Source organism: Notamacropus eugenii, chromosome 2 (genome assembly GCF_028372415.1).
Source record: "Notamacropus eugenii isolate mMacEug1 chromosome 2, mMacEug1.pri_v2, whole genome shotgun sequence".
In the NCBI taxonomy this organism is placed as follows: Eukaryota; Metazoa; Chordata; class Mammalia; order Diprotodontia; family Macropodidae; genus Notamacropus; species Notamacropus eugenii.
This window is the reverse complement of record NC_092873.1, coordinates 467,036,296-467,173,369: the sequence shown is the minus strand read 5'-3', so window position 1 is coordinate 467,173,369 and position 137,074 is coordinate 467,036,296. Positions and strand designations below refer to the sequence as shown.

Here is a 137,074-nt window from a genome sequence, read left to right as displayed (position 1 = left end):
CGTGATTCTTCTATAACAGTAATTAGACATCACATTGATTGGCATTCTTGAGTCTTTCAAAGTTGTTTGTCTTTAAAATGTTGTTTTTATTATATAAATTGTTCTGGTCATGTTTATTTCACTTGGCATCAAGTTCGTACAAGGCTTCCCAGGTTTCTCTGAAACTGTTCCTTTTATCACTTTTTGCAGATCAATAGTCAGCCAATAAATATTTTTTAAGCTCCTATTACATTTCAGGCACTGTGCTTACTTAGTGCTGAGGATACAAAAGAGGTCAAAGGGTCCCTGTCCACAGGGAACTTATAATCTAATAGGAAAATTCAAATTAGGTTCAGATACCATAATTTGGTCAACCATGCTTCAGTTGCCGGGTACTCCTTTGGTTTCCAGTTCCACTACAGAAAGAGCTGCCATAGATTTATCTTTTGAGGAGTATAGACCTACCAGTGGTATCACATAGTTAAGTCACTTTTAGATGCCAATTCCAAATTGCTTTCCAAAATGACTGGACCAATTCACAATTCTACCAACAGTGCATTAATATACCTTTCTTTCCCCATATCTCTTCCAGTATTTGTCATTTTTGCCTATCCTGATTATTGTGAGGTGGAACCTTAGAGGTGCTTTAATTTGCATTTCTCTAATTATTAGTGATTTGGAGCACTGGATATTGGTATCAATATGGCTATTGATAGTTTGGATCTCTTCCTCTGACAGTTGCCTGCTATCCTTTTATCATTTGGAGAATGCTTCATATTCTTATGTCTAAGTTTGAATCAGTTTACTATCTTGAAAATGAGATCTTTATCAGAGAAACTTGCTGCAAAGATTTTTTTCCAGTTACTCATTTCCCTTCTAATTTAGCTTCTGAGGTTCTGTTTTTGTGAAATTTTCTTAATTTTATGTAATCAAAATGATCCATTTTATCTTCTGTGAGCCTCTCTAACTTTTTAAAAAAATAATATTTTTCCCCAATTATATTTCAAGACAATTTTTAGCATTCATGGGGTGGGGAGGAAGAGGGCAAGCATAAGCACAATTTTTATTATTGGAAAACACAAATGATTAACTATAAAAGGAAATATTTGATATAATTGTGTACGTATACTATAAGTATGTATACTACGTATATGTATATATGATCATGTATATACATACATCTAAGATACATGTAAAATGAGAATTTTGGAAACATAATAAACTATCATTTCCACCTATTATTTCACAGTGGAGGTTTGAAAAGGTGGGAGGGAGGGAAGAACTTCCTAAACTATGCTTATAGCAGGGGGTATGATATATAAATTGCAGTAGATCAAAACTACTTCCAATTGTCTCCCCAAGTATTACAAAGCTCTTCCCTTCCTATTTGAAATGTTTATTTCTGAACAGAGCTCTGTGGAGATGCCAAGTCTTTAGACACATGTTCTGTAGGAATATCAACCAACGAGCCTCTGGGTATGTGTTCTCCCTGTGAAGTAATGACAAAATACAGCGCCTTTTGGAGGCAGAAAACGTTCATGTTAATACATCTGCCATTATGAAAGAATGTAGATGAGGCAATGTTACGCTTTGGGAAGCTAGCCTGCTGTTAATCTGGAGCTAGGAAAAGCCTTAGTTTTCTTGAAAACATAAAACAAAGTGCACTGAGAAAGTTCTTTCTTGAGAGGAGGCTTAAGAGACATTAATCAAGGGATCAAGAGACCAATTGATGGATGTCAATTTCATCATTTTATCTGAGGATGATTGGTGTTGTAGCAGGTGGCCATTCATAGTAGGCAGATCCCATTTATTCATTGGAGCTGACCTGCCCAGTAAACAGCTTCAAAACAAACTGCTAGTATCCTAACGTGGCAATACTTTCTCCATAAAATTGTATTGTTTGAGAGTTTTTTCATATGCAAATAACCAGAGTGAGTTTATTTTCCAATAGGGAAATAGTATAGTAACCATTCCAGCAGCAGTCTTACAAATATCAGCCGGCAAAATAACTCAGAATGACACCAGCCACTTAAACCCATTAGTAGAAGTAATTATGTGATTAGGGCAAAGGGGAGTCGGACCACAGTAGTGAACGCTGCAAACCAGTTGCTCCAACTAAAGTGGAATGTGTTTATCTTTCCTTGACTGTGGAATTAAATTCCCTTTGGAGGAAAACCGGGTCTCTTTGTGAACTTGGTGGGTTTTTAACCTACTATTCCCCCCTGCTTTAAATTATCTTATTAAACTTTTCTAACCATTATCGATGTATCACCTCTCCCACCACCCCCCCACAACAATGTGAGGGGTGTCCTAAGAGTCCCTCTAAAATTCAAGTCAACAAGATGATTGCAGAGATGCATAAACTTATTGTTAGAAATATCTCAAGCTAGGACCTTCTGGGATACAACAAACTCCCCAGTCCTGTGACTCAAAGCAAGATGTTTCATTTTGAGTAAGACTTCTTGGATTCTCATTTTCCAACAAAAAAACTCTTAAAGGAAATAACTCTTCTGGTTATTCCCTGAAAGAACAGTGTGAAATTTTAACTGACTTCCCCATTTTGCTCTGAACTACATGGGAAGATTCTACTGTCTGGTAAAGATAAGATTACAAAATGACCCATTTTCTCCCTAATCTTTGCATCACCTTTCCCAAAATTTGGTTACAATTGTTTTCAAATATCATATTTCATTTTATGGTACAACCCAAAGACAACTCTAGAACTACTAAAACTAACTTTAAAAACATCATTGTATTACCTAAGCAAAACTGTAGATAAGGCTAAATTGAGTGAGGATCCGAGATCAAGGGTGGAAAAAATGAGACTCAAGTTTGTTTGCTTTTAGATGAACAAGATCCTTGGGTATCTGATCTATTTCAGGTCAGTAAAAAAGGCAAAGAAAGCTACTGATTTGCTTTGTCTTCAATTTCTCTACAGAGCTAGAAATCAAAAAAAATTGGACCAATTCTTACTGCTCTATACAAATCAGACCTGAGATGAAATCATGTCCTCTTCTCAAAGAACCCAACTAACAGGGGAGTAGCAGGACCTTCACTTGCAGGGCTGTTGGATGTGTTGTGTCACCCTATGAGAAGGATACTCTTTCATAGTGTGTGTGTGTGTGTGTGTGTGTGTGTGTGTGTGTGTGTGTTTGGGGATGTGGGGCGGTGACGTGGTCAAACCTACAAAATCACTTTAGTCGATGACTGGAGGATTGACTGGCATGGGGAAAGATTTGAGTCAGGCAGATGCAGCATACTTACTGCAGAAGGTATGAGGTGTCAAGGCCCAGCAGCAGTGAGTGCCCAGTTGATGCTGTGTAACAAATTTGCAGTGGATTCAATTGGAGCAATTCTGTGATTTTCTCCAACTTTCTATAGCACATGTATAGGAGTAAAGGTGGAGGTTGATGGAGTGATCCAAGGCTGAGGCTTGGCAGGGCATAATCCATGAAATATATATATAGGTGATAGTATAGTATAGAGTTGAATGGGTTCACCAAGAGTCAATATCAGGAAAAGCAGGGGAGATATTCTAGGACAGAACTGAAGGGTCAAGGGATTGGAAGTCATGTTGCTGACAAAGAATAGGGTTTTATAAGGGAAGTCAGAAGAATGGAAAGCCAATAGATAATGGTCAGATAAAGGGATTTCAGGATTCTTGAACACAGAGGTGGTACATATGTGGGTGATGGCAAAATCAAGGGTATGAGCATCTTTGTGTCAGGGTGAGGTCAGGTGGAGGAGTAAGTCATGTGAGGTAGATAGTTTGAGGAACTAAGTGGTTAGGGTATTTGAAGCTCTTGAGAGGCAACATGTATTCAGTAGGAATTACAGAGGAGAGGAAAACAATATGAGCCACATAGAGAAGGAAGGGAGGTTTGAAGGCAGGAGTTGAGGAAGGCAACTTCCTAAGACTTATCTACTAAATTATAGTAACTGTCTGCATAAGTAATATATAAAATTAGATATCGTTGATGTAAGTGCAATAATTAGAGCAGTGATGTATGTATCAGAAAGAGTGCTTGTCTTCAAGTCAAGAAAAATGTTGTACTTACAGCTGATGGATTAGCGATAGATTTGCCAATCGATTAACGTAGATTATCTCACTTGAGCCTCTGGGCAGCTCTGAGAAGGAGGCACTTCTAGAATTATTGCCCCCACATCTGACTAACTCCACATCCAACCCTCCATCTCGCACCTTGCGTGCTGCTTACCATAGAGCACTGGTATGAGGCTCAAAAGACATCCATAAAAGATGTTGCAAACCTGAAATTACTCTAGCAATATCAATTATTATTATTGGCATGAAATAGGGAAAGAAGGGCCAGGAATTGGGGAAATGAGAGGAATTGATCTAATCTTTTGCTCTTCAGAGTCCCCAGGAACTAAAAAGTATATATAAAAACTATAGGTGAAAACGAATTTTACAATGGCAGCTTATTGAAACAGGAAATACAAAAGTTCAGTAATGCTACCTGTCCACAGCAAAGCTCAAAACAGGACAATGAGAAGGGCCTCTGACCAGTCAAAAATAGGAAGGAAAGGGAATCATCTGGATGTCTGTAGGCAATAGCTACTAGAATTTTGATTGAGTGGTAGTTACGAATAGCATGATCCTTAAAGGAGGAGAGATTATTGAGTGATGGAGGTAGGGGAAGAACCTAGCAGTGTTAATGGGTAAGCAAGGAGTATTCCAATTCCCTGCCTTGACCAGCGAATGAAGGCACAGCCTCTGCTAGAAAGGGTGGCCATGGAGGATGCATCATGGGAAATGGAGAGCCTGCCCAAGGTCACACAGATAATAAGTATCAGAATGAGGATTTGAACTCAGGTCCTCTGGTTCCAAATCAAAGGCTTTTTTCCACTGTGCCAATCTTCTTTCCCAAATCCTGAGTCCTTAAGAAAAAATAAAGCATGTTCAATGTACGCTGTTTGAGAATGCAAGGAAAGACAAAATATATTTTTTTAAATAAAAATATTTATATCAAGGAACAACCAAACAACCAATTCTGAGTGCTATGAAATTATAATGACCAACCTTGACCCCAAAGAAAAGATATGAGAAGACACTTTCATCAACTTCTACAAGTATGGAACACTGCATATGATGCCAGATTTTTCAATGAGTTTATTAAACTTGGATTTTTTTCTTTAATTTTTTAAGTCATGACTCTCAAGGAGGGAGCAGAAGAGGATAAGAAAAAAATATTGGGAAACATGGATGATATAAAAACCAAAGCTACCGATAAAAATTAATTTGTCTTAAAAAATTTGTGCCTACCAAGAACTGTGCAAACTGGAGGAAAGACATTACAAATAGAAAAGCCAGACAATCCTTGCTTTAAAAATACTCACACTTCACTTTGGGGCATTGGGATGTTGGTAAATGTTTCACATCTGCCTCTCGATAAAATAATAATAGCAACCCGGCAAAAAAAAAAAAAAGTGTATGAAGACTCTGAAGTGCAGTTTTATTTTGGGACTTCCTGACTGGAATTGTTTGGCCTGACCAAGACTCTGGGAAGCTGCTAAGAAGCTCCCCCACCCCCAACTTTGAAAACCAAGATGGAGGTGCTTCCCTCTGTGTTTACTGTGGTCAGACAGTTGGACCTGTCTGTGTACTGATAATGGTCAGGCAGAGGAAGCCATGTCTGTTCATCCTTAATTTCTCTATTTTCTTTGAAGTTCAGGGTGCTGACTCCCCTGAACTAGGTGAATGATATATGTACTTGCTTAAATAAATGATATATGTGCTTGATTAAAGTGATTGTTAACCCCTCAAAAATATTTCTGCCTAAAATAGTAAAACAAAGAAGTTATGAATAAAAGGAGAAGATCTAGAAAATTTCACTATATGGAGTAATGGATTCCCTAAAGTATCTGGATACCTGAAATTTTATTAATAAGCTTGTAAGATAGTGTGGTGAAATGACACTGTGAAACTTACTCAAGGCTTAGCATCATGCCTTGCACATAGAAAATGACCATTAAATGTTTTGAATTATATATGTATGTGTGCATGTATGTGACTTCAAGTACACAATAAAGTCCTACTCCAACACCTCATTGTGGTAGGGAGGTGACCCTGGGTTCTAGAAAACTATGCCAACAGAATTGTCCTAATGCAGCTTGAGAGAGGTTCCAGATTCCAAAGTAGAGCATAAAGAGAGGTAACACTCTCTCATGTGTGTCAATTACATTGCCAATGGAAAGAACTCAAGGGGCAATGCTGGTTGCGGGGCAGGCAGCTCCAATCACAGCCCTGGTTTCAGAAAGGAGAAAGTTTCAAATTGTTGATTCTCCTTGAGTCATTACATTCTACATTCTCTAAGCCATGGCTTGGGAGATTGAGGTAGCTACCAAGACTGTTAGTCTTAACCCTAGACTATGACTGACGCTTCTAAAGGAGAAAACCAGTGTGCCTGGGAGACAGCACCCCAAGACAACATGGCATAAGGCAGGAGTTAATGAGAATGGGAAACAAGCAAGTTTTATTGAAAGAAAACGAGGCAAGGAGGTCAGGGAGGGTGGAGACAAGGTCAGGTCCTCTGGGACTTCTAGTGGAATAGGGCAGAAAAAGTAGTAAAGCTCTGTAGGTTTATATAGGGTTCATATCTGGGTCAAGCAGGACCTGGCATTGGAGTTGGGTGGGCTGACAAGAAGACGGGAGCTTGGAGCTGGTGCATGTGTGTTTGTCCTTTGTTGCCAAAGAAGACCATGCCCTCAGAGAAATGATGACATGACTTGTATTTGACTTTGTTTTGAGTGAGGGAGGGCTGTACAGCTCACCAGTCTCATTTCTCCAGAGCCATCTGAATCCAGTGACCAGATATTCATCTGGATGACTAGAAATGACCCAGGATGAGGCAATTGGGGTTAAATGACTTGCCCAAGGTCACACAGCTAGTGAGCGTCAAGTGTCTGAGTTGAGATTTGAACTCAGATCCTCCTGACTCCTGCACTGGTAGTCTATCCACTGCACCACCTAGCTGCCCACACCTGGTGTATAGGTCAAGGCTGGAAGAATGGTATTGATTCATCACAGAGGAAACACCTGGGAAATTGGTAGGTAGTTGATATTTCAATCAAGAGGAAAGGGGTTTTCAGCTACTACTGCAGACTTTAATTTGATGAGGTGATTTAAGTCAGGGGATTTGAGTCTTTGAGGGAGATGATCTCTTAGCATGGAACACGGAGACTGCTGAGGTCCTTCCAAGCACGTTGCTCTGGTAGGTTCTACCAAGCTGCTGGGGGAAAGGGAATATTCTTAGAAGTCTTTACAATAATCCTATAAAACTCAGATGAGTTCAAGATTAAATTGGTCCCAGGTCCTGATGTTTCTCAAAAACTGGTGAAAACTGGTGACTGGGAGGTAGCACCTCGGTCCCTGAGTTTTCCAGCCATAGTTTCGAAAGACCCATTCTTCCCTTTTGGAGGTATGGTAGCCCAACAATCCTTTGACCCAACTTCAGGGTTTATTAAAACCACTGTGTGGGAAACATTCAAAGGCAGGTAAGGATTTGTGTGATCAGACATGGGTACAAGACAGAAAGCATCCTGTGTGATAAGTGCAGAAAACCAGCTGTGCCTTGTTGGTCAGATCAGGTGGTGGTGGGGGTGCTGAGGGGAGAGAAAAGTGGGATAGGACTGACCCAAAGTGGTCTGTGTTGGCACTGTCTTCTATTCAAGAGAGCAAAACGAATATCCATTGCTGTGGGAGGCACCAGTCTTCAGTAAGATGAAGGAGGCTGAGCACAGAGGCTGGGCTCCTTCCTTCGGAGGAAGAGCTGTGCATAATGAAGTCCTGCTCAAACCTTCTGGCTCCTGTCTGCTGGTGCCTGGGAAAGCAGTCTAGCCGTGTAAATACATGTGTACAGATACTATCCATATACGGTTAGACATGGTGTTGGGAGTGTAGGGGAGCGGGGAGAGGGTGGTGCTGCCTCTGTTAGCAGACCAAACCTCCTGGTGCTTATCATGTTGGTAAGCCTCTTAACTCCCACTCCGACTCCAGGGTTGGAGATTTCCCTGGAGGCTCCAGGCTGTTGGTAGGCAACATATTCTGTTCATAATGATAGCTGATGGTGAGGCGGGAATTTACAGATTTTACTTTATTGGATCCTTACTGTAATGGCGAGCCTAATGAGGGAGGGTAGCCAGAGAGCTGAACTGGAAGTGAGGAAGACATGGGTTCAAGTCCTTCCTCTGACACTCTGAGGCTCTGGGCAAGTCACTTAATTCCTCCATGCCCTAAGCAAATCTCTAAGACTGTAACAACAATAATAGCATTTGTCTAATGTTTCAAAGTTTGAAAAGTACTTTACAAATATTATGTCATTTTATCCTTACAGCCACCTTGGGAGAAAGGTATTACTACTATTTCCATTTTCCAGACAAGTGACTTGCCCAGGATCCCGTAACAAGTAAACGTCTGAGGCTGGATTTGAATTCAAGTCTTATCCCCTGCTCTTTCTATCTCTGGTAGTCATTATAGACAAAGTTTTGGTAGCTATTCTGCTCTGCCCTCCCTTAGATTTCAGATTTTTATGAGATAAATTTGCGGCAAGGATTTTTCCTTAGTTTTTTGATTCTCTTATAACTGCTTTGATTTTGTTTGTGAGGAACTTTCCAATTTTGTGTAATTTAAGCTGTCCATTTTTTCTACTGCCATCATCTCTATCCCATAAGAACTCTCCCATCCATAGCTGTCAAAGATATCTCCTTCTCTAGCCTGATAATTTGCTTATCCTATAATTGTTTGTATGTAGGTCATGTGTCCATTTGGGGTTTAGTCCTCTTTTTCTGAGATTGGATTACTTAAAATCTTTATTTCTGATTTTTTGAATCTGAGTGTTTTACATATGTTTCATTTTTTTTATCAGTCCAGTTGACATTTAATTGGGCAAAATAATTTCTAATAATTTTCATTATTTTCTCTTCATTTGTTGTGAATTTTCCATTTTTAATTTTGGGAAATTGTTTTTATTTCTTTTTGGAAATCAAATTAACACGTAAATCTTCTACTTTAATGATTTTTTTTAAATTAGCTTTTGGTTTTATTTATCAATTGAATTTTTTGTGATTATATTTCTCTTCTTTGATTTCCAGAATTCTATTTTTGTGTTTGGTTGTTATTTTTTGGTTTGCCACTTTTCTAGGGTTTAGTTGCATGCCCATTTCGTTGATCTGCTCATTCTACTTGTTTATGAGTGTTTAGAGACATAAATATTCACCTAAAGACTAATTTGACTACATTCCCAAAGTTTCGGTGTGTTATTTCATTGTTGTCATTTCCTTTGATAAAATGATCTGTTGTTTTCATGATTCATTCTTTTACTCACATATTCCTTAAGATAAATTACTTATTTTAGGTTTCTTTAAAGTGAAAAATTTTTAAGTGTCATTTTTGAATATAATTTTGCTGTATTGTACTCAGTAAAGGATGTATTTCGTGTTTCTGCATTTCTCTCATTTATAAACCTAGGAGGAGTTCATTAACTGGGAAATAGTTGAACTAATTATGATACATGAATGTAATAGAATATTACTATGCTGTGAGATTCAACAAATATGAATATAAACATGGAAATATTTATGTGAACTGATTCAGAGTGAAATAAGCCTAGCAAAGAAAACAATATACACAGTAAGCACAACCATGTGAAATATGGAAAGAGCATCAAACACAAAACAACCGAAAATTAATTTTGCAAAACTACAAAGAACAAGTATGGCCCTCAAAAGAAGTATGAGAAGACACCTCCTACTCCAGTGCAGAGATGGGAGGTCCGTGGGTGTGGAACACTGCATATATTTGGGGTATGGATTGGAATAGATGTCTGGCCAGGTCCCTCCCAATTATCAAATCTGGTGATTCTGTGAACTAACCCTGGAATATCAGAGTCTAGAGGAGGTAATATTCACTGCCCAAGTTTCCTTATGCCATGTCTTTATATGAAATGGAATTTAATCTCTTCTTTTAAAAGATAATAATTCATTTAAAATTTTAATTTTATTTGTAATTAACATCTATTTCCTCATTCTGTTCCTCTCCTATGAAGGAACGGAAAAAAGGGAAGAAGGATTAATAATAATACCTAGCAATTTTAAAGTGCATTAAGGTTTGTGAAGCGCTTCATATATACATACACATAGACAGATATATAAACTCATTTGATCCTCACAACAACCTTGTGGAGTATCCATTTCACAGACAAGGAAACCAAGGCAGATAAAGGTTAAGTGTTAGCTAAGGAGTGCCAGAAGCAGGATTTGAAGTCAGATCTTTCTAACTCTAGGTCCAGTGTTCTATCGAGAGAGAGAGAGAGAGAGAGAGAGAGAGAGAGAGAGAGAGAGAGAGAGAGAGAAAGAGAGAAAAAGAGAGAGTGAGAGTGAAAGAGAGAAAGAGAGAGTGAGAGTGAAAGAAAGTGAGAGTGAAAGAGAGAGTGAGAGTGAGAGAAAGAGAGAGTGAGAGTGAAAGAGAGAAAGAGAGAGAGGAGGAGAGAGTGAAAGAGAGAAAGAGTGAGAGGGAAGGAGAGAAAGAGAGAAGGAGAGAGTGAAAGAGAGAAAAAGAAAGAGTGAGAGAGTGAAAGAGAGAGAGAAAGAGTGAGAGTGAAGGAGAGAAAGAGAGTGAAAGAGAGAAAGAGAAAGAGAGAATGAAAGAGAGAAAGAGTGAGAGTGAAGGAGAGAGAGAGTGAAAGAGAGAAAGAGTGAGAGTGAAGGAGAGAAAGAGAGTGAAAGAAAGAGAAAGAGAGAGGAAAAAGAAAGAGAGAGTGAAAAGAGAGAGAAAGAGTGAGAGAGAAAAAGAGAGAGTGAACGAGAGAAAGAGAAAGAGTGAGAGTGAAGGAGAGAAAAAGAGAATGAAAAAGAAAGAGAGAATGAAAGAGAGAAAGAGAGAGTGAAAGAGAGAGAGGGAAAGAGAGAAAGAGAAAGAGAGAGTAAAAGAGAGAAAGAGTGAAAGAGAAAGAGAGAGTGAAAGAGAGAAAAAGTGAGAGAGAGAAAGAGAAAGAGAGAGTGAGAGTGAAGGAGAGAAAGAGAGAATGAAAGAGATAGTGAGAGTGAAAGAGAGAGTGAGAGTGAAAGAGAAAGAGAAAGAGAGTGAAAGAAAGAGTGAAAGAGAGAGTGAGAGAAAGAATGAGAGAGAGAGTGAGAGTGAAAGAGAGTGAGAGAGTGAAAGAGAGAAAGAGAAAAAGTGAGAAAGTGAAAGAGAAAGTGAGAAAGAGAAAGAGAGAATGAGAGAGAAAGAGAGAGTGAGAGTGAAAGACAGAGAGAAAGAGAGAGTGAGAGTGAAAGAGAGAGAGTGAAAGAGAGAGTGAGAGTGAAAGACAAAGAAAGAAAGAGAGAGTGAGAGTGAAAAACAGAGAGAGAAAGAGAGTGAAAGAAAGAGTGAGAGTGAGAGAAGGAATGAGAGAGAGAGTGAGAGTGAAAAACAGAGAGAAAGAGAGAGAGTGAAAGAGAGAAAGAGTGAGAGAGAGAGTGAGAGAGAGAAAGAGTAAGAGTGAAAGAGGGAAAGAGAGAGAAAGAGAGAGTGAAAGAGAGAAAATGAGAGTGAAAGACAGAGAGAAAGAGAGAGTGAGAGTGATGAGAGTGAAAGACAGAGAGAGTGAGAGAAAGAGAGACTGAGAGAGAAAGAGAGAGTGAGAGTGAAAGACAGAGAGAGAAAGAGAGAGTGAAAGAGAAAAAGAGTGAAAGAGAGAAAGAGAAAGAGTGAAAGAGAGAGAATGAGAGAGTGAAAGAGAGAAAGAGAGAGTGAAAGAAAGAGAAAGAGTGAGAATGAAGGAGTGAAAGAGAGAAAGAGAGAGTGAGAGAGAGAAAGAGAGTGAAAGAGAGAGAGAAAAAGAGAAAGAGTGAGAGTGAAGGAGAGAAAGAAAGAGAGTGAGAGAAAGAGAGAGTGAAAGAGAAAGACAGTGAGAGAGAGTGGGAGTGAAGAAGAGAAAGAGAGAATGAAAGAGAGAAAGAGAGAGTGAAAGAGAGAAAGAAAGGATGAAAGAAAGAGAGAGTGAGAGAAGAAAGACAAAGAAAAGAAAAGAAAGAAACCTTACAACAAATACATATAGTTAAGCAAAGAAAATTCATTCATTGACCATATGCAAAAATGTATGTGACATTCTACAGTGTGATCCTACCCATCAGGTGGGTAGCATCCTTCATGTTTGCCTTTCTGGAATTATGGTTGGCCAATGCATTGATCATAGTTCTAAAGTCATTTCAAAGTTGTGTTTTCTTTATAAAGTTGTTGTTATTGAATAAATTGGACTCCTGATTCTTCTCACTTTAATCTGCATCAGTTCATAGAGGTCTTCCCAGTTTTCTCTGAAACTATCCATTTCATCATTTCTCATGCAGAGTAGTATTCCATTCCATCCACATAGCATTATTTGTTTGGCCATATCCCAGTAGGTAGGCACCCTTTCTTATCTCTAACAAAATAACAAAAAGAGTTGTTATAAATGTATTTTGTACATATCTGTTCTCCTTTTGCTTCAGTCTCTTTGGTGAATAATCCAGGAAGTTTTATAGCAGGGTCAAAGAGTAAGCACAGTTCAGGGACATATTGCTTTCCAGAATACCCGAACCAAGCTCTGTCACCTTGCCTGTTTCCCCCTCAGGCCCTGACTCATTTGTCCTTTTCTTTTCTTTTTTTGTCATTTCTGCCTGTCGGCTGAGCATGAAATAGAACATTAGTCCTCTCTTCTTCCTATTTTTCATAATCATTATATATGTCACATTGCATTTGAGTACAGATACACTGGTAGCTGGGTGGTACAGTGGACAGTCAGAAAGACTCATCTTCCTGAGTTCAAATTTGGCCTCAGACATTCCTGTGTCACTTGACCCTCTTTTCCAGTTTCTTCATCTGTACAATGAGCAGGAGAAGGAAATGACAAACCATTCCAATATTTTTACCAAGAAAGAAAACCTCCCATGGGGTCATGAAGAGCCAGACACAACTAAAAAAGCAGCTGAATCACAACCACGGATACAGCAGCTGGATGCTCACTGGATGCTCCTTCCATTCCTGGGGCTTACTAATTATCATCATGATCTCAGGTCTGAATCTCACCATCCCAGCTGCAACAGGGTTCCGGTGCTTTTTCTGTATCTTTTATTCCCACAGTTGGTTCCAGCTCTCCAGGTCTTGAGAACTAGCTAGACATTGCTGCTACTCGTGCCAATTCCTCATGGAGTTGTTGTAAGGGTCGAATAAGATAATGCATATGAATATTCAAATGAAGCTGTGATCTCATCAGTTTCGATGTTCCCTCCTGGCCAGCCTCCTCTCACCCTCATAGGACTACGTGCTTACAGTTCAGAAAGAGAGTAAGACACATAGACAGCGATACTATACAATTTGATATGAAAACTCTATAGTAGAGTTGAAAAATAAAGTGTTTTGTGAGATATAAAGAAGGTCGCTATGCACCAGGGATATAATCAGTCTTTAAAGCAGGGGTTCTTGCCTTGGAATCTGTGAATAGATTTCAGGGGAACTATGAACTTAGATGGGGAAGAAATTTACCTTTATTTTTGCTATAACTGATTTCCTTTGTAGTTCTGTGTTTTTTATGTATTTAAAAGGGAGGATTGGGAAGGGGTCCATAGGCTTCACCAGGAAGCCAATGCGGTCCATGATACAAAAAGAGTTAAGTACCCTTCTCTAAAGGATAGGTAGAAATTCAGTAGATGATGAAGGTGAAGGGGAAAACTCCAGGCATAGGAAGGTGCCTGAAGTCAGGAAGACCTAAATTCCAATCAAGCTTCAAGCACTGTCTAGGTGTGTGGCCCTGGGTAAGTCATTTAACTTCTGCTTTCCTCAGTTTCCTTATTTGTAAAATAGGGATAATAATAGCATCTGCCTCCTAGGGTTGTTGTGAAGATGAAGTGAGATAATAATTGTAAAATACTTAGCATGTTGTCTAGCACATAGTAGGCACTATATAGATGTTAGTTATTACTACTACTGCTACTACCTGTGAGATCATTGTGGGGATTATAATTGCCCTGTCTGTAACGAAAAACCACCGAGGCAGAGTTCTGAGCTAACAGCACTTTATTAAAGGGTCCATGGTCCTCTTCGATAAAGTGGACTCCAGACCTTTCTTATGGTCTTCTTCCAGAGCCTTATTTTCTACTAGATTTGATACTTGAGCATTTTAGAAGGGCTATACAAAGTGAAAAATCCCATTGGCTGATAGATCTTGCTTTGAGGGCCAAAAAATAATGCATCCACTAGTAATGGTATGTCAGCAGGGGGTTCTTGGGTCGGGAGAATCATGGGGCATCCCCACTGACTAAGTGGTGATAAAACAGTCACCTGCTCTTGTTGGACAAGACAGGGTGGTCTGAAGATTCAAAAATAAGTTGAGGGACTTTCCAAAGAACCAAGGCATCCCACCCATGTTAGGTTTGGACACAGAATTTGAGTAAAACAGGATGGACATAACTTTGTCAGCATTCTTGTGGTTACAAAAGTGAGCTTCGTAACTGGTAAGCAAGTAGTGAATGTTACACTAAGTCTGAGGCCCATTAGAAAGGCCTACTATGAGAACCAAGTTTACCTAATTATCCCTACATGATTTATATAAAATATCAAAATGATTAATACTGATTGGAACAGAGTAGGGGTTCAAAGGGATCATTTCTCACACCATGGGAAAGTTACTGACCTCAATTTTTTCATCTGTAAAATGAGATTAATCATATTTGCCTCCTCTCTTACAAAGAAGTAAACCTTAAAATCCTACATAATTGTGGCTTATTATCAATCCACTGTTCTGACCTAATGAAATTTAGGGAAGGGGTAATCTCAATTGTCTCATTCAGAAGAATTGCTATCCTTTCTGTCTAATGCCCACCCAACTGGAAGAGGTTGGGGCAGAGGGAGGGAACTGTCTTAATGAAAGAGGAAACTCTAAGCCTTGATATGAGAGAATGAAAGCATACCATTCTAATTGGAGCCAGTGTTCACAGGATAATTAAATCCAAGGATTTGGGCAAGAGTCAGAAAAGAGGTTGATCCAAAGCTGGAGAAGTCATTACGGAACTGGGGGAGTAGCAGAAATCAAGAAGCTTATAGTTTGTCTCATGAATACCCACGAGAAGTTCTGTATATGCTATCACATGCTGGCCATGTGCTCTCTGTGTTTGCTACATCAGTGGTTTTATGTAATTTACACATTTGATGAGCATGCCTTGTCTTCACTGCCATCACTAAAAATATTGAATAGAGGAGAAACAAGGAGGGAGCCTCATGGAACTCTACTAGAGACCACCTTCTAAACTGTTATCAATCCACCAACTAACACTCTTGCAATATAGTTGGTGTATATTTGCCTAACAATAGTGTGATATAGTGCATTTCCCTACGTTGTTTATGAAGCTAGCAAGAAGTTTTAACAAAATCATTGGCAAAAATTCAGATATGCTATGTCTACTGGAGTGTTCAGCTGTGTCTGACTGTATGTGAAGTCCATGGAGTTTTCTTGGCAAAGATACTGGAGTAGTTTGCCATTTTCATTTCCAGTGTGCCCCCATTTTACAGATATGAAACTAAGGCAAATAGTGGTTGTGACTTGTGTAGGGTTACACAGGTAGGTAAGTGTCTGAGGCCAGATTTGAATTCAGATCTTCCTGACTGCAAGCCCAATGCTCTATTCACTGTACCACCTAGCTGTCCTGAGATTACCTTCCATCTACTCTGAGCCTAATAAAGTCAGTCCCACCAGAGCTTCTTGAGCACAGAGACTATCTCCAATGCTTAGCACAAGGCCCGACAAATAGTAAGGTTTAATAAAGACTCATTGACTGATTGTTGAACTGGCCACCATGAAATCCTCTAGATCTTCTACATATGAATGACTGAGTACAGATCTCAACTGATCGACTAAATGGTAAGTTCCCTGAGGGCAAGGATTGAGTCTTCCAGATCCTTTCAGCACATGTTTTACACAGGTACTTTAATGGACCTGTGAGCTCATCTGTGTGAGAGCTCCTTTCAAAAGTTCAGATTGGATGTTTTCCTCATCTTAGAACATTCTCGGTCTTGTCCTTCAATGAATCTTCCATAGAGAAAATATCCAAGACAATGGAGGCCTTCCTCTTGACTTTAAACATCCCTTCAGGACTGGTGCAACATGAAGCTGTCTATTCCTTGATCATGATACCTAACCAGCCCACCTCTTCTTCCAATCATATAGATCTTTCCAGCTTCATAATTTACTCCCCTTCTCATAGTCAACAATCCATTTGAAATCATCTTCTCTCCTCACAGATGGCACTCCAACTCCATTCCTTTGCATGGCACCTCCTTCAAGCCTGGAATGCACTCACCTCCACTTCATGGAATCCCTTGTTCCTTATACCTTCCCTTTCCCTCCTCCCAAGTCTTCTCGAGGATTCCATATGGAGACAAAGAAGTTGGGTTCAAATCCTGCTCTAATACTTACTGCCTATTTAACCTTGGTCAAGTCCCCTAACTTCCTTAGACTTCAGTTTCCTCAAGGGTAAAATCTGATACCCTATACTAAACAGATAGCCTCTGATGGCTCTTCTAACTCTACATCTAGAATTTCTCCCCAGCTGCCTTATATTTATTTTACATTACTCTGTTTATACTGACTGGGAAATAATATGCTTCATTCTGTATTCAGATATCATCAATTCTTTCTCTGTAGACAGACAGTGTTTTTCATCCTAAGTCCTTTGGGGTTGCCTGAATTATTTTATTGCTGAGAATAGTTAATCATTCACAGTTGTTACTGTATACAATGGTCTGATCACTTCACTTTGCATCAGTTCATGTAAATCTTTCCAGGTTTTTCTGAAGTAATTCATGACCTCATATACCACAACTTATTTAGCCATTCACTATTGGTGGGCATCCCCTCAGATTGCAGTTCTTTACCACTACAAAAAGAGCTGCTGTAAATATTTTTATGCAAATAGTTTCTTTTTCCCCACCCCGTTTTTTCAATGTCTTTGGGAAACAGACCTAGTAGTGGTATTGCTGGGTTAAAGAGTATGCATAGACCTTTGAATGTAGTTCCTCATTGCTCTCCAGAATGGTGGGATTAGTTCACAGTTCCACCAACAGTGCTACACTGTTCCAGTTTTCCCAATCCACCCCCCCCCCCAACATTTATCATTTTCCTTTTCTGTCATATGTGACTGTAGATAGCTTTAATTTCTTCTTCTGAAAATTGTCTGTATATATACTTTGACCATTTATCCATTGGGGAATGACTGAAACAAGTATTTACTAAACACCTACTATGTGCCAGGCACTAGGCTCAGGGTCTTACAAATATTATTTCACTTGATCTTCACAACAAGACGGTGAGGGGGGCTACCATTATCCTCATTTTACAGTTGAGGAAACTATAGTGAATAGAGGTTAAGTTGTAGGACAGTTGCCCAGGGTCACACAGCTAGTGTCGGTCCAAATATAAACTTGGTTTTTCTGAATCTAGGCCCAGCATTCTTTCTACTTCACTACCTAGATGCCTCTATAGATGTTAGTAGGAAAAAAAATTTCCTTCTATTTCTTTTGTGTGTGTGTGTGTGTGTGTATATACATTCATATACATATATATATACCTATATAGATATACATACCCACATTTATCTAAATATATATATATGTAAATACACACACACATATATATAATGCATTTATTTTATATCCACTTACCTATGGGCATATTTTTTCCTCTGCTAGAATGTAATTTCCTTGAGGGTAGGGGCCATTTTATTTTTGTCTGTGATTTATTTAGCTACTTTTCAGTTTGATTTATCAAGGCCTCGAAACCTTTCCTGACCTTTCATCAGAACAGACTGCCTCTCCCTTCACTGTATTTACCATCTTTAACCCCTCTTTCATTTGGGGAAGGAGTCTAAAATATATTTGTGGACCATCTGGATTCCTCCATATTTGGATCATGCTTAACTATATAAGGTTGTATATTGTTTGGGGATTAACCGATGAAACATAGGAAGTTCTCCCTTGTGACTAATTTTTGTGGTCAGATCCTACTATGTGTTTTTAAAGGATGCAAGTTTTCACAGCTACAGGATATCTCAGGAAATCAAGCTTTTCAGGGATGGTGGTTAAGTAATTTGCCCAACTCATACAACTAATGAATATCTGAGATGAGATTTCAATCCAGATTTCTAAAATCCACTGCTCCATGCCTTTCAGCTCATGGAGCCATGACTTGAATATACAGTCTGATTCCTAAGCCCATATTCTCTCCACTATACCAAGCTGCTTCAAAGTCGTCAAAGATATATTTTTAAAAATCTTAAGTGTCATCACTTGTGACCCTCCTCCAAGATTCTTATGAGTCCCTTGGGCCCATCACCCCTACCTTGCAGCCAGCAGAAGGGCATTACATTAGTGAGTCATTGTGTAGAGGACACATTTCCATGACACATGGGACAGAAGCTATCCATCAAACAGATGCTCTAGCTGCCCTTGGACTGGAACTTCCTGGGAGCTGATATCTGAGCATGGCTCATGCCTGTTCCTGCTGACGCTTTGTTATGCGTAGGATCCCGGTGTGGTCACTAGTGAGCGGCTGTCTCACAGTGTCATATCTCATTACATACTTATCCATGAGTCCCATTCCTGATGCTGTATTTTCTTTAATGTTCTTTATTTGGTTGTCTCTCTCCTCCTTGGGTGTCGATGCTGTCTCTTTTTGATGGTTCCACTCCAAAACAGTGGTTCCCAGCCTTGCTGTTGTGAGTCTCCTGAAAATGTCTATAGTTATTATAGCAACTCGCATTTCAATATCACTTTGAGGTTTACAAAGTGCTTTTCTATAATATCAGACGAGGTGAATGGGTTGGTTAGTTTTACTGAATGCTTTTTGTCCCCTCTTTCTTTTTTTGTTTTCTATTACAAAGGGAAGGAATATATACAGAAAGGAAGTTAATGTTAAAAACAAAAGTTGTAAATAATTTTTAAAAATCAAAAGTGCCTTTCTCAAACGACCCTCTAGGTAAGTAATGTAAGCACTATTATCGATATTTTGTAGATGAGGAAACTGAGGTACAGAGCATTGACTAGCCCCTGTTCACATAGCTTGTGTCTGAAATGGAATTTCAGCTTTGATCTTGACCCCCAAATTGTGCACTTTCCCTGACACTATGCTGCCTACACCAAACCCTACCCCAATTAATTAATCAGTTCACAGATTCCCATCCACAGAGGCAGTTTAAGACTTAGGGAGTAAAACATTAACAACAGCCATTCAATTTATGCAAGGCAGCAATTTCAGACTTAACTTCTAATTCTCCTGAGCCAGGTTCCAAAATATACAGTATACTGTTATAGTAAATAGATTAATATTTCCTACGGAAGTTTTTTTTTCCCATTTCAATTTACTTTTTTTTCCTGACAAAAATATTTAGAAAAACTTCAATTAGTTTTGCTTTAAAATTGCAATGTTTAATATTATCCTCTTAGCAGTAGTACTTAACACAATGTTAAGTCTGGAAAACAGCTTTAGTCTAAAGATGAATTCAGCTCATAAGAATGTGGTAGGAAGAGTAGGATTCATATAGAGAAAGGCACAATAGTTTTCTCAAGGATCAACTAATTGTTACATCATTATTGTAGTTTTTAAAAATCGGTGCCCTTCACTGCTAATTTTGTAGAATTTTGTAACTGGAAAAGACCTTTTGTAGATCATCTTGAATAAACCCTCTCATTTTATAGCTTGAGGAAACTGAGGTCCTGAGAGAGCAGATGACTTTTTCAAGATCACACCTACCAGTTAGAGTTAGGTGTGGAACTCAAGTCTCCTAACTGCCAGTTCTGTGTACTAACTTTTCCAGTTCAACTTAATAAACATTTATTAAGCACCTACTGAGTACCGGGCACTGTGCTAAGTACTAGGGATACAAAAAGAGGCAAAAAGACAAAAATACTTTAAATATTAGGTAGTCTCACATCTCTGAGATGAATCAGTAAGCAACTACTAAAGACTAGAATAGGTCCTGACACAAAGATACAGTGATACAACATTAAAATGTTTCAACCAACACTTAGAAAGTCTACGATGTGCAAAACACTGTACTAAGTGCTCCTCAGTATTTGAAATTCTTTCCTTCTGGCTGCTTACAGTACTTTTTCTTTGACCAGGAAACTCTAGATTTTGGCTATGATGTTCCCGAGAGTTTTCAATGCAGTGGCCAGAGGGGGAGGTTTCTTTCAGGAGATAACTGTAGAATCTTTCTATTTCCTCTTTGCCCTCTGGTTCTAAGAGGTCTGGGAATTTTTTTTTTTAAAGATTTCTTGAAATATGATGTCTAGGTTTTTGTTTTTCATTTTTTGGGTTTTTGGTTTGTTTGTTTTTTGGGTTTTTTTGGCCACGGCATTTCAGATAGTCCAATACTTCTTAATTTTTTTTTCCTCTTTAATCTGTTTTTCAGGTCAGTTGTTTTTTGCTGAGATAACATATTTTTTTTTCTATTTTTCAGTCATTTAACTTTGTTTTAATATTTCTTGTTGTCTCATGGAGTCATCGGTTTCTATTTAACCCATTCTAATTTTCAGGGAGTTTGTTGCTTTGACAAGATTTTATACCTTGTGCCAAGCTGTTAATTTTCTTTCCAATTCTTTCTTCCATAAATTTCTTTTCTTCTCCATTTTTTTCTCTTACACACTCTCACTTCATTGAGAAAAACATGTTTTCACTCTCGCTCCATCTCTTCCAGAAATTCTAGTTGAATTTTTGCAAAGCTGTGGTTTGTTTTTGTTTTCTTGAAGACTTGTTGTAGATATTTGGAATCATTGTCTTCTAGATTTGTGTCTTGCTCTGCCACCATCATAGCTTTGGATGGTCGGATTCTTTTCATTATTGTTGCTTGTTCATCATCCCATCCTGCTTCCTGACTTTGATGATATTATAGCTATGGTGTTAGAGCTGGGCTCTGCTGAACTTCCAGAAAGAAGGTCTGGGTCGGTCTTATTGCCACCTTCTTGGGGTATCCATTGTTTTGTTTTTTCAGGATCTTAGAAGCAAGCTAAGGATCTGCAAGCTTTCAGAGATTCCCAAAGTAGTTTGATCAAGGGAAAAGTTGTATCATTGCCCCATCTTGCCTGAGCTCTGCAAGTTCCTGATCTAGGTTTGGGTCTGAGCAAGAGGAGACTGTGGATGCCACTCCTATCAGCTAGCTAGGAAGCTCTGTTGGTTTAGACTGGTAGAATGGTAAGCCCATCTTTGGTCTGGAATTCCTGCTGTGGTTATTTATTTGCAGGCTGGGCTAGATGCTAGAAGTGAGACCCTCCTCTAGGTCTGGGATCTGAATCTCCCCATTGCTGCTGGCTTTTGAACTTTTCCTCCTTCTATACCAACCAGGGCCTCCCTACCCAGGAATACCATCTTCTCAGTTCCCTTCTCTGTCCACCCTAGATTTGTGACCAGGAGCTGGACTGTGGTCAGCAAAGCTGCCAGTTCACATTTCTCTCCATTGCAGTGTTCTGTGTGGGTCTGGGTGCCCACTATGCTTGGGACTCCTTTTTGCCCTGGTGCAAAGCCTTTGCCTGGGCACTAGAGTGTTTAAGCCCAGCATGCTCTTGACCAGCATATCCTATCCCAGAAGCATCTATAGACCTCTCTGTCTGTCCTTCTCTGCCAAGCCAGGCTAGACAAATGACTCATTGTGGGGGGTTTTTTCCTGGATTTTCCCATCAGGATTCAGTTTAAAGTATTTTCTGCTTCTCTTTGGAAGAGTTATGTGAAGGGAAACTCAACTGTATCCCTGCTTACCACTCCTCCATCCTGGCTTCTCCTTGGGGGGCATCTTCTCAGTTCTCTTCTTTGCAGTCAACTAGCATTTACTAAGGGTCCACTATGTGTTAGGCCCCATGCTCAGGGCTAGAGATGTAAAGAAAGGCAAAAAAACAGGCCCTACTCTCAAAGACCTCACAGTAAAAGGAGGAAACATGTAAACATATATACACAGACAAGCTATTAAAGGAATAAGTGGAAAATAATCAACAGAGGGAAGGCATTGGCATCAAGTGGGAGACCAGGACAGATGTTTTAAAGAAGGTGGGACTTTAGCTGATACCTGAAGGAAGCCAAAGAAGATAAGAGGGCAGCTAATTTGCACAGTGAATGGAATGCCAGGCCTGGAGTCAGAAAGACCTGAATTAAAATCTGGCTTTAGACACTTACTAGATGTATGACCCTGGGCAAGTCACTTACCCCTGTTTGCCTCAGTTTCCTTATCTGTCAAATGAACTGGAGAAAGAAATGGCAAAACACTCCAGTATCTTTGCCAAGAAAACCCTATGGATAGAATTGGTGTGGTATGGTCTGTGGGGTCATGAAGAACCAGAAACAACTGAATAACTAAATAATACCTAAAGGAACCTCCCCAAGAGAGGAGATCACTGCATAGCCTCACGTGTGGAGGCTGCCCTTTGACCCCAGATGGTCCATGATGCTGGACCTGTGGGCCCCAGAGTCTGTCCCTGATCAGCTCACTCAGCTCTGGGGCTCTTTTTGCCTCTCCTGTCCTGCCCCAAAAGGACTGCTTAAAAATAGTTAGGGCACAGACACTCACAAGTTGCATGACTGTGGACAAGTCATTCAACATCTCAGAATCTCAATAAAATGAAGATGCCAGTCTAGACAGCCTCTAAGGTCCCTTCCGGCTCGAGGTTCATGAGCTAGAAATCTCTGATCCCCAGGCAGGAAGGTGAACATCCTGTCTTGATAACCAATCAAGCCTCCTGCCTTCCCAGCAAGAAGCTGACCTGAAACTTGCAGTCAGTGTCTTTCTGCTTTCTTGACACACAGGGTAGTATTTCTTCCTTTAAAGGTAAAAGTAAAAAAAAAAAAAAAAAAGAAACAAACATAAACAGGCCAACCCAGGAAAACCAAACTGTATCTCTGCAGTACATCATTTTTCACTACCTGATACTTAAGTGAGAGCAGAACTATTTGTGACCTACGTCATAGCTCCAATAGTAACTCTAATTTCTATAACATTTTATATATATTATCATATTTGATCCTAACAACCACTCTGCTATTATGATCTCCATTTTCCAGATGGGAAAAATGGAATCCAAAGATGTGAAATAATTTGTGCAGGGTCATGCAGCCAGTGAGCATCTCAGACAGAATTTGAACTCAGGTCTTCTTTCATCATTTTCAGTTACATCTAATCTTCATGACCCCATTTGGGGTTTTCTTGGCAAAGATATTGGAATGGTTTGCCATTTCCTTCTCCAGCTCATCTGACAGATGGAGAAACTGAGGCAAACTTAAGTGACTTGCCCAGGGTCACACAGCTAAGAAGTATCTGAAGCTATATTTTACCTCAGGAAGATGAGTATTCCTGACTCACCATCCCGGGGCTCTATTCACTGAGTCACCTTGCTGCCCCAGACTCAGGTCTTACTTGTTCCCATTCCAGCACTCTAACCACTCAGATATTTCATTTCCCCTAGAGCTTGAAAGGACCTTGGATGTCATCTAGTCCAACCACTTTATTTTACAAATGAGGAAACTGAGACTTAGGGATCCCAAAGTAACCTAGACAGCAGCCCTGGGATTAGAGTCCAGTTTCAATGACTCTAAACCCATCTCTCCTTCCAGTATCTAACCACAATCACCAAAGATGAGTCCTCCCATTGACTGTGTGGGTGTGGGTGGGTATCTGAGGGGGAAGGGCTTCTCTGCCTTAGAAGCAGATGGCTGAAAGCAGGTCTGGGGCTAGCTTGACACTCCCCATGCATCACACACACACACACACACACACACACACACACACACACACACACACACACACACACACACACACACACACACATATCCACCCTCTGACTGTGGTTATACTGATCCTTGATCACATCCTCAAGAGAGAACTGCCCCTTATAATATACAGGTCCCCTTTCATGACCTCAAGCTCTTTACTACATCTCCCTGTCTTTCTCAAAGCCAGAGTGTGGTCCAATTCACACTCATTTCTGGGTGTGGTTCAGTGAATAAGATAAGACTCTGGAGACTTGCTCAAGAGGGACAGCCATTTGCTAATTCATCTAGAGTGAGAATTAGTATGGTGCTGGGGAAAGTAAGCTGATCTCAGCATCCTGTTTTCAAATCCTGTCTCTGACTTAGACTATGCCTGAGAATCCTTGAGGGTTATTTAAATCTTCTGAGGCTCAAAAAATAATGATAGTTATTTACTTCATAGCTGGGCTGTAGTGAGGAAAGTGGTGAGACCTACCTCATCTATAAAATGAGTGTAGTGGAGCTTGCACAAGGTCTTGTTGTTCAGTCTGTTTCAATCATATCTGACTCTTCATGATCCCATTTGGGGTGTTCTGGGTGAAAATACTGGATTAAGTTGCCACTTCCTTCTCCAACTCGTTTTACAGATGAGGAAACTGAGGCAAACAGGGTTAAATGATTTGCCCAGGATTATTCAGCTAGTAAGTCTAAGGCCAGATTTGAACTTGGGAAGATGAGTCTTCCTGACTCCAGACCTGGCACACTATCCACTGTACCACACAGCATTTTAAGATCTAGAAAGGGTTCCACAACACTTTGCTGTGTTATTTTACAGATGAGGAAACTGAGGCAGACAGGTTACATGACTCACCCAGGGTCACTCAGTTAGCAAGTGTTTTAGATCTTCCTGACTCCAGGTCCATTGTGCCACCCAGCTGCTGTGGTAACCATTTGGTATTCAAATTCTAGGAAACCTCTCAGTGCCAGCAAACCCCTAACTTCATGGGCTCAGGAATTGTTCATCACTCTCCTATCCTTAGACTTTTGAGTCCTGGGCTTAGCCCTCTTTATTGGTCTTCTTCAAGAATGAAGGACAACCACCAGCCACTAGGTCTTCTGGAACAAGTCCCACTGATGAAAGATCTAGGAGACCCTCACTCAAATCCACCTGAAGGATTCCCCCTGGGAGCTGTGTAAAACAAGTTAGATTGTGTATCCCCCAGATGGTTACCTTCCATAATGCCAACTCCAACCATGGTGGTGAGTCTGCCTTCTGCTTCTCTCCCTGTTTTCTTCTGAGCGCAGCCTATCAGAGCTAACCTAGAAAGCCCAGTGAACCCTAAAATGTCCTTTTCGGGTCAGCAGAAATGATGCCTGCTCCTCCCGACAGAGCCATGAGGTGGTGATTCAGGTGTCCCTGGAGTGAGCCAATGTTTGGGGCAGCTCCCTGGTCACCAGGTGACTCACAGCAAACAAAGCTAAGCGGATATCCCTTTAGCTCATCTGTCATCTGAATTAGTCACCAATGTGGCAGTGAACTTGGTACCCCCTCAAAGCACCTTTCTCCTAGCCAAAACAATTCTTTCCATGGCCAAAATCAACAGGGAGGCATATTTTGGTTCAATGTAAAGAACAGCTTTTTTCATGTATTTAATTTTTATTTTGAACTTAGCAAATATCAAATAATATGGACAACTCTATGTGTACACTGGAATAGGAAAAAAGGAATTGTACTTAAAATCATAAATCTGTGATGTTTGGTTTTCTTTTTAATTACATAATAAAGTCAACATGTAACTTTCAAAGTTGATCTGTTGTTTCTCATTCTTTCCAGTCTTTTTTCTATTTTCTTCTGCACACTTAAAAAAAGTGATTCAATGCCTACAGATCAACATATTAACAATTAGAGTTGGCCAGAAATGGAACAGACTAGCGTGGAGGTGGGAGGTGATAAGAGATGGAAGTCGTGTGTTCCTCATCACTTTCATAGATCTTGGGAACTTAGATGTAGAGGATGATCCCAGGGGAGTCAGATGTGATCTAGGTTTTCAAATAGAGGCTGGGTATCTACTTGTTGGAGAATTTATGTATCAGGCAAGGGACTAGACTGGGGCCCTCTCAAGACCAGGGCCCTATTAAGTTCTTACTGTGTTCTGGGCACTGTGCTAAGTACTGGGATGTAAGTATCTTTCCAAGTTGTCAATTCAAATCTAAACACGAACAACTCATGAAAATCTTGCACTTACTAGTAATTTTTGTCTTCTCCTCCTACCCCTCAGAAAGAAAATAACCTGGTAAATTTAAAACTTATGAAGTCTGTGAGTTTGTTCTGAAGGGATAGTCTAGATATTAAATAAGTACGGTGTCATTTCCAACTTAATGATGACCACATCTTTCTTACTCAGAGCCGTAACCAGGGTAGCATGGACAGGCCTTTTACCCAGGACACCAGACACTGAAGGAAAGAATGTTCTTCCTGGTTTTCCTTGCCTCTTCTCCCAGCATTGGCCTTTCTAGCAATAGTCTCAAGGTATTCTGGATTGTCAATCTTCATCCACCAAGCCCTACCCCCACTATGTGGAAGGCTCTTCCTGAAGTTTCTCTCCAAGGTCTCCCTTATTCTGAACTTGCCCTAGCTATTAGAATTTTTCAGTTACATCCCTGGTCCTACTGCATATGTTTTCCAATCAGAGGACTAAGAACATGAAGCAAACTGTGCTTTTGTTTGGTTTGGCTTGGTTTTGTTTCGGGCAAGGCATTTGGGGTTAAGTGACTTGCCCAGGGCTACACAACTAGTAAGTATCAAGTGTCTGTGAGGCCATATTTGAACTCAGGGTCAGTGCTCTATCCACTGTGCCACCTAACTGCCCCAACTAAGCTTATTTTCAGCCTAAAAAGCTCTTGAAATTATTCCTTCATCTTTCCCAATTGATAAATGGTCAAATCATATGAACAGGCAGTTTTCAGAAGAAGAAATCAAAGCTTTCTATAAGTCATGAAAAAAATGCTCTAAATCACTGTTGATTAGAGAAACAAAAATTAAAACAACTCTGAGGTACCACCTCACACCTGTCAGATTGCTTAATATGATGGGAAAATGACAAATGTTGGTGAGGATGTGGGAAAATTGGGACACTAATACATCTTTGAGTTGAGAACTTATCCAGCCATTCTGAAGAGCATATTAGAACTATATCCAAAGGGCTATAAAACTGCATACCCTTTGACCCATCAATAGACCACTAGGTCTGTATACTAAAGAAATTTTAAAAAAAAGAAAAAGTATTTATTTGCACAAAAATATTTATAGCAGCTCTTTTTGTGGTGGCAAAGAATTAGAAATTGAGGAGATACCCATTATTTGGGAAATAGATGAACAAATTGTGGTATATGATTGTGATGGTGTACTATTGTGCTATAAGAAATGACAAGCGGGCAGATTTCAGAAAAATCTGGAAAGACTTACATGACTGATGCAAAGTGAAGTGAGCAGAACCAGGAGAACATTGTACACAGTAACAGCAACATTGTATAATGAAGAACTGTGAATGCCTTTGCTATTCTTGGCAATACAGTGATATTAGACAATCCCAAAGGACTCGTGATAAAAAAAATGCTATCCACCTCCAGAAAAAGCTGATGTAGTCTGAATGCAGATCAAAACATACCTTTTTTCAAACTTTCTTTATTTTTCTTGGTTTGTCATTGTTATTGTTTTGGTCTGTTTTCTAAGGAAATGTGCTTTGCATGACTGCACATGTATAACCTGTATCAAATTGCTTGTCATCTTAATGAGGGGAGAAAGGAGGGAGGGAGAGACTTTAGAACTCAAATTTTTAAAAAATGCTAAAAAATTTTTACATGTAATTGGAAAAAATATTAACATAAAGAAATTGTACCTTTTTGGGGAAGAATACCTGCTTGGATTCTTTCCAATATTTGATATCTTAAATATTATTTACTTCCTTGTTCCTTCCCAGTACTCTAGAATAATTATCCTCAAAGTGAGGGCCTTGCACTCCCATTAAGCCACAACATGGTCCCCAGGGCTAACCAATCAGAGGAGCAGAATTTGAAGGTATCCCACCTCTTTTGCATATTCAGCTTCAAGGTTTAACCCTCTTAATCAATTATCACCTAACACTATCCTACTTCCTACTGCTAGCCTCCTGTGACTGTGCAAGTTCCAGATCTTTCCCTTGTGGTTCAGGCATTGGCCTTTCAGGCAGGTCACTTAACTGTGATGTAGGCACCTGAACCTATACCTAGGAAGGCAAAATTCCTCCTGCCGTAAGTGTATCCACACCTAGCCCCCTTCTAAACCCTTTCCTCAGTTCAAAAGGTGTTTTGTCTCATTCAAGTCCCATAACAACTCTGTGAGGTCAGCTCCACAGGTATGATTGCCATTTTATGGATGAAGAAACTGAAGATCAGGGAGGTCATTAATCATCTTAGGGTCATACAATTAGAAAGAGTTGAAAGCAGGAATCCTTCTGACTTCAAATCCAGCACTCCCTCCACCATATCACCAGGACAGGTGATGGGATTTTGTCCAAGGTCACATGGGGTCAGTAAGTCACGGGAAACTGAGATTCAAAATCAGCTCCTTTGACTCCTAACCCAACATTTTTTTTTGTCAACAATGCCCTCACTTTCTGTCTCTTAAAAAAAAAAAATAAAGTTTCCCTGAATATAAAGTATAGGGCCTGAATGAGACCAAGGCAATGGGGGGGCTAGCGGATGAAGGAGGCTGTGTATGCACTGAGAAGTCTCCACTCGCATGCTGTGGGAGATCTAACCTATCTTGGGCCATTCTTGGGACTCCCAACGGCCAGCGTTTGCTACCCAGGCAGCTGAGGCAAAGCTTTCCAAACCTGAGTCCCGTCTGCTACCCTGTCAATTAACTGCGTCTCGGGTGATTTTTCCTGCACAGCCATCTGTTACCAGCTCAGGGAAGTGCTGTATCCTGAAGAGCACTTCCCAGGTGGTCACCCCCTCCCCCCCTCCCCCCCTCCCCCCGCCTTGCTCCCACAAGATCCAGGGCTGCAGCTGCTCTATCTTCTCCTCTGCAATTCTGTTGTTTAGCACTGCAGTTTAAGGGGACATGTGGTCAGCTCTCGTGCCCACCCTGACCTTTCCCTTGTGTACACACGCACACACACACACACACACACACACACACACACACACACACACACACCATGACTTCAGATTCACATACATTCTTCCATACTCCCAGGTAATAGGGCATTTGTCCATGCTCCTGTCGTGCAGCCCAGCTTACAATGGAAAAAATCCTTGACTTTTAAAGCAAGAGTGCTGGATTTGGAGTCAGAAAGAATCCTGCTGAAGGCTCTTACTAGCTGTGTAACCCTGAGAAAATCCTTAGCCTCTTTGATCCTGTTATTTAAAAAAAAGTTATAAAAGTTAAATAATGAGGGTTATACTTGCTATGACTACCTCAAATTCTTTTTCTACAACTCAATGATCTTGAGCTGTCCGAGGTCTGTGACCTTTCTGTGCTTCAGTTTCCTCAAATGTAAAAGAAAAGGGCTCCACGATCAGAGAATGTTGAAATTAGGAGCTATCTCATTGACCATGTACTTAGCTATGAAAGGCTGACCTCTGAAGAAAACAGAGAGAAAAGCAGAAGAGGTCACCTTCAAGGCTGAGACTGGTAATACTGAGGGGTGACCATATGGGGACACAGAATCTAACTTCTTTAATACAGCAATGCGTCACTGGACTCTAGGCTTTCCATCATCCCTGTACACCCACAACACATAATCCTTGTGAAAATGGAAACGAGAAAAACCGTCCCAGGATCTACTTTAATTGTTGAAGAAGCCTCTGTTTCTGGGGAAACCAGATTAACCATCTGACAGGAGGCAGAACCCAAGCAAATGAGAATTGTGGATGAAGGAGTCACTGCCCCTTTGCCTGATGAGTCCAAAAGGAAAACTGAGCTTTCTCTATGATTAGTTAGTAGAATTTATAGAGTTAATGGAAAGGAGGAGGAGAGAAAATAATGCTTGTTAATTGAAAAAAATTTAAATTGAAATGTAAGCTCCTTTTGAGTGAAGATTGTTTTATTCTTTGTACTTATGTCCTTAGTGCTTGGCATATAGTAGGAGTTTAATAAATGTTCATTGATTAATTGCTGGATTGATTGATGGAAGGGCTATATTAGAGGAGTGGAGAATCAGTTGTAAATAATTGTAATATTAATATAAGATTTAGGCTGAAGAGGCAGGATTTTATTTATTGACCTCCCAGGATTGTTGTGAGGGACACATTTGATAAACTTTAAAATACAAAATAATCATATATTATCTTATTGATATAAAAAACTCTCTGATGAGAAAATTCCCTCTAATCACTGCAAGTCACCACTTTCTCTGCAATTTATAATCTTAGAGAATTGCCTAGAGTAAAAGTGTAAAACACATACTCTTCCAAATGGCCTGTGACACTCTAGGGTGAAACTGGAACCAGATGAAAATATAATTGGGAAACATTTAACAAAATAACTAAAAATGCAATAGCACATAAATAATGTTAATTTGTGGTTTTTTAAGTCACTTTTCAACCTATCAGGATCCTTATGTATTGTTTAATGCTTCCCATTCTATTTGAGTTTGATGCCACTGGGTTGAAAGCTCTAGGATTTTAAGTGACTTGCCCAGAGTCACACAGTGTCAAATCCAGAACTTGAATGCAGAGCTTCTTGGCTCCAAGGCCGGATGTCTAACCACAACCCCACAATGATCACATTCAGGAAAGTAGCTTACGTTTATATGTCACTTTAAGGTATGCAAAGTACTTCACGTACATGATTTCATTTGATCCTTACAGTAACCTTGAGAGGCAAGTGCTATAATTTTACAAACAAGGAAAGTGAATCTCAGAGAAGTTAAGTGACTTGTTCATTGTTAAGTAGCTAGTAAGACTCTGAGTTGTTTTGGAGTCAAGAAGATTCCTCTTCATGAATTCAAATCTGACCTCAGACACTTACTGTCTGAGGTCAGATTTGAATTCATGAAAAAAAATGAGCTAGAGAGGGAAATGGTGAAACACTCTAGAATTCATGAAGAAGAGTAGGGCATGACTGAAACAACCAAACAACATTTTTGAAAAAACAGATTTTAATTGATATCTTTTGTTTCACATTGCCTAGATTTCTCTCATATACCTGCTCCTCTCCCCCTCTGTAAAGTGTGGATAATAACATCTATCTTCCAGGGTTGTTGTGAGAATCAAATGTGTGTAAAGAGCTTTGCAGGCCTTAAAATGCCATTAAATATTAGGCCTTATTATCACTGTCTTAGAGCCCAACAACATTTCATCACATTTATTTGGCACAATTTGTTTAGCTATTCCCTAAACAATAGGCAGCTGCTTTGTCTATAGTTCTTTCCTAACAATGTGAGTCATCGTTAATTATTTAATTTAGTTATTATTAATTAAAGTCATTATTAATTGGAGGAAAGAAAGGAAACTGACCTGAGCAGCACAAAGGATTAACCCTGAGTATCCTTATTGGGGTTTAGTAATGGCCCTGGATCCTCCTAGCAGGACAAAGGCAGAGGAGGGGAAAAACAAAAAGAGAGTGAGTGAGGGGACAAAGGGAATGGATAAGGAAGAGGAGAGAGAAAAATAAAAGCAGGAAAAAAGAAAATGAAGGAATTCAATTCAAATGCTATGTACCTATATATCCAGAGTACTGTCCTAGGTACTAGAAATTAACGAGAAATTTTAAAAAAAAACAAATAGAAAATAGTCCTGGATATCAAAGAGTGCTAAATCTCAAGCAAAGACAGCATAAAATGCATAAGATAACAGAATAGCAGAACTGCATTATTAAAAGGAACCTCAGAGCTTATCTAACTCAACTAACCCTTAACTAAACAACGATGCCTTCTGTAGCAAACTCAACAAGTCTTTGCTCAGCTTTTGCTTGAAGACCTTCAAAGAGAGGAAGTCACTACCCTCTGAGGGAATCCATTGTACTTTTGGATAGCAACATGAAATGTGACATCAGTACAATATGATATTTATTAAACACTATGTAGCACCCTGCTAAGGCAGAGGGTTGGGGGAGGGGGAACACAATGTTTAGATAAGACTTAGTTGCTGCCCTCAAAGACTTTGATGTCTAGTAACATACATTGTGCCACATTGGCATGTGCAGAAGTCAATTTATTTTGCAGATAGATAATGTCATATTTGAATGTTCTCTCTCTATGGAATGTGGTGCTTAAACTAGGTTCATGGATGTTTATTTTATCATCAGTCTTCATTATTAGCACTATTGATCAACCTGGACAAGTCATTTAACTCCATTTACCTCAGTTTCTTCATTTGGAAAATGAGTTGGAGAAGGAAATGGCAAACCACTCCAGCATGTTTGCCAAGAAAACCCCAAATGGGGTCATGGAGAGTCAGACATGACTGAAATAACCCAACCACAAGAGTTTGCTAGGCATTGTTCTATGGCTTAGGATACTAATACAAAGAATTAAACAACCTCTACCCCTAATAAAGATATATAAATATATATAAACAGCATAAATATGAAGTTAATAAATACAAGGTATTTGAGGAGGGAAGGCACTGGGAGTTGAGGGAATTGTTCAATCATTTTTCAGTTGTGTTCTATTCTTTGTGATCCTATTTAGGGTTTTCTTGGCAAAGATACTGCAGTGGTTTACCATTTCCTTCTCCAGCTCATTTTACATATGAGAAAACTGTGGCAAATGGGGTTAAGTGACTTCTCCAGGGTCACATGGCTAGGAAGGATCTGAGGCTGGATTTGAACTCAAGAAGAGGAATCTTCTCGACTACTGGCCAAGCACTTTATCCACTGCACTACGTAGCTACCCTGTTGGAGCATTACAATATAATAAATACAATACAATAAATATTTATTAAGCACCTACTATGTGTCAGGCATTTTTCTAAGTGCTGGAGATACAAACAAAAACAAAAAGAAAGGGGAATCAGGAGAATAGGGGAATCAGGAGAAGGTTCACAAATAAGCTGGTGCTTGAGCTGCATCTCCAGGTATGTGGGGTGGCCAGTGTAAAGCCATGGGATATAGGAGATGTAGTGTCATATGTCAAAAACAGAGACAAGGCCAGTTAGGCTGGATCACAGAGTGAGAAAAAGAGAGGGAAGAGACAATGACATTAGAAAGATATGTTGGGATCAGGTTGTATAGGTCTTCCAATCTAAACAGAAGCATTCACATTTGATCCTAGAGGCAATAGGGAGCCACTGGAGTTTATTGATTAGGGGAGTGACATGATCAGTTCTTTGTTTAAGAAAAAATTACTTCAACAGCAGTATGTAGGATAAATTGGAATGGTGAGAGACTTGAGGCATGAAGGCCAATTAGGAGGTCATTGCAATAAAGGTAGTTATAGTGCCAAGCCTGGAGTCAGGAAGATTCTTTTCAGAAACTTCCTAGTTGTGTGACCCTGGGCAAGTCACTTACTCCATTTGCCTCAGTTTCCCCATCTGTAAAATGAACTGGAGAAGGAACTGGTAAACCACTTCAGTATCTTTGCCAAGAAAATAAAAATGAATAGTAAACAAAAGTAAAAATTCATGAAGAATTGGGCATGACTGAAAAATGACTGAACAGCAACTGCTGTAATCTAGGTAAGGGACGATGAGGGCCAGAACTAAAGTGGTAGCTGCATGAGGGTTGGATGCAAGAAAAATTATGGGAATAGTAATGACAAGATTCATCAACTGATTGGATATGCGAGATGAGGGAAAGTGAGGAGTCGGGAATGATGCAGAGGTTGCAAACCTGAAAGACTGGAAGAATGGTGTCACCTTCTAAAAAAATTAAGGAAATTTGGAAGGGGGAGGATTTAAGGGGGAGGAAGATAATGAGTTCAGTTCTGGACATGTTAAGACTAACATGTTTCCAGGATGTCTAGTCTGAAATATTCAATCAGCAATTCATGATGCAGGACCAAAGCTCAGGAAAGATCCTGGGGCTGGATGTATAGACCTGGAAGTTGTCTGAATAGAGCTGATAGTTAAACATATAAAAGCTGATGAGGTTGCTAGGAAAGAGAGTAGAGAGGGTGAAGAGAAAAGGGCCTAGGACAGAACCTTTATGAACTGGCATAGAGTAAAGCATACAAAACCAAAAGAACAGTATACGTGATGAATACAATAACATAATTGAAAAGGACAATAAAATAAAGTTTAACACCAAGTAATTCTCATTACCAGTCTTAGCCCTTGGGCAAACATAAGAAATAGAATGTTACATGTCAGAAGTAAGTCAACATGTTAGGTAGTTTTGCTTAAGTGTTTTTTCTTTGTCACAAAGAAGAGCTTGTTAGGGGAAAGGTGATTATATTTGAAAAATACCATGATGTAAAAATAGATATCAATATAAACCTTATTTTAAAAAAGAAAAAAACATAGAAACCAACAGTAGAAAAGAAGACTAGACTCCATCTAGAGTTCAGGGAAGCAAACCCAGACAGCTCATCGTAGTTATGGGTCTGAGGTACCTTGGACAGTAATAGAGTCTTTTCCTAAAATGCCAGAAAGGCTAAGGCAAGGAAAATCTTCTGAGTAGGAGGAGAGTAAAATCATAAATCAAGAGGTGGTGGTTTTCCTTCTTAGGACTATATGTTTTACTGAAGGGGAATGCCTTTTCCAAGTAACCTGTGGGGCAACATTCTTGCTTTGGGATGCCTTTATCCTGATGTCCCAGATTAATTTCAGTTCTCTGGCTCGAAATCCCTCTAGGACATTTAACTTTTATTCTTGTGAAGTCAGAAGGAATCCTCATAATGCTTAGTGTGTGCAATGAGACTTTTTTGACCTAGTTTAGAGGCAGAGAAATCACAAGGGCTGATTATAACTGTAACAAGAGTGTCATTATTATTATTCTTATAACTCGACTCTGCCTTTCATGCTGGATGCTAAGATTGCTTTACTTACTTGTACTTCCCCTCAGGAGAGGGTTGGGTGGAAAGGGCCTGGTCTTTGGATTAATGATGGACTGAGGCAGCACACAGAAACTTGCCCTAGATCACACAGCAGGGAAACGTCCTCATGGGTTGGCTGATCAGGTGATGCTGTCTGGGAAAAAACCATCAGTTGTGATGTTGGCAGACAAGAACAGCTGTGCAAGCACAGTAGCAGGGTGGGAGCAGTGAGGGCTATTTGTGTAAGAGATGTCAAATGCCAATGGAATGAAGGCAAACTATAGATAGAGGACAATTCAGAAGGTCATCAAGTTGAACATCACACTAGGGAAGACAGCAACCAGAGCAAACTAGAGTATAAGCTGTAATTCATGGGAGTTGATATAGCTAGAAGACGTAGGGTGACAGGGAAAAAAGTGAGTCAAGAAGTCAGGAGTTAGGCAAACTGTGATGAATCCAGGATCAAGGCTTTCACTGAAGGACACACCTGACACACTCTGTTCTCTTGAGAGTGGTGGTGGTTCTCAAACTTATTGGTCCCAGAACCCCTTTATACACCTAAAAATGACTAAGGACCTTCCCCCAAGACCTTTTATTTATTTATCTGGGTTACATCTATTGATGTTTGCCCTGTTAGAAATAAAAACATCTTAGTTTTACAAGAAATAGTTTTGATCCCATGGACCCCTTCTCCCACCCCTGCACTGTGCTGTGAAAATCACTGCTCCAGAGAAGTGAACTTTTAGGATTGATCTATATATTCCAAACATATCTCCTCCTTTTTCCTGTAAGGTGGAAGGGCTTCCCTCCCTGTAGACGACCTCCTTGGTCACAGGGCTAGAGTTTGCTGGAGTATTGCTAGTGGAAAGTTTATACTGGTCTTATTGCCTGGAGGTTTCCAGCGGGTTCCCAAGAACATCTATTAAGCCCCTAGTCCTCCCAATCAATGAGACACTAGAGACAGCTCCTTCAAAATGGAGAGTTCAGGATTTCCTTCACCATGAATTTCTGTCAACTTCCAAGGATGATCATGTTTGACAATCAAGTCAACAAGCATTTATTATTTACCTACTATGTGTCAGGCACAATGCTAAGTTCTGAGGTACAAAGAAAGACAAAAACAGGTCCTGCTTTCAAGGAGCTCACCTTCTAATGGGGAAGACAGCATGTAAAAAACTATGCAGAAATATGTATATATATGTATATGTATATATACATATATATACACACATATATATGTATGTATATATATACACACACACACACATATATTTACATATATGTGTGTATATATCTATATATAAAACTGAAGGTGATGTCAGAGGGAAGGTAGCAAGATTAAACAGTACTGGCCAAGGCTTCCTCCAGAATGTGGGCTTTTAGCTGAGATTTGCAGGAAGCTAGGGAAGACAGGAGCAGGAAATAAGAAGGGGTCAGGGAATTTCAGCCTTAGTGGACAGTCAGTGACAATGCACAATGGGAAGATGTAGTGTCTGGAGTAAGGAAAAGCAAGGTGGCTAATGTATGGATCAGAGTACGTGGTGGGGAGTTAGGTGTAAGAAGACTGGAAAGGTGGGAAAAATCCAAATAAAGGGTTTTATTTTATCCTAGAGATGATAAGGAGCCACTGATGTTAATTGAATTGAGGGGGTGACGGATTTGTACAGGGATAGCTAAGTGGTACAGTAGAAAGAATGCTGGGTCTGAAAGCAGGAAGACCCAAATTTAACTCCCGCCTCAGACACTAACTGTGCTACCTTGGGCAAGTCAATTAGCCTCTGCTTGCCTCCATTTCTTCAGCTGTAAAAGAGGGATGATAATTATAATAATACCTCCTAAGGTTGTTATCAGAATCAAATGAGGCAATGAATGTAAATCATGTGGCACAGTGTCTGGCACATAGTAGGCACTTAACATACACTTGTTTCCTGGGCAAGCCTTCCATCATGTGTAGCCCTGAGGCAACCTGTCTGCTTCAGTTTCCTTTCCCATAAAATGGAGAGAATAGCACCTACTTCCCAGGGTTGTTTGGGGAATCAAATGAGATAATATTTGTGAAGTGCTTTGCAAATCTTAAAGGTCTATATAAATGCTAGGGCAGCTAGGTGGTGCAGTGGATACAGCACCAGTGCAGGAGTCAGGAAGACCTGAGTTCAAATCCCACCTCAGACACTTGATACTCACTAGCTGTGTGACCTTGGGCAAGTCACTTAACCCCAATTGCCTCATCCTGGGTCATCTCCAGTCATCCTGATGAATATCTGGTCACTGGACTCAGATGGCTCTGGAGGAGAAGTGAGACTGGTGACCTGCACAGCCCTCCCTCACTCAAAACAAAGTCAAGTGTAAGTCATGTCGTCATTTCTCTGATGGCATGGTCTCCTTCAGCAATTAAGGACAAACACACAAAACATATAAATGCTGGCTATTATTATTAATTACTAATGAGCTGGGTATGCTAAACATCATTAGCACCCATGAAATATAAGGTGAATATCTAATGAGGCATGAAATAATTTCAGCTGACAGTCCATGTGATAGCCCAGGCCACCAAGCAGGATGCCAAGGAATTGCTTCGGGCTGCAACGCCCCTGCAGGATTTCCAACAGGACTCAGGCATAAACCTCATATGTCCAGGTGTAGTGGTCAACACTGGGTTGTATAAATGTCCATAAAAATAGCAGATAGCCACGTACAGCATTTTAAACAATTTCACATTCCCTGAAGCTGGTCCGTTATAGCACAAGGTATAGTCTTTTGGTCTAGTATTCCTAGAATAGCAGTCAACAAGGAGACATCAACAAAATAAATAAAAATACAATAGAACATAGATAATGTTGATGTGTGGTTTTCAAAGATAAAGCCCCATTCACATAATAAGGACCAAATTTTCACACAGAGTAGTGAACTACACTTAGGTCTAAGTGTCTCCCTGCTGCTGCTGAGAAGTTGAAGTTCATAGCGTTCAGATGGAGCTCAGTAACAAGAAAGTTTTCTACCCTTAGGAAGGATTGCAGAGATAGGCTCTTGGTTTTGACAACTGTAGGATAGTGCTATGTCTTGTGGATATGGGTATGTTATGGAGGAGATTCAGAAGCCTTGAAGAGTGATACTAGGTCTAGCATTGGTTTAGTTTATGAGCTAGTGGAAAAGGCTGTCACCAGAAACCCTGATGCTGCCAGACTTTGAACACTACCTTTGGAGCCAGAAGCTCTTTCTCCAAGTCGCTAATTTCATTTGGCTGAGGATGTTATCCAAGAGGAATATGCCCATGGGTGGGTCCAGGCAGATTGAAGATTGGGTTGCAAAAGGATGGTTTTTATTGCATTGGAAACAACGAGTTCCATATAAATGGTGGGAGCCAGAGTACATCAGGATGGGAAACCGGTGAAGGCTGTGTTTGTGATACCACAATCAAGGAGGCAGGCCAAATTGTGAGATAGAAGGTAGGCAGCTGATGCCAACAGTCCTAATGAGGGCACCAGCCTTTCTCTCCTTCTGAAACTCCCTATAGCCAGTATTACAATGGCAAAGCCGTGTATAATTCAGTCCAGTGACACTGGTCACCTTTCTGTTCTTCAGACAAGATGCTCCATCTCCTGACTCCAGACATTTTCACTGACTCCCCTTCGCACTTGAAATTCTCCCTCCTTCCATTTCCACCTCGTGGCTTCCTTCAAGACCCAGCTAGACTCTTATCTTCGCAGGAATCCTTTCCTATCCCCCCTTAATTCTGGTACCTTCTCTCTACTGATCACCTTCATGCTATCCTGCTTGTACATAGTTGCTTGCATGCTGTCTCCCCAATTTCCATCCCAAACATTCATAAGGATAACGTGTGCCTGACCTGCGGTAGAGCCTTCTAAACTCAGGTTGAGCTGATCAGTCACAGTCAAACGCAATGTACATTGACCATGGTTAGTCATGTTGTGATGTCATTTTGGTCCTCTTCGAGTATAAAGCACAACAAAAAATGTATTGGTTTGTGTGTCATTTCCCTGAACACATTGTCAGCTCCTTGAGAGCAGGGACTGTCTTTTGCTTTTTTTTTTTTGTATCCTGAGGGATTAGCACAATGTCTGACACATAGTAGGTGTTTAATAAACGTTTTATGACTGACAGCTGGCTTCTGGCCTCTAGGTCACTGTTTCCTAAATGGGACCCTACACAATAGAGTTGACTGTACATTGCTGTGGAAACTTCTGCAGTGAAACTCATGAAAACTTGGCTACTGGGGTGACACTCTATGCATCTGTATTTTTGTTCCTTTGTATTGGGTGCAGTCCCTGGGGAGATTTTTCCTTAATGGACTATACTATTGACTGCTAAACAAAGGGATAGACCTAGGACAACACTGAGCCACAAAGTCAGTAACAACTCTAACCTCAACAATCCTTTCCAGACCCTTCTCTATTCTTTTGGAAGTGCCTTTGACAGAAGCACAGAATCCTAATCATACCAGGCACTTTACTAACATCTCTTTTTATTCTCACAACAACCCTGGGAAGTAGGTGCTATTTATAATTCCTATTTTACAGTTGAGGAAACTGAGGCAGCCAGGGGTTAAGTGACTTCCCCAAAGTAACACACTGGAAACAGTGAACTTAGGCATCACTTAACTCCACTGGGGTTTACTCATCTTTATATGATTTATATGTTGATTTAAGTGGTCTCAAAGGTCCTTTCCAACTCTGTCTGTAACCAGATTTGAACTAGCATCTTTCTGACTCCAGGCTCATCATTCTATCCATAGCACCACATGGGTGCCCCAATATAATATATAATGATATTACAGATTCAGTGGAGGATTGTAGAGGTATCAATCACATGGCCAGTGGGCCTCTACACTACCAAAAGCCCCCAAACTGGATTAAAATATAACTCATAAATATTTAACAAAATAGATAAAAATACAATACAACATAGATAATGTTGATGTGTGGTTTTCTAAGTCAATATTCAACCCACAGGGATCCTTATGTACAGTTTAGAAGCCCTCACTGGAACTCTCTGACCTTTAACTCTCCTTTCTCAGCTCATCACATAAGACTTTTCTTCTCAGAATACTGTTTTTATCATGTCATTCCCCTGCTAAAAAGTCTTCATTAGCTTTCTGCTGCCTGCCATATCAAACCCAGTCTCCCTTGCCTGGCTTTCCCAGCACCTCCAGAACTTGCCAGCTGGATTTATATAGAGGCACCATTAGAGCTGGTAGGTACCTTTGAGACCCCCTAATTCAACCCTTTCGTCTATAAAGATGAGCAAACCCCAATGGAGCTAAGAGATACCTAAAGCCACACAGAGCTTGAGTAGCAATGCCAGAATTCAAATCCAGGTCCTCTGACTTCAAATCTAGAGTTTTTCCCACTATATCAAACTGCCCCCTCCCTGGATGAATTGAATGGACTTGCATCCAAGGTTACCACAGAGAGGGATCTCCCTGGGTGCAGCAGCTGCTGAAAATACCAGGATGTGGTCACTAGTTCCTGGCATCCTGAGTGAGGCTAAATTCTCTTACTAAGATATTAATAGTGGTAATCACATTAAAATTAGTATGGGAGACAACCACCAGAGGGAGACAGGGTACAAGCCAGGTCATTACAAACATACCAGTTGAATTGCAAGGACAAGACTATAGACATTTGAAGAGTTGAAAGGGCAGGAGCCAGGTAAACTGAGATCATTTTAGAAGCAGAAGTTTAACTGAATAGAGATTGCCACACTTAGCTTGCTCTCTGGTAGTGAGTTCTTTTATATGTATGGGGGTTTGGGCTAGACGTATATATTTTCTGTTTCTTAAAAGGCCAATGATCTGAAAGGGCAGGAATAACACACAACTCCCTTACGTGTTGTTGTTTTGTTTTTTTTTAGTGTTAAATAATATTTATTTCCCCAAATTATATGTAAAAACAATTTTTAATATTTGTTGTTTTTTTACACTTTTGAGTTCTAAATTCTATCCCTCCCTTTCCTATCCCCTCCCTGAGATGGTAACTAATCTGTTATAGGTTATACATGTGCAATCATGTACAACATTTCCATATTAGTCATTTTGTACAGTAAAACTGGAAGGAAAGAAGAAAGGGAGGAAGGGAAAGAGGGAGGAATGGAGGGAGGAAAGAAGAGAAAAAAGTATGCTTCAGTCTGTATTCAGACATCAGTTCTTTCTTTGGAGGCAGATAGCATGTTTCACCATGGGTCCTTTCGGATTGTCTTGGATCGTTGTATTAAGTCGTTCACAGCTCTTCATCATACAGTATTGCTGTTACTGTGCACAGTGTTTGGGTTCTGCTCACTTCACTCTGAATCAGTTCATGTAAGTCCAGGTTTTTCTGAAATCATCCTGCTTGTCATTTCTAATAGCACAATAATATTCCATCATATTCATGTACCACAATTTATTCAGTCATTCTCTAATTGATGGGCATCCCCTCAATGTCCAATTCTTAACCACCACAAAGAGAACTGCTATAAATATTTTTGTACTAATAGGCACAACCCCTTGTTGATGGAGAAGGGAGGCAGTGTGGTACAGTGGAAGGAGAAGTGGGGCTGAAGGCTCTGCCCCTAGCTACCTGTGTTACCTTGGGCAATTACTTAACCTTCCTCATCTTTAAAATGACAGTTTGTGTTATATAACATAGCCTCTTATCCTAACATGCTGGGGTGAGAAGAATGAACTGAGCAGAAGAAGAGAAGGGAGGAAAGGACCATGTAGCTGGATAGGTAAGTTTCAGTGGAATTAAGAATGCTGAGAAAAGAGGAGACAATTCCATCCATCACTACATCATCCATTCGCAATTATCATCATCAATTAGTTAAGCAACCCATGTGTCTGAAAGACTGTGCAGTGTAATGGATAGAAAGCCAGATTTAAAACCAAGAAAAATCACCGCTGGTGTTGTAACATCCAGCAAGGCATTTAACTTCTCAGACAGCTTTCTAAGCCTATACCTTGCAGAAAAGGTGCCAAAACATACTGGTAATAGTAGCTTACTCTCTTGCAAATTCTTCATCCAGAGCAATCGTAGATCCCTTCCTTCTTGGGTCCCTCTGCTTGTACGTGGCAGGAACTTTTATGCACCTGGAAATACAAATACAAAAATGAGATTGGAATAGACCACAAAAGTTCTTATATTCATCCTCCCTGTCTCTGGAAGTTCCACACCTAATTAAACCCTAGATAATCCTCAGGATAGTGCTAGGCCAATTTTGATGCAAGTTTGATGCTTAGCTTTAAGGAAGACTCAACCCCAAAGGACAAACACTAACTTCCCTAATTCTCCCACTACCTGCTAGCTTTGATGTTACTCCTCTCTATACAAGGATAGGCCTTTGTAAGCAGTTGCAGTCTTGATAACTCCTTGCACATAATGGAAGGCAGAATTATTTCTCTATGAGCAGAATTTTACAGATATAAGTTGGCCTAACTGACCTCTGATCAGCTGAGATGTTCTGGAAGCCAGTCTGTGTCAGAGCAGCAGAGGTGAGACTCTAACCCAAGTTTCTTGACTTTTATGATTCATTTAGAGAGGTATACTGTCCAAAACAAAAGAGGTCACTGTCCCGGTATGTTGTTGTACAGTTGTTTCAGTTGTATCTGAACCCATTTGGGGTTTCCTTGATAAAGATACTGGAGTGGTTTGTCATTTCCTTCTCTAGTTCATTTTACATGTGAGGAAACTGAGGTAAACAAGATTACGTGACTTGCCCAGGGTCCCACAGCTAGTAAGTGTCTGAGGCCAGATTTGAACTCAAGAAGATGAGTCTTCCTGATTCCAAGGCCCCATACTCTATTCATTGATATAGTGCCACCTAGCTGTCCTGTTGATCACTCAGTCAACAAGCCTTTATTAAAGCACTTATGCTGTCAGGCACTGTTAAACCATCTCTGCTGCTTGTCTCAGGACTACATTTGGAGTTCAGTGTCCTTGATATCACATTTTAGGAAGGGTATGGACAAACTTGGGTGTCTGCAGAGAAGAGTAGGCAGGATGATTAGAGAAGGAAATGGCAAATAATATCTTTGCCAAGAAACCTCTAAATGTGGTCATGAAGAGTCAGAATGACTGAAACAACTGAACAACTAGGAGGGTGAGGGGACCAGAAAGCATGCTGTGTTAGCATGGGTTGAAGGGAGTGGGATTGCTTAGCTTAGAGAAAAAGGAATTGAAGACAGAACTAGGAGGCTTCAGTTCAATGTGTGGAAAGACTTTCAGGGGATTCCCCTCACTCATGGTCTCCAAATACTGGCTTGATGACAATGTATTGAAGATATCATGCCAAGATTCTCAGTCAGGCACTGGTTGGGCTAAATGACCTGAGCCCTTCTAACTCTGAGATTCTGTGACTCCGAATTTCCTGACGTGGTGTTCTTTCCTCCATTCTTTCCTCCATACCTCCTTTGTAGGTATAAGCCACAACAATATGGGAACACATTCCCTAGAAGTTTATGAGGCAAGTTTGCAAAACTTAAAGCAAGATATAAATGTTAACTATTATCATTTGGTATCTGGTAGGTGGTGAGAGCTCAAGAACACTGCTTTCCTTTTCATTGTGTTCCTTCAGGAACACAACCATAAACCCACTAGAATGTACTAGAGGGTCCATTCTTTGTCTCTTGCTCCATTGTTTTTCTAGCTCCTCTTACTTCTCCATTAGAAAAATATTTATTAAACACATGCTGCGTGTCAAGCAATGTTCTGAACACTGAGAATACAAACAGAAAAGTACAATGGTACCTGCTCTCAAAGAATTCACATTCTAATTAGTGGAGACAACATATATAAGACCCACATCCACATCCAAGTCCAGTCATTTGTTCATTCCTATTTTCCTTCCCTAAGTCACACATTCATTCTCTTCCAATTCTTCTCTGAGAATGAAAGATAAACAATATCTCCCCACCAGTTTCGAACACATTCAGCACCCTGGACAGAAACTAACAGGACATTTTGATATTCAAAAGGCATCAATGTAATGTACAGACCAAGAAATTATGCTCTGGATTAAAATTCTGCAAGACTGAGGAAATCAGGATCAAAATCATGTTCTCCAAGATTGTCTAACTTTTTGTAAATTGGCATTCTGTTCACCTGGAGGCAGGTCATTTCAAATCCAATATACCACTGGGGTAGAAGCTCAGATATCAGTAGTCTAGAAAGGATTTCCCTGGTTCAGAGATGCCTCAGGCCATTGCCTGGGCCTAAATGAAAGATCCTTTTACATATTGCATCAGTTTGGGATACCCAAAGAAGTCCTAGAAACATTCCAACTTCTAAGGATTGAATAGAGCTTTACCAACATCCCAAGAGAATTCCAAAAATTGTGATACAATCTGACATTCCCATAATTACTCCAGACAGCATCTCCCCTGCCCTGCTTTGCAAGTGGGTATTCAACAGTTACTGAGAGAACATGAGTATTAAAGTTTGACAACCGGAGTTGAAGTATCAGTTTTGTTGGTTCTATATGCAGACATCACCTACCTCTAAATCTTCCTTTCCATTCTCCTGCCTCTACAAACACCCACCATGCTCCTTTCTCAAAGACTCATAGAATGCTACAATGAAAAGAACACTAAATTTGGTTTCATGAGACCTGGGTTCAAATCCCAGCTCTACCACTTAGCTATGTGACCTTGGACAGGACATGCAACTTCTACTGGGTTTCTTCACTAGTAAAAATGAGTTGTTGTTCAGTCATTTTTTGGTTGTGTCTTACTCTTCATGATCCCATTTGGGTAAAAATACTAGAGTGGTTTGCCATTTCCTTCTCCAGCTCATTTTACAGATGAGGAAACTGAGACAAACAGGGTTAAGTGACTTACCCAAGGTCACACAGCTGTCTGAGACCAGATTCGAACTCAGGAAGATGAGTTTTCCTGACTCCAGGCTTCACATTCTATCTACTGCACCACCTAGCTGCTCCATTCTCTTCCTGTTTTCCTCACCAGTTCTAACACATTCAGCACCCTGGACAAAAGCTAGCAGGGAATTTTGATATTCAAAAGACATCCTTGTAGAGTGTAGACTGGGAAACAATGTTCTGAACCAAAATTCTATGGGATTAGATTAAATAGCCTCTAAGATCCCTTTCAGTTCTAAATTCATGATCCTATGATCATTTAGACTTCAATAACCATCTAGTTCAAACCATATTCAGAAAAGAATTCCCATTGCAATATATCTGCTAAATGAATGTACATCCTCAACTTAGAGACTCCAGCAGAGTACAGACAGTTCTCACTTTACATGAAATATGCAAATTCCACTCCCAGTAGGACCAACAGCAGGAAGCCAAGTGGCACCTGAAGGGCCACAGAGTCATGGAGGGGGTGGGGCCGCTCAGAGCCCCTCCAAGGGGTGGAAAGGTCTGCAGAACAATCCACTTATATTAAACAAGAACTGTACATACAGCCAACACTCATTTTATTCTCATTCCCTGTCTTTCCACACTCACCTGTTTTTCTTCCCCTTCTCCTGGTCTTCCCTTCCCAGATCTATTTTTTAAGAGGTCATTCTTTGCTTAAATTCTTATTAAGCCTTAACTGCTGAATAAACTTTGCCTCAGTCAAACTCAGACCTGTTAAGGAACTTAGATTGAAAAGGCCAAAGGTCTCCCACTGCATCCTGGGCCATTTCCAGTTGTCCTGTTCTATATCTGGTCACTGGATCCAGATGGTTCCAGAGGTAAAAGTGAGGCTGATGACTTTGCACAGCCCTCCCTCACTTAAAGCCAATTCATTTGCACATCATGGCATCACCTCCCTGATGTTATGGTCCTCTTCTATAATGAAGGATAAGCAGCAGCAGGAAGAGCAAGCCCTCTGCCCTTCCCTTTACATACAAGAAAAATCTTATAATGCCTCAAGCTTATTGAGCACTTTAAGGCTTATAAAGTTCTCTCCTCACAATAATCTGAGGTGAGTAATACAGATGTTAAGCTCATTTTACATAGCAGGAAACTGAGGCTCAAGGAGCCAAACTGACTTTTTCAATTATTGTCACATCATTATTTCTGTCAGAGCATGAATGAGAAACCAACTCTTCTTGACTACAAGTCCAATGCTTATCGAATGGAGGGACTGGCCAATGAGTGTCCAGGTTTGAGCCCAATATCTCCATGGACTGAGGTGTTAGAGGGGAGAATGTACCCACAGTTGAGGGAGAAGATATGTATTTCCTTCTTACTATTACTTCTCAGAAAATATCCTTTTGTAAAAGCTAATTGATATTAATTGGTCATCAATGATATTGGGAAAATATTAAGAGTTAAATGATATTTGGACTCTAATCACTGATACTGGGAGGAACATGCCAAATAGGACTCAAGCTAACTACCCTCTAAGAAGGGTGTGTCTCAGAGGTACTCCTAGAATCCTGGGAGAAACATTTAGCCTGCTGAGCTCTGGGGACCTCACCTGCTACATATTCGAGTTGGGAGATTAAGTCCAAAATCTCACTATGCTGAGGAAATGATCCAGTATAGTGCATTGGAAAGAGTGCTAGACTTGGAATAAGAAGACCTGGGTTTGAATCTTAGCTCTGCAATTCACTCTCAGTGGGATGGTAGGCAAACGATTTAACCCCGTTGACCCTAAGCTTCCTCATTTGTAAAAATGAGAAGGTTGGTAGATGATCTATAGGAGACCTTCTAGCTCCAAATCTCAACTCCTGTGACTAGGAAGAAGGCTACAGGACCAAGAAGAGAGCTGACCTGGCAGGGAGTACGTAAGAAGTGTGATGGAGCCAGCCTGAATTAAATTTTCAGTGGGAGCATTTACACCTTAGAAATTGGCAAAGCTACAAATCAGAGCTTGATAGATTGTTTTATTCATTGTTTAGACTTAAGTAAGCGATGCTGAAAATATAAATATATATAAATATAAATGCAACTTTAAAAATGTGAGAGTATATGTGTGTATGTATGTGTGTATATCTATGTCATATATCTATATGTATGTGTGTATATGTATATGTATGGGAATATATCTATATCTATCTATATTATACATATGTATATGTATATATGTATATCTATATCTATCTTTCTATATGTATGTTTATATATATATATATATGTATAATAGATCAATAGATATTCTGGAAAGCCAGTTGTTAAATATGTATCAGCATACCACTATGAATGGAGAGTATCTGTCCTTTAGATAAAGATGTTTCAAGTGAATGAAATATGAAGGCAAATCCAAAGTTAGAGGTAGGAATAAACTGGATAAGAGGAATAAATGTTTGTAAATAACGTTTGACTCTGGGGCAGGAAAAATGATGATGTTGGGGGGGGGGGGGGTACCAGACTCATTTCACTCATATTGGGAACTCCCAGAGTGAAGACTCACCCTAGCAATGCACATCCCTACTTTCTTTGTAACTTAGTCTTAGAGAGGTGTACTGAGTGTACTGGGTCCAGGGTCATACAGCCAGAGCGTATCAGAGACTTAACCCAGTCTTCCTAACTCCGAGGTCAGCCTCTCCCCATCACAGCCAGGTGCTTCTCTGATGACTGAGTAATCATATAAAAGATGCAATTAACTGGCCCGAAAGACAGAAAGTGTTTGGAAAATAAAAAACATTTAACAGAGGGCAGGCAGTACTGCCATTACTATTACTGTTACTTCTTTAAAAAGAAAAAAAAAAGGCACCTCATTCTCAACACCTAAACATCTTTGTCCTGAAATGAAGGCCCATATTTCCCTACTTTGTTCTTTAATAAAGAAGCTGTTTGTCCTAAATAGATGAAGTCCAAGTGTGTGTATATGTGTCTGGGGGGCAGTGAGAGGAGCGGAGAGGAGCGGAGCGGAGAGGAGAGGAGAGGAGAGGAGAGGAGAGGAGAGGAGAGGAGAGGGGAGGGGAGGGGAGGAGAGAGACACAGAGAGACAGAGAGACAGACAGAAAGAGAGAGAGAGAGAGAGAGAGAGAGAGAGAGAGAGAGAGAGAGAGAGAGAGAGAGAGAGAGAGAGAGAGAGAGAGAGAGAGAGAGAGAGAGAGAGGTACTTCATTTTTATCCCACTGGATGGCGCGAGAATCGCACTTTTTTTCCTTTTTAAGGTTTGTGACCTGTTACAGTAGAGGAGTAGGGAAGGACTGACTGCAGTGGTTTGAGCTTGCATCAGTGGTCAGGGCTGGCCTGTGCCCCTCCCCACCCCCATCCCCCACACACTGTTCCAATGTAGGCACTCCTATGGGGGTCTCACACACACACACACACACACACACACACACACACACACACACACACACACACACACACACACTCTCTCTCTCACTCTCACTCTCCCACTCCCACACCCCTAGGGTTCTCCCTTGGTCTCCCGGCAGTCTTCAGGTCTGATTTCTCACCAGCCTCCCACAAACAGGTTCAGCCCCAGAGGGCTTGGCAAAGACTGGAAAGACGCTGCTGGAGGAGGTAGAGCCCAAGCAGAAGCCAACTCATTGTTTGACGTTTGATTACAGTCTTCCCCTCTCCCACCCCACCCCCACCCTGCCCAGTCACAGGGCACAGCCCAAAGGTGAGGCGAGGTCCAATTTAAGGGGCATAAAACGATCCTTGCCAGAAGCCAAATCTGCGGTAAGCTTTGTAGGTTTTGGTTTAATAATTAACACGGATCAGAAACCTGTTCCATGCTTTCCTGTAGTGCTGGAGATGTTGTATTTGTTAGTACAGTATGTTTCTGTGCTGGACCTAAGATACCCCGGTTCTGCCATGTACATCTATGTGTCCCTGGGCAAGTCCCCTCGTCTCTTGGGGCCTCAATTTCCCTTATGTAAAATACGGGAGTCACAGTAGATCATCTGTAAGGCCCATCATAGCTCTCAATCTACCATCCTCAAATATAAGGAATTCCCAGGGAGAAAACTCCCTCTCCTAATGCAGGTTGGCACCTGCTCTGGGCTTTCTAGTTTTAGAGAGCTGCCTGAGCCACTGAAAAGTGAAGCCACTTGCCCAGGGTCATCATCACCCTCAGTGGGTATTTATTAAGCTCCAGGCCTTGGGACCACAAGGATGGCTCAATGTTAGGAACAGATATGGTTTATCAGTGGAAAAGGCAGCAAAGAAGATTCATTACCATCTCCTTTGCCCCTGAACCCAAAGGATTTTCTGTGGGCCTTGATGATGAAACAGTCTCTACATGTTGTCTCCTATTTGCATGTGATCAGCCCCTCCAGAGCCAGGACACTCTTCTCCTCCTAGCCCCATTACTTTGCACACAGTAAGCACCTCATAAATGCTCATTCAAACATCCATGCCAGTCAGTCAGCCTCCAGGACACCAGGGCCCAGCCTCTTGCTGTCTCCCTTGTGCCTGCCCACCTCTCATTACCAACTGGACCTCCAAGACCTCCCCTCCATCACATATTCCACCCACTCCTTAGGGACATTAGTTCACTCAGTTTTGAGACATAACAGCAGAGCTGCCTGATTGGAGGGTGAGTTGTTTATTTCTAGCAGGCCCCAGACCTCTAGAACATTCTTCAACAACCAAGAGATCTGGTTCTAGCCATCAGGATATCTTACCATTGCCTTTCCATCTCTCATAGGTCCCCATTTCTTCCCCACCCCTTCACACCCTTTATACCTCTTGCTCTGAAGACAAAGCAATACTACTATCCTACCTGAAAGGTAGGTGCTTCCTTACAACCCCTGGCCTGCCTAGAGCTCCTTTCCCCAGCCTCTGCTCTCTGATAAAGGCAGACATAAGCTTATTGAGGGTGAGGGCTTTCTCACTTTCATATTTTATCCTCAGCACTAATACAGTGCCTGGAGTATAGTGGGCTCTTAATACAGGCCCATTGGTTAATGGACCTCAGGCACAGGCTTCACTATGGCCCCACTTTTGCTGCTGGTCATTGTTCAGTCATTTCAGTCATGTCCAACTCTCCATGACCCATTTGGGGTTTTCTCAGCAAAGACACTCTAGTAGTTTGTCATTTCCTTCTCCACCTCATTTTACAGATGAGTAGCTAAAGCAAACAGGGTTATGTGACTTATGATTTGAACTCAGGTCTTCCTGACTCCAGACCTAGTGCTCTATCCACTGTACCACTTTGCTGCCACATCATCAGTACAGCCACTATCAAGAATACTCCTGGGAAATCGAGGGCAACAGGTCATTTATTTGCTCTGTAGCTCAGTTTCCCCATTTAGAACATAGAATTGTTATACTATCTCCAATTTATTTCCAACCTCTCTAGGATGTCAGCCCTAGGATTTAGGATTAGAAGGAACCTTAGAAACCATCCAGTTAAGGGTGTCCAACTCAAACAGAAACGGGGACACTGACCTATACATGAGGATGTGTATCCTGTGAAGAACGTGAGGACTAAGAAAACCACATATTAGCATCATCTGTGTTCTGTTGTATTTTTATTTATTTTGTTAACTATTTCCCAATTACATGTTAATTTGGTTCTGGCCACACTTAGAGTGCTGAAGGCATAGTGTGACAGTGGGTCCCATGTTTGACTCCTCTAATCCTAGGCTAACCCCCACATGCTATAAATTGGCCGTAGAAGTTGAGTACCTTGCTTAAGTTACATAGAAACTAGGTTTTCACAGGATGTAAGCTACCCCAAAGGGGCAAGTTATATAGTTTAGGAAGTCTTCGGTACTTATATGCAGTTAGGTAGCACAGTAGATAGGTCACTGGGCTTGGAAGTCAACAAGACCTGAATTCAAATCTGGCCTCAGACACTTGCTATCTATGTAACCCTAAGCAAGTCATTTAACTGTTGTCTGCCTCAGTTTCCTTATCTGTAAAATGGAGATAATAATAGCCCCTACTTCTCAGGGTTGTCTTGAGGACCAAATGAGATAATCATTTTAAAGCATTTAGTATAGTGCCTGCACATAATTAATAAATTTTTGTTTCCTTCCTTTCATATAGAAATTAGTAAAAGCCAGAGAGTGAAGAAAAAAGTGTGGTGTAGAGAAAATCAGAAGAACTGGGCCTGTCCCAGATACTTATTTACTACCTGTATAAACCTGGGTGAGTCACTTTATGTCCCACTTCCAGCCTCAGTTTCCATGTTTGTAAAATAAAAGAGTTGGGCTTGATGATCTCTAGTGTCCCTTCCATCTCAAACATTTTGAAGTTCCATGTTGTAACTTTTCTTCTGGAATCTACTCTGCAGCTTCAGCCTTTCTTTTCCCAAATGCCTGTTCTGGCCTGAGTATAACTCATCACCATCACATATCCCCACCCCCTGCTCTGCCCAGCATCTTTAACTCTGCATCCCAACCAGGGAGGAATAGAGAGTCTAGTGAGTCAAATGTGTGTGTCTGTCCTTCGTTGCCAAAGAAGACCATGCATCAGAGAAATAATGACATGACTTGCACTTGACTTTGTGAGGGAGGGCTGTTCAGGTCACCAGCCTCACTTCTCCTCCAGAACCATCTGAATCCAGTAACCAGATATTCATCAGGATGAGTGGGGATGACCCAGGATGAGGCAACTGGGATTAAGTGACTTGCCCAAGGTCACATGGCTAGTGAGTGTCAAGTGTCTGAGGTGAGATTTGAACTTAGGTCCTCCTGACTCATGCACTGGTGCTCTATCCACTGCACCACCTAGCTGCTTATTGACTCCATGATCCCTCATGGGATACCAGAATTCCAATTATAAGGAAACTCAGAGGCCTCCAAATCCCAGCCATACTGCAACAGGAAAACCCCCTACAATTTACCCAAAAAGTGTCCCTCCAGCCTTGACTAAAAGTGGGAAGCTAGGACTTCCCAAGACTGCCCATTTCTCTTTAGGGCTGACAGAAATGTTGGGGAGTTTTACTTTACACAGAACCTCAATAGAATTCTCCATCATTTCTGTCCTTTCCTCATATTTCTGCCCTCTCAGGCTAAATGGAACATGTCTAATCCCTTCTCTACATGATGTGGTCTTCAAACCCCTGAAAACAGCTAGCACATCCCTCCCCTTTCCCATCTATATTTTCTTATCCTCAGGCTAGCCTGATAAAGTTCCCAATACTTTTTATTTTCAAATCATAAATTTTCTTCCCATTGAAAAAAATTGTTTTAATGTCTAACTGTTCTTCATATCAAAGAAAGATCTGGCCACTAAAGAGCCATTTTTTCCCCATGACTCCACCTTCCAGTGAAATGGCAGATGCTCAGGAAGCCAAATTAATTGCATTTTAGCAAATGCAACTTGAAGCCCCCAAAGATACTGGGGAACCCACTATTTGGGGAACCTCACCAGGACAAATGTCAATTGTTTGTGAGAATAAACCACCCAAGGTATTGGGGGCGGTTAGAATTCCCCAGAACCAATCGCTAATAGTCCAGTGGCACACACAGAAACAAGAAAGGAATCTTAGAGCCACATTAAAAATGTGGAAAACCCAGGCCTGACTGTTGGAACACTGAAGAGGATGCAAGCTTCAAATGAGGTCAAGCTTAATGTTAGGACTCATAGTCTTAGGACTCATAGTCTTCTCACTCAGAGAAGAAAGTGAGAAGTTTTTAATGACAGAAAAAAGGTCTCATCACCTTCCCCAGAAAAAGGTCAGGATTTCCTCCTGACTTCACTGAGATAGATGCACACTGACAGCCCACGGAATCGTTTCTGAGGGTTTCCCAGGAAATCTTAGTGGCAAAGCTTTGGGGAGCAAATGTTTTTCCTGGGGTAAAGAGTCAGATGAATTTGAGATGAGAGAGTATGGGCAAGAGCCCAACTTGGCTCCCACAGAGTCTGGTCCCACATGAGGAAGTAGCTGGCTTCTGAAAACAGTACTTTAAAGTAAAACCAAGAATGATTTTTGTTCTGTCTTGTTTTTCCAAACACGGAAGGGGCCACAGGGTAGCAGAGAATGCATCCAGCCTCCCCACCCCTACTGGGGGAATGAGTGTCAACGACCTTCCTAAGTGTTACTAATAAAATGAAAATGCATGCCTCCTTCATGGGTACTTGACTTCCCTCTATCTTCCCTGTGACATGAACAGATAGAACTTCTTGGCTGAGCTTGGCAACAACAAAAGAGTTGCTCTGCAGGCCCCTGGGGGTTATTTCAGGCTTCCACAGGCCAGGCTGAGCCACCAGACCACACAAGGGGCCTGAGAACACCCAGCTATTCCCTGTACCAGGGAAGCAAGATGACCTGGGCTGCCTGTTGTTTCTAATTGCTACACAAGATATGAACTGATTCAGCTCCACAGAGAACAAGGGCTTTTTCAAATGTTTTCATTTGAGGAAGAACCCTAAAAGCACTCCCTTTCTCCCCCACCATACCTGGAGTGGCATTTTTTAATCACTAAATGGTGACATTTGTTTAGTAAAACCTAGGTCTGAGCTTGAAGATGCCTCTTTCTCAGCCTTAATGCGGATGCCCTCCCTCTGTCAATTAGCTCCAATTTATCTTGTATACATCTTATTCGTACAGAGCTGTTGCCATGTGGTCTTGGACTGTTTGTACACCACCCTTAGCACAGTGCCTGGTGCCTAGTAGGTGGTTAGGCAATGCTTGGTGAATCACCGACTCCCTCCAATTTCATATACATGTATTTGTACACATATTTTTTTTGCTCTAACTTGGTTCTTTAGACCTGTATCTGTTGGATCTGGGACATCTAGGTGGCACTGGAATGGACAGAGTGATTGGGCCTCAGGTCAAGAAGACTCATCTTCCTGAGTTCACATCTGACCTCAGACACTTCCTAGCTGTATGACCCTGGGCAAGTCATCTAACCCTGTTTGCCTCAATTTCCTCATCTGTAAAATGAGCTGGAGAAGAAAATGGCAAACCATTTCAGTATCTTTGCCAAGAAAAACCCAAATGGGGTCACAAAGAGGCAGATGTGATTGAAATGACTGAAAAACAACTACTATTAGATTTACAATTTCATCTACATAGGGAACTCCAACTGAGGAAACTCCTTCCTTCATGCAGATCTAGACCTTCTATGCAATTACTGTCTTAGTTGTCTTGGAACTAACAAGTTAAGGACTTCCTAAGGATCACACAGGCAGTATGTATCCAAGGCAGGATTTGAACACAGACCTTTCTGGATATATATTGATAGACCCCCTATTCGGTGCTTTTCCACTTAAAACATGTCTGCTATTTTCCTCATGTTAAAAAAAAAAACTGGGAAGGGGTAACAATGAAGACAGATTTGACTATTTTGAAATAGTTCATAATGATGAAATCCTCCATTAAGTCTTATTCCAGTGGTCCATTGAGGCATAGAGGTCACCCTGGGTTCTCAAAAGCTATGCCAGGTAGGGTAAGCTTTGGCAGATCCAGTAAGACTTTTAGTATGAGCCTGGCCAGAGACCGAGGACCAGGCTGGCTAAACTGAAAAAGACACATCCACAAAAGGGTGGCTACAAGGCGATGAATTGTTTTGGCCACACCAATTCAAAGATCATACTGGAAGATAAAGGGGTGACTGTGGTCTGTACCAGTGGGAGAAGGACCAGTGCTAATGAATTCACAGATTCTTGAAGTACTGATAAAGTACCTAATTATCCTCTTAATGATGCAACTTGTCACCTAACTGAAGTGACTATAAATGCCTGGCTATTTAGTAGATGATCACAAATGCTAAGTTGACTAATTAACCATTTGGGTCCACTCACCGCTAAAGGAAATGGTGGTAGGGTTCAGGACCAGAGGGACATTCTGCATTAAGGTCAATAAGGGAAAGAAGGGAGACAAGTGTGTTTGAACTTACTGAGTCGGGTCTTCCTTCTGGTTTAGTTTTATTCTCAGACTTTAGGCTCAGTCTTGCATCACCAACTACCTCTCAAGCATTTCTCTCTGAATGTCCATCTCAAGTTCCACATATTCAAGAGAAATTTCATGATCCCCTTCCCCAAATCTACTCCTCTTCGGATTCCTTCCAGTTACCCAATCCATAACCTTGGTATTGTCTTCAACTCTTCCATCTCCCCCACCCAATTTCTCTCATATCCATCCCTTCCTAGCCACTTACACAGCCGTCATTTCTGCTAGCATCCAATACATGCTACTTTGTTTGGCATTTAAAACTCTTCATAAACAGACCCCAACCCTAACCTTACTTTCTAGCTTTGTTGCATATTATTCCCCCTCCTCACACTACTGTCCGGACATATTGACTTTTTTTGCTGGTCCTTACACATGATCTCTTGTCTCCTTGCCTTTGTCCTGTCTATTCTCGTATTACACACACACACACACACACACGCACACACACACACACACACACACACACACACACACACACCTTTACTCAATAAACTCCAGTTGCTCACTATTGCCTCCAGGATCATATACCTTACTTTTCCCCCTTCACACACTCTTTGATACAGTGACGCTGGCCTCCTGGCAGTTCCATGAACAGGACACCCCATCCCTGGGCTCCTGGCACTTTATCTAGTTGCCCACCAGTCTTGAAATGCTCTCCCTCCTCAACTCCACTTACTGCCTTCCCAGTCTTCCATGAAGTCCTAACTTTAAAAACGAAAGACAAACAACCACAAAATTCCCAACCTCTCTTACTTCTAGTGCTTTTCCTTTTTAAATTATTTCTAATTTATCTAGTATATAGTTTGTCCACATTTGTTTGCTGGTTTTCTCCCCCATTAGTTTGTGAATTCCATGAGGGCAGGGGTTGTTGTTTGCCTCTTTTTGTATCCCCAGTGCTTAGCACAATGACTGGCACATAGTAGGCACTTAATAAATGTTTATTGACTGACGGACTCCATTCCTGGCATGAAACCCCTCTCCACCCCTTCATCTTGGAATCTCTAGCTTCTTTCAGGACTCAGAAAGTACCATTTTCTGCATGAGACTTCTCCTACTCCCCCTAGTTGTTAGTGCCTATCCCCTTCCAAAAACACCCTTGCCTGTGTTTTGTACATATCCCTGCATAAATATGTTGTTCCCCCATTAGACTGAGTAACACCCTGGAAGAACTGGTATTGGAGTAAAGGGACCTTGTTTCAAATCTTGCCCATGTGACTTGGTCGAAATCCTTTAACCTTACGGAACCTCAGTTTCTTCATTTGGAAAATGAGAAATAGCCACTGAGGTCCCTTTTAGTTTCCTATGACTTTAAACTCCTTGAGAGCTTTTGTGGCCCTGGACCTTAGACCCGTGACCTAAGAGAATGAAGCACTTTATCCATGCTTATTGACGGATAGGCCAGAAACATTGCATATATACCAGCAGATGTTGGACTTGGCAAGTGTTTCCATGCGCGTTGTAGCACTTAGAAGCAGAAAAAAATCAGTGTGCTTTTAACTATGCTTGGACTCAGTTACTACACAATTCAGCTGGCTCACAGGGTCCTCTCTAATCCACCACAATTTATAGAAAGACTGACAAATGCTTCAGTGAGTAAGTGAATGATCAAGTGACTCCTCAAATCAAATTATAAATGTAACTGTTACAAGAGACCAGTTTCTGGCCCTGGGGTTGAGCAGGCACTCACAAGATACCTACAGGTTTGTTCTGGGAAACCCAAGGCGAAGGCTATATTTATTTTTGTTTTGTTTTCATCAGAAATGTTCCCTTTCTACTTTGTTGTGGTGAGATACGTGAGAAGGTAGGGAGAATATTTATTTTGTCTTTCTATGTCTTGCCTGGAGGCAGCTAGGTATTGGAATAGATAGAGTCCTGGCCTCAGAGTCAGATAGACCTGAGTTCAGATGTGGCCTCAGATACTTCTTAGCTGTGTGTCCTTGGACAAGCCACTTAACTGCTGTTGGCCTCAGTTTTCTCAACTGTACAATAAATATAATAATTGCACTGTCCTCTCTGGGTTGTTGTGAAGGTCAAATGTGATAACATTTAACACACTTAATATAAATCTAGCTATTATTACTGTTTAGCAAAGAGCCTGCCAGCATACAGTGGGCGCTTAATAAATACTTGCGCGTTGATTCCAAGTAGTGTAGGAAAACAGCTGGGCTGTGTTGTCATAGCTAAAGCAATCACTGAAAACAAAAGAAAGAGAGGATTATCTTCTGTAAACTTTGAGGGAGACTTGAGCATCATGTAGAATTATTCTAAGTCTTGAAGTGAGAGAAACACGTCTGTCATTTGCATTTCATGTCCTCTCTCAGTTAGAAGAAGGGAGAAACAATCTCCTTGACTGGCTCAACAGGAGTCTGGGTTTTGACACCTGAGAATGAATTGTAGCGAGCCAACCAGGAGAGCTACAGAAATTCTAGAAGCCATGGGAGGAGCAGGAAAGGTCTCTTTTGAAAAGTAATGTTTACTCAGTCCTGAAGGAAGCCAGGGATTCCAAGAGGCAGAGGTAGAGAGAGTACATTCCAGGGGAGAGGGAAAGCCACATTCTCTGGTATTCTGGTGCCAGACATCATTGTCTTTGGGGCCACAATGGAGCCAGACCAAGAGAGAATGGTGAGACACAAGACTAGGTCTGGAGCACCATGTTTTCTTGTTGTTCAGTTGTGTGTGACCCCATTTGGGGTTTTCTTGGCAAGTATACTGGATGGTTTGCCATTTCCTTCTCTGGCTTATTTTACAGATGAGGAAACTGAGGCAAACAGAATTGAGTGACTTGCTCAGGGTCACACAGCTAGGAAGTATCTGAGGCTAAATTTGAACTCAGAAAGAGGAGTCTTCCTGACTCTAGAGTGGACATTCTGTCCACTGCGCCATCTGGCTGCCCAGAACCACATTTAGGTAGGATATTTTCTAAACTTGATTATTTTCTTTTTGCTTGTAAAGAAACTCTAGAAACTCATTCTTGTGATCTGGAGTATGGGGTAATTGGGGATAAAAGGAATTATGGAGTGGATGCCCAGTTTAGAGTATCCAGTTACTTTTAAGAGCTAGGAGGGAAAAGGTGAATGGGGACTGAGAATGGTAGAACTCTGAATCCAGGGAGCCAGGTAGTTTATGAGAGGAAGAGTGCCTTCAGTTCAATAATCCTGGACAAGAAGGAAACAGTAGAAAGGTGAAAGTCCTGAGGCCAAATGCAAAATCACTGGGGTCATTTCTGAGAAAGGGCTGGTGTTCTTAGAAGCTGATACAGTCTGGCAATTTCCCAACTGCCATGGTTAAAGCCTTTTCAAGAATGAAACTTCGTTCTCTGCTTCAGAATTTTTTCACCTCAGTTCTACTCTCAAAATATTAGACCTGCAGACATTAGGTCACAGGTTGGGAAAAAAAAGTTCAGGACCCCAGACAGGGTCAAGAAACTTTCATGGCATTCTCAACAGAGCTGAAACTTTTATTTTGTGGACAAAGAGAATTCCTCAGGAAGGAAAGGTTCCTACGTGGTATACCTATAAGACTATTAAAAAACCAATCTACTCTTTAACTCATAGGAAAACTGCTTGGATAGTAAGAGGTTAAGAGACTTGCTCACATAGTCAGAAACTCAGAGAAAGAACTCGAACTCAGGTATTCCTAACGTCAAGGCTACATCTCTCACAACGATATCATGATGTTTTTACTAATGTATTAAGGAAAATTGGATGGACAAAACATATGCTATAACATCAAATGAATTCATTTAAACATATATTTACATACATTTTAAGCATAAATGTTGTTACTTTTCAGTCTCGTCCAACTTTTCATGACTCCATTTGGGGTTTTCTTGGCAAAGATATTGGGGTGGTTTCCCATTCCTTTATCCATTTTACAGATGAGGAAACTAAGGCAAACAGGATTAAGTGATTTGCCCAGAGTTACATGACTCATAAGGGTCTAAGGCCAGATTTGAACTCATGAAGATATCTTCCTGATTCCAAGCTTAGTGCTCTATCCACTGAGCCACACAGCTACTCCCTTAAGAATAAATGGTATGCAGTTATTCACATTCTTCTCTGCAATCAGCTTTTCCTTCTTTTGTTCTCCATAGCACACACAGACTGTCTCATGCAATCCAATATCTTCCTTAGGTTATCCTCTTGAGAGGAAGTACAGTATACAGAGGACTAGATGTTGATGTCATAACTAGGGCAGGGTGACTGGGGCTTTGCTCCATTGGGCTGAAATTTAAAAGACACCAATGCACGGTCTGGGAATAAGGTACTTCCTTCTTCAAGTAGCTATATCTCAGATTAGTAGCGTGCTCTACCCCTACCTCTACCTAGTTCTGACTCTGCCAGCTTTGGAGTCGAGAGGACCTAGGTTCCAGTCCTGGTTTTGACATGAACCAATATGATCAAGGCTAAGTCATGTCACTTTTCAGTGCCCTGGGCAACTCTCTAACAAAAGTTATGATCAGTTGTCAATCTTCATTGGTGAAGGGAATTTTCATACCTAGAGGTCTCCACATGGATGAAACTACAAGTGAAGAACTGGTCAGTTTTCACTTTTGGACACAATTTTTTCTCTTAATTAGAAGGCAAGTTCCTTGAAGACGTCAGCTGTTGTCTACTCCTCCAGTAGCTCCTGACACAGCACTCTGCAACTATTCATTGTTCATTGGACTTGGGAGCAGCTAAACTGCACATTGGATGGAGTGTCGTGCCTCAAGTCAGAAAGACTCCTCTTCCTGAGTTCAAACTCAGCCTCAGACACTTTCTAGCTGTGTGACCCTGGGCAAGTCATTCAACCCTGTTTGCCTCAGTTTCCTTATCTATGAAATGAGCTGGAAAAGGAACTGGCAAACCACTCCAGTCTATTTGCCAAAAAAAAAACCCCAAATAGGGTCATGAAGAGTCAGAAATGATGGAAAAATTATTGAACACCAACAAAAGCTTGATTTGCTCAATCTCTTAAAAACTGATACAGCAGGAAAGAGCTTGGTCCAAATCTCAGCTCCAGCACTTACATGCCCAGTGACCATAAACAAGTCACTAAACCTTTCTGAGCTCCAGTTTCCTCATTCAAAAAAATGGGAACAATAGTAGCTTATTATATCTTCAGGGAGTGGCAGTGATGGTGGTGGTTGTTGTCCTTTTTTTCAAAGAGGACCAAAATGACATCACTATGATAAAGTGAAGTTTCAGTGTGTCTGACTGTGGCTGATCAGACCAGTACCATCTCAGAAGGCTCTACCACAGGTTGGGCACAGATAGTCCATGTGAATATTTGAGGCAGATATCCTAGATTTGCACTTGCTACATTTCCTTTGTGCTGTCTCAATTCTGCTTTGCTCATAGAGCACAGCACCCTTTATGATGTGGGCACGCCCTGCTGAATGGTCCTGTGCCAGTGTCTCCCATGTTGCACAGTCAAATCCAAAGTTCTTGAGAGAGACCTTGAGAGTGTCGTTGTCTCGCTTCTTCAGACCATGTGATTGCCTGCACCATGCAAGTTCTCCATAAAACAGTCTTTTCAGCAAGCGTATATTTTGCATTTGAACAACATGGCCAGCCCATCAGAGTTGCGCTCTCTGAAGAATAGTTCGAATGCTTGGCAGTTCAGCTCGAGCAAGGACTTCAGTGTCTGGTACTTTATCCTGCCAGGTAATCCTCAGAATCTTCCTAAGACAGTTCAAATGGAAGTGATTCAGTTTCCTGGCATGGTTCTGGTAGACTGTCTATGTTTCACAGGCACACAACAATGAGGTTTGGTAGTCCTTCAGTTTGGTAGTCAGTCTAATATCTCATCTCTATCAAACTTTTCTTTGGACCCTCCCAAACACTGAGCTAGCTCTGGGAATGCATGCATCAACCTCATTGGCAATGTGTACATCCCTGGAAAGTTCACTACAAGATAAGTGAACTTATCCACAGCATTCAGAACTTCTCCATTTGTTGTAACCGATGGCTCCACGTATGGATGGTGTGGTGGTGGCTGATGGAGCACCTGTGTTTTCTTGATGTTAATTATTATGCCAAAATTAGCATAGGCAGCAGAGAATTGATCCATAGTTTGTTGCATCTCAGCTTCAGAGGCTGCATTGAGTGCACCATCATCTGCAAACAGAAAATCATGCACCAGCACTCCCTCCACTTGCCTCAGTCAGGAACACTTGGGTTCAGGCCCTGACTGATGGATTTTGGCCGCGCTAACTCCAGGCAAGTCACATATACCATCTGCCCTTCTATATTGGGAGAGGGAGTATTCTCACTCAGAGATGTCTACACCAACTCAGGACAAAAAAAAATAAATCTGCCTCACAGGATTGTCCTAAGGATCAAATGCGATAATGTAGGTTAAGTGTTTTGTAAACCTTAAAGTGCCATCTGAAAGTCTTATCTTGACAGGCAGTGTGGAATGCTGGGAAAACACTAGATTTACTGTCAAAAAGCCTGGTCTCCAATCCTAGTTCTGCCAAATACTAGGTTTCACAGGTTACTTTAGAGGTCATCTGGTGGGACTGCTACCTGACCAAGAATCCCAATGACACTGTCCCCAACAACTGATCAGCTTCATCTTCAACACGGGATTTAACCTCTCTTAGCTTAGCTTACTCACCTGGAAAATGGGATAATAATGACTTCCCTAGTGACCTCCTAGGATTTTGGGAGAGTCTAATGAGCTAAATGTGTTCAATGAGTTCAAATCTGGCCTCAGATACAAGATACTAGAAAGGTTTGCCATTTCCAGATGAGAAAACTGAGGCAAACAGTGTTTGGTGACTTACCCAGAGTCACACGATTAGTAAGAGTCTGAGGCCAGATTTGAACTCATTGAACTACTTTAATGGCATATTAATGAAACAAACTCTAAAGGGCCTGGTTAACTTTAGGACAAAACAAACACCTCTGAGACTTGAAAAACAAACAAATTGGGGAAAATGTAGACGTTCAAGGTCCCTGAAGTCTCCAAGACTCAGAATTGGTGCAGCAAACGTTCTCTGCCAAAAGACAGATAATAAAATAAATATTTTCCAATGAAACGTTACAAAGGGCACAACCTGTAAAACAGATGCACAAAACTAGCTATAAGTGTGCAGTGTACATATGGCATTCTCATACAGTTTAGCCATATGTACATGATTCATTCCAACCCCGACAACATGGACTTTGTATGGTACCGCCTTTATGAGCCTAGATTAAATGTGACCTCTGCACTATTTATAAAGAAAAGGTTTGTTAAGCAATTTCAGGTTGTAAACAAGATTGCAAGTGGTGGGCTGAACCCATTTCAGGGCACCAGTCCTTTTTTTTCCTGAGGCACATTAACTGTTTGGGTGTGCCAGCCTGTTTCCACAGTCCCCTTATAAGGGACTTTGGGTTCACCCTGACCAGGTTCAATTCTGGAGACCTAACTTGAGGGAGGTTAGTTTGTCTCAGATTTGTTAGTGCATCTACCTGTATTCCTTCAGGAAAAATCTCTAAAACAAAGTTTCTGTGTGGTATATATCTAGGGTTTTCCCAGAAGTGTGTGTTTTTCTCCAGTCACTCAGTGTATGATAAGTATGACAAGTCATATAATAGCTTTTCATTTTCTCCACTACAGACAGTGGATAAGATGCAAAGGACTCCCAGTCATGTGTGAATTAATTCAGGAAAGACAAAATACTGAAGCAGCCAATTATGCTCCTTCTCAAAGATAAAACCAGCACCTCTTTGTAGGAGTGGTGAGCGTTATTTTAAACTGACATCAGATATACCATGTCTGTAAAACTGAGTCATTATCATGGAGGGTTACTAAGGTCTAGATCTCCCGTTCAGCCATGACAGGACTTTAGTCCTCCAGTTACAGAGCTCTCTTCTTGCAGGTCCTTTTCTCCTCTGAGAATTATGCTGCTCTAGAAGCCATCTCCCTCTATGTAGCTAATACCTGACTCTTGAACTCAGAAGCTCTAGAACTCAGGCTTAGTCACAAGACAACTCCAGAAAGGAAAAATCCATTTATCAGGATCATTAATCATTGGACCAGTGAAGATAAAAGGAAACAGAAAGACTGAGCCAGGAATTGGTAGAGAAGGGCAAGTCAAGTGGGTCTAAGGCCTCTGGTGTCAGGCCACCTGAGCAAGCACATGTCTCTCATAGCCATGCTATTGGAGGTGGAGGTGGTGGTGGTAGTGATTGTCGTGGGGTACTGCCAGGAGGGAGGAATGTTGAAAATAAGGGAAGAGAAACCCTAGCCTTCCACCTTCTGGTCTAGAAATTTAAGGGTCAGAAAGTGGGGGGAAAGAGAAACAAGGCTGGAAATTCTTCTAACAAAAGTCTTTCTCCACCTCCCCTTCCTACCAAATCTCAGTTAATACTCATCTTTAAGATGGTCCCAGTTATTAAGATCCAATCAGAAGTTTCCTGTGTCCTACCAGCAAGGCACATTCTAGGCCTGTGGGAAATCCTCCCTTCTGATAAAAGTCTATATGGTATAATCTCATCCAGTAGATCAGGGGAACAAAATTGAACAGGGATTCTCCTGATGGCCTTGCTACACACACACACACACACACACACACACACACACACACACACACACACACACACTGCTCTTTCCACTATGCTATACAGTACTTATTATTGGAAAAATTTGGTTTGTGGATAATGTGTATGCATCATCTTCTCTGATTCATGCCCATTAATGGGAGACACAGAAAGGACTTCAGATCTGTACGGGTCACGTAGAAGCAAAGGCAGCCCCTATCAAACATCATGTTGTATCACACACCCCTCCTTCCAGAACGTCTTTGACCTTGGTGGTCCTTCTAGCTCACCCAGCCTCAAATGAAGAGACTTCAGCAGGTCCCCTGAAAGAAAGTCTGTTCTCCCAGGCAGCTCAGAGACAGAGCCATAATTAGTCATTTTAGCACATGGAGCAAAGAGTAAGAAATAACATTCAAAGAAAACCACACTAAACATACCCCTAAATTAACAGTATATGTGACAGTTGTGGGGGAGGGGGGAGGATCCCAATGCCAGCCTCAAAGTAGAAATCTTAGGATATTCTGATGCCTCTGCTTAGGAGACCATCTCCTGGGAAGAAGGAAGGCTCATCTGGGGCATATTATGGGGCCCTCTAAAATTTTTGCCCTCAGGCTAAAACCCAGTTATCCTACTCTAGTTATGGCTCGGTACATAAGTTACAGATTGCTGAGAGAATTAGTACACCTTCCCAAAGACACATCTGTGACAAAGGCTCATTATTCAACAAGATGAAATGAGGAGTAAAGATGGGCTAGGGATTCCTCACTAACAATCCTCCAGTATCTTCTCTGAGCAAACCTGCAGCCAGCCTGGAAGGACGGGCCTGGCTGGATTTCCTGCTTTGCTCTCTCATTGTCAGTATGTACCAGGAGGCTGGAATTGTGGCTCCATGCTAATCATTCAGTTTCTCAGACATGGCAGATAAGATGTCAGTTTGAAATAACTTCTCAGCAGTCCGACAAAGAGGTTTTATTTATTTTATCTTTGAGGGGGCCTATAACCACCCATGTGATTTCAAAGCTGGATACCCCCTCCCTCTGCTTTTACCCCTCCTCTAGATATCCGTGTTTGCTCTGAAAGTTTAGGTTGTATATTTTTATAGAGTGATCTCTATTGCTATTGGCATCCTTACTAGATCTGAGAAGCAACATGGCACAGTGATTAGCAAGCCAACCTCAGGTCAGGTGATTTCAAGTCCCTTCTCTGATGCCCATTGGCTGTGTCCTTCAGCAAATCACTTAAGCCAAGAGGCTCTCTAAAGACTGAAGTTACAGATTAAGTGCTGATCTCCAAGGGCAGACGCTTTCCTCATTAGGAGTCCCCTTTATCCACGAAATCACAGGCCTGCTCTCATCCCAGGTAGAGATCACATTGACGTAGCTTTTTTCTATACACTATTTTGTTTAATTTCTCACAATAACCCTGTGAGGTTCATAATAGAAATATTATTCTGATTCCAAATATAGGCTGTCCCCAAATAAAAGCTGCAACGCTGAAAGTAATCGCTAAGATGTAATATCTGGAAAAAGGAGGGGAAATGCTATGGGCTGAAAAATAATGTCAGTTACAGGCTATGCATCAGTTTGATAAATGTCGTATTTAGGGAGAAGTGTGGTATGTATCCTCACCAATAAAGCCATGATACTGTGGCTCATCTAAATACTCAACAAGTATTTACTGAGTGCCTCTTATATAAAGGCATTATGCAAAGAATTCAGAGAACTCACACCTAGCAATCCTTTTCCTCAAGTAACAATGCAAAACAGACATGACACTGAGTTGGGAGAGTCGGTGATGACACTGCGAAATAACTAGCCTTTTATCTAATAATAATGGCTAGCATTTATATGGCATGTATTATGTGCCAGTCACCATGCTAAACACTTTACAGATATTATCTGTATGCTGTTATTATCCCTATTGTACAGTTGAGGAAACTGAGGCAGACAGAGGTTAAGAGACTTGCCCAAGGTCACGCAGATATCTGAGGCCAATTTAAAACTCAGGTCTTCTTAACTTCAGACCTAGCATTCTACTTACTATGCTGCTTAGCTCCTTGGGCCTTGAGGACCAGGTGGAACTCAAGAAGCATGGAATAAGTTGGGGAAAGAAAATTTGTCACATAGAATGAATGAAAGGGTGAAAGACTGTCAGAAGGTATCTGAGACAAACTTCATCAATTTCACCATCTTAGAATTTTTTTTAAAATACTCTGTATTTTATTATGATGAAAACTGCTATCCATCTCCAGAGAAAGAATGAATAAGCTCTGAATGCAGCAAAGCATACTTTTTTAAACTTTCTTTCCCTTGGATATTTTCCCCCATGACTAATTTGGAAATATGCTTTACGTGACTGCACACGTATAACCTATATCAAATTGTTTGCCTGCTCAATGACGGGGAGGAAAAGGAGGGAGGCAGAAAATGTAGAATTCAATTTTTTTAAAAAAAGAATGTTAAAACTTGTTTTTACATGTAATTAGGAAAAAATATAAAATATATATATTTTAAAAATATTCTCTATTTTAGACTTGGAAGTGATTCAGACTCATTTCCTCTTCCCACTATCCTCCGTTGGTTGAAGTTTTGCTTGAATACAAACAGCACAACTGTGTTTTGCTGCTTAAAATTCATTTTAGGGGCTATATCTTATAGCCAGATTGCACAGAAACAGTGTTCTTTTGACCCAACAAATGACAGAACCGATACTGGGAATTGGATGGCTAAAAAAAATACTTATTTCCAGAAATGCTCATGCACTGTTTTTTACTACCCCATAACAATGACAAATGCTTTGATGATGTCCCAGTCAAACCCCAGGAGGCAATTAACAAATTAGCATCTCTAATTCATATGCAAAGTTCCTCCTATTTATCAAAGGGAACATGAAGATACTATTCATTATAATTTAGACCATGAAATTTTAGAAATGTACTAACTAAGCTAGTAATATTCTAGACTAATATAAAATGCAAGGGAATAGATCAGCCTTGGTAGGGTATCTAAAACTCAGCTCAGTTTCCCTGAAGCCAATAAATTTACATAATTAAATAGATCTTGCAAGTGAAAGTGGCATATTACTATTCTTTTATAAATTGATTTTCTCTTCCTTTTATTCTGAACTGAAACATCAAATAAAACTAGCATTTCCACATAGGAAGGAAATAAGCATTTATAAGCACCTCACAGCAACCTTGGGAGGTAGATGTTATTATTATCCCCCTTTTATATTTAGGGAAACTGAGGCAAACAGAAATGAAGTGAACTTCCCCAGAGTCACACGGTTATAAGTGTCTGAAGCTGCATTTGAACTCAGGTCGTGCTCACTCCAGACCCAGCACTACCTAACTGCCGTCTATGACGAGAAAAAAGAGAAATGTACGGAACATTCTAAATCTGTGTCATGTAAGCATAATATTCTAAAGAAGCTTCTTAGGCTACTTTGCTGGGGACAGGAATAGAATGGCAATCACCTTGGGGATTTTGGAGGCATCGCTCTCCATCTGTGGGCACTCAGGCACCAGCTGGAAGCCCCCTCCCCAAGTCCTCTCAGTTAAAAGAGGAGGAAACATTAAACAGTGGTACAATGGTCTAAGGATTCAGGGGGTGTTTGCACCTTCTTAAGAAAAATGGCTGTCATTTGTAGAGGTGTTCCCAAAGTCTCAGGGCTGTTTTTTAGCTTAAAACTGCAGTAAGATTTTGGGGATGCCTCACCTCACACCAGATGGATGCTACAGACATATGTTGTCGTTGTTCACTGGTTTCAGTAGTGTCTGACCATGACATCATGTGAGATTTTCTTGGCAAAGATACTGAAGTGGTTTGCCATTTCTCCAGTTCATTTTTCAGATAAGGAAACTGAGGCAAACAGGGTTAAGTGACTTTCCCAGGGTCACACAGCTACTAAGTATCTGAGACCAGATTTTAACTAGGGAAGAGGAGTCTTCCTGATCTAGTCACAGCATTCTATCTGCCGTGACAGCTAGCTGCTCACTACATATTATATTATTATTACCCCCATTTTATATAATATATATTATTATCCCCATTTTACACATGGGGAAACAGAGGCTTAAGTGAGTCACAAAGCTATTGTCAGAGGATGTATTTGAGCACAAGTCTTCCTGACTCCATTTCTAGAGCTCTATCCATTATGCCACTCAGTCTGGCCAATTCCATTGGAATGGAGGACATTCTCAGGCTCCTACCTGGGACCTTTTTGTGAAGAGTATTCCAAAAACCCTTAGTGTGGTTTTAAACTATTAAATTAAATTAAATATTTAAGCTTTTAAAACCTGAAACTGCAACAACAGAGGATAGAAGCAAAAGTGTCATCCAGCAGTTGTGTCTCCTTTCCATGATGAGTCAGTGAGTTGACAAGCATTTATTAAGTTCCTATTATGTGGCACTGGGGATACAAAAAGAGACAAAAGACAGTCCCTGCCCTCAAAGAGTTTACAGTTTAATAAGGAAGACAACAAGCAAATAAATATGTACAACTAAGATATATACAGGAAAAATAGAAAATAGTAAGCACAGGGAAGGCACTAGAATTAAGAGGGTCAGGGAATGGCTCCTTGCAGAAGGTGGGATTTTATTTGGGACTTAAAGGAATCCAGAGAAGGCTGTAGGCAGAGACGGAGAAGGGAGAGCATTTCAGGCATGGGAGACAGCCAGAGAAAATACCCAGAGCCAAGATACCAGGGGGTCAACATCATGCCAGCTGGTCACTTACTTCAGTACTGTAGGAATCATATTTCCCATCAGGGTGGGTCTCTACTGAGTCAGATCACAGCTCCTCCATGACTTAGCAGATGGTTACCTTGAGCTTAATTGACTGAAAAAAATTTACTTGGTGACCAACCCAAGAATGATGAGCCACTCTCGAATTAGCCAGGCTGCTCCTAGGGCAGACAGAATATACTTGCAGCCCATCACAGGGCTTGTTCTTAAAGTCTTTTCAGCTGGCTAGGACTCACCAAAGCTTTTGCTTCACTGATAATAGCCTTTAGGAAAGTCATTTCATCCTGACCTTTCAGAAATAGGGCTTTAGGATGGAACACTGGAGGACTTGGTTGGAATAGACTCAGCCAGCCAGTAATATTGGCTATATCCGAGCCTCTCTTAATGCAGCATCACTGAATACAGCCCTGATTACAACAAATTTCCTCCAGTAGCTAGGAACTGTGTAAGCTTCAAGAAAAAAGTACATCAATTTTTAACAATGACTGAAGGAATTATCCTCTTGAGTTGGGCAGTGGAGGATGTTCTAATGTTTAAAACTGTTTCAAATGTTAATATATTCAAACTGGCGTATTATCAGTCAGGATGGAAAAGAAGCAGGGGAGGAAATCCAGGGGATTTCAGTAGAGAAGAAGCCTGAGGAACCAGAAAGTGTATGGCCAAAGCAAATTAGGAGTAACCCCAGCCCTGAAGGAGCAGAGAATGTTGGCTTCTCAAACCCACATCTGTCCTTCTGCCTCGAAATCTTCACAGAATCCCAGAATTTCAGAGTTGAAGGGGTCTCAGAGATCACCAACCCAAAACTGAACAAAATCCCTTCCTCAACTTTCCTGACATGATTATCACACCTGTGCTTGAAGAATTCCATTGACAGACAACTGCTCCTGTCCTCCCTTCCTCACCCACCAACCCCAGCAGCCAATTCTATTTGGGATAGTTCTCCTCCTTACAAAGTTATCCTGACACTTCTATCTGCCTTTTCACCACTTTCCACCCATTGTTTCCAGTTCTGGCTCTGGGACTGAGCAGAATAAGCCTGATCCCTTTTTCTGTCTGAAAGTCCTTGAGGTACTTGAAGACAGTTAACTGTCCTGTCTATGTAATTAAAATCAAGGCATCATCTCTTCCAAAATCTTTTCTTCTCTAGGGTTAAGTAGCGGTTCTCAAACTTTTTGGTCTTATATTTTATACTCTTAAAAAGTATCAAGGGCCCCAAAGAACTTTTACTTATGTAATGTATATCTATTGATATCCACTGTATTAGAAAAGAAAACATCTTAGTATTATTATAAAAATAGTTTTGAACTAGCAGAATTCCAGAAAGGGTCTCAGGGATCCCTAGTGTACTCCAGACTGATGAGAATTGGGAAAGGGAGTGTTTTCAGGGACCCCCTAAAGACCAGAGTACAAGGAGAGACATCTGGAACAAATTCAAGGCCTCGAGCATTCTTGAAGTCAAGGTAGATAGATTTATTGTTATGCCTTTCAGAGGGAAGAGTTCTTAGAGAATCTGTAATTTGAAAGGGGGTACATGTAAAGTTTACATAGGATATTCTATAGTAAAACATATGCCAAATATACTAATTAGGTGATTTGGGGCAGGATTAGGGAGCAGTTAAGAGTGCTTAGTTCTTAAAGGAACATGCACGTTTAGTATCTACTTTGCAGGTATTTTACCCAGAGTTTACTGGGAAATGGGGGGAAGGTGCTACAGGGAGGTGTGGTGTTAGGCCTGAAATGTCACTAAGTCAATTAATGGTGGGGGCTGACTGAGAAATACCCAGGTTGCTCCCATCAATATCTTGTGAGAAAAGATAAACATAAGGGAGTATACATATTTCTAAGTCCAGGATACACATGATAGGTCAGTGAGTAGTAAATATCTTTATGACCCAGTACATAGCCAGTTCAGCCAGTACACAGCTGGTTCAAACTAATAAATTTTATAGGTGCAGCTGGCTGCTGTATCAGGAAGAGAGATAGATGTTTTTGCTAGGGCAGGTTGTCCTCAGGTTGGGGAGAAACTGCCAGGGATAGTGTTTTTGAAGCTAGGGAGAAATGTGATTTTAGAATTGGGGTCCAAGCACAGGTACCCAAGCACCCCATCAAGGCCATACTTTGAGAATGATGCCCTAGAGTAAGCCGACCTAATTCTTTCCTTTGATCCTCAGACTCAAGCATGGACTCAAGATCCTTCACCATGCTGTTCACCCACTTCTAAATGTTCTCCAGTTTATCAATTTTTTTCCTTAAAATGTGGAACCAGGAACTGAACCTAATACCCAAAATGAGGTCTGACCAATCCAAGAATCAATCAATAAACATTTATTAAACACCTACTTTGTGACAGACACTGTGTTAAGCTTCAGGGATACAAAAAGAGGCAAAGACAGTCCCTGCCAATGTATACAAGGCAATATACAGGGTAAGCAGGGAATAATTAACAGAGAGACTATCACCTCCCTAGTCCTATTTGGAGCTACAGAGCACTCATTAATTTCATACATGTAAATGACAAAGAATAGTTTAAGCCACCTTTGTGCCTCCTCAACTTCAAGACTCACTTCTACTTCAAGATTTAGAGTCATCCCCCTGCTGGACAAAGGGTGTAGAACAGGAGACGGCAGCATTATTCCATCCAACTATCTTGTGCCTTCTTTTCTAAGAAACATGCTTCCTTCTAAACACATCTGGAATAGAGTCCCAGGCTGTGTTTCCCTTATTCCAGCTGCCTCTGATTCACCCCAGCAGTCAATAACTCAAATGTTGCCAACAACTGCTTCCCTGGCACTCTGAGATTACAGCTGGGCCTCAGGCTTAAACAGGAATTTTGGCACCATCCAAAATTTAGCTGCCAGATAAAATCACCCAATATAAGGGGATCTGGGGGAGTACAAACAGGATGGAAAAGATTATGAGGCCAAAACAATGAATGCCATTTTTGATGTACCCATTCTTGGTTGTGATGTTCATATATTTAACTAATGAATATCTTAGATTTCTTAAGCTCTCTGTTTCTCAGGAACTGGAAGTGGTTTACCTGTGTGTTGGCATTCTGTTTGCAAGTCTTTAAAAAAAAAGTTTATTGTTTATATAGTATTGTGTCATTCAAATGATAAAGCAGTTATTTCTCTTTTCCCTCTGTCTCAAGGAAGCAGGGTGGAACAGGGAACTTTAGCCCTATTTTGTAGACAGTGAAAGTTTATTGCAAGATTCCCAGGATGCCAACTCCATTCCATTTAACTTGGCCACTGTTTTCTGAGCACCTACCATGTGGGAGATGAATGAGCCTGTGAATGTGACTGTCCCCTGCCTTTAAGGAGATAAGAAATGTCCATAAAAAAGTGTAAGTTTAAAATACTATGGTTAGAAGTCACCTCCCTACTGATGACTTTCTCTCTTAGTAGTGAAAAACACTCCACATGTGAAAGTGGTATTTGTTCAATCAACAAGCATTTAGTAAGTACCTACTATGTGTCAGGCACTAAAGTCACAAAGAGAGGCAAAAGACAGTCACTGCTTTTAAAGAATTCACAGTTTAAAAAGAAACACATCATGGAAACAATTACATATGAACAAGATATATACAGGATAAACTGGGGATAATCTCAGAGAAAAAGCACTAAGATTAAAGAGGGATAAGTTTGGGGAAAAGGATAATGATTTTGTTTTGGACAAGTTGAATGTGAGATGTGCACAAGGCATCCAGTTGTAAATATTGTGTGGGCACTTTGAAATATGCAACTAGCAGTTCCCTCAAAAAATGAAGGCTAGATAGTTAGATCTTGGAGTCTTCTACATAGAGAGAATAATTGAATCCAGGGGAACTGATGAGGTCACCAAGTGAGAGAGAATAGAGGGAGAACAAAAGAGGGCCCAGACCTTGGGAGACACCCACTATTACTGAGTATGCTGTGGATGGAGATCCATCAAAGGGAACTGAGAAAGAAGGGTCAGTTTTAGATGGATAATAAGGTTGGAAGTCAAACTGAGGAGAGTTAAGAACAGAACGAGGGGAAAGGAAAAAAAGGCACATATTGTAGATAATCTCAAGGGATTTAACTGGGAAAGGGAAGAAAATATAGGATTATAGCTTATGGAAATGAACAAATCAAGTGAGAGATTTTGAGGATGGACAGAGAGGAGTCTGTTTATAGGTAGTAAAGAGGCAAATGTGGAGTGATTAAAGATATGTAAGAAAACAGGGAGGAGAGATGGGGTATTGGACAGGAGGAGATGGAATGGGATCACTTTTGCGTGTAGAGAGGTTTGCTTTGGCAAGGAAATGAGTCACCTCCTCATGTGAAATGAGTGAAGAAAGATGGTAGGAAGTATCTAAATCCTAGGAGATGGAGAACAAGGAAGAATTGGTAGCTTTATTCAAATGATTTAAATTTTTTTCAGGGAAATATGAGGCAAGATTCTTAGCTGAGAGATTGGGGAAGGGTAGGAGTTATGGGAGGTTTAAGGAGAGAGGAAACAGTTAAGCTGCTGCAGTAAGTGGAATAGTGAATTGATGAAGGATATGTAAAAAGATTGCCTTACAACAGTGAGGGCCCAGTGAAGATTATATAACAGAGACTTGTGGGTCTGGTCAACATGGCTACAAGATTTTCTCCAGCTTCATTCAGTAGCATGTTAGCAGGAGTGAAGGCAGCCACTTGGTGAGAATAATCCATGCCTAGGGCTTAACAGGGCAAGCTAGGCAACTGGAGAAGGAGGTAGGGGACTTGAAAGAAAAAGACAGTGTAAAGTTAAACTAATTCATCAACTGATCCAGATAGGGAAGGGAGGTGAGTTTAGCCAGGGTAGGACTAATGACCTCAGAAAGTACTGAATCATGGAGGTTGAGGTTAGGTCGGAGAAAAGGGTTTGGAGTTGCAAGGCAGAAAATAACCACAGATGTTGATCAGATAAAGGAATTTCAGAGTTCATGAAAATGAATGTGGGATACTTGTGGAATATTGGCAAGATCAAGGGTATGATCACATCTGTGGAGCACAAGAGGGATGGAAAAATGGGTCATGGGAAATGAGATTGTTGAAAAATCTGAAGGTCAGGATATTTGAGGGAATCTTAACATCTATTTTGAAGTCTCACAAGATCAAATGAAATAATATATGTAGAGCATTTTGCAAATATTAAAGTGCTATGTAAATTTTAGCTATTATTATTGATAAAAATTGTTATTTATAATGATAATTATTATAAATAATAATTTTCATTATTACTGTTTCCTTTCTTTGTGTTGCAGTGGGACAGGATTGAGAAGACATGGGTTCCAGTTCTTCAATATGTGAGAATTTATTAAGCAATTACTAAGTACTGAGGATGCAAAGAAAAAGTCAAAAATAATTCCTGCGTGAAGGAACTTATAGTCTAACAGAAAAGAGAGCTTGTACGTAAACAGGGTCATTCAAGGTTAATACAGAGTAGATGGAAAGTTCCAGTCCTAACATTGCCACTTGTTGAACTGTGTGATCACAGGCAAGACATTTAACTTCACCAAGACTCAGTTTCCTCATAGATTAAATGGGTATAATGATACTTGCTCCACCAAGTTGTTGTGACGAAAGTGGTTTGTAAGCTCTGAGTTGTTATATAAATGTGAACTTTTAGTCACTCAGATTTATATAGAATTCCACTAAGCAAAAGTCTTGGATCTTCTACCTGACTTGGAGTGAAAAATACAATTGAAATCTGTGGTTTAGGATTGAAACATTGCCACTTCTCTTTTCTAACAGATGAAACTCTGGCCCCAATAGACCAGCGAACTGACATTTTAGAACCCATTCCTTTTGTCAGCCTGGGACCTGATGTCAGCCATATCTGATAATCATCCTCCAGGCAAAGGGATCTGAGAGAGAAGCAAGTTGTACAAATGTTCACATCCTCACGTTTCAAGTTCCAGAGGACTAAACTTCCAGCTTCTCTTTCTGCCTCTCACACACCCCTGTATTTTTCCCTCTTTCTCTACCTTTGGATCTTCTCCTCCATCTACCTGGAAGCGTCTTTATTCCCTCCCATTTTGGATTTCAACGTCTGTCTTTGTTCTTGTCTCAATCTGCCTGCCACAACAGGATTCCTCTAGTCTTTGCCTCTCAAACACCCCCGCTCCAAGTCCCTTGGCCCAGCTGCTCAAGGGCTTCCCCTTTCTCCTAGCATTCAGCCTTCTCTCATTTGCACCACGGATCACACGCTTGCTATGGGTTGGTTTTTTGTAGGTTTTTTCTTTTTAGATTTACACATTTTCTCTAATGTGTGAATCTTACTGAGACGTTTACTCTTGGTATGAGTCCTCACATCTGATGCCAAGGTTCTGTGCAAATTGTGGAGGCCACAATGTGGAGGAAAGTGACAAACACTGCAGTTCTTGTCAGGATCACAAGTTGAAGACTCCACCCTGAGCCCAGCAGTCATGGCTGGGCAAATCGAAAATTCTCCTTCTGCAGACAAGCAGTATGGGGTGGTCAAAAGAGCAGTCGGTATAGACACCAGCAACTTGGCTTTCAGTACTTGGTCTGCTACGTTTTAGTTTATGTGACGGCGGGCAAAGCTTTGACACTGTAGACACTCCATGTTTTATTTTGGGTATTTTCTCTGGCTGTCCCTCTTGCCTGGAATGCTCTCCTCAAATCTGCCTGCTGCCTTCCCTGGCTTCCTTCATGTCTCAGCTGAAAGTCCCACCTTCTGCAGGAAGTCTTTTCCATCCCTCTTAATGCCAGTTTAGCACCCAGTTGATTATCTCCTGTTTATCTTGTATACATCTTATTTGTACATAATTGTTTGCATGTTGTTCCTCCCTTGTTAGACTAGAGTCACCTTAAGGGAGGTAAAAAGCCTTTTACCTTTTTTTGTATGCCCAGAACTTAGCATAATGACTGGCCCATAGTAGGCACTTAATAAATGCTTGTTGACTGACTGACTGATTCTCTTCCAAATACTCATTCCTTTCTAGGTTTTCATAAAAATTCTTTCTCCTTCATTTCCTCCTGCCTATCAGACTCTTCCTTCTCAGGTTCCTTTGCCGGATCTCCTTCTAGCCTGCACTCACCAACTGTGTGCCAAGGTGTTCCTCAAGCTTCCTCATATGTCCTCCCTTTATACTACCTCACTTGGTGGCTTCATCAGCTCTTATTTCTATACAGTTGGCACGCTTGTCCTAGTCTCTATCCCGAGCTCCAGCAAAGCATCACCAACTACCTTCTGGACATCTAGAACTGGATGTACCATAGGCATTTTCTCAAACCTTGACTTGTCCTAAACAGAATTTATCTTTTCCCAAAAAATCTTTCTTTTTAAACTTTTCTGTTGATATCGAGGGCACCACCTTCCTCCCAATCAGCTAGGCTCACCATGTAGGGATCTTCCCCAATGCCTCACTCTCATTCGTCCCATAGATCTGATCTATTGTCAAATATTTTCTTGATACTATTTCTCATATATGTTCCTTTCTCTCCACTCACATAGCTACCACCCATGCCTAGGCTGTCATTCCCTCTCACCTGGATTATTACTAGTTACTCTCATTAGTTAGCCTCTTCGTGATGACCCAGCCTCGTCTCTCCTCATTCCAGTCCAGCCTCCAATCATCTGGCACAGCACAGATCTGACCAGGTCACACTCTTACTCGGTAAATTTCAGTGTCTCCTTGTGACCTCTTTATCTACCACTTGTCTTTTAGAACTCTTCATAAACTGACCCCTTCCAATCTTTACCATCCTCTTACACTTTACTCCCCTCCATATACTCTATGCTCCAGTTACCCTAGACTCTTTGATATTCCTTGCACATGACACTCCCATCTCCCCACTCCAAGCATTTGCAGTGGTTATCTGACATGTGACATGCCTGGAATGCTCTCACTACTCACTTCTGGTTCCTAGCCTCCCTGGTTTCCTTCAGGATGTAGCTCAGATCCCACCTTCTGCAAAAGGTCATCTGGACTCAGGAGTTTACACTCTATTTACTCTGTATGCAATGTCCCAAAAGTCTGAGGGCAGCTTAAGCTTTAATAGTTCAGTAGACTTACATGAACTGATACAAAGTTAACTAAGTAGTGCTAAGAAGCAAGATACACAATGACTCTAGTAACATGGTTGCTCCCCTTCTTACTCCACCAAACTGTATCCTGAATCCTTCCCTCCCCCTATCTATTGACATTCAGAGGTGAGTACCCTATCCTAGCCCCTCTGGATTTAACAGAAGTTCTGGTCATTATCTAACTTTGAAGAACTATGTTATTGTAGTCATCAGTTCCCATCAGTCTAGGCTTCTTTGTATTCATACATTTCTTTTCTTAGAATATCATAGTAATATCCTATTGTATTCATGTACCATACTTTTTTTAGCCTACCCAAATTGATGAGCATTTCCTTTGTTTTCAGTTCTTTGCTACCACAAAAGGTGCTGCTATCTAGACATATTGGTTTATATGAAACCTTTCCATACATACCCAAGAGGAATGCCCACATTTTAGCTGCTAACTTTGAATAACTCCAAATTGCTCTTCAGAATAGTATCTTTCCAGCTTCTTTTTAACCACAGATCAAGCCAACACTTCCCCTGCACTTTGAGTAATCAATCACAGTTATACCAGCACTGTCCAATTTACAAATTTCTTGCAAGTACCATAAGAAGAATATTATTCAAGTATTATTATTCCCATTATACAGATAAGGACACAGGCTCAAAAAAGTTGTGACGACCAAAATTAGTTTGTGCCAGGGTCAGAATTCAAATCCAAGTCTTCTGTCCTTTATTAAGTATGCTTGCACCCTGAATCTTCTGGGGGTGTGTAATGTTTGGTGATTTTTGATGCTCTAGACACTGGCCATATGAGTTCCTGGAAGCCACATACCACAAAAAAAGATACAGTTTTGAGAGAGAGAGAGAGAGAGAGAGAGAGAGAGAGAAATACTGAATGGGTACTATTTGGCAAATTAAAGGTAAAATTCTTAGCTTAACAAAAAGCATACAAATCCAGTATAAAATGGAACTTCTTAGGCACATGGACTATCAGAAAAAATTTCTGGTTCAGTATAACACAAATCTATTTTTTAAAAACTCTTAAAAACAAACAAAAATATAGCTTCCTTAACAAGAATCCTAAAATAAACGGCACATAATTATTCTTGGAAATGGCGTTTCAGTTGAGACCTGTCCTGGGCCCAGGAGGCCTTTCTTGACAAGAAGCCACACAGATTTCACAACTTCTAGTAGAGAGAGGAAGACAGAGAACATGAAAGAGAAAGCTTATTGGTAGGGATGTGTTGGAGCCAACTGTACTTGGCTGGTGTATGGCTAAATTTTCCGTGTGTATTTAAACCTTGGAACTTGTTAAATGCCACAAATCATGTTTGCCTTGTTGATTGTCTAAACTTAAGAAAGTGATGTAGGAAATGTTAATAATGTAGAAATGAACTTTTAAAAGTGTGTTATATGTACCGCTGCCTCCCCCAAAACCCAGCTATAAAACATTTCTCAGGACATCCGTGATGATCTTGGTGGCTAACTCTGCCACCCACCAAAAAAGAAGCCTTCAGTTCAGCCCTGCGTGCAGAGAAGTGAAGGAGTCACTACTCTTACTGGTCTGTTCTCTTGACAAGGAACCAGGACAAAGAGAGAATTCCTCTGCCTGACATGAGGAAAAAAGAGAGGGGAAAGGAAGAGAGTAGGCAAGCAGTTCTAGGTTTCTCTTCTTTTACTCAACCCAAGGGGGTAGGGGAAAGAACCTTGGAGCACAGCGAAGATCAATTAATCAATCAATAAACATTTACTAAGAGCCTACTATGTGCCAAGCACTGGGGATACAAAAAGAGATAAGAGACAGTCCCTGCCCTCACGTAGCTTATTGGGCTGGAAAGGAAGAAAGCAAAGTCAAAAGAGAGACTCCTAGAAAACCTGTATTTTGAAAACTCACCTATTATTGACAGTTGTCTGTTCCTATGTTCCTAGATAAATTCCCTGTTAAGAACTAGTCGGCTCTTCAGCTCCTTCCTCAAGGGTGGAACAACATCTTACCTTCTACATTGAAGAGACTGTCAGCAAAAGAAGGGATTTTGAATCTAGGAATTCCCATCCCATTAGTAAACAAAAAGCTGCTTCTTCAGCTCAGTCCATGCAACTTGCTGGGGATCAATAGTTTTGAAGGGGAATCCAATCCAATAAGCCTTACTCATTAAAACAAACTGAAATACTGCCCCTCCTTCAAAGAACTTACACAACATGTAAATGGATCCTGCGTTATTCATGAAAAGAAAGTAGCCTCTTCAACCTACGAACCATGGAGGTACCCAGCTGTACTGACTGAAGCCAACTGAGTGAGGGGAGAGTTATTTTATTCACTGTCCCATCCAATTCAAATACTTTGAAGAATCAATTGTCAACTATTATGTGGCCAAAGATGGCTGAGCTGAGGACACCTGGTAACGGGGCCACCATTCAGGATTTTTCTACTGTTCCATACAGCCCAATTCAGTTTAGGAAATAGATACTTTGAGCATCTTTTCAAGCATCCATACACGTCTGAAATGTACTAGGAGGTCAACTAGGGAACAGAGATATGGACTGCACTTGTGATTGCATTGGCATTGGGAACTCCCAGATAAGGAAACTCTCTCTCCTAATGTAGGTTAGCACCATTTCTACAATTTATAGTCTTAGGGAGTTGCCTGGAACAGCATTGTCAAATGCAAATTGAAATGGTACATAAGGATCCCTGTGAGGATACAAATTGATTTGAGAAACCACATGCTGATGTATCTATGTTCCATTAATTTTTATTTATTTTGTTAAATATTTCACCATACTCTAGACCAGAGACCAGGCCTCCCTTTCTCCCTCAGATTTGGAAATCTGCCCCAAGACTGTACTTGACTGGGTGAGTGACTGAAAGCTTGTGTAATTGACCATATCTGGCTGGCCCCAGACCAAGCTTCACATCCCTCCTCAGTCATCTTGGAGTTGTTCTTGTCTTGCGACTGCTGCCATCTTTGCCACTCTTTCAGTCTCCAAACTGGACTACAGGAGATAAGAAATGTCCACATCCTCCATAAGGATGCTCTCTGCACTCTTTTCGACCATGCATGCTCCTCTTCATCCTAGCTATTTTCTTTCCTGCCTCTCCCTCCCCCTTTTCCTTTTTTTTCCTGAAAAATATAACTAAATGAACACTACCATTGCCTCTGGAAAGAACATGTCAAGTTAGAAAGATATAAGAATGATGATAAATGTAATGACCAATAGTATTCCAGAGGACCCATGATAAAGCACAGTCCTCACATCCTGACAGAAAGGTATTGGATTCAAGGCACATTATGAGATATGTATGGCGGGGGGGGGGGGGGGGGGGGGGGGGGTATGTGTGCATGTGACCAAGGAAGGCATTTTTTTTTACTTCACCATGACTATTTTCTATAAAGATTTCGTTTTTCTTTTTTCCAGTGGAGCACAGGTTTGGATGAGGAGGGGATATGGAAAGAGAAAGAAAAAAAGAAGGGAGGAAGTCAGGAAGGTAGAAAGAAGGAAGGAACAAAGGAAGGAACGAAGGAAGGAAGGAAGGATTTACTTAGCTATCTTTTTTTAATGCACAAAAGAAAGAAAGGCAGAAAGCACAGTAGCAAGCATATCCTCTCTATCTCTTGTTCCATTGTTAATGAATGCTTGTTGAACTTTGAAAGCTACAAGTTGAGTTTATAACATACTTAAAAAGAAAAACAAATTGTAGATAATAGGACTCTTCAGGTTCACATAGAATCCTCTTTTCCAGTTCTGCTACGTATAAGGAAATGCGCACTTAAATTTAGGCTACAAGAAAGGAGAAGGGGCTCTATTTGTCCTCTAACTTGTGATTCCTTAGGCTGTATCTCACTCCCAAGCACCCCATCCTTATAATCATCAACCCCTCGTCTAGACTACAAGCTTCTCAACATGGACTGGATCATTTTTGTATTTGTATAACTAGCACTTTGCACAGGGCTTGGCACATTGTAAATGCTTAATAAATATTTTTCATAGCAATTTGGGAGAAACTAGGCATAGAGCCAGTATCTCACTAAATGCCAAAATAAGGTTAAAATGGATAAATGATTTAGACATCGAGGGTGATATCATAAGTAAGCTAAGGGAGCATAGAAAAATTCACCTGTCAAATGCAGAGATAAGGGAAGAATTTATGACCAAACAAGAGACAGAGAGGATCATGAGAAGTAAAATGGATCATTTTGATTACACAAAATTAAGAAGGTTTTGCACAAACAAAAATCAATGCAACCAAAGTTAAAAGGAAAGCCAGTAAATTGAGGGGAAGGGATTTATAACAAATTTCTCTGACAAAGGCCTCATTCCTCAAATATCTAGGGAGAAAAGCCAAATTTATAAAAATAGAACCATTCCACAGTTGATAAATAATCAAAGAATATGAACAGTTTTCAGAAAAAAAATCAAAGCTATTAATAGTCATATAAAAAATGCTCTAAATTACTATTGATTAGAAAAAATGCAAATAAAAACAACTCTGAGGTTTTATATCACATCTATCAGACTGGCTAATATGGCACAAAAAAAGAAAAAGAAAATGACAAATGCTGAAGGGAACGTGGAAAACATGGGACACTAATGGTAGAATTGTAAACTATTCCAGTCATTCTGGAGAACAGTTTGGAACTATGCCCAAAGGGCTATAAAACTGTTCTGAGCCTTTGACCCAGCAATACCACTATGAGGTCTATATCCCAAACATCAAAAAAAAGTACAAAAATTTTTATAGCAGCTATTTTTGTGATAGTAAAAAAAATGGAAATCAATGGGATGCCCATCAATTGAGGAATGGCTGAACAAGTTATAGTAGATGCATGTAATAGAATACTATTGTGCTATAAGAAATGATGAACAGGCAGACTTTAGAAAAACCCAGGAAGACTCACACAAACTGATGTGAAGCGAAGTGAACAAAACCAGTAAAACACTGTACATAGTAACAGCAATGTTGTAAGGATGATCAACTTTGGAAGACTTAACTACTCTGTTCAATTCAACAATCTAAGAGAATTCCAAAGGACTTAGGATGAAAAATGCAATTCACCTCCAGAGAAAAACTGATGGAGTCTGAGTGCAGATCAAAGCATTCTTTTTTCTCCCCACTTTCTTTGTTTCTTGCTTTTTATTATTTTTTTAAAACATAGCTAATACGGAAATGTTTTGTATGACTTCATGTGTATAATTGACATCATATTTCTTGCCTTCTCAGTGACTGGGTAAAGGGCTAGAGGGAGCAAGAGAATTTGGAATTCATTTTTTTAATGAATGTTAAAAATACAGTTTTTTAAATTAAAAAATATGCTTTTCATCATCAGTTATTCATGGAGCAACAACTTGACTTAGTGCATGGAGAATCAGGCCTCAGAACCAGGACAATCAAGTTCAAGTCTCATCTCCAGTACTTAAGGGTTGTGTGACCCTGTGCATGAACTGCTTACTTTCTCAGTGTTCTATGCAACTACAAGGCTATATGTTGCAGAGAAGGTCAATGCTGAACTGCATAGGTCATAACTAGTCCTATCCCACTCATTTATTTTCCTATCTGCTCTGATGTTGCAAATATACTCTTCCCCTCCCTTCTCCCTTCCTCTCCTATTCTAGGGATAGTAATGAAAGCAATATTACTAAGGCTTCTGGAGATGATAATAAATCCTGCTTCCTGAAGGTTCCTCTCAACATTCTTTTGACTCACAGAACCCAAACTCCTTCCTCTATATGACTTATCTCCCCTTACTAATATGCAAACTCTTTAAGGATGGGTACTCTTTTTGTCTTGCATATAATTTCCATTCCTAAGCATAGTGTCCATCCCATAGTAAGTATTTATACTTTCTTTTATTCATTTCATTCATCCTGGATGAGTTTTTCAAATTGATCAGGGAACTTCCCTCATTAGCTCCCTACAGTTGCAAATAAATTCAAATATAAAAAAACTTACTTAAGCAATTGGGGTTAACAAGGGAGAAGCAGTTTGATAATAAAACGGAAGCACAATTTAAGGGGGTTGAATAGCAGTGCCCATGCGGAAAGATATGATCCACAGCTGAAATACTGTCCAATGAATGGAACTGGGTCAGTGGACATAGGCTAAAACTGCACTGTCCTTATTGGAGTTTTGATATCATTAAGTGGAAATGTAATGTAGTAAAATAGAGTTGGCATATGACATACAAGCAGGCTCTTCTTTGCACTGCTGGCCTGCCATTAGGAGCAGAGATACTCTGTCTTGCTTAAGCTACAGCTACCTTCCGGCAAACATCAATACTTGTGAGGATACCTAATGAAGTCTGCTAGAGAAATAACTTCCCCTCTGCCTATAAATAACCACTAGGCCTCAGTAAGCAGGTTGGTTATTTATTTTTTAAAGGGGGCCATTCTCATGTTGCAAGGACATCACAGATTACTGAATAATTCATTTCCTGGTGGATGATATGAGTTCCACCACTTACCATTGAGCTCCTGTTGAAATGTCTAAAGCAGATGTATGAGCAAAGGCAGAACTCCATCTTAACTCTGCTTTTGTTTATTTATCAGGTGATTAAGCTGTTGTAGACAGGTCTGCTTTATTTCACAATGCTTTAACCTCCTGAGTTGTGGGTATTCTTTTGGGCTAGCTTCTCTTGATTAGCATATTCAAAATGGAAAACAAGAGATACAGAAGAGACTGAGAGATGGTTTTGTAAATACTTATCGATTTGTAAAGATCTTGTAATCTTTGTAAAGTCTTGTAATCTACAGGCAAATGTTTGTGTCTGGTCAGAGAAGTACATAACAGGCTTTAATACAATTCATTTGAATTAGATTCAGAAAACATTTCTTTCTTAAGCAAGGCACAATGTTAGAAATCTGGGATATAAAGAGAAAACAAAATGGACATTGTTCTTAAAGAGAGAGAGAAAGGAATAAGCATTTATAAAGTGCCTACTATGTGCCAGGCCCTGTACTCTATTGAAAGGAAAATTCTTCATTTGGTTTTTATCCAACTCAGGACAAAGGGAAAGGGATTTTATTATAAGTACATCGAGGTAGCAACATGTCAATGGGCTGATCACTGGAGATCAGCAAGGACTTAAAGGTGGGGTCAGCTTTTATAGGTAACTTTAAGGCAATCCAGCTAGGTCCATCTGGGCATGCCTCGTGGATCTCACTTCCTCCTCCAGGTAGCAAGAACGTGACAACTTGTAAGGAGGGGTATCTGACAAAGAACAGGCCTGCAGAAAGCTGCAGACTTGGTGTCTCCTTCCCCACCAGAACCTCCCCCAACATTGGAGGATAGGCAGAGCTGGAAACAATGGAATGCTGAGCCGACATAACTTTCAACAACTAAATGCTTTACAAACATCTCATTTGTTTACATTCTACTGAGCAGAAAATATAGATACAGATAAAGATTCACATTTGTGCATTTGAGTTTACAAAATCCTTTCCTCACAACGATCCTGGGAAGTATACAGTAGTAGTATTATACAGTATTAGTATCATATAGTATATAGTATTATATAGTACACAGTATTAGTATCTCCATTTTATATATTTCAGGGTTGCTTGGATCACCCATGGGAATAGCCCTACAGGGAACATGCAGAGAAGATGTTCTGGAAATCTTGGGGGGCCCCACGTGACTCAGGGCTGATGGACCTTGGATTTTGATGAAGTAATCCCCCTATGGGCCACTAGGCAGGAATTGCTGCTGACTCAATGGATCTGTAAAAGGGACTGACCTGCCTAGGGTCACCTCATTCTCACTTTACCAGTTAGTTCTCATCTCCCACAAGATCTAAGAGCCCAGGGTCATTCCTCATCTGCCAGGATCGCTGAGATGACAGTTGATCTCCTCCAGGTCTTTCTTGCTCATCAATATTATTTATGGAATCTGAGTTTGTCCAAATGTGTGCGGTGTCAGGGGAGAGGAGATAGAAATATCTGTCACTAGGAAATAGGTCTTGGCCCTGTGGAACATCCCGACCCCATTCCACCCCCAGGTTTGTGTGTCTGTCCCATCTCCACCTCCAGCCACCAGCTCTGCCCCTCCCCCCACAAGGCTTGCTACTCAGCGAGTACAGACAGAGGTGAAAATGAAATCTATTTAGCACTCAACAAGTGCAAGAGGACCTAGGGCTCACTGTTTCTGGTCTGAAGAATTTGTCAGTGTGCTCTTGTGACTCATATTTCATGCATTTATAGAAACTTGTAGAGGATGTGGGGTGGTGAATTTGGAGTCAGAAAGACCTGACTTGAAATCCTGTCTCTCACTAGTTGTGTGACCTTGAGTAAAAAAAAAAATCACTAGTTGACTCAGTTTCCTTATCTTTAAAATAAAGATAATAACAGCACTTACCTCCAAGGCTATTGTGAAGCTAAAATGAAATAATACCTATAAAGCATTTGGCACACCTGAAGCATTATGTAAGTGCTAATGGTGATGAGCAAGGGAAACAAATGGTTGCCCTATACCTAATATCTACCTACCACTTTGTACATTGAGTCACTGTTATAGAAGAGATATCTCTCAGTTCTTTTCAGAACTACATGAACCATCCCTAGGAGGCTTTTTCCTGGAGGTCTACACTTCTTGCAGTTCTGAGTGGTCCACTTAATACCACAGAAAAGAAGAGTAAAATCAGTTCTTATCACCTCTCCCTAGCAGGCAACAGAATATTTGTAGATGTCCAGGCCTACAACATGGGACGCTGAAACGCATACCTTGTTAGGAATTTAATTTCCCCTGTAAACAGTCTTGGCAGATGGGCTAAACCAAGTGGAGGGTAACTGACTAGTCTCAAAGGCATTGGTGAGATAGGAAGGTGTTTACCTCCAACATGTGAAGACTACCTCCAAAGAATGGGCAAATGAAAACAGTTTGTTTCAGTGGTCATGATGGCAGCTGAGAGCTTGGTCAGGCATTGAAGATGGTACCTCCTGGTCACTGGCAGTTGTCCTGACTTTTGTCTTGTCACTGGGCTTTGATGACTCTGGAAGAGAGAGTTAGACTGATGACTTTGTGCAAACTCTACCCTACTTAAATCCAGTTTACCCACAAGTCAAAACATCACCCCATGGTGTCATCAGTCCTCTTGGAAAATGAAGGAGCTAAGGTTTGAGATTAAATCTTAAATCCCTCCTTCATATCACCATGATTCTCTAGAACTGAACTAGGTCCATGTAAGTCCAGAGCTGGGACCCTTTGTGGGTGAGGGCACTCACCCTTCTCTGGGCAATGGGTCTTAGATCTGTAAGGACCAAGGTGAAAGTAACAGAAAAACCAGTCACAGCTGCTCTGCCTGACATCAGCATTATGGATATAGAGGAGAATTAGGATTATAGGGTCTAAATCCAGAAGAGACTTTAGAGACTGCTTCAATCCTCTTTAATTACTATGGCCAGAGAGAAGAAAGTCCAAGTCTTGATCAGTAAGTCAACAAGCATTTATAAAGTGCTGTGTTCCAAGTAGTAAGCTAAAAGCTGAAAATCCTGTATCCCCCACTCATAATTAGAGCTAACATATATGACATGAAAGTTTGCAAAGCACTTCACCTGTGTACTCAATCAATGCTTATACTCCATTTTTGGAGCTGAGGAAGTCAAAATTCAGGGCGTTTACTTGACTTACTCAGAATCAATGACAGCTGGTTGTGTCAGAGGCAGGATTCTTGGCTCCAAAGCTATCTATTATTCATCCTTGATAGACCAGTACCTACTCTGCTATTCAGCAGCTGGATGATCTTAGACGAGTCACTTATAAACTCTCCAGCTCTCTGTTCTTTGATGTAGAAAATAAAAGGAGACAATTAGATGTCATCAGTGGTATCCAATGTTGCTTAATTATTGGCAAGAGAACAAAACTCAGAACTGAGAGAAATTTAGAAAGAAATTTATTGTCATCTGGCAAAGGGAAGCGCTTGAAAAGAGGGTGGCCCTCTTCCCCTGAGTCTCTAAAAGTTTTACATTAGAGTTCAAACAACAGGTGATTGACCAACACAGAGGCAGTTTCCAGATAAGATATGTGGGCTGCGTGAGATGAGTAACCAAGAATACTCCTTATATCCTTCGCATCAATCTTCCTATCCCTGAAAGATTTTTAGGGTCAGCATAACCCACAGTCCTGAGCTAAGCATTAAACAAATCTGGTCTCTAAGCAACAAATCTGATCTCTCAGCCATGCAGACCTAGATTCAGTAAATGCAATGAAGTTTTCCCACATAAACTCAAATAGAAACAGAATCACTAAACCACATATAAGGATTGCTGCTGGCAGATATTGACTTAGAAAATCATAGATTAACATCATCTATATTCTATTATATTTTTATTGCTTTGTTAAATATTTCTCAATTACATTCTACTTTGACTTGGGCAGCCCTAGACAGCTTTGGCTGCAATGGCTCCCCAAAGTTATATTTTTGACACCTCTGGATTAAAAGATCTTAAATTTCTTTTGAACTTTGAAATTCTATTATTATGCTTTAAAGTGAAGAGGAAATCCTTCCTGGTCCATGCACTTACTTGGATCTTAGTTTATGCTACTTCATCTTGTATCCAAGACCCGAAAACTTTTCTGATGTTAGCAGCTTCAATTTCTCTAACAGGAAAGATCATTTTCTATGCCCAGATTAATTTACCAGGGGAAAAGTTTTTCATGTTGTTGTTCTCCTTTCCAGATTCCTTGCTAGAGCTCCTGATTCTTCCCACACAGCAGATTCCCCCAAAAGAGAATCCCCAGTCACATAGTTGTTTCTATATGAGCAGTATGACTTTCCTGTCATGGTTTTTCTCCATTTAGAAAGAGATTTTTCTTGGTCCTTTATTCTTTTTTTTTTAGTTTGTTTTGTTTTCTCTCGAAACCCAATTTCCCACTCTTTTCTTCGATATCTGAATTATATCTCCATATAATAATGATCCCCCTTAGAAACTATAATTATTCCTAGCAAAATTTGAGCACCACCTACCTTTTACAACCTACTTTTGGGAAAGAGATGTTTAGAATTGATTTCTGAAAAGGTACCTCTTCCAGAATTTAAAAATAACTTTCAAGCAGAAGGCTGAAAAATTTTCAAACAGTATATTGATTTTAGAGGACAAGTAAGTGGTGCAGTAGGTAGAGCATCAAGCCTAGAGTCAGGAAGATCTAAGTTCAAATCTGACCTCAGATACCTATGAGCTATATGACCCTGGGCAAGTCACTTAACCCTGTTTGCCTCAGTTTCACCATCTGTAAAATAAGCTGGAGAAGGAAATGGCAAAACACTTGACCTTTGTCAAGAAAACTCCAAATGGAATCACAAAGAGTTGAATATTAGTGAAATGACTGAACAAACAACAATAGTGAGTTTATAGAGTTTAAAGTTTCATTAAGTAGTCAGAGTACCAGAGTTAAAATCCCAGCTCTGTAATTAACCAATTGGATAATTGGTCAAATTACTTAACCTCTTTTTAGTCTATTTTCTCATCTGTAAAATAGGAATAATACTTCAGTTTTAGACATGTTAAGTTAGAGAAAACTGCAAGGAATTCAGTTTGAAATGTCCAGTAGGTAGATGGAAATTTATGACTTGAACTTCAGAGACATGCAAGAGTTGGACATATGATGGGAACTGATGAGGTCACCAAGTAAGAGAACATACAAAAGAGAAGAAGACCTAGGAAAAAGCTTGACATATACTACCAATTTGGGCTGATATGTATAATTAATCAGCAAAAGACACTGTGAAGTCATATAAGTAGAAGAACAAAGAGTATGTCATGAAAACCCAGAGAAAAGAGAGTACTTCCTGAAGGAAAGAGAGATAAACAGTGTCGAATGCTAACAAGAGGCCAAGAAGGATGAAAACTGAGTAAAGGCCATTAGATTTGGTAATTAAGAGATGCTGTCAATATCGATGGTCAATAACTCTATTCCAGAGATTTTTTGAAAAGGAAAAGGGCCCATGTATATAAAATATATTTTTGGTAGCTCCTGTTTGTGGTGGCAAAGAACTGGAAACTAACAGAAAGTCTATCCATTGGGGGATGGTTAAACAAATTGTGGTATGTAGTAAATCAATGAAATAGTGCTGTGTTGTAAGAAATGACAAATATGATGAACATGGAGAAGAATGGAAAGATCTCTATGAACTGATGCAAAGTGAAGTAAGCAGATCAAAGAAAAATGTTTGCAATGATAACAACGTAAATGGAAAAAAAACAACCACCAAAAAAGTGGATATGGCAAAATTACAAAGAATAAGCTTGGCACAAATAAGAAATATATGAAAACACTCCTGCCAGTTACTTGTCCTTTGTTTTGAGGAAGATCAACGACATCCCCACATAATGTCTTGAATTACACATGAATTAGATTTAAGTGGGGCAAAGTGGCTAAAAGCTGTTTGTCTCACTCTCTATTCCAGAGTCATGGGCATCCAGTGGCAAAACAAAAGTCAAGACGACTGGCAATGGCCCAGGATGCAGTGGATGATCTTGGCATCTTTGATATCTGTAAAGGCCTCATTTCTTAAATATATAGCAAATTGAGCCAAATTTACAAAAATAAAAGCCATTCCCCAATTGACAAATGGTCAAAGGATATGAATAGGCAATTTTCAGAAGAAAAGAAATCAAAGCTATCAATAGCCACATGAAAAAATGCTGTAAATCATTTCCACCCATTTGCAGAAGTGGGAGGTTTATGACTATGGTACATTACACAAATTTTCAGACGTTGTCAGCGTATTGATCAGCTTTGCTGTCTTTTTCTCTTTTTCTTTTTTTTTGTCTAAAATATTATTTGCTATGAGAGAAGAGAGGAGAAAGGATATTGGAGGAAATTATGGTGATGTAAAAAAAAAAATCCACAAAAAATGTATTTAAAATTGTTTTTAAAAGAGTTTCAGAGAACCCTAGGAAGACTTGTATGAATTAATGAAGATTGAAAGGAACAGAAACTGAAGAAAATTCACACACTCAGAACAATATTGTAAAGAAAAATAACTTTGAAAGACTTAAGAAATCAAATTAATGCTATGATCCTCCAGGATTCCAGATGACCAATAAAGAAGTATGTCACTTAACTCTTGACAGGAAGTAATATATTCAAGATGCTGAATGAGATGTACATTTTTGAAAGTGGCCAAGGTAGTAACTTTTCTCTTTACTGTGCATATTTGTTATGAGGGTTTTGTTTTTGGATTTTTTGTTTTGTTTTGTTTCAGTCAAAGGGGGAAGTGAGAAAAGAGAGTGTGAATAAGATGGATTCTCCTCCCTACTTCTACCCTCTGTAAGAGAGAAGAATAACAGGGAGGTAAGAAGGAATCACAGACAAACAAAAGGGCTTTGGAAGTTATGTATTAAATATATTTTATACTTAAAATGAAGACCAATCTGTATGTAATGGAGACCTACAGTTTCTGTGTTAGAGTTCATAGGGAAATAAAATAAAGTGGAGGGAAAAACCCTCTAAGCCCTCTTGCTTGGTTGACTACAGGGTTTTATTGAATTGAATTTACTCATCTTCCTCTTCCAGGGCCAATACTGAAAAACCTGGACTCAATTTCCACCTCTGACAGACACTATGAGACACTGATTAGATCATGTAATCTCTCGGCGCTCTATGCCCATTTGAGCCACACTGCTGAGTGCTGCCTGAATCAGACTAAAATAGAACTGGGAAATATTTTTTAAAATATGTAAAAGTACAATGAAACGTAGACAATGTTGGTTTGTGGTTTTCTAAGTCAACATGTGGTCTTCAGGAATCCTTATATACCATTTAGCAACCATTTAGCAGTCTGTTTCAATTTGAGTTTGATGTCACTGATCTAGTACAGCCCCCTTATTTTACAGATAAAGAAAGTGAAGTTTAGAGAGGTAAGTGACTTGTCCAAGGTCACACAAGATATTAAGTGAGAATGGCAGGATATGAACATATAGCTTGGGAAGTAAAAGCACCACCTGGGCTCTAATCTTGGATAGACCCACTCACTATCTGTGTGACTCTAGGCAAGTCATAACATCTCTGGGCTTCATAACATCTCTTTTGTAAAATGAGGAGGTTGGAACAGACGATAAGGTTCTTTCTGATTCTAAATCTGTGATTCTTTGTAAATAAATGTTAGCTATATACCATATATAGGGCATTCTAATTTTAAACCATTTAAACCAGTGCCATTTCAAACCCTTCTAGTTTAGAACTGCACTAAGGCTTTTTGGCATGCACTTCTGTGTAGCCCCAAAGTGGACTCTTAGGTGATTTTTCTTAATGAATGTTGTGTTTTCCCCAAATGACAGTTAATCTAGAAATCTGTCTTCTAGTTCGTTCTCTCTCTCTGTCTCTCTCTCTCTGTCTCTGTCTCTGTCTCTGTCTCTCTCTCTCTCTCTCTCTCTCTCTCTTTCTCCCTCTCTTTCTCTCTCCCTCTCTCTCCTCCTCCTCTTCTCCCTGCCTCCACTACTAGAGTGGAGTTGGGGCTGGGAAAGTGTTGAGCACATATTGTTGACAGTTTTACTTGGGGAAGACTACACCAGGAGGAAGAAGGAAATGAGAGTATTCTAGGTAATAAGGCTCTCCAGACTTTTTTGTGTTGCCCATTCCAGAAGTGGCCCCTTTTTCTTATCACCTTATCATCTAGGGCAGCTAGGTGGCACAGTGGATAGGGCTGTAGACATGGAGTCAGGACGACTTGAGTTCCAGTCTAGCCTCAGACACTTAATAGCTAGCTATACAACCCTGAGCAAATCACTGAACCTCAGTTTCCTCATCCATAGGATGGAGATAATAACAGTACCTACCTTCCAGGGTAGCATCAGTGAGATAATCATCGTAAAGTTCCTAGTGCAATGTCTGACACCGTAAACACTATAAATGCTAGCTATTGCGTTATGCTCCTTAAGAGGGGCTTCTTTCATTTTTTGAACACACATCATCTACTCTTATGCTTCCTACAAGAAGTGGGTGCACATTGGAAATCAGCACTGTTCCTGGCATTGGAGCACCTGAGTTCAAATTCCATCTCTCAGCTCCTTACTATGTGTGTGACCTTAGGCAAGTTATTTCATTCTTTGGGTCTCAGTTTCCTCATCTGTAGAATGGGGGTTGGATGAGAGGATCTCTGTGGTTCCTTTCACCTCCACTATCATCCTATCTCTAAACCAAATCTTTGGTAATCATAATAGCTATAATATCTTGAGGCATACAAAATACTTGGAATATAGGACACCCAAGGAGGGGGGGGCTGTGTCCCTATCTTGACTCCCCTTGCCCAAGCTACCCCAGATGGGAGTCCAAACAGGTCCCCTCCCCCACCCCATCATGAGATCACCATGGATACAGCTGGGTTCTTCAGTGACAGCTCCTGATAAACGATAGCTGCTGCCTACGATTAGCATGTACCACATCCTGTAGAGGCACAGGCCCCTTGCTCCCTCCTTTGTCCTGCTCCCCCTTCCCCTTCGGAGAAGCTCACATTCCGAGTTTCATAACAGGCAGAGTCTAGTTACACATAAAAACAATTTTCAACCTTCGTTTGTTGATGTTGTTGGGTTTTTTGGTTTTCGTTTTGTTTTTTACAATTTTGCGTTTCAGATTATCTCTCTCCCCTCATTGAAAAGGCACACAGTTTGATAAAGGTTATACATGTGCAGTACAGGCAGAGTCTAGCATGACTCACAACATGCTGGCAGGTTGTCACTGGGCTGTAATAGAGCCATCCCTGGGTTTGCCAGATTGAAATGATCATACCCACTCCACACACACACACACACACACACACAAACCCTGTAAATATATATGAAATGCTTCACAAATTGCACAAATTTCCTTATATACTAACCTCTGTATATTTCCGACGCTATTTCTATGTAATTGGTCTCCTTTGTAATTCTGCCTTTTTTATTTTATCATTTAAATAGATGAGTCTGAGAAGGGGTCTGAAGTCTTCATCAGACTGCCAAGGGGTCCATGACACATAAAAGGTTAAGAACCTCTGCACACAGATCCCTCCTGGTGTTGGAAATAGAGATTGATTGATCAGTAGAACTTCCATTGTGTCCTTACCATGTGCCTGGCCTTGTGCTATTGGAGACAGAAGGATTATGATTTGTCCTTGGCCTATGCTGTTCAGGGGATGGTCTCAGGGAACAATCCACACCACAGCCTCTAAAAGCAAACTAGAGGAAAGAAAGAAATGATTGAGAAGCTTACTGGCCAAAAACAGTGAGGAAGACCCCTAGGGCCAGGCAGGAAGTGGCCCTTGCCCCTGGGAGGAGCTGGGGTCCCTCCTAAGCCATCTGTGGGTGGATGCAAAGCTAGCCAGCTGGGTGTCTCCCCCACCAACTGGGAGGGAGGGAGGAGGCAGTTTCTGTTTTAGGCCCTGCACCTGTGAGGTTTTGCATGAGGAAGCCTTTGGCACTGCCTGAGAGAGGCCCAGCCAGACAAGTACAGGCACTGAGACTTTCATAGGCATCGCATTTTTCTTTGTTCCTGGGCCCTCCCATGCTGCATCAACACATCCCTCACACCCCCCTCCCCTCCAACACATCCACTCCCACACCTTCCACACCAGAGAATTCTCCTTCCTCCCCCTCTTCCTCTTCCTCTCCACCCACCCCAGAAGCTGAGCAGCTGGCTCCACACCTCTCCCCGACTTGGCAGGCTTCCTGTGGGGGAAGGAGCTGTCCTCCCTCAGCTGCTCGGTGAGGAGAGAAGGCAGGTGGGAAGAGCCCCTGCCTGCCACCAGGGCAGAGGTGTTCAAAGCCAGCCAGTGGGGGGCCCGGCTCCTAGAGAGAAAAAGACAGTGCCCTTCCCAGGCCTTGGACTACACCACAGCTGCAGCTTTCCCAGGCAATTACCAAAAAAGAGGGAATTTCACCTCTTCCACCCTCTCCTGTTACAGATGAGGAAACTGAGACCCAGAGAGTAAGGGTGAACTGCCCAAAGTCATGCAGGAACTGAGCAGTAGAAGGTCCAGTGACTGTAATATTGTGGGAAAGGATAAATCTTTTGGAAGGGGATAAGGTCACAAGACCTGATGTAGAATTCTGCCAAGTTCTTGCTACGTGACCTTGGACAAGTCAATCAATCTCTGAGTCACGGTTTTTCATCTGTAAAATGATGGAATTGGAATAGATGACCTTTAGGGGGCCTCCAGGCTCTAGAACAATGACCCTAAAAATCAGAGGCAGTGTGGTCAATGTCGCTGATGCAGTGAGTCAGGAAAAGCTGGGTTCAGATCCTGTCCCTGACCCTTTCCTAGCTTTGCAAATATGAGCTAGTCACCTAACCTCCCTTTAAGGAGGGCACCCTGGCCAGCCAGCTCTTCATTTCCCACTAGGCTGCATTTCCTGGTACTTCTCCAAGATATCATCCCTTCCTCTCTCTCTCTCACCCCTCTTCAGCTTCTTTTTGTGGACTTTCTGCTTCTATTAGATTGTAAGTTCCTCCAGGGCAGGGACTGTCTCTTTCTTATTTGCATCCCCAACATTTAGCAGAGTACCTGGCACATAGGAGGCGCTTGACAAACTTTTCTTGACCAACTGATCTAACTTCTCAGCCTCAATTTCCTTATCTGTAAAAAGGGAGGGTAGATTAAATGGCTTTTAAGATCCTTTCCAACTCTAAATCCTAGAATCCATGAAACTTAGGAGTTGAACCCAGGTCCTCTGGCCCCACCTCTAGGGGACTTTTCAACACAACTACTTCTTCATTTATTCAGCATCTCCTGACTGCCTAGATGTCAATCAGTGGATTGTTCACTGAGTACTCAAATTTCCTCATCAATAAAAGGATGAGACTAGATTAGGTGATCTCTAAAATCCCTTCTAAGGAAGCTAAGTGAGGCAATGGATCAGATCAAGAGCACTGGAATCAGAAGACCTGAGTTCAAATCTGATCTCAGGGTCAGTGATTTAATTTTTCAGAACCCCAAAGTTTCTTCATCTGTGGAGAAGATATAATACCTGTAGTACTTACCTCACAGAGTTATTATGAGGGGGAAATGAGATACTAGCTGTAAAATGTTCTATGAATGATAGGTTGCATGTTGTAGTGAATAGATTATATAGTGGACTGATAGACTGCACAGATGGACTGGTAATAGACACAACCCGGGAAGACCTGAATTCAAATCTTACCTTTGACATATGAATTCTGTGACTAGAGGCAAGTTCTTAGCCTCTTTATTTCTCTAGGCAAGATGTTAAAGTGCAGAGTTGCCCATCTTTATTGGTGAAAGGAATTTCCACACTGGGAGTAGGAGTATCCCCAGTATGTAGCACAATACCTGCCATATAGTAGACACTTAAAAAATGTTTATTATTGATTGATTAAGAGTCTCCTAAGCCAATGGCATCAATGGTCTGAAAAAAGAGACTATATTATATGTTATAGTTCTGTGAGTATGTATTTCATCTCTTCTGCTAGATTACGAACTCGTCCAAGGCAGACTCTAGCTTTTTAATCACTGTGTTTTCTGAACGAAGGACACAATCTCTGTCCATAGGTACTGAATAAATGTTGAATGAATAAATGTAATGAAACTCTCAACGAAAGGTGAATGCTATGGTTTTTAGTGATCACACCTGCTAGTTTGTCTCCTGCTGTAGCTTACAGGAATTAGCAGTAAGAGAGGTCACGCGTGATTGACATGGCACCATTTAAGGGACTATAGTTCACTCAGTTATTCAGGAACTAGAGATCTAGGTAGCAAAATATCCTGGCTCATCTCTTCCCACTTTCCCCTGCCTATCATTGATTTCACTTTTTGATTATTCCTTTATCAGAGTAATGAAAGGAGGTCAAGATCCTGGTTAGCCACATTGATTAAAAACACACACAAAAAAATGAAAACAACACATAGTTGCAGCTAGGTGACATTGTTAGATGGACCCATATGCCAGGAAGTTGTTACTCAGCCATTTTAGCATTTTAGTTGTGTCTGATTCTTAATGACCCCATTTAGGGTTTTCTTGGCAAAGATATTGGAGTGGTCTGCCATTTCCTTCCCCAGCTAATTCTATACATGAGGAACCTGAGGCAAACAGGGTTAAGTGACTTGCCCAGGGTCACAAAGCTAGTGAGTGCCTGAGCTCAGATTTGAACTAAGAAAGATGAGTCTTCCAGACTCTAAACCCAGCATTCTATCCCTACTGTGCCCCCTAGCTTCCCCAGAGTCAGGAAGCCCTGAATTCAAATATAGCCTCAGACACTTCCTAGCTGCATGACCTGGCAGAACTTCTATGTGCCTCAGTTTCCTCAACTGTAAAATTAAGATAATAATAACACCTACCTCATAGGATTGTTGTGAGGATAAAATGAGATATTTTGTAAAGTGTTTAGTGAATTGGCACATAGTAGGTACTTAATAAATGCATAATAACTAATTAATATATTCCCTTCCTTTAACAAATTCCCTTCTTTTTTCTAATTAAGAATTGGTTATGGCTTAACACTGTATACTCTCCCCAGTCTCCACCAAACATCGTCTAAGTTGAATGCAGTAGAGCTGAGGGAGGTCATGATGGCACACTGGGTGCTTTGCCACATTCCAACATGTCACTCAAGCGTGATCTACTTGCTGGTGGAGGGGAAGCCCTGGCAGCTCCCAGAGGAGCAGCAAGTGCTCTCTGTCTGTTCTTTCTGTCACCTGCTCTTGCTGAGGCCAGGAGGAAGGAATGATCCAGCAGAACCCTGTGATCTGTAGGGGAATAGATAGGGAAGAAGGAAGTATCTATTCCTAAACCATTCTCTGGTAGAATTCCAGGAATCCCAGAAATCTGGTCTGGTGGGATTAAACACTCTAGAGATTAGAAGAACATCAAGAAACAGATCTGTGAGTACTGAGAAGGGGCCAAGCAATGAATACCTGAGGTGCCTCAGCTGGCACTGAGTGAAGTTTCTACTGCCAGGAATCCCAAAGCAGCAGCTCTCTGTTAACAGCCTCTCTCCTTTGACTTTGTTCTGTCCCACCCACCACCACCAAGTTTCCCCCTCTCCTTACCTAAGCCACTCAGCAGTCAAATGACAGATAAGATAGGTTTAGGTTTCCAGGGATAGCCTGGGACACTCAGAGACTAAGTGGGCTCAGAATCATAGGACTGGAGGGCTGGAAGAGCAATATCTGACTGTGTTGACCTTGGACGACTTATTTCATCTCTAGGCCTCTCAGTTTCCTCTTCTCAAATGTAGCAAACAAAATGACAAATGTTGGAGGGGCTGTGGGAAAATGGGCAAACTGATGCACTATTCATGGAGCTGTGAACTGGTCCAGTGATTCTGGAAAGCAATTTGGAATGATGCCCTAAAAGTTACTAACTAAGAGATCAAAGAGAGAGGGAAAGGACTTGTAAATGCAAAAGTATTTATAGCAACTCTTTTTGTAGTGATGAAGAATGAGAAACTAAGGAGAAACCCATTAAATAAGGAATGACTGAACAAATTATGGTCTATGAATGCAATGATATATTACTATACTGTGCTATATAAGAAAAAACAAAAGGTACATTTTCAGGGGAAACTGAGATGTCCATAAACTGATACTGAGAAAACAAGCAAAACTAGGGGAATGGTCCATACAAAGACAATAATTTTATAAAGAAAAAGAACTTTGAAAGACTTAAGAGTTCTGATCAGTTTCACAGAGGAAAAACTCTAGAGCATGGAGAATGAAACACACCATCCACCTCCAGAGAGGAATGGACTTATAATGCAGAATGTATACAATGTATACTTTTGGGCAAGACTGATAATATGGGAATTTATTTGGCTGGACGATGTATGTTTTTTATAAGGGTTTTTGTTTTCTTTTTATTATTCAATGGGGGGAGAGACAGTAGACAAAGGTAATAAATACTTATAAAATGAATTAATTAAAAATAAAATGTAACAGGCAGGTACAAAAGGTTTTATGCCCCTAAATCTGAATGATTCTGAAAATGATTCTGGCTAACCATAGAGACTAGAAAAAGGCCCAAGAGCAGATGCCTGTTAAAAAAAAATCTGTAAGCAATAAGAGGCTTCTGGGAGGGAGAAGTCACAAGGGAATAGATAGAGTTTCTTTGTTGTTTGTTCTTTGTCGCAAAGAGGGCCATGACATCAGGAAAGTGATGTCATGACTTGCAAGTGAACTGGATTTAAATGAGGAAGGGCTGTGCAGAGTCACCAGCCTCACTGTCCCCTCAGGAGCCATCTGGGTCCAGTGGCCAGATATAGATCAAGATGACTGGAGATGGCCCTTGGTGGGGTTTCCTAGACACAATTGGCAGTAGCCACTAAACAAGCTGCAGGGAGGGCTCTGAGCCTAATTCTAATCCTAGACCTGTATCCAGTTTACAGCCAGTACCAGTAGTATGACAGGACATACAGAGGTATGTCTTTCCTGCTGGTATTATGAGTTTGCTTTGCAGGAAAATAAAGGAAGGGGAGTTGAGAAATGATACTATTTATCAACTGGACTCAAAGATAAGTACTTTTTCTGTTCTTTACATGCTTTGTAAAAGCTTGTTCTATGTTAAATGTTCACTGCAGGGTTGGGGCATGTTTGTATTCATGTGTATGTATATCCTTAAGGAAAAAGTTAGGAAGAAGACAAGTTCAGATGTTTCCAAAGCCTGCTCCCTAGGTGGGACAAACATGGGGCCTTGAACACTAAACCCAAATTGTTTAGTAGGAGATACCATTGAAGACCCCCAATTGACACCATAATATCAAAAACTTAAGACTCCATCCAGATTCAAAAGCCTGATTCTATGTACTCCTGATGAATATCTGGTCACTGGATTCAGATGGCTCTGGAGGAGATGTGAGGCTGGTGACCTTGCACAGCCCTCCCTCATTCAAAACAAGGTCAAGTGCAAGTCATTCATCACTTCTCTGATGTTATGGTCTTCTTTGAAAACAAAGGACGAATACACACAACTCCTTCGTAAAAAGAAACCAAAAACTGTATGGACTCCATAGTCAATGTGCCTTTGTAGAAAACCTACAAGCAAAAAAAAAAAAAAATAAAGGGAAGGTGGAGGAGGGGGAAATAGGATTTAGTGTTGGGTGGGTCCTTAGAGATTATCTGGTACCATGCCTTATTTTACAGACGAGGAAACTGAGACTCAGAGAGTATAAGCGACTTGACCAAAGACACAAAAGAAGTGGCAAGCCTGAGTTTCAAACCCCAGTCTCCTGATTCCAGGATATCATTTTCTCTTATTAAACATTTCTTAAGTAAACAGCAACATAAGCAAGTCCGGTTAGCCCCAGGCCTAGTTTGTAAATGTGTTGGACTTATTATCGAAATATTGTTGCTTGAGATTTTAGGAGCAACCTCTAATCTATCCCATACTGATCCTACCTACCCCCCATTTTCCCCATTCCATGCCCTGGGAATCTCATATCTTTTAATATCAATTGTACCTGACCCTGAAGCCACTGATGCAGACATTTATTAAAAACCTACTATGTGCCAGACACTGTGCTAGGTACTGGGTCTACAAAGACAAAAAATTAAATAATTCTTTGAGGAATTCTGCATTCTATCAAGACATTATTTATAACATATACTTAATAACAGGTAACATTTAGATCACTGTTAGTGACCATATTTTCTACACTAAAAATCAGGACCCCTACGCTGATATTAGAGTTATTGTATATCTTTTTAATTATTAATTATCATTGATAACATTATTAATCTATTGATTAGCTTGTTACCTCATTAATATCCTATTAATACCTTTATTGGTAAGAATATTACCACTTTTTTTCAAAAACTCATTAAAATATATTTTCTTTTCCCCAAATCTGAATTGTCCTAAAAATTCTGAGACCTATGGTCACCAAAGATATCCTAAATTTGAACCCTCTATAGAAATCTTGACCCTAATCCAAGTAAGTCCATTTCCCATCCAAAGAACAAATCCAGTATAATAGAAAACTACTCATTGTGTTTGGTGATCTCTCGTTGCCTTGACATTCTTACCATCACTACACTTGCCTCAGCTTTCTCAATGAGATGTTTGTACTTTTGCTTGTTGGTACTTCCAGGGAATCTTGTGAGAGCAGTGAGAGAATGACTACATGCGTCACTTTTCATGGTCATTCTTGCAAACTATTTGAATTGGATTTTATTATTCATAAGTGGTTGTTGTTTGTTTGTCCTTCATTCTTTAAGGGAACCATGACATCAGGGAGGTAATGCCATGACATGCAAGTGAACTGGATTTAAGTAAGAGAGGGCTGTGCAAAGTCACCAGCCTCACTCTCTCCTCCAGAGCCATCTGGGTCCAGTGGCAAGATATCTTAAATCCAGTTCACTTGCATGTCATGGCATGCCCTCCCTGTTGTCATGGTCCCCTTCGAGAATGAAGGACAAACAACCTCTGTGAGTAGAAATAGGAGTTGCCCCACTGCGGAGCTGACTGGAATTGGCCAGTTAGGCAACATAGCTCTTCCTTCCTTCCTTCCCTTCTCTCTCTCTCTGTCTCTCTCTCTCTTTCTCTCCTTTCCTTCTGTCCACATAGAGTATCATATCCTTACCTGCAGGTACTCTGACCAAAGGAATATAAATTTTGATCACTTAACTTTCTTTTTCTTAAGGACAACACCTTAAATCCAAATCTCTGTGGTTCTCATTGATCCATAAGTGGTAGAGAAGGGACAGCTAAGTGGTGCTGCACATAGAGTGCTGGTCTTGGAATCAGGAAGACTCATCTTCCTGAGTTCAAATGTGGCCTCAGGTGCTCACTGGCTGTGCATTCCTGGGCACATTACTTAACCCTGTTTACTTCATTTACTCAGCTGTAAAATTAGCTGGAGAAGGAAATGGCAAACCAGTCTAGCATCTTTGCCAAGAAAACCCCAAATGGGGACATGACTGAAAATGACTGAACAACAAGATTTGAGGTCAGAGGACATGAATTCAAATACTGACTCTGCTGCTTATGATGTGTGACCATGGTCATCACTTAACCACTCTGACCCTCAAGCTCCTCGTCTATACAATGAATCCCTGAACTAAGAGACCACTGAAGTTCCTTCCAGTTTAAGTGCTATGATTCCAAGTATTGACATGTTGGAAGAATGGTTAGGGGGTAAATAGCTTTGGATGATACTATTTAGAACTGTAGGCACTTTGGCATTTGTTTTGTCTTGGAGGGGAGCAAAGTGAAGGAGAGGGAATAACTTTTGTTATTTCCTGCTGAAGCTACATTAATCTATATTTCTAAAGCTTAAGTGACAAGCATTTCCCTGGGGGCAGATAGAGCTCCCCCTCAAGAAGAAACTGTGGTCCAGGTAAGCTCATCTGGCTACAGGTTTAATCCCTACAGGAAGGAGTACCTATGAATTTGTAAACTGTCAATCAGGAAAAAACAGGGAGGACAGCCCAATTGTAATGAAACTTAGGATAGAGAGTCAAAAGAGATGCAGCAAAGCAAGCTTTTTCCTTCCAAATGACTGCTTCTTCTTGGAAACCATGAATATAGCAGCACACACACTTTGGGGTACACAATCCACCACCACATCAGAAGTAGGGAAAGAAATCATGAAATTCCAGGGAGCGGGGGAACACCAGAGGAAATAGCAATTCTTTCTTGCCTGTGGGGACCAAAGCACAGGAATTCAGTCAAGGGGAGGCCATAGGGAAAAAAGGAATAGACATTGGGCAGGACGCACATAGGCAAGTAGGGCTTTAAAGTATAGTATCTGGGATCCACATCCCCAAGAACCAGAATTAAGAAGTGATGGCTGTCCACTCAGCACAACTTTGTGAAGGAAAATCCCTTCTGACTCTCCTGGCTACCTCTTAGCTATGGAAGGAAAATAGGAGCATGAAGGTATGTATACAACCATGAAAGTCTGCCCTGAGTGAAGCTTTAACTGGTGGACTGGAAGAAGGGAAGGAATGAAAAGAAGATAGGAAAATGGAGGGGTGGGGGTGGGGTGGGGAAAAGGGCCTCAGTTATATTAAAATCACTCTGTAGTGTTTGCCCTCCAGAGAGTAGCAAAAGATGAAACTCCCTTCACCATGCCAGAGAAACTGTGTGGTCTGGGAGATTAAGATATCCAAATGAAACATATGATCACAAGAACCACAAGACCCTAGAGCCAGAGATATAAGGAATCTCAGAGAGGTGTGCTGGTGCCAACTCATACCAGCCTGACCTGGAAATCTAATGTTAAATTTTCACGTGAACATTTACACCTTGGAAATCAGCAAATACTCTAAATCAGGGCTTCATTCATTGTCCAGGCTTGAGAAAGTGATGGAGAAATGTCATCAATGCAGATTAAACTTAAAAGTATGTTGTGAGCATTTTTTTCTCAGAGAGCTGGTTGTTAAACATTTACCAACTGTACCTCAATGGTCATCTAGTCTAATCCCTACTTTTCACAGATGAGGAAATTGCCTTTCCCAAGGTCACAAAGGAAATCAATGGAAGAGGTAAGATTTTAACCCAGGTCCTCTATTGATAGGATGATAGGATTACAGATTTAGAGCAAAACATAAACGGACTTGAGACTTTATTTAATCTAACCTCATTTTACAGCTAGAGAAAATGAGACTCAGAAAGGTCGAGTTACTTTTCCAGGGTCTAAGTTACAAATGACAGAGCCAGTATTTAAATCAGTTCCTTCAACTCCAAATCTCGCTGCTTGGGGGAAAGCAGGAGGGATGTCAGGAATCTGGAGACATTAAGAAAAAGAAGACAACCCCTCCTTCAAATGTAGCCACTGAACTGCAGCTGAAAACGGCACCTAGAAGGGACTTTTGCCAGAAGAGCCCTCCTATCTGGGGCTATGACTAGTAGGATTTATCCAGGTCTTTGGAGCTAATGGTCACTCATTCAAGGGCCCCTGGTTTATTTTCCTCTCTTTGTTCTCCTGTAATTTTGTAAATCAACTGTGTGTTTTCAAGTTGATTTTATTGTACTGGGAATATATAGAAATTTATGTTTAATCGTTCCTGGATTTCTTTCCAAAGCTTACCCTGGTCATTGGTGTCATGGGAGTCTCTGAAATTGCCTAGTGGCCAGAAGGGAATTTTCTGGGCTTCTCTATGGAGATTGTCCAGAACCTCTGTGTAAAATGTGGGTCACAAACCTTCCAAGGTGAGATCGACATTAAATTCATAAATTGTGACTCAAAGAGATACTATTTAATAATAATAATAATAGTTGCAATGTATATAGTATTTTAAAGTTTAAAAAGTATGTGATAGATACCATCTCATTTGATTCTTATTCTAACCTCACAAGGCTGGTATCAAAATACCCCTATTACTCATGTTACAAAACATTATGTATTTATCCTGTCTATAACTTTTTGTGGGCAGCTAGGTGGCACAGTGGATAGAATACCAAATATAGCTTCCTACACTTATTACCTCTGTAACCCAGGACAAGTCACCTAACCCTCTTTGCCTCAGTTTCTTCATCTGTAAAAATGAGCTGGAGAAGGACATGGCAAACCACTCCAGTATTTTTACCAAGAAAACCCTAAATGGGGTCACAAAGAGTCAACCAAAGAACACCAAAATAGCTTCTTTATACCAACTTGTTTGCAGGTTGTCTCCCCCATCAGGCTGTGAGGTTTTTCAGAACAAGGATTGATTTTTTTTGTGTTTCTTTGTATCTCCAGCCCTTAGCACGGTGCCTGGTATAGAGGAGGTGCTCAGTAAATGCTCATTGGCTGAATCACAGAATAAACTGAGACTCAGAAAAGTTAAACGGCCAGAATTGCATAGATAGCAAGTGTCCAATGTGGAAGTAAATCCAATTCTTACGTTAGTCAGAATCCAACGTATTTCCCACTATGCCATATTTTTCCAGCAAAGGGAGCCCATATTTAGCAAGCAATGAAATGCTTCAAGGCTTTTTCTGGGGTTTTTTGTTTGTTTGTGGCTGGACTTGTGATTTTATCAGCACAAGATACTCCCAGTGAGGAAACACCTCCCAATGCAGGTCAGCATTTATCAGAGGTTGCACCAACGACATTTCTCCTTATTCTGGGGGAAGGGAGGGGCTATAAAATACTACCTGGCACCCTAATCTCAGACTGTGGCTGCTCAGGGTGTCTCCACTCCAAGTCAGGATGTTAAAGGGTCAGAAACATTTCCTTCTTTCCCTGGAGACTCCTGTTAACTTTCTCTTTTCTGTGTGTTCCACAAATTCCAAGACTGTCCAGTTGACCTTCACAGGAACACTGTGTCAGTCTGGGTGAGTCCAGTCTGTGCATAGCCTTGTACATCACCACTTGCCCTCCCTCAGTTTGCCAGACTTGAGGAGAAACATCAAGGAGCCTAGAATTCAGCTTACTCTGACTGCCTCTTAATGCCTAATTCTGCTCAACTACACTCACCATGTGTTGGGTACTGAGTTAGGGCCTCCAAGACAGAAAGACAGCAATGAAACAGTATCTACTCTCAGAGATCCCGGTGGAGGAAGATACAACATGTATACACGTAAGTAGATACAAGTGTATATAAAGTATTGTACGAGATGAGCGTGAATCAGTGTCTGATTGGCTTCCTCTCACTTTAGCTTAGCGCCAGCTTCCCCAACATGTCATCTAAGAGGCCAAGGAGCTCAACCATGGTTCTTAGATGGAAGATGGGGTGGGGTGGGAACAACCAGAGCTGGCACCAGGGGATATACCCAACCTTGTAAATTTTAGGAGTCACATAAAAACAACAGAATGGAAGGACTGAGAGTTTCTCCCACCCAAGTTTGTTCATGTAGGTAGAAGACCAACCTATTTATCCTTTTACTTCCCATAACTCCCAGAGATGCACACTCTTCATGAGATGAGTACTTGGTAGAGGACTGGCTCTCTGGGGAAGGGACAATCAGGACAAAGGCAGAGATCTTCTAAAAAGAATGCAAACTTTTCATCTGGAGTTTGCTATTCAGTTCTGGGCGCCACAGTTTAATTGGAGCATTGATAAGCAGAGAGGGTCAAAAGGAGGAGAGCCAGCGTAGTGTACAAACTCATATCATGTGAGCATCGGTTGAAGAAAATGGGCATGTTTTGTCTCGAAAAGACTCATGGAGGACATGGTAACTTTATTCAGATATTTGAAAGGTTATGATGCAGAGAAGGGATTTTTCTTGTTCTCTTTGGCCCTAGAGGACAGAACCAGGAACACCAAGGTTGCACCAAATACAAAAAGGTCAACTAAGGAAAACCTTCCTAATGAACTGTTCAAAAGGGGAATGGGGGCTGGGCATGGTGGAACATGCCTGGAATTCCTGCTACAGGGGAGGCTGAGGTTGAAGGATCATTTGAGCCTGGGAGTTCTCAGCTACATCAAGGCTAAACCAATAAAGTATCTGCTCTAAGGTCTGGTACCAATATGGCGAGCCACCATGAGTGGGAGATGAATAAGCCTAGATTGGAAATGGAGCAAATCAAAATTCCCATGCCCATCAATAGGAGGGCTGTTGTAATTCCAGTCTGAATAAGAAAGGAAGATTCAGTTTATGTTCTTTTTTGGAGGCAAACAGGCATAAGTGACTTGCCCAGGGTCACACAGCTACTAAGCGTCCAAGGCTAAATTTAACTCAGGTCTTCTGGATTCCAGGCCCAGAATTCTAACCACTGCACCATTTATCTTCCTCAAGATCCAGTTTTGTTTTGTTTTTTAAAGTGAATGGTCAGCCTGGAGGGGTGATGGCTCCTCCCACTTTGGAGACCTTTGAGCCAGCTGTCCCTTACTGTCTTTGTTAAAGTGAGAATGCATTTCATTAATGAGTTTGACTAGCTAGTGGAAGAAATTCCTTCTTACTCTCAGATTCTGTGACTTTGCTTCTTGTCCTACTTCTATTTCATTTTTATTACCACAGGGGCCATGCATTTACCCAAAGAACTAGTATGAATTTCTCAAGAAGAGTTTATGCCAAACTAGTCTCATTTCTTCTTTTTTTTTGAAGTGGTTATTAGATCAGGAGAATACTAGTGAGAGTATGCCTGTTTTTCAATATGGCATTAGATCAAGTCTCTCATATCATCTTTATAGAAAAGATGGTTAAGATGTAGGCTGGACAAAGTTAAATTTAAGGGAATTCAGAACTGGTTGAATGATTGGATACAAAGAATCATGACTAATGGACTGATGTCAGCTTGGAGGGAAGCCTTCAGAGCAATGGTCTAGGGACCTGTCCGTTGGTTAGAATTCGGCGCTCTCACCGCCACCACCACAGCCTAGGTTTGATTCCCGGTCAGGGAACCATAAATGATGAGGTTGAGGGGTGATCATGGACCCCAAGATACCGACAGTCCGGATCGTGCTCGGATGAATTCGACTCAAGCCTTCTTAAAGCCAAAGAAAACAAAGTTTATTAAAGATTCTCCAAGCTGGGTTGCCTCTAAGGAACCTAAGCATTTGTGATGCTTGTATTAACAAGCAGGCCAGATAGAATCCCAGCTATACAGAGTCTGAACTGGATTGCATCTGAGTGCCTTCATGGAGGCAAGATGGAACTTAAATACAGAAAAGAGTATAGGAGGGATCTGGGGGTGGTGGTCTGGTAGTTCAGGGTGACGGGAGGAGGGGTTTAGGAAGGCTCTTGAGGAGAAGTCCAAGGAGGGTCAAAGGCTGGAAAGAGCTGGAGGCTATCAGGAGATATCAGACAATGGAGGGTTTGGGTGGGAAGCAGGTGGGGCAATCCAGAGATCTTGATAGGGGCAGTATGAGAATGAATACAGATCTTGATGGGAGTGGTCAGAAGCCTGGGGAATGGGGTTTTGATGGGATCAAGGGGGGGGGGGGGTGTGCAACAGAGACCTGAGTAGAATGATAATGAAAAGCCCATGGGCTTCCTGAGACTGCTGAAACAAATGGGAAGATTAGATTTGAGTAAGAAAGGCCAGATTAAGTGGGAAGATGCAAGGGGAGCTCAAAGAGGCTCCCAGAGTCTGAACCCCATCATGGGGACCATCTTTATTGGTGACTTGGATAAAGATAGAGATGGTCTGCTTATCAATTACCATATGGTAGAAAACTAGGAGGGAGAGTGAAGACATTGAGGGACACAGTTAGATTCCAAAAAGCTTTCAATAGCCTAGAACCAAGGACCAAATTTAATAAGATGAAGTTAAAGGAAGTGCATGTAAAAAGCTACTTAGAGGTTTAAAAAAACAATTGTAAAAGATGGAAAATATAAAACTGGACAACAATTCTTATGAAATGACCAAAGTATGACGAAACCAGAGCAATAACTAGCAACTTTTGCACCCAGGGCAAGTGGTACAAAATGTTCCTATAAAATCAGCTTTTAAAGACAAATTCAGATGGTGATAGGAGGAAGGGAGTCCCTGGGACATTGCTCTGTGAGTGAAAGACAGAGATTTGCAAACACTGAGGCCACTTATGGGAAGGCCACTATGGGGAGAGGAAGAAGCAAAGTCACAGAATCTGAGAGTAGGAAGGGATTTCTGCAGCTGTCTAGTCAAACTCATTAATGAAATGCATTCCCACTTTAACAAAGACCATAAGGGACGGCTGCCTCAAAGGTCTCCAAAGACAGAGAGGCAATCACCTCTCCAGGATAGCCTGGGAAGGAGTAGAAAGATCTCTGACTTGAGTCAGGGGACCTCTCTTCCAATTCTCCCTTTGATGCCTGCTAAAAAGGGTGGTGGAACAATTCCCTTTGCCTTCCTATTCCTGTTTCCTCAATCAGAAAATTAGAGGGTAATATTGGATGGCCTCTGAGAATCATTTGGACTCTAACTCTTTCATGTTACGCACAATGCTATGAGATCACTTAGCTGCTGGTATAGTGAGAAAATGTAGTTTGATCATTTTAACTATTTTAACTACTTTTTCTTGCTAATTAGATACTAAGCTCAGTGTTTTGGTCTGGTTAAAGAATTCTCCGTGCTATTTGTTCCTCCTAAATTTCCACACCCTGGAACAAAGTACCAGCTACCCACCCGTGTTCTACAGCTAGCTCTTAGGAAGCCAAATTTTAAATTTTTTAACATGAACTTCACACATTGGAAATAAACAATAAGTACTTGGTATATTGGATTTTTTATTGTTTAGACTTAGGAAAGTAATGGAAAAAATGTTAATAATGAAGATCAAACTTAAAAATGTGTTGTGAGTACATTTTTGGAGAGCCTGCTGTTAATCATTTTCGAACAAACCCCTGCATTCACTGGCCCTTCCCCTCTCCTTTCCTCTCTTACATCTCTTGTTGTAATAAAGCCTGGATTCATAGCCAGAAGGACTGATTACAACTTTCTGTTCTCCCGTGTATTACCTACATGATCTTTTCTTATGCACATGTCTTTTCAATATGGGAGTGGGAGAAGGAGTTTTCCTGGGCCATAAAATAAAGGCGCTGGTTTAGATGTTCTCTAAATTCTCTTCCAAATCTTAATCCCACAGTCCTGTGACATCAAAACTTTAGCAGCCTGTAATAAACTCATCATGAATCAACAGTGGGAAGTGACAGTCAAAACAACCAAAATAATTTAATGGTGTGTTAATAGAAACATAGTGGTTACAGAACTGGGGAACCTGCTGCCTTGAGGCCACATGTGTGGCCTTCTAGGTCCTTGGGTGTTGTCTCTTGACTGAGTCCAAGTTTTATAGAACAGAGTTGTTCTTTGAAGTTTGGATTCAGTTACAGGGCCGCCGTTGAGGGCCTAGAGGGCCACATGTGGTGGCTTACCCTCCCCCTGGAACAAACTCTTCTGTCCTGGTCAGATTGCACCTAGGTTATTGTATTGGAAATTAGGTTTATCTATCTATGTATGTCTTTGTGCATCTACGTATCTATTTAAATTTTATGTTTAAAAAAATTTGTCTGTTTAAGCTCTATTGATACCTTTTGTCTTTTTTCTCATCAAATGAGATAGTATTTATAAAGCTCTTAACACACTGTTTGAGATAGTAGGTGCTTAATTAATGCTTATTCCCTTCCCTCCCCTTTTCTACCAGAATAATTTCCCAGTCAACCTCTTCCCCACCTCACCCCCCAGCTGTTACCTTTGAACCTTCCTTTGTAAGTTCAGCAAAGTTGACTGACAAAACAACCAGGTCTGATCTTATAGGTCACATTCTCCTATTACAGTCTCTTGTATCTCCACAGAGAAAAAAGTGTATTCCACTCTCTGCTCTCTGGGACTAATATTGTTCAACTATAATTAATTTCAATCCAGTTGTCTATTCACTGCCTGGAATGCTCTATCTCCTCACCTCTGCCATTTAAAATTCTCAGCTGCCTTCAGTGTTTATGTCCAGTACCATTGGCTATGCAAGAATCCTTTCCTGACTCCTCCACCCCCACCCCTACCACCAGCTACCTTCTAAATAACCTTGTGTTTATTTATGTTTATGTGTGTGTGTACACACACACACACACACACACACACACACACACACACACACATGCATGTGTGTTACTTCCTCCAATAGAATGCAAGTTCTTTGAGAAGGTACTTACTAAATGATCTTTACTGAGTGGTTGATATTTTAATTTACATTATTATAGTCATTATGTAAGTGGCTTTGCCCTATTTCTCTGAATTCTTCATATTCATAATTTCTTACCATGTAATATTCCATTATATTCAGATACCATTCCCCAACAGATGGGCACTCAATTGATCAGTTTCCAGGTTTTTTTCCTACCATAAAAAAAATGTGACTGAAGATTATGGCATAAACATAACCTATTTTCTGTCATTGTCCTCTGGAGACTAAGCATACTATTGGAATTGCTGGGTCAAAGGGTAGGAACAGTTTGGTGACTTTTCTCACATGACTTCCAGTTCTTTGGAGAGCTACATTTAGGGAATGACAAACTGGAATGGGTATAGAAGACAGTAATCAAAAAGGTGAGAGGAGTAGGGGTGAAATAGGTGTCAAAAAAAAAAAAAGACTGAAGATGTTTTAGCCCAAAGAAGAGAGAAGTTGGGGCAGAGGAGGCATGGCATGATAACTAATTCCAGAATTATAAGGGCTGGCATGCTATAGAGAAATTAGATCTGTTTTGCTTGGCACTAGAGAAAGCAACTAAAAATGATAGGTAAAAGAGAGAGTTAGAGCTCAACCTTTGGAGATGTCTAGAACTAGATCGGGCCATCTCAGGTGCTAGTGACTTTTCCCATTATCAGGAAGATTCAAGCTGAGGCTGAGTGATCACTTGTTCAGGATATTGTACAGAAGATTTCTGCTTGGGTTCCCACCGGACTAGGTGACCTTTGAGGTTACTTCCAACTCTGTGATTTTCTGATTCAAAGGATAGTACTTTCCCACCTCCCCCCTACTCCCACCCCCCAAAAATGGGGAGAAGCAAAAAGCTGGAGGTAGGGAGAAATGGGGTGTGATTTGTTAGGGAAAGCATTTAGTAAATGTTTATAGGATTTGATCAATGTTCATTCAGCAAGTTTTTATTGCATCTTTAACCAGATCAGTGAATGCACTCATTATACATGGTGTTGGGGAGATATAAAAATATACATGCCATGATGTCTGCCTTCCTGGAGCTTAAAGTCTAATAGAGGATGAGAGAAGACCCAAGTTCAAAAACGCTAGTTGTATGATCCTAGGCAAGTCACTTAACCTCTGACTGCCTCAGTTTCCTCACCTGTAAAATGAGAATATTAACAGCACTCACCTCCTAGGGCTATTATGAGCATAAAATGAGACAATATTAATTAAGCATTTTTTAAACCTTAAAGTCCTAAATAAATGCTAGCTATTATTATTTAATAGATATCATGCAGCTCATTGGTGCAATGGATAGAGTGCTGGATCTGGGGTCAGCAAGACTCATCTTCCTGAGTTCAAATCCAGCCTTAGACTTATTAGCTGTGTGATGCTAAGAAAATCATGTTCCCCAAGTCTAATATGGGCTGGAGAAGGAAATGGTACACCACTTCAGTATTTGGCCATGAAAACCTCAAACGGGGTCACAAAGAGTCAGACACAAATGAAAGAACAGAACAACGACATTTACACATATATAAATAGATGTACAGATATAGATAGACAGGCAAGGTACATACACAGATTTAAAGCAAGATAAAAAATGTGTAACCAGAGTTAGGTCAGATATTTTGATGTGACAATTGGTTTTACTGGACTGTTTTCTCCCCTGTTGTTTTTGTTTTTTGTTACAGCAGATAGCTCTGTGGAAAGGGACATGGAGAAGGATAAATGGTAAGTGATTAAAACACAAAAAAAGTCAAAATTATTTTTGAAACTATAATCAGAGAGGTACAAGTAAAATTCTTTGGAGATTAGGAGGAGGGAGAGATCACGTCTAGCTTAGAAAGAGGGTTGCATGAACAAAGGGGTATTTGAACTGGGTCTTGAAGGATGGGGAGGATGTCAAAAGGCAGAAATAGGGAGAGAGCTTTGGGTAAAACAGTCAGCATTTATGAAACCCTTATAGGTTTCAAAATATTGTATATATGTTATCTCATTCAGTCCTGGGAGATAGGTGCTATTATTGTCTCTGTTTTACAGATGAGAAAACTGTAGCTGACAAAGGTTAAGTGAATTGCCCAGGGTCACTCAGTTAATAAATGTCCAAGGCCACATTTAAACTTGTCTTCCTGATTTCAGGTCCAGCTCACCACCCTCATACCACCTAGCTGCTATTCAGGTATAAGGAATGCCAACCACCTTGCTTCATATGATACTGTACTATCTACTAGACAAAACAAGTTAGTCAGACATGATTCCTGTCCTTTAGGAGCTTCTCATCCATTAATATCAAATCCTCATGCTTTAATTAATTTAATGTATGAGTCTAGTTGGCCTTGGAGTGTATTCATTTAATAATTAGTTAAATATTTTGTTACATTCTTGTTCAGATGGAACACAATTAAGGGAGAAAATTTTCTACCCCACTTCATCACTGTAAGCATACAGCCATATTGATTAGGATAAAGAACTGAGCAGTGGGTTAAACTTGGGGGAAGACTTGTCTTTCTAGTACTGATGTTTAAAAGAAAGAGAAAACCACCACCACCACCTAAATCATTACCAGCTATTTTTATTAATAGATATATAAATAGATGTATAGATGATAGATAGAAAGATAGACAGACATAGATAGATAGATATGGCAGTAGATCCCCTTCCCCCTATCCCATATTGGGTCTGGGAGACAATATTAAGAAAAAAGAAAAGCTAAGAGAATAGTGGTAAAGGAAGTCCTAAGAACTTTGCCAGATAGGCTGTTTCAGGACTGGGCTTTCTTGGCTGAGCTTGGCTTGGCTTGGTTCAGCAATGGGCAGAGTGGGGAAGAGACTTTGAGTAATTAAATGTTTATATGTGTTAACAATCTTAAACCCTAAATTTTATTGGAGACAGTATAGCAAAAAAAAAAAGGTATAGATCTGGAGTCAAGAGAACCCTGGGCTCAAACCTTACCACTAATGCATCATAGGATCATAAATATAGAGATGAATGTCTAAAAACTGGAGTCAGAAAGATCTGAGTTAAAATTTGACCTTAGACACTTACTAGTTGTATGACCCTAGGCAAGTCACTTAATCCCATTTGCTTCAGTTTCCTTATCTATAAAATGGGTCAGAGAAGGAAATGGTAAATCACTGTAGTATCTTTGCCCAGAAAACCCCAAATAGGGTCATGAAAAGTCAGACAGGATTGGAAAATGACTGAATAGAAACAAGTCTAAAGCTTAGATGATATCTGATTCATCTCTCTTCTTATGTACCATCTTTCATAAAATATTGTGGGCAACCTAAATATAAAATATACATCATATGTGGAATGATTAGATATAACATGGAATCTGACCCACCTTTGTGGAGAGTCGAAGGAGTAGCATGCCAACACTCATAACTATCCTAGCTAGAAGGAGAAACAAATAGAGCCAAGGATCGCTGAGGCTGTGATCTTTGCTATCTCCAAGAGGAGTACTGGGATAGAGATAAGTATCTATTATCCCCCCACCCATTCTGTGGGATTCAGAATGGAAGCCGCTTCCCTGATCATTCTCAAGGGGGAGGTTAGACCTTAGCTTATAATCACCAGCTTCGTGCTTTCCCACCAATTTCTGATTACACACACACACACACACACACACACACACACACACACACACACACACACACACACACACTCTCTCTCTCTCTCTCTCTCTCTCTCTCTCTCTTTCTCTCTCTCTCTTTCTCCCTCAAAATTCTTCATATAAATTCCTAGTACACCTCTTTAATCAGAGAAATCAGCAAATAGACATCTAAGAAGTAATACCGATTAGAATATACAGAGAATACACAAGAGTAAATGACCTTGTCATCTGGGAGCAAGATAAAATCTCAGCTCAAACCAGAAGAGAGAGAGAATGATCTCACAAGGGGAGTTCCACTCTTGGTAGATGCCTCAGTTCCTCATCTATAAAATGAGTTGAAGAAGGAAATGGCAAACCAGCCTAGTATCTTTGCCAAGAAAGCCTCAAATGGAGTCAAGTCAGACACAACTGAAAACAACTGAACCACAACACACACAGCTGTATAACCAACTCTACATCAAACTGCTTGCCTTCTCAATGAGGTGGGAGGGGAAAGAGAGAGGGAGAGAATTTGGAACTCAAAATGAAAAAAAAAGAGGGACGAACCTGGGAGTCAAGGACTGAGGTTCATCTATGCCTGCTTACCTAAAGTAAGCCACTTAACTTTCTGAACCAATTTCTTCATCTATAATAGAGTAACACTACTTGGGCTGCCTACCTCACAGAGTTGTTGTGAGGAAAACACAAGTCCTTTGTAAACCTTCAAGTGTAAGTTTATCCCATTTACTTAGGAAATTCTGGACTTTCCAATTGACTGGGGAGAGAGAGAAGTGTGACTTTGTCTCATTTTGCATAGAGACAGAAACTGGATCACAGAGATATACCAAAAGAAATAAAATAGGCAATAGAATTGGATTTATAATAATAGCATACATTTACGTAGATAGAGCTTTAAGGTTTGGAAAACACTTTACAAATATTTTCTTGTTTTATCCTCATAATAATCCTGGGGAGATAGGTGACATTATTATCTCCATTTTACAGATGGGAAACTGAGTCAGACAAAGACTAAGAGATTTGCCCAAGGTTATATTTGAAGTCAGATCTTGACTCCAGGTCCAGTATTCTAGCCACTGAGCCACCCAGGTTTAATCTAATAGATATTTATTATACATTTTATTAGGTGTAAAGCACTATATTTGGCATTAGTAATAACAAGACAAAACTTGGAACAGTCTCTTCTCAAGAAGCTTAGGGAGATACAACATAAAATACACATATACATGTAAATAAATTACATATATATATCTCAATTATTTTAGGAAAGAGAGAGCAGTAAAAAACAAGGTGATCCAGAAAAGCTTTACATGGGAACTGAACTTTGAAGGAAGCTAGGAACTCTCAATACAATATAACCTTATATTAAGCTCTTTTTTTGTCTGCCATGTGACTAATATTGACTTTACAAGACACTAAGACACCCAGATCTTTTTCTGAGAGAAGCAAGGGGAAAGGGGACAAGTATTTATTAAATGCCTACCATGTGCCAAGTCCCACACTCAATAACCACTTTACAAATATTATCCATTGAGATCTTCATAACAACTCTGCAAGGCGGGTACTCTTATTATCCTCATTTTGCAATTGAGAAAACCAAGGCAGCCAGAATTAAGTGATTTGATCAGGGTCACATAACTAATAGGTATCTGATGTGGGATTTGAACTCAGGTCTTCTCCACTCCAGGCCCAGCCCTCTAGTCACCTCCTTACTATCTAGTCACATCTCCCATTCCATTTCTGTATTGATTTTTTAATCCAAGTCAATCAGTCAAAAAGCATTTATAATATGCCTGTTATGTGCCAGCCATCAGGCTGAGTGCTGGGGATACAAAGAAAGGCAAAAGACAGTCCCTGCCAGTCTAATGTATAAGATTCCATCTATCCCTATTAAATTTCTCCTACATAGATTCTAGAAGCATGGCCTAGCAATCAGGAAGACCAGAGTTCAGATTCTGCCTCTGACGCATAATTGGAATTGGGATGCTGGGCAATTCCTGTAACTTCTCAGTGCTCTAGACAGATCTCAAAGACTCTAAGTTGCAAAGAAAATGCTAAACAGAAGTGATGAAAGAATTTTTCTCACCTGGAAGATCCTATGCCAATGAAACCAAGTCCAGGCCCTATCTCTCCTTAGATTCAGTCAAATTCAAGCTTATTCATTTAAGTTGACCACAATCTTTCGCCTGACTCCACAGTACAACATATGTTAAGTAGCCTTTTCTGTTTAGGATCATTCACTAATTCCACCAGCTTTTGTATATCTACACCTTTGTACAAATCATCAATTAAAATGGCAATCAGCATGAAGTACCCCCAAGGCACTCTACCTAAGTCATCCTTCTGAGGTGACATCAAATCATTCATTTCTACTCTTTGGGTCCAGCCATTTACTGAGTTCCTAAATCTCACTTAACTGTTCAGTCTAACCCACATTCTTAATCTTGTCCTCCAGAAGTGCATGACTCAAGTTCTTTGCTAAAATATGAGTACATTATAGCAGCAGTATTCTCCTGAGCTATCAGTATGATATCTAGCTGACTCTCTTTGGTTAGTAGTTCCTGTATATACAGTATTTATGTTCAAAGCACTGTGCTAAATGCTAGGAATACACATAGAAAACTAAGGAAGTCCTGCTATCTCAAAGAGCTCACATTCTATTTGAGGATACAACACATATGAAAGGTTTCAGTTTCAAGTCAGATGGAGAAGTGCATAGCAGGAAATACATGTTATTACTTCTTCTTTAATGACGTTATTTAATGTCACTGTTCCCAGGCATCTTGGGTTCTGGGTGCTAGGCTGTCTCCTTATCTCATGTGTTTACCAATGAACCCTTCAATAATAGGTCCAGATTTTTATCAAGAATCAGCCAAGCTTACTGACTATAGTTTATGGGATCAATCTCTTCCTTTTTTGACAACTAGTACAAAATTTTTGCTTTCCCATTCTTTGTCAGTCATCAATACTGGTTCAGTAATCATATTTCTCAGTTCTTCAGGTCCCTGGCAGAGATCATAAGTTCAGATTTGGACACATTGAGGTACCAGGAAGACATCTAGGTAGACATGTACTGTAGATCATTTTAGTTGCTGTGTTTCTGCAACATGCTGAATATTAGTCTTCCATCCTTATCTTCTCCAATGAAAGCCCTACCAATTCTTTAAAGCCCACACAAATGCTATTTCCTCCAGAGATGAGTGTCTGGAGTTTAAATGACAACTGATTCAACTCCCTTACTATGGACTGCCTCCTTTAAGAAAATTTGGTTTCTTCTTTGAAGGTACCATCTGGTGTGAAAGTTAGAGGCAAAAGAGGATGGACCTCAGAATACAAACAGAGATGAAGAGATCTCAGTAAGTTATGGTCATGTGAGTGGTGCATGGTTGCACCTGTGGTTCCTTATCCCATTTTAGTAACAAGAGTTTCATTTCCCTTCATGTTGCTCCACTACACTTACCACACCATGTAGTCCTTTTTCTTTTAGAATAACTATCTTGTTCTTTGTCCGTCATTCTCAAAAAGGACCATGACATTAGGGAGGTGATTGATTCCATGACATGCAACTGAATTGGCATTAAGTGAGAGAGGGCTGTGCAAAGTCACCACCTCACTTTCTCCTCCAGAACCATCTAGGTTCAGTGGCCAGATATAGATCAGGACAACTGGAGATGACCCCGGATGCAATGGGAGATCTTGGCCTTTTTAAGCTAGAATATTTCCCAGGTCTCAGTTTGACTGAGGCAATGCTCAATCAGTGATTAAGGCTAGTTAAAAATGAGGCAGAGAATGACCTCTTTTACCTAGTCAAAAAAATAACAACAATCCGGGGTTTCTGGCCAAAACAGAAACAATTGCTATTTATTTTCACTGCAAATAGGGCCCAAACAATGACCAAGAGGGGCTTCCCCATGGGACATACTGTTGGCCAATCAATGAGAGCCAGAGTTATTTGGGTTAAAGGCATGGTCCTCCAGAAAGAAATCCAACTCATAAACCTCAAGATATCTTATGAGGTTTCAGTGATCAAAATTTACATTCCCTTGGGCAGAGCAGTCAAAGGTAAGGGTATGATACCCTATACAGAGAAGGGAAAGAAGAAAGGAAGAAAGAAACAAAGAAAGAAAAGAAAGAAGGAAGGAAGGAAGGAAGGAAGGAAGGAAGGAAGGAAGGAAGGAAGGAAGAAAGGAAGGAAAGAAAGGAGGAAAGGAGGGAGGGAGGGAGGGAAGCAGCTATGTTGCCCAACTGTCCAGTTCTAGTTGTGTCCCCAATGGGGCAGCTCCCACTACTACTCATAGAGGCTACTGTTTGCTCTTCATTCTCAAAGAGGACCATGACATCAGGGAGGTGATGCCATGACTTGCAAGTGAATTGGATTTAAGTGAGGGAAGGCTAAAAACTGTTAATAATAATGAGAGCATTTTGTACAGCTTAAAGCCCTCTATTAATGTTAGTTGATATTATCAATGTCATTAGCTGACATTTAACTAACACTTCAAAATTTGCAAAGCATTTGATATACATTATCTCATTTGATCCTCCTAACAACCCTGGGAGATGAGTACTATAGATATTATTATCCCCATTTATAGATGAAGAAACCTGAGACTCAGGTTATGCTACTTGCACTAGGAAGCATGTTTTTTCCACTGTGTCATATTCCATCATGCTTCTTTTCTTCTCTGAGTAAGGAGCATAAACTTGAGAAGCTCCTTGGAGAAGTAACATACATAGAAAAGGCAGGAAGACTTGAGTTTACACCTTGCCTGATACACAAGTCAACCTCTCAGTGCTAGAGGCAACTCTTACTATAAGTTAGAGACAAGCTGCCAATTTGAATTGGCAGGTAGAATTTTCTCATCTTTATATCAACAAAAGCACAAGTCTAGTCCATATCCCTATGATATATTATCTTCTCTCTGGGTAAACAATGGGAAACCAAAAAATCCAAGAAGAAGAATCTTAAGCCTTGGTGGGCATGGAGAAATTCATCTTAATTGCATTCAGTGAAGGGAGACTGAGGGTTGCTTTCTCAGAACCTTAATTTGCAAAAGAGCTTCACTCCACCTTTGCTGTAATGGTAGCACAGCCCTCCCTCACTCAAAACAAAGTCAAGTGCAAGTGATGTCATCATTTCTCTGATGTCGTGGTCTTCTTTGGAAAGGAAGGACAAACACAAGACCTCTTGGCAAGCTCTACTAGATGCTGCATTACTGTTTGAGCTGCTGTCCCAGAGATCTTTGCGATTGGCTGATACTCTGTGGTGATAATGGTGGTTTCATTTCCTTGAGATAAATAGGGAGCATACTGTCAGATCCTGATGTTCTCATTTTATTCTTGTTGCTGCTTCCCTAGAAAGACTTTCATTTTTTCCAGGTCATTCTTAGCAGAACAGGCAAGGCAGAAATAAATCCTAAAATATGACACGTAAACTTTTAAGAGATCGAAGCAGACTATGAATGTCAGCATTTCTTCAGCACACATTTTAACATCACTTTACCAAGAATCATTTTATCCCAAGTGCAGCCTGTTAGACTTTCTGTTTGACAAATACCAGAAAAAAGCGAGATCTGGTAGGAAAGGGCATGAAAAGGGTGAGAAACAAAGCTACCCTCTCTATGAGCAGAAGGCTTTTACAGCTCAATCCCTGAATGAAAAGGACAAAAATGAGTGGCCCACTGTGAATATCAAAAGAACGTTCCCTTCAGGGAGAGTACAACTTTGGGAAACAGAGCCTGGATCTCATTCAAAGCAAATATGCCTATGGTATTAAAAAGTAACTCCCAGGGTCTAAGCAGTTTTGATGGTTCCATAATGTGAAGGAAAACTCATTACATCATGATAACATATGTAACATACAATATTTTCAAAGTGCTTTACATATATCAACAAATTTGAGGGTTAAAACAACCTTGTAAGGTAGATACTACAGATGTTAATATCACCTTTTCAGAGAAAACTGAGATTCCAAGGGTTTAAGCAATCTGTCCAACATCACGCAGTTTTTAAGCACTGAATTTGAACCCAGACTTTCCTGACTATAGGTCTAATATTCATATCAGCTACATGAGGTTGTCTCTGATACCGAGGGAGAAAGGATTGGAGAGCTCTACAATCTAAGTCTACTATTATAACTGTGTGTTATGATAGTGATTAGCATTTGTAGAGCATTTTAAGATTTGAAAAGCACTTTACACATTTTATCTCTTTGTTCCTCACAACAGCCCTGTGAGGTACATGCTATTATCATTCCCATTTTATAGATGAGAAAACTGAGACTGAGAGGTTGGGTGATTTGACCATAATCACACAACTTTTAAGTCTTAAGAGGCAAGATTTGAGTCTAGGTTTTTCCTAGCTCCAAGTTCAACACACCACACAGCCTTTGATACTGAGGGAAAGAATAGGAATGAGGTAAATCCATAGGCCAAATCAACTGGGCCCTTTCGTTGATGACTAAAGATATGAAACTGGGCAATTTGTTGTTTGCTTGAAGAAGAACACTGGGGACAAAGGGAGCATTTATTTCATTTATTCAACCAGAGGAGAGAAAACATGTTCTTAGCCAGGAGAAAAGTTCTTTTCAGAAGGAAAGAAGGAAGAGGCTGAGTTCTTTCCCTCTGCTAAGTTTGTTATTTTAGCACTTAGCACACTATCTGGCACATAGTAGGGGCTTAATAAATGTTTACTGACTGACTGACTGTTACAGTTTCATTGCTTTTTCATCTCCTGGCTATGCAGACAGATGGGTCTGTAGGTGTTCAAATGGTTAAGCTCAGATGATGATAATGGTGGTGGTGGTGGAGGTGAGGAGAAAAGCTAATACAGTATTCACTTGATAGTATGTCTCATATATTCCCCCTTCTCTTCTGTAGTGCTGTGGTATGATGTGATCTATAACTAGAATATAATGATAAAATATTTTACTTTATTCAAAGGGAACAAGTTAGATACAAGTCAGGTTTGAGAAGTGGAGTAGCATTATATATCAGGAACATATACTTAAGTAAGGGAATCCATGAAAAGGGGGAAGTACAGTGAAGAACATTTTGGTGAGTGTAAATTAAGAATGAAGTAGAAGCAAAGTGCGTTGGCATGAGTGGCAGAATTAGAACCCCATGTCTCCTGGGCCCTACTCCAGTGCTCTTTCCACTATACCATACTGGTCTGGGTTGGTCTTTAAATGTCTTACTTCATTCATCATTCCCATACACTTTCATAGATGGATGCTCTAAATACTGTGCTTTATACATGCTCCCTTTGTCCCCAGTGCTCTTCTTCAAGTAAACAACAAATTGCCCGGTTTCATGTCTTTAGTCATCATTGAAAGGGCCCAGTTGATTTGGACTATGGATTTACCTCATTCCTATTCATTCCTTCAGTATACATTAACTGAACAGAAATTCCAGATTCTCTGCCAGCACGCACAACATAACACAGAGAATGGGTCAAGAAGGGCATAAAGGGAGGAAAATCATTGGATGTGTTCTTTCTTCATAGAGTACTGGCTCTGAAGGCAGATGAGCTGGATTCACAACTTACCTCTTATGTTTAGCTACCCATGTGACCTTGAGCAAATCACCTGCCTTTGTTTTCTCATCTGTAAAACAAGGAGAATTAGATGGCCTCTGGGGTCCTTTGGAGCATTAACGGCATAATCTTCACTCATCCATCCATTAAGGTCATCATATATCCATCCACAATCATAGATATATATGAATTTCTCAGTGCCCCAGTCATGTTCCTTCATCTCTCTACTATGGCCAACATCCTTTCCACTTCTCAAGTCAAAAACTGATGAAGGACTGTGAGGAAATTGTGGACAGCATGACACACCCCACATACCTTTGAAAAATACCAAATTACAACACATTGTCGAAGAAACCACATTTTTGCCTGGACTGTCTTCCATGGGAACTTTGTCTCAGTGACTATTTCTCAGAGTAAATTTTTGAGAGGCACGTGTAAATTGGTGCCTCGTCAGCAACTGCACATGCAAGTGTATTATGAATAAGGCTCAGTATATGGAAGTTACACATTAAAAAAGAATAAAGTACAAATGGCAATGATCCCAATATTTCTATTAAATAACTAAATATAATAACTTGACCCACAAAGCTATTTAACTTGAAAACAGTTGACAACGAAGAATTCTTCTATTTCTTTTTTTCATGAGCTTAAAGGACTCCCAAGAACTGGTTACTATGTTTTCGAATTGAGATTCTTGGAGAGTTTCTTTTCATATCTGCATTTTAGCCAGTTTATTTACATTTTAATCAGAGTAGATTACTTTTAACAAGATTATAGCTCTGGACCTAATCTAAACTCTATGACCTCTTTTAGTTAATGACAGATCATTCCTTCCATCTGTTTTGTTTTTATGCAAAGTTAGTGTTTTTATGCTGATTACATAAATGTTGTTTATTGTCTCAGGCAACTTCTATTAAAAAAGCTCCAGAGAAGACAGGGAAACAATTTTAATAGTAATAATAAATGGGACAGTCAAGTAATTAATAATATAATGAAATTCCTTTCATGGGCATTAAAAAAACATGTATATTCCATTTAAGGAGCCTGGGGATCTGTACTATGATACTTGTATTCATCCCTCTTGCAGATGGATCATTTTAGTCCAGTACACAGCAAGTGGTTTTTCAGGGTCAGTATCATCAAATGAGAATACGGGTGGACTCCTAAACCAGCAATTAGTACCAGCCTTCTTACTATGAAGCAGTAGGAAGAAGTAAGCACCATGTCCCCTACTTCCTCTCCTATTTCAATTTTCCTTTCCTGGGTTTAGAGGCATGGGTGTCCTATCTACTCCCAAGCTGTTAAAACTTGATTCAAGCTAGCTCCAAGCCCCTATTTTCCTGTTAAATAGACCTCCCCCAAAAGATCAAACCACTTTAATATTACATGGCCTCATTTTACAATGATAAGAGGTCATATAGTTAAAATGGAAATGCAAGGTCCCTAACAAGAAATTGGAATAAATGGCAAACACTCTCATATTCATTCCTGACCTCCAGGTTGCAAATTCAATATCTCCATATTCAAGTAAGCAAGCAATTATTAAGCACCTACTATATAATAGTCACTCAACTAAATGCTGGTGATATGACTGCATCCACTGAGAGGATCAGAAAAGACTTCCTGTAGAGAACAGCGTTTCTTAAATGTTTTTTATTGTTTTTCATTGCAGAATATTATTCTTTGCTTTGAGGAATTAGGACACACTTTGTGAGAGTTGGAATCCTTGCACATGCATGTGTGATGGCAAGTGTAAGTTCCACATGATTTGCAGCACATCTAACAGAAACCCATGGTGCCAGGCTGCTCTACTCCCACCCCCTGAGAGTCACTGATGTAGAAGCTAGTGCCTGAGAGGTGTCTTTTGTCCTTCAAAAGATTCTAAGAAGACACAATGAAGAGGGAATGTACTTTCGGTATGGAGGTCAGCCAGTGTAAAGGGCTGCAGGGAGACCATAGAGAGCTGTGTGCAAAAAACAAGACATCCAATTTGACTGGACTGAAGGAAAGGAACTAATGAGGCTAGAAAGATAGGTGGAGGTCGGTTATTTTTGTTTGTCCTGTGTTTTCAAAGAGGACCAATGACGTCATGGATGCTTGCTTGATTTGTACATAATTGGATTTAAGTGAGGCAGAGCTGCACCAAGTTATCAACTCAGTCTCTTCCTGAGTCATCAGACTCCAGTGGTAAGATAAAAGTCATGACAAGTGGTGATGACTTGGGATGGAGTGGATGACCTTGGCATCTTTGATGTCTGATCAAGCTCTAAGCACTCCATAGCGCTTGCTTCAGCTGCCTTCACGGTCATTGAAACAAACTCTTCTCATCTGCCCGTTCCTTGGGGGAAGTCTTCACAGGCTTGGGGTAGATGCATCCCTAACTCACCAATGGGTGTGAGACATCTCGCTTCTCCTCAAGCTGGTTTTACCCATCTGCTGAGATGTGTGGCTGCTGTACATTCTACAGCTTCTTGGATCCCTCTTGGAGGTGAGAGTTGGGTGAATCAGATAGACACAAAAGGTATATGAGCAGCCCTGAAAAGGACTCAGCAAGCCCTCATACTGGAGGTTCTAGGCCTCCTGAACACCTTACATACCCCAGTCAGGTTATAAAGGGCTTTTTGTGAACATATGTTCTGTTGTTTTTCAGTCACATCCAATTCCCTGTGAGCCTCTGGGGTGTTCCTGGTAAAGATGCTGTAGTGGCTTGCCATTTCCCTCTCCAGCTTATTTTACAGATGAGGAAACTGAGGCAAACAAGGTTAAATGACTTGCACAGAGGTGAGATTTGAACTCAGGTCCTCCTAACTACAGGGCCAGCATTCTATCTACTGAGTCATCTATCTGCTCCTTATGAACATGTAGACAATCATAAACTTTTCACATCCATCTTCAGGGGTTCTAGCTTGATTTTTTTGCTTCTCCAACCTTCTATAATAAAGTTTTTTGATTGATGTTAAATTGTTTATTTTGTCCTTTGTGTTATTTTGACTCCTGGGATCCCTTAATCTTTTAACTTTTGCTTTTAATTGCTTATTTTGGGAATCTAAAATTTCTGACATGATTTTGGTTTCCATATTCTTTGCTGAAAATTTTTTTTTGCCTTTAATTTGGCAGGATGATTTTAAAATTTTGTACCTTGTATAACAGCTAGATACCATTATAATCTTTGTTACAATAATTGTTATAATCAGATTTTCGATGGCTTTCTCAAATTGCTTCTGCCAGGGTGGTTTTTAACACTGATAATAGATTGGTCTTTGAGGGAGTTATTATTATGAGCATTGTAGGTGGTGGTAGACTGCTTGTCTGGTTTTCGCCTGCCCCTTTATTACCTAGATTACTCATCTGGATTCATAACCATCTGCCTTGCGTATCAGTTTCTGTGGACTAGATTTTCCAAGATTTCTTACTTACCCAAAACTTCACCTCTTTCCTGGACCTGAACCGTAATTAGGATATTTTGCATCTGAGGCAAAGGTAAGAAGTATCCCTGGGGAGTGGGTTTTGAGGGGGAGAAAAGACCCTTTAAACAGTACTGTTAGTACCACCTAAATTTCAGCATATCTTAGTTCTAGCTCTGGCCCGACCTTTGCTCTTACCTATGGGACCTGCCTGATAACTGCTGGGAACTGCCCAGTGGTCTTCAAGTAAACAGCTCTACCTTAACCAATAATTCCAGACAATTTCTAGGCTCAGCCTATTCCTCTACTTGACCTTACCTAGTACTTGTTACAACTTTGCCTTTTTACTGCTGGTCCCAACTTCCCAACATCATCTCCTGGTTCTATTTCTACCTTGACATAGACACATATAAATTGTGCGCCTACAAAAGGTTGACCACTGCAAACAATCCTCTGGGTGCCCCATCCTTCTCTTCTCTAGAAAAGATCTGGGACTAAAGTGATACATCTCCACTGGGAATGGAAAATTTCTGGAAGGGATATTGTAGAGAACAGTGAGAAGCTATTTTCTATTTCTACTGATGACTCAATAAAAGAAGGGTTTCAATTGCAGCAAATGTGATTAAGATGAGATATATGGAAGAAGATCCTACAATGAAAGCTAGAAGACACTTCACCCGTTATCAACAGAGACTGTGGAATCTTAGGGATTTTTCAGACTAGAATAGAATGTGGTCTGCCTGGAATAAGTCTAAATGAAACCCTGCCTGGAAACCATGGAATGGAAAATCTAAGAAACTACCTTCTGTTTTCCTCTTATCTTCTTTTATCATTTAATTTTCCAATTAGGGTGCATTTACTTTTTCTTTCTCCCACCCTTTCCCAACTTAAAAGAATAATAAAAACAAAAAATGAAACTTTTATAACATAGGAATAGTCAAGCAAAATAAATTCTTTTATTGGTTGTGTCTAAAAATGTCTGTCTCATTCTGCTGTATTCTGTCTTTTTTACTAGGCTGTATTTTGTAAGCTGGAAAAGGGAAAAAGGATGAAGTAATATACCCAAGGGACCTTTATCAAGGTCAGTGTACCTTCACAAAGCAACCTGTGCAAATAAGACAGGAGTCAAACTGTTCCTCTCTCCTTCCTCATCCTGATTCCTCACAGGAATGCAGTAAAGTTCAGGTGCCTTCATTGGCCATTAGTTGAATATACTCTAACGTTGCCAACTCTGGTGCAAGCTGCAAACATAGTGCTGGAATTTTTAAATAAAAGATGGATTAAAGAAGAGGCAAAGCTGACCGTCCCATGAGTTATACCTCCCCAAATCATGTCTCATTTTCTGTACTTCTATCACACTTAACCTTATAGAACCCACATTAGTCTGAGAAATATGAAGAGTAAGTGAAAAATATTTTTTGGTCTGAAGTGGGCAAGTGGTCTGCAGGTTGTATGCTGTGCAGGCTTGTTTTACATCCTCCACATTTTTTGTAGGCCATCCAAAATTCTTTGGCCAGCTGTATGTTGTGCAGGTCTGGTCTAGAACTTCAGGGGACTCCAGGGTCAAGACAGGTGATGTTGGCTCATATATATAAGAGTAATTTGAAACTAATTTTGCTGAGAATTTTGGATATATCCCTTTGATACTAGGTGCTGGGTGAAGGCCATAGAAAAGGAAAGTCACTGCTAGATTCCTTGTACTTTGTGAACAATATATTGTAGAATTTTGGTACTTAATTCCCTCTGCTATCTGCTTCTGTTTTATGATGAGTTAGTTCATCCCATTCACATTCACAGTTATAATTACTAGCTCTATTTCCCTATATCTTATTCCTCCCCTGTTTCTCTCTCTCTCTCTCCCTCCCTCCCTCTCTCTCTCTCTCTCTCTCTCTCTCTCTCTCTCTCTCTCTCTCCTTTCATCCTGTCCCTCCTCAAATGTGTTTTGCTTCTGACCACCACCTCCCCCAATCCACCCTCCCTTCTATCAGCTTCCCCTTCTCCTATCCACCTCCCCTCCTACTTCTTGAGGGTAACAGATTTCTATACCCAACTGAATGTGTATGTTATTCCCTCTTTCACCTAACTCTGATGAGAATAAGGTTCAAACTCTTTCATACCTCTTTTATGTGAGATAATTTACCCTATTCTACCTCCCTCTTCCCCCTTCTCCCAATGCATCCATCTTTCTCACTCCTTAGTTTTATTTTGATTTGAGTTTGGGTTTTTTGGATGTCATACCATCATAGTCAACTCACTCCCATGCCCTGTCTCTATGTGTATTCCATCTAACTTTCCTAATAATTATAAAATTATTAGAAGTTATAAATATCATCTTCCCATGTAAGAATGTAAACAGTGTAACCTTATTAAATTCCTTATGATTTCTCTTTCCTGTTTACCTTTTTATGTTGCTCTTGAGTCTTGTATTTGAAAAACAGATTTTCTGTTCAGTTCTAGTCTTTTCATCAGGAATGCTTGAAAATCCTCTATTTTATTAAATTTCCTGAAAATGGTAAGCAGGTAGGAAGTGACCCCGGAGAGAGTACTATCACAAAAAACGAAGAGGAGATAAATTGTCTGGGAAGAGATAATGGTCAAAGGTAAAGGAGAGGTCACAAAGACTTTGGGGGCAACTCATAGGTAGCAAAATCTTTGGGAGATCATGAGTGTCCCTCATGATATACAGCCCTCTGTGAATTTCAGAGTACTCCCTATCTTAGTCACCCTATTATGGACGATCTCTACTCAATAATTTCCTTCACGGTTGGTATCCAGAGTGGGCAATAAGGTCTCAGGTGTGGTCTAGTCTGTTAAGACTCCAGAGAGACTCTTATTTTTCTTGATCTGAACCTTGTCCTTAATAGGCCTCAGAGATTATTTAGTCCTGCTCCCTACTTTGCACATGAGGAAATTGAGGCCCAGGGTGAGTAAGTGACTTGCCCAAGGTCATACCGGTAGTAGAAAGATTCCATTGGAAAGGGAAACTAGGACAATTTTCATGACTTCTCTTTAGTGAATTCATACTATCTCTTAGTAATCTCTTTTATTCTAAGTGCTAACAAATCACCTATTTCCATTTTAGAATTTTGCACGAGGATGTATGACAACTCACTCCACTGTATCTGGTAACTAACTCATTCTCACCTTTTTAAAAAAAATTTTATTTTCATCTTCTGTTTTTTACATCATCATAGTTTACCCCAGGATCCTTCTCCTTCCCCATCCCAGAGATCCATCCCATATAACAAATAGCATTTTTAAAAACAAAATAAAAAGAGGAAAAAATCAGCATAAAAATAAGTATATTGAAAAACTCTAAAAATATGTACAGTGTAGAGTACCTATGGACCCCCCCCCCTCCACAAAGTGATGGATGGAGAATGTTTTCTCATATCTTTTCATTCACATCGTACTTGATCTCAATAATTTTCACATTTGTTTGTGTGTGTGTGACTTTTTTTGGTTTATGTTATTATACTTATTGTATATAGTACTGGGCCTGGAGTCAGTTCAAATTGAGTTCAGATCTGGCTTTAGACACCAGCTTGCTGTGTGACCCTGGGCAAGTCATTTACCTCTTGCCTTAATCCACTAGAGAAGGAAATGACAAACAATATCTGGTCACTGGACCCAGATGGCTCAGGAGGAGAAAGTGAGGTTTGTGACCTTGCGCAGCTCTTGCTCACTCAAAACAAAGTCAAATGCAAGCCATGTCATCGTTTCTCTGATGCTATGGTCTTCTTCAAAAATGAAGGACGGACTCAGAATCCACTAGAGAAGGAAATGACAAACAAGTCCAGTATCACTGCCAAGAAAGCTCCCTGGACAGCACTGGCATACTAGAATCTATGCAGTCACAGACAGTCGGATATGACTAAATATGAATAGAAATATTGTTTAAATAAATAAATATGAATATGAACAACAATTTGTTGTGTATATTTTTTTCTTAGTTCTGCTTCTTTCACTTTGCATCAGTTCATGTAGATCTTTCCATATTTCTTCATACTCATTCCATTTATCATTTCTTACATAATGGTAAACTTCCTTTACATTTGTGTACCACAGCTTGTTTAGATGTTCCTGACTGATAATTGTTGTTGCATTATCTACATCTTTCAGTCAATTGAAAAATGACAAAGATATGGTCCATTGCAGAATTATCTCTTGAGAAAGAATGTCTGTTCGCTATTAATACTCTCATCTAGGGTGCCCTTGATACATGGATGATGAGTGATGAGTGACACAAAAATTTTATATGGATGGAAAAGTAGGTATCTAGATCAATAGTTGTTGATGTCCTCTCAATCACTATTTTCCATGCCTTTGTTATCTTTCCAGTCTCCAAACACCTCATAAATCAATTCCTCAGCATCCTCATGATTATGTCACTTTCCAACATAGATCTCCTCAATATACACCTGGTTCATTCCCATGAAATTTCCCCTCTCTGTTCTCTTTACCACCATTTTATACCACCATAGATACCTCTGGAGCTGTGATGTGAAAATTCAAATATGATGGCTCTCCTGACCATGATGGTGACAGATATTTGTTATAAAAATCATTGCAATTCTTTTTCATTTTTAATTGTCCTTTCATTTTCACTCTTAAATGCCTTTGAGATGATTTTATTCATTTTGTTCTCTTGTCAAGCTGTTTTGTTTTGTTTTAGTTCAGTTTTATGATTTCCCTGATAAGGGAAACTTCCAGTGGGGAAATTCTCTATTAATGCAGATCACTAATGTCCCTTCAATTTACAGCCTTAGAGAGTTGTCTAGGAAACTGAGAGATTAAGGGACTTGCCCCAAGTCACATAGCCAGTTTGTTTCAGAGACAGGACTTGACGCCAAATATTCCTTACTCTGTGATTTCTCTTTCTGGCAAATGGCCTTGCCCTGTACTTTCTGTAAACTGATCTTACCTTCTGCTACTTTATGAGACAATACTGCTCATCAGTATCCATTACCCTTTTTGGGAAGATTTTACAAATAAGTTTATATTCTAAAATGGCCTTGCCTTTGGTCATCATGTCTCCCTGCTTGGCAAATAAGTCAAGTGTTTGATGGCTAAGGCAATTCCTAATTTGGTTTCTTGGTCTCTTTGTTATGATAATTGGTTTACATCAGCTAAACTCTTGTATACAATCATCACAATGGGTTTCATTTCTGCTATTACCCATTTATAATTTATAATTACTCTTTTAATTAGCTCAGGATTGAGTCAGTTTGATTGTATGCCATAGCTTTTTCTCATTCTTCTTAACTTTTAGCCTGTTCTGCTCTGTGCTTTGATGAATCAGTGGATTGAATACACACAGACAATTGATTTAGCAATGACTTCCGCATTAATAATGAACTTTTTCCTGACCATTAAGTTATAATCAATTTTATCTTTTGTGATATTATTTGGTATTTGCCATGTCCAGAGCCTGCCAGTTCTTTTCTCCAAGTATTCATGATGTGAAATCATGAGATTTCTGTATGGTTTATGAATCTTTGCTCTTTCCTTCTTCCTGACTCATGCTTTCCAAAATACCTCTCACAATTCTCACCCATTCCCACCTTTGCATTGAGTTACATCTCAAGAAACAATTTTTTGAAGTGGCTGAAGTAGTCATTGAAATTAGGAAAACAAAAAACAATATATTATTATAGCATATTATTTGTAACATTTCTAGACAGGCTACTTAATGTGGTTCAGCAAAAAGAACATTGCATTTGGAAATGAATGTGGGTTCAAATCCCAGCTCTGTCTCTTACTATCTGTGTGACCTCAGGCATGTCACTTACTTTCCCTGGGACTCAGTATCCACATCTGTAAAAACAGAGAATTCAGTTAGATGACCTTGAAGGTCCCTTCTACTTCTAAACCTATGATTTTATAATCCTATTAAATTCCATTCTTACAGTACAGAATTAATTTCTCAGGATCTAAGTTTCAGACTACAGATATGCTTTGGTTTTCAAAACAGATGCATATGTATGTTTGTAAAAGTATAAATGGAATCTGTGTAAATTGAATCTCCTTGATTTAAAATTTATGTCAGGGACATTTTGATTGATTTTCAATTGGAATTGGCTCTTGACTCTTTAGCTTGGAACTTCTCAGTTTCTTCTCCATCTGCTCTCCCAGTTCTACCTCCATTCCCATTATTAATGATTTAGAAAGCTGTCTTAAAATAAGAGAGGAGTTCCCTGTTTAAGACATTTTACAGGTAAATCTTTTTGTAAGTTGGATATCTCTGCCTTCCCTAAGTTCCCAGCCACCAGCTCCCAGGAGCCCTGAATTTATCTGGTTTGGTTATTTCTGATTTTTGTATATCTGGTGTTCAAGTTTGCAAGCAGCTTAAGAAGCTTGAATATTTTTCCTCCTTTTTATGAATCATTCTTCCCCAGGATAGGCTGGTGGGTTAAGGTTAGATTATTCCAGGGAAAGCAGATTGTTTAAAACAAAATAAAACATATTGTATATCTGCTGCCCATAAGGAACTCTGATCTAAGAGAAAGCTGCATATTCAGCTCCCTCCACCATCATTAGATGAATAGCCATCATTAGGGAGAATGACAGCCTGGAGTAATGGGCCAGCTAACTAATGCATCCGAAATGAGAAACCAGAGGTTTGAATCCTGACTGTGTGAGCTTGGGCAAGCTAATTAGCCATTCTGGGCCTCAAATCGAGCTTCCATAAATTGATCAGATTATCTCTAGAGTCTCTTCTATCTTGCAATCCTATAATTACTAGATTGGAAATCAGAATTCCTGGGTGCTAGATTTAGTCTGGCAGTGTTGACTTTCAATAAGTCACTTCATTTGTGTGGGTCTCAGTTTACTAAGAAACAGATAAAGAAGCTTGATAAGAAAATCTCTAATGTTCCTTCCAGACATGTTCCTTCTTTTCTATCTTTAAAAATGAAATTTCTACATTGAACTTCTTTTAAGAGGAAGAGGGTTGGTAAATAACACTTCAACCTGATAAGGCTCTTTTCTAGTATGATGCATCTCTTATGTAACCTGGAAACAGAAAGTATTTCATGACCCTCTTGAAGAAGGCTGGCAGACACAATTCCTGAGAGTATTCTTCAAACAAACAGATCCTTCCTTGATAGCCTGATCTGCTCACAAAGTGGAGCAGAGGAAAGTAGGAAGACCGTAGAGACTTCCAATGAGTTGGAAGTATGGATCTCACACTGAAGTCAGGTCTGTTAAGTTTAGAATTCTGAACTTTGATTGTATGTACCTCCCCACAAAAAAATCTTTTAAAAGATCTATCCAGTAGTTCAAGGTACCCATGGGGAGAGGTAAAGTGGGGAAAGAGACATTTTTGCTTTCTATTTTACAAAGCTCAATCCCTACAACAATACTATAAAGTTGGCAGATTACAGATGAAGATACTATGGCAGAGACAGGTTAAGTGACTTGTTTACAATCTATCAACAGTATGAAGTATTTCTTAAAGTGGCTGTTATGTGCCAAGCACAGGGCTAGACCTTAGGGAAAGAAAGAAGTTTCGATTCTTTCTCAAAGAGCTAGAAAGACTACATCTGGGATCTTGAGTACTCCAAGGACTTTGTGGAATGTTTTTCTTTCTTTTTGCCATTCGCTCAAGCTCTAACTGGCTTCTCCCATTGTTAGAGATCTATATGTAGTACAACAGTATTTAACTATCTAACATGGATTGTTTTGATTTTTGTTTTTTATAAAGGGACATTTGTTTCAAATATATAACAACAGCAAACAGACAAACAACCTCCCTTCACCCAAAACCAGAAGGCACACTCTGTTCTATGCCACTTTGGTCTCTGGAGGATTAGACTCAAAATTTAGCTCAGTTCCTACAAAGCAGTGGTCTCATCAAGTTTATGTATATATGTGACATGACTGCCAAATGAGCCGGAATCTCTTTTATTGCTAGGCTAGGATCCTGAAGATCACCCCTAAATGTCGCTCCTTGCTCCTTGGGGCATTGATACTGTAATGGTTGAGCAACCCAACTTATACTCTGACTCCTAGACTCCTCTGGTTTTTCAAAACACTCCAGCTTGGCATGGTCCCTCACAAAACTCCTTAAGTTAAGGAGTCACCAAGTGAAGCCAAAAGAGAATGCCCCAAGAAGAATTTGCTGAGGTTGACAGTTTTCTGAATGCCTCCATAACCAATCAAAGAGCCTCTTCTTCCACACATGGTTAGCTGATGGGAACCAATTACAGAATGTCTATGAATGCTCCACAATCTCTTTAAGACACTTCCTTAAATATATTTATGATTCTCCTGATAGCAAGCTTCCCAGGTTCTCCATGTAGAGAGATGCTGTCCAAGAAATTCCATCATGACAAACGTCCATTACAAAGACAAAAATGAAACATTCCTGCCCTCAAGGAGCTTATATTCTATAGGAAGAGACAACAGCTAATAAGGATAATTAGTACATACCAAAAATGACAGTGGAATTCAGGCATCCTAAATTGGAATCTAATACTCTATCCACTATGCCATACTAAGGCTAGTCCGGATAATTCAGGAAAAAATTTCCTTTCTGACTGATGAATACTCATAGCCTACTAAATCCCAAAATACAAAAATTAATTATGAAATTCTCTTTACTTTGGTTTTTTCATCACAGGCTGTTGGATTTTTCACTTAGAGAAAATACATGTCTCCTCTCTATTTCTAATTTGTCAATACTGATCTAGAACCAGATGCCCAACATATTCATAGGATGAAAATTATAGTATATTACAAAATCACTATGGCTCACAAGACAATCATTAACATTTTTTTCTCCACTGTGACCAAGTGGTATGTAACCAGGGGTTCCACTCAACTCTGCGACCTTAGGACTTATAAGGCACTGGGGATAATCCTAATTGTACAAAAGTAATCTAAGCCCCTATTCCAATACATACTTTGTATTCATAGACTGTCTAGGAGTTACAAATCAAATATCAAAGTATTTAGTTAAAACAGAAAAGGAAGATAATTCATAGGAAAATAAATTAGCAACATAATCATTTATAACAAAGCCACCCTAGTCACAAAATAGGTTCTGTCTCCTATAAGATCACACATTGGGGGAAAGTTGCCAATTCTAAGAGAAGTGAGGAAACTCACACAATACAACTTGGGTTCCTGTATCAGGATTAAGATTTACCATTGCTTTTTAGATTCAAGTATTTACTCTGGCTCCAATATAAGCATGCTTCCTTTGCATAAAGTTGTTCTCATGGCTTTTTCTTCTCCATAGCCTCTGTAGCCTGAACTCATCAAGCATATGTTACAACCCCAGCATCTCCTTCCACAAATTGTATCCCACAGTATTAGCCTATTTCATTTCTCCACAAACTTCAGCTAACTCTCCACTAAAAATGCTGTGTTCGCAACAATGTGTTGATAAATGTTTAACCACTGTCTTTCTTGGGGGGGGGCAGGAATATGCAACCACTTTTAAGTATAATCTTCATTTTCTCCATCATGTACTTTTAAGTGTTTTATTTTTTTTCCCAATCATATGTCAAGATAATTTTTAACATTCTTTTTTACATAACTTTGAGTTCCAAATTTTTCTCCCTCCCTCATTCCCTTCTCCTCTCTTCTCTCCCCTCTTCCTAAAATGGTTGACAATTTGATATTTACCATTGTTTATAGATAGGTAATTATGTAAAACATATTTCCATATTAGTCACAGTTGTGAAAGAAGAAACAGATCAAAAGAAAAAAAACACTCAAAAAATAAAGTAAGTAAAAAAAGTATGTTTCAATCAGCCTTGTAAATCCCAAAGCTCTATGTGGATATGGATAGCATTTTCCATGATGAGCCCTTTGTGCTTGTGTTGGGTCATTGTGTTGCTGAGAAAAGTGAAGTCATTCACATTTGGTCATCAGACAATGTTGTTGATACTGTGTACAGTGTTTTTCTGGTTCTACTCATTTGACTTGGCATTACTTCATACAAGTTTTTTCAGGTTTTTCTGAAGTCTGCCTGGTCATCATTTCTTCTTGCACAACAGTATTCCATTATATTCATATGCATTATATTCATATATATTCAGCCATTCCTTAATTAATGAGCATTCCCTCAATTTCCAATATTTTGCCACCATGAAAGGACTGCTACAAATATTTTGGTATATGTAGATCCTTTTCCCTTTTTTATGATCTTTTAAATACAGACCTAGTAGTGGTATTTCTGGATCAAAGAGTATGTGCAGTTTAGTTGTCCTTTGGGTGTCTCCATCATGTTCTTAAGGCTAGACAATCAATAAAAATAATAAATCAGTCCTTGATTTATCATATTTGCCAAATATAATTTCTGAGCTACAAATGTTCACACTAAAAATTTAATGATCTCCTCAAATACCTCTAGCACAACCCTACATGTTACCACCTTTATACTTCCTTTCTTTTTTCAACCAAGTAATACCTGCTGATATATCTTTGCATTTAGGCACAAGTATAAAAGAGTTCAGGTGTTCTGCAGTTTCCTCATTAAATGGTAGGTCACTGGCCTTGGCCATAATGGGCAAGAAGGTCCACAGGGCCAACAAAGGTCAGCTATTATGAGTAATGACTGATGTGTCCTTGTGACAAAGAACCAAAAGAGAAAAAACTCATTCTCAGGAGACTAAGTAAGAGTAAAGCGTCTCTTGGGGCAGTTAGGTGGTACAGTGGATAGAGAACTAGCTCTGGAGTTAGGAGGATCTGAGTTCAAATCCAGCCTCAGACACTCGATACTTAAGAGCTGTGTGACCCTGGGCAAGTCACTTAATCCCAGTAGCCTTGGCAAAAAGCCTCTTAAATAGTCATTCTCCAAGCTTCACCAGGTGGCTTTCCATAATCTTTTAGTATAATGACAGAACATTAATAAGTGGTTAAAAAGTAATCTGGTTAATCAAGTATGGCCAATTCCATGATAATAGTGGTGCTCTTTGTTGTTCAATCCTCAAGTTGTCTGTGACTTTTTGTGACCTTGTGGCCCATAGCACTACTATTGTCTGTGGGGTTTTCTTTGCAAAGATACAAGAGTATTTGTCTTTTTTTTCTCCAGTGGGTTAAGGCAAACAGAGGTTAAATGATCTGCCCAGGGTCATATAGTTAGTAAGTGTCTGAAACTGGATTTGAACTTCCTGATTCCAAGCCTTCCTGACTCCAGACTTGGCACCCTATCCACTGAGCCACCTAGCTGCCTTTGTTGGTGCTCTAGTGAGACCTAAATCAAATTAAATTTTTTTAATAAAAGAAACTAAGTAACATCAGGCTCTTCTGTGCTGCTACAGATCTTGTTTGACTTCAAACTGTCAGCTAAATCTAGGTTGCTATTCCATTGGTGACAACATTAAAAAATGCCAGGGGGCAGAGCCAAGGTGGCAGAGTAGAAAGACACACATATGCAGGCTCTCCCCACACAGCTCATAAAATACCTGTAGAGAGGGACTCTCAACAAATTCTGGAACAGCAGAAGTGGAGAACAACAGAGTGGAGGAGATATCCAGCCCAGGGTGATCTGAAAGACCCACGGGAAACGTTGGTTGCACCAGACTCGGAGCCCAGCTCAGCCTTGGCCGTGAGGTAGTTCAGGAAAAGCCCTAGGGGTGGAATCTCCAGTTACAGAATCCCCAGTAGCAGTGTTTCCCAGATCCCTCAACCCACAGGCACCAAAGGTCAGTGATGGGGATTTTTCAGCTGGCCAGAAAGGGAGAAGGGCCTTCCCATAGCTCTGGCCTCAGGCAGCAGCCACAGAGGCTGCACAGCAGCCCATACAGACTGCTCCATTGTTGGAGCGTAAAAACCCCTGGGGGCACTGAAGAGCTGAGTCTTACCTCGGCCGTGTGTGGAGGCCATGGGTGAGCTGGTCTTTGTCTCACACTGAATGGCACCCCTGTCCATCCAGCTTATCTGAAAATCAGCCCCCAGTGCTAACTTGGCAGAACTGGAGGCCAGGTGGCTGTGGAGAGGTAACTGCTAAGATTTGTGCTAAGGGCACAAAAATCCCTCTCTGCATCCAGACCAGTACACGCTTGATTGTGCCACCTTGGAGGAACTGAGATCTCACAGATTCCCAGAGTATACCCTACTCTTCACAAAGGACCCAAAAGTCAAGTAACTGGTTGGGAAAATGTCCAAACAAGGGGAAAAAAATAAGACTATAGAAGGTTACTTTCTTGGTAAACAGATATCTTCTTCCATCCTTTCTGATGAGGAAGAACAATGGTTACCATCAAGGAAAGACATACAAGTCAAGGATTCTGTATCCCAAACATCCAAAATAAATATTCAATGGTCTCAGGTCATGGAAGAGCTCAAAAAGGATTTTAAAAATCAAGTGAGAGAGGTGGAGGAAAAATTGGGAAGAGAAATGACAGAGATGCAAGAAAAGCATGAAAAGTGGGTCAACACCTTGCTAAAGTAGACCCAAAAAATGATGAAGAAAATGACACCTTTAAAAATAGGCTAACTCAATTGGCAAAAGAGGTTCAAAAAACCAATGAGGAGAAGAATGCTTTCAAAAGCAGAATTAGCCAAATGGAAAAGGAGGTTCAAAAGCTCACTGAAGAAAATAGTTCTTTCAAAATTAGAATGGAACAGATGGAGGCTAATGGCTTTATGAGAAACCAAGAAATCACAGAACAAAGCCAGAAGAATGGAAAAATGGAAGATAATGTGAAATATCTCATTGGAAAAACAACTGACCTGGAAAATAGATCCAGGAGAGACAGTTTAAAAATTATGGGACTACCTGAAAGCCATGATCAAAAAAAGAGCCTAGACATCATCTTTCATGAAATTATCAAGGAAAACTGCCCTGATATTCTAGAACCAGGGGGCAAAATAAATATTGAAATAATCCACTGATCACCTCCTGAAAGAGATCCAAAAAGAGAAACTCCTAGGAACACTGTGGCCAAATTCCAGAGTTCCCTGGTCAAAATATTGCAAGCAGCTAGAAAGAAACAATTCAAGTATTGTGGAAATACAATCAGGATAACACAAGATCTAGCAGCTTCTACAATAAGGGACTGAAGGGTGTGGAATATGATATTCCAGAAGTCAAAGGAACTAGGACTAAAACTAAGAATCACCTACTCAGCAAAACTGAGTATAATACTTCAGAGGAAAAAATAGTCTTTCAATGAAATTGAGGACTTTCAAGCATTCTTGATGAAAAGACCAGAGCTGAAAAGAAAATTTGACTTTCAAACACAAGAATCAAGAGAAGCATGAAAAGGTAAACAGCAAAGAGAAGTCATAAGGGATTTACACACACACACACACACACACACACACACACAGAGAGAGAGACAGAGAGCACAAGGTGGATTGAATAGGATGGGATCATATCTTAAAATAATGAAATTAAGCAGTGAGAGAGAAATATATTGGGAGGAGAAAGGGAGAAATGGAATGGGGCAAATTATCTCTCATAAAAGAGGCAAGTAAAAGACTTTTCAGTGGAGGGAAAAAGGGGAGAGGTGAGAGAAAAAACATGAAGCTTGCTCTCATCATATTTAACAAAAGGAAGGAATAAAATGCACACTCATTTTGGTATGAAAACCTATCTTACAATACAGGATACTGGGGGAGAAGGGGATAAGCAGGGTGGGGGAGGATAATGGAAGGGAGGGCAGTGGGAAGAGGGAGCACTCTTGGGGAGGGATAGGATCAAAAGAGAGAATAGAAGAAATGGGGGGCAGGATGGGATGGAGGGAAATATAGTTAGTCTTACACGACATGACTATTATGGAAGTCATTTGCAAAACTACATAGATATGGCCTATATTGAATTGCTTGCCTTTCCAAAGGGAATGGTTGGGGAGGGAGGGATGAAGAGAAGCTGGAACTCAAAGTTTTAGGAACAACTGTTGAGTATTGCCCTTGCAACTAGGAAATAAGAAATACAGGTAATGGGGTATAGAAATTTATCTTGCAAAAGAGAAGATGGGGGTAAGGGAAGGGAGGGATGTTAGAAGGGAGGACAGGTTGGTGATAGAGGTAATTAGAATGCTCAGCGTTGTGGGGTGGGGGAAGGGGAGAATTGGGGAGAAAATTTGGAACCCAAAATTTTGTGGAAATGAATGTTGAAAACTTCAATAAATAAATTTAAATACGATAAAAAAATTTAATTTAATTTAATTTAATTTAAAAAAAGAACTAATGAAAGTATATATAATAGAACCCCCAACCACGTAGGATCTCAGAGGTCATTTGGGCCAGCACTTCTGAAACTGTGGGTTGTGACCCCTCAGGAGGCCTTGTAACTGAATGTGGGGTTCAAAAAAATTTGGCAGCAATAAAAGGTTTCTGAATGCACAACAGCCAAAAATTAATTAAAAATCAAACACGTAATGAATTTGAGGTGTTTCTCGCAGCACTTGCCTACG

At 40.3% G+C, this 137,074-nt stretch overlaps 2 long non-coding RNA genes across 4 annotated transcripts; one reads left to right on the top strand and one right to left on the bottom strand.

The window, feature by feature from the left end:
• Window positions 1-34,106: 34,106 nt before the first annotated feature.
• LOC140529698 (uncharacterized) lies at window positions 34,107-136,776 on the bottom strand. 3 transcript variants are annotated; one of them, XR_011975649.1, is made up of 8 exons: window positions 134,117-136,776; window positions 125,099-132,946; window positions 119,308-123,954; window positions 91,781-91,893; window positions 85,367-85,516; window positions 84,569-84,728; window positions 41,694-41,780; window positions 34,107-34,850 (listed from the first exon to the last, which is right to left on the bottom strand). It is a non-coding gene; the product is annotated as an uncharacterized lncRNA (long non-coding RNA). The 3 variants fall into 3 exon arrangements; XR_011975650.1 differs by having other exon boundaries at window positions 119,308-119,365; window positions 123,791-123,954; window positions 125,099-136,770; XR_011975648.1 differs by having other exon boundaries at window positions 125,099-136,776.
• On the top strand, window positions 114,535-123,394 carry LOC140529699 (uncharacterized). Its single transcript, XR_011975651.1, has 4 exons — window positions 114,535-115,121; window positions 121,946-122,076; window positions 122,635-122,775; window positions 123,313-123,394. It is a non-coding gene; the product is annotated as an uncharacterized lncRNA (long non-coding RNA).
• Window positions 136,777-137,074: the final 298 nt, after the last annotated feature.